Genomic DNA, 144179 nt, shown 5'->3' with positions numbered 1-144179 from the left:
GTCACCTTTGAATAGATTTCCAACTCAGAAGGTATGAATTTTCCTTGTGGCTTGGTGGCAAACAGGAAGTATTGGCAAACTTCATGAGAGGATGAATTTAATGGAATCCTTATAATGCAAGAGGCCTCAGTTATCACCTAATAGAACCATAGAATCTTGGAACACTTGAAAAAGAGACTGACAAAATATTGAAACCTAAAATGATAAGTAAGAGAAAATGCATCACAATGGATAAGGGGTTGAAGGAAAAAGTGATCAACTCTGTTAAACTGAAAAAGGTAAATAGGATATAAGCTAAACGTAAGGCTGAAACATACAGCTGTTACAGTCAGATTTGCATTGCTGGTAGAAATCACCCAACCAAGAACAGCTTGTGGGAAAAAGAGGTTGATTTTAGCTTACAGGCTCGAGGAAAAGCTCCACGATGGAAGGGGAAAATGACGGCATGAGCAGAGGATGGACATCACCCCCTGGCCCACATAACATGGACAATAGCAACAGGAGAGTGTGCTAAACACTGGCATGGGGAAACTGGCTATAATGCACGTAAGCCCACCCCCAATAATACACTCCCTCCAGGAGATGTCAATTCCCAAATCTCCATCAGCTGGGAACCTAGCATTCAGAACACCTAAATTTATTGGTGGGGGGAGGCACCTGAATCAAACTACCACAACAGCAAAACTATACAGTACCATACAATGAAAGCTCAATCTGTAAAGAACAGACTACTGTATCCAAAAACTACTAAAATGGTACAATATATGAAAGTTAGAAAGATGTGATATATGTTTTATTATTATCTTATCTTTCCGAACTAAAATTCAATCCAAAAGAATAAATATAATTGTCAACCATTTTAGTGGTTTGAAATTATTTGTATTTTTAAGCCTCATTCTTTTTAACTGAAGGTCAAACAAATAAAAATTAGTCACTGATGAGGTTGCACTGTCCTGTCTTGTAAGGAAATCTTTTACTGGAATTTTACTTTTGCAAGCCAGAAACTTTTTGCAGTCTTGAGTCCCCTTTCTGAAAAAGAGAGGGTCATCCTGAGTATGTTCCTCCCACGGTCATTTATTTTCTCTCAAGCCAACTGGATGCTTCTCTTGTCAGAGGGCTCCATATTTCCATCAAAGGAATTAGAAACACATTGTAGGGGCAGCACAGATGTTGCTTTGTACAAATACAGATGTTACTGAAACCAATGTGCTTATACTGCTTAAAACTTTAATCTGCACGCTTAGATTCCACATTATAATTACTGAAAGTCCTGTCAGAGTTTATTCCTTTTATCTTGTCCTTACTTCTCCTGCTGTTACTTTTACAATATCTGGTTAGATGCTAAGATTTGAGCTGGTAGACGTTTTTAAGATAACATTCATCTTTGGCTAACCCTAAAATCAACTAGGCAGTGTTATTTTACTAAGACTATAAGGTAGCCTTTGGTCTCACATTTCTTATGTGCATTTTTCCAAAGAGATCAATCTCCAATGTTTCATTGACTCCAATAGCCTTTTCAGCATGACATAAAATGTCTATCTTGATAATAGCTTTCTGGTCCTATCTTTCTCTTCAGTCTCGTTCTGGACATTACTGCTCTAAGATCTTATATGCCTGTGAAGGAAAGCTATTTAAACTTCTCCAAAGAGTAACAAACTATTTTAACTGCCATGATACCCTTCCCTCAAACTTGGATAATCCCTGGGGGTTGTTTGTTGTTGTTGTTAAATGTCAGTCAAAAAAAACATTTACTCAGAAATCTCTCTCCCCCATCTCTCTTGTGCTCACGGTCTCCCCCCCCCCCCTCTCTCTCTCTCTCTCAATCTCTCTCTCTCTCCCTTTCCCTCTCCCTCTCTCTCATCTCTACCTTGGGTCTCCAGGTCCCCATGTCATAGTGTTGCATGTTTCATACTGCGTTATAATCTCTAAACAACCCTACTTAAGTAGATTTTACAGAAAATCAAATACAGATTTTTGAATGTACAAACTGATGAATTTTGACAAGTGTATAAATCTGTGTAGTCACCACTCCAATCAAGATATAAAGCATTTCCATCACCAAAGAGACTTATCTCCTGCTCATATCCTTATGTAATTAATATCAGCCACATAGGAAAACACTAATCTTATTTCTATACACATGAATTTGTTTTTCTTATTCAAGAATTTCATCTAAATGAGATAAAACATGCTTTCTAATGTTGGCTTCTTTCACTTAACATTATCCTTTTAATGTAATTGCATATATCTACAATTTATTCACTCTTACTATTGAGGGATATATCATTATAGGAGTACACTATATTTTGTTTTATCCACATCAATATCTACTATCGAAGGAAATTTGGGTTGCTTCCAATTTGGTGTTATTATGAAAAAACTGCTATCAACATTTGTATGTAAATCTTTGTGCTGACAAGTATTTTCATTTCTCTTGGCTACGTAACAAGGAGTAGAACTGTTTGGTTGTAATATTTACATATATATATATGGTTTAAAATAAATTGCCAAGTTGTTTTAGCGAGTGGCTGTGTTATTTTATATTTCAACTAGTAGTATTTGAGTTCTGGAGTTGTTCCATATCCCAGACAACACTTGGGATAGCAAGGTATTTTTCAAGTTTTTCCCATTGTAATGAATTTGAAGGTTTATACTTTGTTTCATGATGCTATAGTAGAATAGTTGTGACCGAGTAATTTATAAGGGAACAGACTTATTTGTTACAGTTTAGGATATTAAGATGCTCATTATCAAGGCAGTATCACTTTAGCAATTGGTAAGTGCCAAGTCTCTGCTTCTGGGATGTTACCTTGAATGTTACACATACATCCTAGAGGCAAGAAACAAGTCCTCACATGGGAGATAAGCATAAGAGCCAAGTGAAGGTCAAACCCACCCTTTTATGCCAGCACCAATCCAAGTTTGATAAAGCTCTCATGGCCTAATAATTTCTTAAAGGTTTACATCTTAATAATGTTACAAAGGTAATGAAATTTCAAGATGAGTTTTGTGGAGGACAAGCAATGAAACCATTACACATTGTGTCATGGTTTTAATTTTAATTTCTTTGATCACTAATGGTATTCAGCATCTAAAATATTTATTTATTTATTTATTTATGAGGGGTGGGACAGAGGTAGAGAATGTGCATGCCAGGGCCTCTAGTCACTGCAAACTAACTCCAGACACATGTGCCACTTTGTACATCTGGCTTCACATGTGGGTACTGGGAACTGAACCTGAGTCCTTAGGCTTTGCAGGCAAGCTCCTTAACCACTGAGAAATCTCTCCAGTTCAAAATGATCATTTACTTTATTTTATTTTTTGCAAGCAGAGAGAGATAGAAGAAGGTTAGAGAGAGAGAGAATTGATGTGCCAGGGGCCCCAGCCACTGTAAACAAGCTCCACATGCATGCATTACTGTGCATCTGGCTTTACATGAGTGCTGGGAAATCAAGCCCCAGTCGCCTTGTAGGCAAATGCCTTACACTAAGCCATCTCTCCAGCCCAGTATTCAGTATCTAGTCACCTGCATCAAAATTTATTTTATTCCTTTTTACAAGTCATGGTGTGACACAATGAAAAAATGTGGTTTTAAAATAAAACAAGTAGATTTAAAACTCAGATCTACTATTTGCAGCTACTTAGTCTTGGGCCATTACTCAAGTAGTCTGAGCTACAATTGATTTCTTTATAAAATTCTCACAGGCAGACAATTTATGTGATGTGCCATTTGCTATATCACAGACTTAAAGGTGTTGTTGCCTTAAGAGACCAGGTTCAGCAAAAAGGATTTAGCCACGTCCCTTTGGTCTTGCTCTCTCTACCTCTCCCACTCTGTTCAGTTCATCTCTCTCATCTGAGGAACGAGAGAGAGAGAGAGAGAGCGCAGGAGTTAATGGGCTCTCTGCTGTGACCATTAAAGTACACAGGCCAGACCAAACAGAAAAGTAAGACAGCCCCCTAGGGCCTAAGGTCACTTGAATTATGATGTTCTCCTATAATGCCTTCCTACCTCCTAACATGTAGCAAAGGCGAAGTAATGTTTATCTCTTAGTAAAAAGCTTTATATCAATCTAAAGACCTCCCTTTATTTATTTTACTTATTCATGTGAGAGAGAGAAAGGGAGAGAGAGATAGAGAGAGAGAGAGAATGGGCATGCCAGGGCCTTTAGCCACTGCAAATGAACTCCAGATGTATGAGTCGCCTTTGCATCTAGCTGCTGTGGGTCCGGGGGAATTGAACCTGGGTTCTTTGGTTTTGTAGGCAAGCAACTTAACTGCTAAGCCACCTCTCCAGCCCTGAAACCTCCCCTGTATATACCTATAACAGTAAGGAATTTCCTTTGCTCTGCAAGCTGTCTTATTTTCCAGCTCAGCTTTGCCCATGGTGAGTCGTCAGTCATATTAAAGAATATTTTATCTGAAATCCATCTCAGCACTTCTCAATCAAACTTGGTCAGAATCTTTCTCTAATTAATATTAAAATACATCCTGTGTGGAGGTTTTAATATATGATTATTACTATTGTCAAAATAGTTTAAAGGGGGGCTGGAGAGATGCCTTAGCAATTAAGGTGCTTGCTTGCAAGGCCAAAGGACCCAGATTCAATTCCCCTGGGCACACATAAGCCAAATGTACAAGTGACTCATGCATCTGGAATTCGTTTGCAGCAGCTGGAGGTCCTGGTATGACCATTCTCTCTCTCTCTCTCTCTCTCTCTCTCTCTCTCTCTCTCTCTCTCTCTCTCTCCTTCTCTCTTTCTCTCTCTCAAATAAATAAAAAATAAAATTTATTTTAAAAATAGTTAAAGAAGCTGGGTGAGGCATCTCATGCCTATAATCCCAGCACATGGGAGGCTGAGGCAGAAAGATTGCCATGAGTTACAGACTAGACTGGACTACATTCTAATTCTCTGTATCAAAAAAGTGGTTTAGATTATGACTCTGTAGTAGAGCTTTTGCCTATCATGCATGCAGCCATGGGTTCATTCTAAGCATCAAAAAGAAAAATGGTTTAGAACCCTGCCTGGGACAAATTCAAAGAAACATGAGCTTTACTATAATCATATTGCTTTAGTCAGGGAATGACTTTACATTCCCTCATGCCTTGTTTTTCTCCATATTTTCCACATTCAAATCTTAGTCATTTCTTGCTTCTGTCTCACTACATCACCAAAATTTAAATACCGTAAGAGAAGCAATTATATGTGTATTATATACATGTATATTTTTAGCAACTAGAACAGCGTGATAAATAAATAAATGAGGAAAAATAGTAATACCTGCAACTTTACTCTGTCTCACACATTCAATAAGTTCCCTGATTTTTTCATTTTAATTTCTCCAAGACATATAATGTCTTTTCATTTCTAATTGTCAATGGATCCATGGACACGTCCTTTGTCATCTCACCTGGCCTAGACACTGAAGATACTTCTGTCTAGAGCTAGGTGTCTAGCCCAGTGGTAGAGAACATGCTTGGCATGTGTAAAGCTCAGGGTTCAATCCATAAAAAGAAAGAAGATGATGAAGAAGAAGGAGGAGGAGGAAGAAGAAAGGAAAAGGAAAGGAAAGAAAGAAGGAAGGAGAAGGGAAGGGAAAGAAAGGAAAGGGAAGGAAGGAAGGAAGGGAAAAAAGAGAAAGAAAGAGGGAAGGAAAAAGAAGCTACTGTACTCTAGCCCAAATCTATTTTATAGGTCCATGCTGACCTGGAACAAGGAACATCTATAATCATAAGTCTCAAATCACCCAATTAACACTAGGAATTAAAAAAAATTGTTTATGTGTTTATTGGAGAGAAAGAAGACGGGGGAGGGAGAGAGAATGGGTGCACCAGGGCCTCTAGCCACTGCAAATGAACTCCAGACACGTGCCACTTGGTGCATCTGGATTTACATGAGTACCAGGGAATCGATCCTGAGTCCTTAGGCTTTACAGACAAGTGCCTTAACCACTAAATCATCACTCCAGCCCAACACTGTACAAATAAAGGGTTTCATTATATTTTACACATTTAATATATTTTACTTTGTTCTTTTTCATCCCTCTCCCCTACAGTCTCCCCCATCTGCTCTTGATACTCTCTTACTAGTCCCCTACCTGTCCATTAAGTCTACCCTTCTGCTATATATATATATATATATGGGCCTGGAGAGATGGATTAGCAGTTAAGGCACTTGCCGGCAAAGCCAAAGGACCGAGGTTCAATTCCCAAGTACCCACATAAGCCAGATGGACAAGGTGGTGCATGCATCTGGAGTTCATTTGCAGTGGCTGAAGGCCCTGGTGTGCCCGTTCTCTTTCTCTCTCCCTCTCTCTCTCTCCTCTCTCTCTCTCTCTCTCTCATAAATAAATAAAAATAGGATATTTTTAAAACTTAGGGCTGGAGAGATGGCTGAACGGTTAAGCCCTTGCCTGTGAAGCCTAAGGACCCCGGTTCGAGGCTCGGTTCCCCAGGTCCCACGTTAGCCAGATGCACAAGGGGGCGCACGCGTCTGGAGTTCGTTTGCAGTGGCTGGAGGCCCTGGTGTGCCCATTCTTTCTATCTATGCCTCTTTCTCTCTGTCTGTTGCTCTAAGATAAGTAAAATAACAACCAAAAAATTTTTTAAATTATATGTGAATATTTGTATGTGTGTAGATGTTCATGGTGCTGGGGGAGGGGATGTCTATGCCATGGCACACATTTGGACGTCTGAGGACAACTTCAAGGTGCTCATCCTCCCCATCCACTCTGCTTGGGACAGGGTCTCCCTTGTCCTCTTGTCTCTGCCACTTCCCTGCCAGTGCACCAGTCTGACTGTCTCTCAACATTCCATATTCTCCTTGCTTCATTCCTTTTGCTATAGGTGTGTTGGGATCACAGATGAAAGCACAGCTTTGTGTCCAACTTTATGTAGCTGCTGGGGATTGAACTAAGGCCTGCAGGATTGCTGTCTTTATCTGCTGAGCTCTCTTCCCAGCCTCCTTGCTGTTCTTTCAACTTTCACGACCTACACACAAAACAATTAATGTAGAATCCACATAAGAGTGAAAGTGTGATGTTTCCATTTCTGGGTCTGACTTATTGTGCCTAACATAATGATTTCCAGTTGCATCCATTTTGCTGCAAATGTCGTTTCATTTTTCTATATGGCTGAATAAAACTCCATCGTGTAAATGTGTCACATTTCTTTATCCACTCATCTGTTGATGGACCTCTAGACTGGTTCCAGATTCTCGCTATTTGGAATAGTGCAGTGATGAAATGATTGTGCTAATATCTCTGTGTATGTAGATTATTCCTAGCTCTGGACTACTGAGCTAAAGTATGCTGAACATAAGCTATAATAAACTTCACATTATGGTAACAAATAAACCTTAGCATAGGAGCAACCTGTATTAGAGACCAAATTCCACAAATTACTTGTTATGTGATGTTTTCCAAGTGACTTAATTTCTCTAAGCATAAAACTTTTCCTCTTTAATGTAGACAAAATAAATAGATGATGCAAATAAAAAGTTGAGAACAGTGCCCAGTTTATAAATTACCTTTTAGGAAGTGTCAGCTGATTGATGAATCTAGCAGCAACAGCAGTATTCATTGAATTGAGCACAGAATTTCCCGAGGCATAGCCATGGGAGCTACACCAGATTGCTTTGGGAAATTCCAAAAGCGGAAAAGCAGAGCTCCCTCCCTAATCATAAATTATATAGATAAAGCACAGCAATAATTTAAGCAATCCCTCCAGGTGGCAAATTCTCAAATTTGGGCTTAACTGCAATATTACTTTAAGTAACACAGTCCTTGACTTTCTGGCACCAGTGAGCTTTCTAGCTGTCGGGCACACAACTGTTGGCATAAAGAGAAAGCAAAGCTGGAGACAGTGCTGCTCCCAGCGAAATTCACAGCCATGCAGAGACTCTAATGCCCACTGTACCTTCCCATATGAAGCAAAGCTTTAAGGAGGCATTGAAGTTGGCGAGATGGTAGGCAGATATGAGACACAAGAAAAGTTTATTGCTTTCTTGTTTGGGAGCTATTGATCCACTAATTAAGTAAACATTTATGAACCATCTACTGTGTGATTGTTTTACTGAAAGTGCCAGGAGAGGAATCATATTTGTTCTGTTTTCTTACCGACTCTTAGCACACAAAAATGGCCTTCCAGATGTCCCTCAGTTAGCTGAGTAGCCTATTTTTCTATTTGACCTGTGTAAAGTCCTAGTCTTCTTCCAGAAGCTAGTCAAACTTTTTCATTTTACAACCCTTTGCTTCAGACAGAGTTCCACTAAAAGAAGTGAACTCCAAAAGATTTGAGAGTTTCACACTGAAGGTGGAAAAGCATTGCTCACAGCACAATGAGTTAATGGGTACTGGAATAAATGAATACAGCCAAGTATGGTGGAACACATCTATAATCCTAGCACTTAGGAAGCTGAAGCAAAAGAAACACAACATTAAGGCCAGCATGATTGACATATTGACTTCAAGGCCAGGTTGGGCTACAAAGTGAAACTGTCTCCAAAAAAAAATAAGTAAAGAAAAAGAATAATAAGTACATATATATGATAGATGAATGAAGCAAATAAAAAAATAATTGAATTGTTACATAAAATTTCAAGGTACCCACAAATTACATGTCTTTACTGCCTTTTATTTTTATTAATTTCTTATATTAGCATATAAAGTACTGGGTTTTATAATGGCATCATTAAACATATGTGTCATTACACTTTTTTCTCATTCATTCCCTTCCCCTACTGCCCTCCACTGTCTTCCCTCCCCTCCACCAACTAGTTCTCTTTCTTCTCCCAGTTAGTCTCCCCCTTCTACTTGCCTAGTATATGCATTCCATTACTCTCTCCATTTCCCACCTCCCTTACGATTTCTTCCTTCCCTCTCATGATGCCCCTTCTGGTTTTGTGACCCATAAATGCACATATAAACACACACATATATATATTATACACATACATATATTATATGTATATTTACATATATAATATGTATGTTTACATAGATATTATATGTACATATATAACATGTATATGTGTGCACATATTATATAACATATATTTCTAAAAACTCTGCATATGAGAGAAAACATGCATTGTTTGGTTTCTCAATCTGGTTTATTTCACTTAACATAATGATTTCCAATTGCATCCATGTTCCTTCAAATGTCACAAGTTCATGTTTCTTTTGACTTCATAAAATTCTATTGTAGGAGTGAAGAGATGGCTTAGCAGGTAAGGCATTTGTCTGCACAGCCAAAGGACCCACATAAGCCAGGTGCACAAGGCAGTACGTGCAGTGGATGGAAGCCCTGGCACACCCATTCTCTCTATCTACCTCTCTCTCTCTCTCTCTCTCTCTCTCTCTCTCTCTCTCTCTCTCTCTCTCATAAATAAATAAATAAAATATTTTTTAAAAATTCAGTTGCATAGGGCTAGACAGATGTCCCAGCAGTTAAGGCATTTGGCTGCCAAGCCTAGCAACCTGAGTTTGATTCCCCAGTACCCACGTGAAGTCAGATGCTCAGGTGAACTCCAGATGCATCTGGAGTTTGTTTGCAGGGACTGAAGATCCTATCATGGCCATCCCTTCCTCTCTCCCCTTGTTTGAAAATAAAGATTTTTAATTCCATTGTATAAAAGTATTATGTATAGCATTTTTATTCCACTCATCTGTTGATGGACAGCTTGGTTTGTTCAATTTCCTGGCCATTGTGAATAGTACAGCAATAAACACAGTGTGGAAGTATCACAATGGCATACTGACTTAGAGTGCTTTGGATACACTTCTACTACTTTCAGGGATTTTTTGTTTGGTTTGGGTTTTTTTGTTATTTTTGTTTGTTTGTTTGTTTGTTTTTCGAGGTAGGGTCTCACTCTAGTCCAGGCTGACCTGGAATTCACTCTATAGTCTCAGGGTGGCCTCGAGCTCACGGTGATCCACCTACCTCTGCCTCCTGAGTGCTGGGATTAAAGGCGTGCGCCACCATGCCTGGATTTACTTTCAGTTTTTATCAATTCCATTTTTGTGGGCATATTTGTGTGGGGATGGACATGCGTACATATGTGTATATTTACGTGTGTGTGTGTGTGTGTGTGTGTGTGTGTGTGTGTGTGTGCATGTGGAGGCCAGAGGAAAGCTTTGGGTGTCATTCCTCAGGCACCATCCATCTCACTGGCCTGAAATTGACAATTGCACTAAGATTGGCTGACCACTGCGCATAAAGGATCCACCTGTCTCTTTCCCATAACTTGGATTATAAGTGTGTGCCACAATGCTCAGAATCTTTTACATAGACTCTGGTGATCAGACTCACGTCCTCATACTTACAAGGTAAGCACTTTATTAACTGAGTTACATCCCCAGCCCTATAAATTATATCTTAATTTACATTTGATCACTTATTATATTCAGGCACTTCTGCAAGTAATGTATATGGATTATTTCACTTAATCTTTACCATTACCAAATTAATTAAATAGTAGCACTAGTTACATAATTAAGGAAAATGAGATATGAAGAAATAATTTTCTCAAAGAAACACAGATAATAATTGGCAAAATTAGGATATGATTCCAGATAATTTTGCTTCTTGATTTCTCAACCTCTGATTCACTCTCCTCTACTGTGTAATACATTTGCATAAAGGTAACTTTTAGTAAAAAGGAAAAGTATATCTAGATATGACCACATATGAGGGTGAAAAGGTACTCAAATCTGAGAAATAAAGTAGACACAAAGAAAAATATGAGACATAAACATCTTCCTATGAGAACTGGCACTCAAATCATGTTCAGAGGTTCATGTTAGGAACCTTACAAACCTAGGCTCAAATTTAGCTCTGCCTCTAATTTAGCTTAGCAGTCTTGAATAGATTACCAAACCTTCCTACATTGTAGTTTCTTCAACTGTAAACTATGGATAGCAGGAGCTGGTGAGATGGCCAGCAGATGAGTGATTGCTCCTTTAAGCATGAGGCCAATCCAGCTGGATGCCACCAAATTAGACTCCCCAGAACCCACATAAAAATTTGGGTGTGGCCATGAGCATCTAAAACCCTAGTCCTTAGTGGAGGCCAGAACTAGAAATTGCTGGGGCTGGGCTGGAGAGCTGGCTTAGCGGTTAAGCGCTTGCCTGTGAAGCCTAAGGACCCCGGTTCGAGGCTCGGTTCCTCAGGTCCCACGTTAGCCAGATGCACAAGGGGGCGCACGCGTCTGGAGTTCGTTTGCAGAGGCTGGAAGCCCTGGCACGCCCACTCTCTCTCTTCCTCTATCTGTCTTTCTCTCTGTGTCTGTTGCTCTCAAATAAATAAATAAATAAATAATTGAAAAAAAAATTTTAACAAGAAATTGCTGGGGCTGTCTCAAGAGACCACTTCTCAAAGAAATATGCAGATGAGTGATAAGAGGACACCTGCCATTGTCCTCTGGCCTCGGCATGCATGTTCATGGGACATGCACATCTGCATACACACCTGCATATACCACATATCACATATATGACACACATATTCACAAACACTCAACCATGCAAAAAATATATATATTTAACATTAGGAGCCATATTAAATGACAGCGGAGAGAATTAGGAAATGCAGATAAAGCTTTTTAACATAGTGCCTACCACAAAGCAAACACTTGATCATATTAGTTATTATGATTACTATTATAGTCATAGATTAATTTTATACTTTCACAAAAATAAAATTTGTAAGTTATCTTAACATTTCAAGATATCTATAACATTTGGCATGGTTCTGGCATGTCCTAACATTTAAACCAAATAAAAATCAATTCAGGGCTGGAGAGATTGCTTAATGGTTAAGGCCCTCGCCTGCAAAGCCAAAGGATCCAGGTTAGATTCCCCAAACTCCACATAAGCCATATGCACAAGGTTCATTTGCAGGGATTAGAGGCCCTGGTGCACCCATTCTCTATCTACCTCTTTCTATGTCTCTCAAATAAATAAAAATAAACTTTAAAAATCAATTCAAGCTCAATGAAGACAGAAAACAAACTCATGAAAATGATCTAAAGAGGATGGAAATCTTTCCATTCATAAGCAGTCAATAACAATACATGCATCATTTCAGAAAACAAAAATGTGGTAAATCAACATTTAGCAAGTATCTTTATTCAATTAGTTAAGATGCCAACTTCCCTTCCCCACAGATTATAAAACTTTAATGGATGAATGTAAAATGCCATCCTTGACAACACACACACACACTACGGAAACCTACAAGATGGCTCTTCATCTAGGAATGGTCCTAAAAAGCTTGCCCACTGTGCCAAGGCAAGTGTTGCTATATAGTAACTCTCACCACTCTTAACTCTGACTCTGGCATTTAAGTAAAGTGCAAATTGCTAGCCGCATGGTAAGTTTCATTCGTGATTTTTGGCTATATGCTAATCTAACATGGGGAGCTTGGGAGAAGCATGAGGAATCAAAAAAGTCAGATTTTTGTTTTTAGTTTCTGGTGTTCCAGGTACCACAGGAAGATCAGCAAGTCCTTGACAACACCAGGCAATAAGGCAGTACCCATCAAGCAGGCAGGCAAGGCCAGACAACAGGACCCAGAGCCAGAGACAGTAATGGGTGGAGAACAGGTCACGAGCAGAGCCCTAGGCCTCCTCCAGCAAGTGCCAGCATGATCAGGAGAAACAGTGAGTCATGGCAAAGTAGGTAAATTGGGCCCCGTGCAGAGTCAAGCAAGTAGTCTACTTCAGAAACCTGAGGGGTGTGGGCAGAAACAAGAGACTGAGGATGAGGGAAGCAGGGCAGAGGCTGAAAACCAAAAGCAGAACAGGAACAAATTACAGATGGAGAATGCAGTTGCATTGCGTCAGAATCAAGTGGACTTTGGCAGCTAAGACAGCTGGTTGTTCCAGCTTCAGCTGTTCTCCTCCTCCTCCTGCCACGTGAATGGGGCCTGGGGGCTCACCGCAGAGGCTATGGAAACAGCTGGCGGAGGGGAGCTGGTGGGGGTGCAGAGCTGAAAACTGTTCCAGCAAAGAAAGCCTGTGTTTTGCTTAGAAAGGAAATTAGAAATGTGCTAAAGGACGTATTTGAATATGAATGAGTTATTTGGGTATTTAAATACCCAACGGAAAAATTACTCAATAGCAAGAATGCCTTAACTTAAAAAGATTTAACAGAAATCAAGCAGACACTTCAGTAAATGGGTTCCGAAAGCATATAGCTAAACATGCATGACATTTTCAATTCATACCTCAGTCTAGAAGCCTTCCCATCGTCTCCCCCTCTGTTTAAAAGGCAGAGAGGTTTAACAACCCTTCAGTGTTCCAGGCCGCAAACAGGCTCTCAACTATTAATGGCAAAGTTGCATAAGCCAGGCATACCTGGGAACAGATGAAAGGTTTCGTTTGTTCACCTTCAACGTTATGCTAGTTCCTCCTCAGGACCTCTGAGCACATTACTGGAAATTTTTTAAACACAGTTGCTGGTGTGAAGAGGTTCCTGAAAAACATACAAAGCACACATTCAACAAGAAAGCTCACCTGAAAATCCTGTGAGGGCAAAACTGAATTGGAACATGACAGCACCCCTGTTCTTTTTACAAATACCAGAGTTCAAAGACTCAGAAACTTTTCTGAAAGTGACAGAAATGTTATGCTAAATTAGGTTTCATCTTGGGTGCCAAATGTAACTGATTGGTCGTTTGCTTCCTGGAGCCCTGTGTACCTGATCAGATTACTATAGTGATGTCTGCCATACTCTTGGAAGGAAGGAATGAAGATATTCACCATTGTTTAAAAGTTTCCCTTGCTTTGCATCTCGGGAAATCTGGACATATTACTTTCTACCCTAGAGGTTGCAAATTGGCAGCTTGTGGGCTGAGTTCAAACCGAAGAAATGCTTTGTTTGGCCCTCTTAGTATTATTTTTTAAAAATTAGTTGCCAATATTTGAAAATGGGACATTTCACATATTTAAAAAAAAAAAAAGATTTGCCATTTCTCCTCAAAATGGAAATTTATAGCAATTGAGGCCCACCCTTCCAAAAAGCATCTGTCACCTGGAGCTGACAAGCAGCTGCCTCCTGTAGAAGTCTAGCCTCTCTCCCTCGCCTGCATGCCTCCTCCATAGAGTTCACCTTTGGGCACCCCTGCTTTTGTCCTAGTCTCTGGATGCCTGTTACCTGATCGAGCTCTGCCACATTAATGAGGACAGTGAGGTTCACTGTTTCCTTCCCCACCTCATCCAGTCATCAGCAAAAATGGCTTCAACTTCTTGGCCTGACTGGTGCTAAACTTGCTCAGTTTCAATAGCCTGCACTTTGGCAACCCAGTCTGGAGCCACAGAGGTGTTCCACTTTGATTGTGTTGTTTTGTTTTTTTTTTAAGTTTTACTGTGCTGGTTTCATGGTTTTGGTGTTGTGTTTGTTTTGTTTTATCATATCAATGCATCTATTCCTGGCTTTACTTTGAACAAATCTCTTTAAACTTTCCATCCTTGCCAGCTCCATCAGCCCCTTTTTGGGTACCTTGCTTCTTGACCCATCATGCCACTGCTTCTCTTGAAATGGCTTTCATCTCCCCTTCAACCTTCTGTCCCACCTACTCTCAAAACCCCTTCGTGGCTCAATCCAACCACTCAGCTTCTCCAGGACGATGAGCGCTGCTATAGGAGATTACAATGCAGACCCTCAACTCCAGTCTTGCTAAGCTTTGAGCTCCTAAACATCATCCCCTCCTAGTCTCCTAATGTCAACTTCAAAGTTTGGCCACTCTCCTCAAATTACATGTAGCCTACCTCCTCTAGACACGCTTTCTGAGGCAACTTTGCATTCTGTTCTCTGAGAAAATCAACACCATCAGACACCGCCTTGCTCACCTCACCTTGCCCCTCCATTATCAACAAACATATGATTTCCGTGCATTTTTAAAAATAGTATTTATAGCCAGTCACGGTGGCGCACACCTTTAATCCCAGCACTTGGGAGCTAGAGGTAGGTGGATCACCATAAGTTCAAGGCTACCCTAAGATTACATAATGAATTCCAGGTCAGCCTGCGCTAGAGCAAGACCCTACCTCAAAAAACAAAAGCACAAAAAAAATAGAATTTATTTATTTTTGAGAGAGAGAGAGACAGATAGAGATCGAGAGTAAATGGGTGTGCCAAGGCCTCTAGCTACTGCAAACTCCAGACGCATGTGCCACCTTGTGCATCTGGCTTATGTGGGTCCTGGGGAATCGAACCTGAGCCCTTAGGCTTTGTAGGTAAGTGCCTTAACCACTAAGCCTTCTCTCCAGCCCCCATACATTTTTATCTAATGCTTCAGTGTTCCAAATATCATTCTTCCATTCAAGACTATGTATTCCACCTGAATATCAATTCTACTGGAATGAGTCCTTTTTCCTATTCCTGTCTTTCCTATCTTAACACTCTCTCATGTCCCCAATGTTTCTCTTTGCCTGCTTAATAATTCCCCTCAAAATGTGAACATACTCAAGTATTTCCCATGTAGAAACAATTTCCCCTGCACCTCAAGTAACCTTCTGAAGATAATCCAATGTATTGCCACTCTCATTCTCATATTTCTTTTTGGTTCTTTTGGTTGAGGCAGGGCCTTACTTTGGTAGCCTAGACTAGCCAAGAAATTGGAATCCTCCTATCTCAGACTCCCAAGTACTGAGGTTACTGATGACTGCCACCACACCCAGCTGACTGTCATATTTCTTTTTTTTTTAATTTTTTATTTACTTGCAAGCAGAGAGAAATGGAGAGAAGAGAGACAGGCAGAGAGAATGGGCACACCAGGGTCTCTAGCCACTGCAAAAAAAATTCCAGACGCATGTGCCACTTTGTGCACCTGGGTTTACATGGGTACTGAGGAATCAAACCCAAATGGTTAGGCTTTGCAGGCAAGCACTTTAACCACTGAGCAAGCTCTATAGCCCCTATATTTCTTTGACAATTTTATACATATATAAAGTATTTTGATCATAATACCTTCCAATTACCCTCTCTTGATCATCATCCCCCCTTCTACCGAATCACTTTTTGTCCAATTAGTCCATTTTCCAATTTGATGTTGTTTTTGCCCTCTTCCATCATCCATGATGGACTATTGATGAGCCCAATATTGCATAGGTCTTGTGTAGGTAATAATATTCACTGTGATATTATGAGGGCAAAAGCCACCTCATGTCTTGAAGAAATTGTTCCAAAGCACTCTCACCATCCTTTGGCTCTTTCCACCACCTCTTCCAAAATCTTCCCTGAGCCTTGGAAAGGGTGATAGAAAGATCTCATTTAGCACTGAGCACTCCACAGTCACTTATTGTCAGCAACTTGATGAGTTTACCACCAACTGCAACAGAAGCTTCTCTGATTAGAGGAGCACTAATCTATGGGCAAAAATAATAAATATTTATATGGCAATTCAATAAGCACAGCAAATGTATTTAGCCAAACAACAGTAGTAGCTTCCCTCCTATGGCCTATGACCTTCCCAGCCAAAGGTTTTTGTCTAGGCTTTTAGAACCAGTTAAGATGTCCTCAAACCCAATCAAAGAGCAGTTGGTTACCCCCTAAGAGTCATGTCATTATTGTACCAATGGACACATCTTGCCTGGCTGTTCAGTTTTGTAGCTCATAGGGTCCACTGCTAGGTAAGATTACTGATGATTATTCTCCTTCATCAACAACCGATGTAGCACTTCCCAGCACTTTGAAAGCTAAACAACTTGGATCAGGCTTCCAGCTCAGTTCCTGCTTGACTTCTCAATGTCCTGACACTGAAGAATGTGGTATCTTTAGCAATTGGGTCTAGTTCTGGTAAGCAATCAAGAGTAATAACAATAGCCTTTATTGCACTAGATATATCTATTTTGAAAATCTAAAGGCACTGTGAATTTGACATATCTCAAACTAAACCCCCCTCCTGGATCCATGATTTCCCTTCCATTAATGAAATCAGTAGCCAGCCAGACACTCAGGTCAGAAATATATGAGTCATTCTGAGATCCAGAACTTTCTTCCATATCCAAGGCCTATAATCCAAGATCATAAATGTAAACAGTGCAAAGAAGAAACAGTGATGACACCACTTGCCAACAAAAGAAACAAGATCACTCTGTGAGACTTTATGGGACCTTGGCCCTGGGAAATCTACAAAACTCCTACTTGAAATTTCTGACATATAACTCTTATCATATCACCTCCCTTCAATGGCTACCGACAGATTTCAGAAAAATAGGTTAAAATGAGAGTTTTAAATAACCCAGTATAAAAGAACATAAACATAATGTAGTATAACCGAGATTGTGAAGAGAATCAACTCAGTAAGTGTATTGGCTTTAAAACGTACTTGGGAGAAGGGCATGGTGGTGCACGCCTTTAATTCCAGCACTCGGGAGGCAAAGGTAGGATGATCGCTGTGAGTTCGAGGCCACCCTGAAACTACGTAGTGAATTCCAGGTCAGCCTGGGACAGAGTGAGACCCTACCTCGAAAAACCAAAAAATAAAAACAAAAAGTACTTGGAAAGGTGCTTGTGATTTATGGCAATAGTAGACATTACTGTTTCTAGTAGATATTACTATTTTGGCACATAATGCCAAACTACATTTAAACTGAGAGCAATGCTTTCATGACTATCACTTGTGTTATAGTTAGGCATGAGCACGTGAGTTAGGTTAGGAAAGTAGGCCACACCCAAGGCAGTGAAGACATGATAAAGATTTGAGTCACAAAACTAGTTTGGTCAGTGTGGCATGTAGCATGAGCAGAGGGTGGACATCACCTCACCAACATCAGGTGTACAATAGCAACAAGAGAGTGTGCCAAACACTGGCAAGAGGAAACTGGCTATAATACCCATAAGACCACTCCCAACAGCACACTGCCTCCAGGAGGTGTTAAGTCTCAAATCTCCATCAGCTGGGAACCTAACATTCAGAACACCTAAGTTTATGGGGACACCTGAATCAAATAATCACAGGCCTATTGCAGCTATCTTCTGTGACAAAGGACAGCTCAGAGGAAGGGCCTCTTTATTACAAGTTTAATGGCTTCATAATAGTGCTTAGTTGCCCTTCATAGCCATATACAACATTCCCTCCCAGGTTGGTGAGGGTCTACAGCATAGGCAGGGTACATCCAACCCAGGGCAGACAGGAAGGTAACATAATATACCTCCTGACCCATACATTGGTTAGGAAAGGAGAGCTCTGAATTAGGCTATTCACTGGTAAGAAGGCGTTCATTTTGGAGGCGGGGTATGTCCAGAGTATTAAAATTTGTTCCTGGCACAAAAAGAGGCATTGAGTGAGGCTAGAAGCATTTTTGATCTACAAAACCTGTGATTTTGCCATTATTTTAGTCTTACGGAAAACCTTTCTCACCTTTAGTGGAGAGCCCAATTGGCTCATTGTACTAAAGCAGTCATTGGAAGCAGCAGCAAGTACAAGCAAGACGAGGCCTTGCCAGAGAAACCATGGCAGAGGACGGAGTTCTGCTGGAGGCATTGAGACCTGGAAATAGTTTGCATAGACCTTCTTTGTAAGACAGAAGACATTTGGCACATAGTAGAGACATCCTCGGTGACTGACATGACATCCTTGGTGACTGACATGACACAGTCTAGTTACCCTAACAGGATTCAGCATCTTGTCAGGTAGCACTTCAGTTATGTAAAGTACAGGCTAACTCAGTCATGGTGAAGTACCACAAAACTCACCAGATATGAATCCTTAAAAATTCCCAATTAGGGGCTGGAGAGATGGCATAGCAGTTAAGCGCTTGCCTGTGAAGCCTAAGGACCCTGGTTCAAGGCTCGATTCCCCAGGACCCACGTTAGCCAGATGCACAAGGGGGCGCACGCGTCTGGAGTTCGTTTGCAGTGACTGGAAGCCCTGGCACGCCCATTCTCTCTCTCACTCTCTATCTGCCTCTTTCTCTCTCTGTCACTCTCAAATAATCAAATAAATAAATAAAAATCTTTTTAAAAAATTCCCAATTACCCCCCATAGATGTATAGTTGAAATATGTCTATTAGGCACTAAAAAGAGCTGAGATCAAACTAAGGGCATGGAGAATATATTCACAAGGAAATTATAGCAGAAAAAAATTCTCAGATCTAGCCGGGCATGGTGGCACACGCCTTTAATCCCAGCACTCAGGAGGCAGGAGGATCACCATGAGTTCAAGGTCACGCTAAGAATACATAGTGAATTCCAGGTCAGCCTGAGCTAGACCCTATATCGAAAAACCAAAAAATAAAAAATAAAAAGCCGGGCATGGTGGCGCACACCTTTAATCCCAGCACTCAGGAGGCAGGAGGATCACTGTGAGTTCAAGGCCACTCTGAGAATACATAATGATTTCCAGGTCAGCCTGAGCTAGACCCTATGTCGGAAAAAAAAAATTATCAGATCTAGAAAAAAGAAATGCACATCTAAACACAAGAGACATTTAGAACCTCAAACAGACATGACCAGAGAAGATCCACTTCATAAAGTACTATGATCAAGATGCCAAAAATACTAAGCAAAGGCACAATATTGAAAGCTATAAGGCTAAGGCTGGGGCTGGGGCTGAGGCAATGGCTCAGCAGTTAAAGGCACTTGCTTGGAAACCCTGACAGCCCAGGTTCAGTACCCAAGCAACAACCCATGTAGAGCCAGAGAAAGTGGTGCAAGAATCTAGTGGTCCATTGACAGTGGCAAGAGATTCTGCATGTGTACACGCACACACATAAATATTTTTTTAAAAAACTAAAAATACAAAACAATTTTCACCCCCATAGAGAAAGAAATGGACATACAAATGTAAAAGGCATTTGAAATCTCAAGTCGACAAAAAAAGATATGCTGTTCACAGTAGTCGGAAGCCGGTTGAAACTAGCATTATGGATCATTTCCTATGTTAGTTGCCTCAATAAAGCATCATTCAAGGCATAGAAATAAGTGCCTCTATCAAAAGACATTTGGCTTTATTCATATTTGTCAATGTGAATGGCAAAATATACTGGGGTATATTATACAATTAAAAGAGGTAGAGCACAGACTTAACTGTACTTTGGCTTTGTGAATTTTTGTTGGTGTAGGCATCTAAACACAAGAGACATTTACAACCTCAAATAGACATGACCAGAGAAGAACATTTACACCCATTTCCTTCATTCCTCTGCCTCCAACTGCATAGTGAAATCAGAACCTCTGAGAGAGAGTCCTGGAGTGATGATTTTAATGAGCACATTAAACGTCAGAGACATCGATGTGGTGAAGGGGCATGGGTTTTAGAATCAGTTGTAGGTTCGGACCATGTCTCTGCCACCTAGTGGTTTTATTTTGAGACTTTTTTCTCACATATAAAAAGATGATAGTAGGGCTGGAGAGATGGCTTAGCGGTTAAGCGCTTGCCTGTGAAGCCTAAGGACCCCGGTTTGAGGCTCGGTTCCCCAGGTCCCACGTTAGCCAGATGCACAAGGGGGCACACGCGTCTGGAGTTCGTTTACAGTGGCTGGAGGCCCTGGCGCGCCCATTCTCTCTCTCTTTCTTTCTCTGTCACTTTCAAATAAACAAATAAACATTTTTTAAAAAACAATTTTTTTTTTAAAAAAAGATGATAGTAATGTCACCTGTCTGCTAAGGATACTGGGCGGAGGGGGGGTAGTTAAATGGCATGTCAAAGCAGAAGTCCCACAATATAGGAAGGGATTCGTAATGCTAGTTTCAACCTGCTTCCAACGACTGTGAGCAATGTCTCTTTGCATGTCTATTTAAGGTTCCAAATACCTCTTGTGTTTGGATATCTGTTTCTTTCTCTATATTTCATTGAATATATTTTTGTTGCCTTTAGCTTTTTTATTTTTTAAATATTTTTTCTCTATTAACAAGTAAAAACAGACAGAAACAGAGAGAGAATGGGCATGTCAGGTTGTCTAAGACACTGCAAATGAACTCCAGACACATGCATCACCTTGTTTATCTGGCTTTATGTGGGTGCTAGGGAATCAAACTTGGGTCATTAGGTTTTGCAGGCAATGCATTAACTGCTGAGTCATGTCTCCAGCCCGCCTTTAACTTTTAAGCTCAAGTCCTTCTTCTACCCCATGGATTTCTTGGGAGGTTTTGCTTTATTTGTTGCTGTTTTTCGTTTTTTGTTTTTGTTGTTTTTGTTTTCATTATAGCATAGAGCTCTTGGATGTTGTGGTCATGTTCATTTGGTTTTTTTGTTTCTTTATGGATGTTTGAATGTAGTATTTTCTCAATATTTTTCCAACCCTGCTATTCTTTATTTTTCTTGGCCAAGTTTATTGGTGATACTTCCCACTTGGTTTTTATTTGATTCACTGAGTTTTTAATTTCCAGTGATTTTAATTTTTTTTGTTATCAAGGACACAGTTTATTTCAATTGGAAGAATTTTTGGCTCTTATGATAAGTGATACCGCCTTCCGAACATTTAATCACTATTAAGTAACTGAATCACATTCACATTCATTCATTTATTCATTTGTTTGTTTGTAAGCAGACAGAGAGACTGAGAGAGAATGGGCATAGCAGGGCCTCTTGTCACTGCAAACAAACTCAAGATGCATGTGCCATTTGGTACATCTGTCTTTATATGGATACTGGGGAATTGATCCTAGGTCCTTAGGCTTCAAAGCCAAGTAACTTAACCACTAAGTCATCTCTCCAGCCCTGCAGTGACTTTTTTAAAAATTATTTATTTATTTATTTATTTGAGAGCGACAGACACAGAGAGAAAGACAGATAGAGGGAAAGAGAGAGAATGGGTGCGCCAGGGCTTCCAGCCTCTGCAAACGAACTCCAGACGCGTGCGCCCCCTTGTGCATCTGGCTAACGTGGGACCTGGGGAACCGAGCCTCGAACCGGGGTCCTTAGGCTTCACAGGCAAGCGCTTAACCGCTAAGCCATCTCTCCAGCCCCTCCAGTGACTTTTTAATCTCAATCTCCTTGCTGAATTCTTCTTCTACTTCAGTTACTTTTGCATTCACATTGCTGATTTACTTCTCCATTTTCATTCATGACCTTCTCTTTTGTGTGGCTGTCTCTTCTCCACAACCTAGATTGAAATCTGAGAGGTTTTTTTTTTTTTTTTTGAAATTTGATTTTTTTACTAGGAAACTTTTAAAATCTTCATTCAGCATTTTACCCACTTTCAGCATTTTTTTTTACTTCAGTAGTTGAGGAGTTATAATCTTTTGAAAAGAGTCAGGTTGCCTTAACATTTCCATATTTCCTATGTTTCTATAATGCAATTGATCCATCTGTTGATTTGTTCTCTTTCTGTTTTACTTGGGACTTTTCCTGTGAGTGGCCTACTATTGACAGAGTTCAATCCCCAGTACCACTTAAAAAGGAGAAAACAAACTGTTGTAATGGCAACAACATCAAACTGAACAAGACATAACAATAGGTTTAAAATTAATTATTGCTGAATAATACATCACCAATCACCATGAACAGAAATTGGTAATAGAAAATGTGCCATGAGCCGGACATGGTGGCACATGCCTTTAATCCCAGCACTCAGGAGGCAGAGGTAGGAGAATTGCCGTGAGTTCAAGAGCACCCTAAAACTACATAGTGAATTCTGGGTCAGCCTGGGCCAAACTGAGACCCTACCTCAAAAAAAAAAAAGAAAGAAAGAAAGAAAATGTGCTATGAAATAAAATATTATTTGAGGTAAAAATGGAAATAGTACATGAATGAGATAAAGGATTGAGGCACAAAGGGGAGAAATAGAGGAGAAGCAATGTGAAGTAACCAAAGGAAAAAAGAAAAAGAGGAGTGGAAAAGAATACAATGGAGGATGTAATGGTAGGGGTTGATTGTCAACTTGACAAGATCTAGAATCACCTAGGAGTCAAACCTCTTGGTATGTCCTCAAGGGAGTTTTTAGATTGGGTTAAATGAGGTGAGAAAACCTCAAAAATGGATGACATCATTCCATGGCTTGGATCGGGGGCTGAATTAAAAGGAGAAAGCAAGCGGAGTGCCAGCATCATTGCTCACCTTCGTGACTGAAAGTGCAATGTGACCAACTGCCTCATGCTCCCGCTTCCTTCCATACCTTCTTTGCCATGACAACTGTCCCCTCAAACTGAGCCAAAATAACCCTTCTTTCCTTACTCCCTTCAGTTGCTTTTGTCAGTTATTTTGCGATGGCAAGAAGAAAGGTAACAAATACTGAGAAGAGAAAGGAGTGTAGAGAAAAGGAAACAAAAGTAATGAGGTAGCTCAAAAACAAATTAGGTAAGTGAAAGATGAATACCAAAAACCCAAAGTACACTGCTGGAGATATGGCTTAGTAGTTAAGGCACTTGCCTATTAAGCCTAAGGACCCAGGTTTGATTCCCCAGTACCCATGTAAGCCAGACATATAAGGTGGCACATGCATCTGTAGTGTGTTTGCAATGGCTAGAGGTCATATCCACTCATTCTCTCTCCCTCCCTCCCTCCCTCCCTCTCTCTCTCTCTCCCCTCTCTCAAATAATTTTTTAAAAATATTTTAGGGCTGGAGAGATGGCTTAGCAGTTAAGGCACATGGCTGCAAAGCCTAAGGACCCAGGTTCAATTCTCCAGGTCTCACATAAGCCAGATGCACAAGGTTTCCCATGCATCTGGAGTTCGTTTGCACTGGCTAGAGGCCCTGGCATGCCTATTCTCACTCACTTTCTCTCCCTCCCTCTGTCTCAAATAAATAAATAAAAATAAATGGCGAAACAAGCAAGGGTTTTGTTTTCTTGGTGAACTGGGTACCAGCACAATGGTGAAGGAGATCAACACAGAGAAAAATCAACTCCTACCAAACCAGATATCCAGAGACACAAAGGCTCCCAAGACCTCATCACTGAAGCAGACCAAAAATGAACCCAACATGGCTCAGGGAACTTTTGCAGAAAAGGGGGCAGAAAGAATGTCAGAGCCACATGTTGGGTCATGACATGCAGAGACATTTATCCTACCCTTAACTATGGGCTAACTCCACAATGCATGACCCATATACCTCAACAAGGAGGGGCCAGGGGGAGGGGGTAGGACATGGATGAGCCTAATAATGGTACCAAACTGACTGTATTTGCTGAGTACAAAACTAATTAATAAAATAAAATCCATTTTAAAAATTTAAAAAGTAAAATAAAGTACAAAGAGAAATTGCCCGGGCTGGAGAGATGGCTTAGCGGTTAAGCACTTGCCTGTGAGGCCTAAGGACCCCGGTTCGAGGCTTGATTCCCCAGGACCCACGTTAGCCATATGCACAGGGGGCGCATGCGTCTGGAGTTCATTTGCAGTGGCTGGAGGCCCTGGCGTGCCCATTCATTATCTCTCTGTCTGTCGCTCTCAAATAAATAAATTAAAAAATGATTTTAAAAAAAAAGAAAAAAGAAATTGCCTGGCCCAGTCTGCAAAGCTAATTGTGGCCAGTGGAGCTTCTTTCTGAGTTCTGAAAATTGGAGAGTGCCAGTTATATACACTGGAGTTGGGTCAGTTGAAATAGTGGGCTATTTTTTATATGGTTTATGTTGATGTTGAGTCTGTACTGGACAAGTGTCCAATGTCTGCTAGAACTATCTTCACTTTACTCATTTTCCTTCTTGGCATACCAGGAGCCTCCACTGGCCATAAGTAGCTTTGTAGTCAGGGCTGGGCAGAATCTCCCACCCTCCTGAGAATTCTTGGTTCATATCTACTGGGGTAGCTAATGGCCTAGCTATGGGGTATCTCCAAAGTGTATCATGTCTGTGGGAACAAACCACAGCACTAAGAGCCATCCAGCCAGAGGACTATTCTTTGTATTTTGCAAACCCCCTAGTACTGATCTGCCAGAAGTAGGAATGTAACTGTGGATCTCAAATCTTCCACCGCAGCTTCAGAGTTTTCAGAATCTACAGAAGTGAATAGTAGACAGAATGCTTCAGAAGCTGAACCACCCATTGAACTCAGGGTCCAAGTTGTCAAATTCCAGATTTATTCTCAGTTGATGAGGTCTGCTCCCATCCACCAAAGGCGAAGGAACTTTTTCCTACTTCACCACCTGAGATGAGCTTCCTGCCACCTGGACTTTGGAGCTCCTCAGTGCCCAGCCCTCTTGCTCTCCACAACTGCCTCCCAGGGCAGTGTCTCACCCTAGGGCTGTGGAAGGTGAAATTCAGGTGCTCTGACTTATGGCTATTTCCTAGTTTCAGATCCCCAGGTGTGGTGGTTTGAATATAAAATGACCCCCCACGACCTTGAATAAATACTTAATCCTCAGCAGGTGGCATTGTTCAGGAACCTTTAGGAGTTGGATCCTTGAGGCAGGAAGTGTGTCACTGGGAGTGAGCACTGAGTGGCTTGGCTCTTCTGAGTTCTTTCCCGCTCTACTTTCACCCTACTCATGGGACAATGTGATGCTGGCTTTCTTCACCATCATGGGCTCTATCCTTTGGAACTGTAAGCCAAAATTAATAAACTCATTCTAAAAATTGTTGACATAAAGAATTGGGACTAGATAGATGGCTTAGTGGTTAAGGTGCTTGTCAGCAAAGCCTAATGTTCCATGGTTTTATTTCCCAGTACCCATGTAAACCCAGATGCACAAAGTGGTACATGTATTTGGAATTCATTTGCAGTGGCAAGAGGCCCTAGCATATCCATTTTCTTTCTCTTTTTAAGGTCTTTCTGCCTCTCTCTACTTGTAAATAAGGATTTTTTTTTAAGAGAACTCGGGCTGGAGGGATGCCTTAGCAGTTAAGGCGCTGGCCTGCAAAGCCAAAGGACCCAGGTTCTATTCCCCAGGACCCACGTAAGCCAGATGCACAAGGTGGCACATGCATCTGGAGTTTGTTTGCCGTGCCTGGAGGCCCTGGTGTGCCCATTCTCTCCCTCTCTCGATCTCTCTCTCTCACTCCTTCAAATAAACAAATAAAAATATTTTAAAAAAATAAAATAAAATAAAGTCATTCCTTTCCTAAACTTCTTCTGGCTGAGTATTTTGTCCCAGCAATGAGAACTTAACGTATATACCAGGGTAATTCAGTTTTTAACAACAGAATCCCTCTCAAGATGGTGGTCATTGCCCTCTGAGACATATAGAGTAATAAAATAGGTTCTTCTCCAGTACTGACCTGTCTGCCAGAGGAATCACAGTCTCACTGTATTTAGTCAATCTTGATTTTCTTTTTTTAATTTTTTTGATATTTTTATTTATTTGAGAGAGAGAAAAGCAGAGAGAGAGAGCGAGAATGGGCATGCCAGGGCCTCCAGCCACTGCAAACAAACTCCAGATGCATGTGCCCCCTTGTGTATCTGGCTTATGTGGGTCCTGGAGAGTCTAACTGGATCCTTTGGCTTTGCAGGCAAACACCTTAATTGCTAAGCCATCTCTCCAGCCCTCAATCTTGATTTTCTATGAGACAGAATTTTAAGTCATCATGGAAACAAATTTCTGTGCATGTCTGTGAGAGAGTTTCTAGTTTAGATTGATTAAGGTGACAGGACCCATCCTGTGGGCAGACCATTCCATGGGCTGAGTTCCTGTACTGAATAAAAAGGAGAAAATGGGGCTGGAGTGGTAGCTTAGCAGTTAAGGCACTTGCCTGTGAAGCCTATGGAACCATGTTCCACTCTCTAGACCCCATGTAAACCAGACACACAAAGGGGAGGCAAGCACAAGGACACACATGGCCACTAGGTAGTGCAAGTGTCTGAAGTTTGATTATAGTGACTGAGGCCCTGGTGCACCAATTCTTTCTCTCTCTTTTTCTCTCTCTCTCTCTAATAAAAAAGAGAAAATGAGTTGAAGGCAGCAGACTTCTTTCTCTCTCTCTTCCTCACTCTGTTTCCTGACTATATATGCAGTATGACCAGCTGGCTAAAGCTCCAGCCACCATGATGTACCCATCATGATGGTTTATACCCTCAAACTGTAAACCTTCCTCCCTTAAGTTGCTTTATGTCAAGTCTTTGATTACAGGAACAAGGAAAGTAACTAATACACCTACCAAAACACGCAGCTGGAATGGAGGCATGGAAGACTTGTCCTGAGAATAGGACTTCCAGTCTCTTTCCCCAGGTTGTCCTTTTGGATGGAGTTTCGCCTTCCTCTCCCTCTGGCCAGGAGCCATACCACTGAAGCTGCGTTCAGCTTGGCTTCTTTTTTGTGCTTCACTTCTATTTTTCTCAGCACATTTCTGCTGTCCTATCACTACCATAGTGAAGTTCCTAAGACCTTTCTTTCTGTCTTTGGAATAGAGGCTATTTTTTTTTTCCTATGCTGACTTGTCTCCATAACCAGGTCATGTGGTGACAGCTTCTAGTCCATCAACTTACTCAGACCTAACACCCCAGTTATCAACAGTTATTTCAAGCCTCCTTGTTTGTACACAATTTGGATGTATGTTGTTGAAATAGAATTTCTTTTGGGAATAGCCTGCCTTATCTTTACATTTTTAAATTATTTATTTATTTGAGAGATAGAGAAAAAATGGGCATGCCAGGGCCTCTAGCTACTGCAGACCAGCTCCATACACATGCACCACCTTGTGCATCTGGCTTACCTGGGTCCTGAGGAATCAAACCTGGGTCCTTTGGCTCTGCAGGCCAATGCCTTAGCTGCTAAGCCATCTGTCAAGCCCTTATCTTTACATTTTTTAATCTCTCATTGTTTGTTCTCAATACTATGTTCCAAGAAACATTTGTTAAGGAAACAACAGAAGGAAAGGTGATGTTCTCAACAGTATTTTCTAAGTTACTATGTTGACAGAATTAAGTCTTGAGATACAAAGGAAGGAGTCAAGGTTAATTACCCTTTGTTAACCTGCTCATTTTCCTACCAGTCAATACCACAGTCAACCCCTACGAGGCTATGCTGTGCCTTTGACACCCTCTACATAATGTTGAAAACAAGGTAATTTCCCTTCTTACAGGCTTATTCTTCTCCCTCAAAGCTGGGCCTCTCCTCAAACATCTACGCAATTCCAGATTATTACCAGTTCTAGCTTCACCCAACTGTAAACATGTTTTGTGCCAAGGTGTCTTTTCAATGTAAAAGGATCAAATACATACCTGAGTCCCATGCTGGTTTTTGTACAAAAAGCTATGTCCCCAGGCTGAACTCTATATTTTCAATTTGAAAGTTCTAAGTGTTTCTTTTTCACCTTCTTATCCTTATTTTCTAGACTTGGCTACATTTAAAGGATAAAATATTGCCTTCAAACAGAAACGAAGTCATTTTACAAATGTGAAATCCTTGTTGAAAAAAAAACGAATTAATCTTTGCTTTCCTGTTGCAGATTTTGGAAGACTACTAAACTTAGACAGATGTTGAGCTGGAACAATACCGTGGAGGAAGTAACTGAAAAAAAAAACACGAAGTTTTCTTTCTGCCTCACTAAATCCAAACTCAACCACTCACAACAGCCAGTGTGTGTGGAGGGTGGGGATATGTGGTGGTGGTGGTGGTGGTGGTGCTGTGTGTGTGTGTGTGTGTGTGTGTGTGTGTGTGTGTGTGCGCGCGTGTGTGTGTACGTGCGCAGCATGGTGGCATGAGAAAGAAGATTGTGTAGCTCAGAAAGCCCGAAAGTACTTGCATGACTACCAACGCAGCAGAACTTCACCAACACCGTACTTATTTAGCATCCCCAGTGACATATGAAAGAATGTTAACTTTGTTAGCTTGCATTATGTCCTCAGACATTGATTAATCCTCTCGATCATACCTACACTCTACAGCCTCTGGACCAAGTAGAAAGACAGTAATTCCCTGGAAAGAAAATATTGGCTCAGTAGGAAGTGTGGAAACAATGTTCCCTTGTTTGAAAAGTTGTTTTCCAGTGAGTAAACGTGAGTCACGATCGCCCTCTAGTGTCCAAAACGAGAGTAGCAGCCACACTATCAAGTTCCTTTTTAGGGCTTTTTCTGAAGGGGGTCTTTGAGGGCAATAATGTTCCTTTTTATCTTTAGTAAATATACACACATAAACACATACACACACAAGCACTCATACTCACACATGCACACACACACACTGCCTATGTGTATGTGACTGTTTCTCTATGTTCACACCCTAACATTGTGCTTGGAACAGGATAACACAAATTAGTTGCCATGATTCAAATACCACTAAACACATGCTAATTATTTTATTGCTAAATATAGAGAGCAACAGGTAATATTAAACTCTTGGGGCTGGGCAATTATATCTAGCAAACTAATGTCTATACAAGTGATGCTAATTCTGTTCATCATCCCTAATCATCAGAGAAATGCAAATTAAAACAACTATGAGATTCCACCTTACCCCAATAAGGATAGCCAACATCAGAAAGTCAAATGAAAATAAATGCTGGCGAGGATGTGGAGAAGCAGGGACACTCATTCACTGTTGGTGGGAATGCAGGATGGTACAACCACTCTGGAAAGCAATATGGAGACTCCTAAAAAAGCTGACTATAGAAATACCAACAGAGCCAGTTATACCCTTAGTGGGCATCTACCCTAAAACCTTCAAACCAAAGGCCAGAGAGATTTGCTCAACCATGTTTGTAGCTAAAAGCTGGAATCAACCCAGATGTCCATCATTAGAAGCATGGATAACAAAGATGTGGTATATCTACACAATGGAATTCTATACAGCAGTAAGAAAAAACGACACAAAGAAATTTGAGGAAAAATGGTTGAACCTGGAACAGATCATTCTCAGTGAACTTACCCAATCACAGAATAAAAATCGCCACATAGTCTCACTCATCTACAGCACCTAACCTGAATCTACCCAAGACACCTTACATACTCAGCAAGCACCTCATGGACTAGACAATAGGATGGAAGGGAGGGGGGGAGGGCATCGAAGGGTGGAAAACAGTAATCTGGACCCAAACGGCATTGGTACCATAAAATTCCACTTCCTAAAATTTCATTTTTTTTCTTCTAGTATTTTCATAATTTCTGGTCTTAAAGTCTTTAATCCGCTTTGAGTCGATATTTTTATATGATGCGAGGTGGTGCTATACTTTCATTCTTCCTCATGACTATCTGACTTTCTCCATAGTATTATGGAAGAGACTTTCTTTTCCCCTTTGTGTATTTCTTTTTTTTTAATATTTTATTTATTTATTTGAGAGCGACAGAGACAGAGAGAAAGCTAGATAGAGGGAGAGAGAGAGAGAATGGGAGCACCAGGGCTTCCAGCCTCTGCAAACGAACTCCAGACGCGTGCGCCCCCTTGTGCATCTGGCTAACGTGGGACCTGGGGAACCGAGCCTCGAACTGGGGTCCTTAGGCTTCACAGGCGAGAGCTTAACCGCTAAGCCATCTCTCCAGCCCCCCCTTTGTGTATTTCTGACACACTTGTAAAAGATACAATTTACCATATAAGCATGGGCTTCATTTTTCTTTATTCTGCTCCATTGATCTATTAAGAACTTTTGTACAACAAAGGACACTGTCAAGAATTTAAAGACAATGAACTGAATGGGAAAACATATTTGCAAATTATGTATTTGATAATGGATCTGTATCCAGAATACATAAAGAACTAACACTCAGCAACAATAACTGAGTAATCCAACTCAAAATAAGTAGACAGTTTCCAAAGAAACTAAATAAATGTTCAATAAGAATATGAAAAGAGCCGGGCGTGGTGGCGCACGCCTTTAATCCCAGCACTCGGGAGGCAGAGGTAGGAGGAGCGCCGAGAGTTCGAGGCCACCCTGAGACTACATAGTGAATTCCAGGTCAGCCTGAGCCAGAGTGAAACCCTAACTCGAAAAACCAAAAAAAAAAAAAAAAAAGAATATGAAAAGTTGGGCTGGAGAGATGGCTTAGTTGGTTAAGCACTTGCCTGTGAAGCCAAAGGACCCCGGTTCAAGGCTCGATTACCCAGGACCCACGTTATCCAGATGCACAAGGGGGCGCACGCATCTGGAGATTGTTTGCAGTGGCTGGAGACCCTGGCGTGCCCATTCTCTCTCTCTCTCTCTCTCTCTCTCTCTCTCTCTACCTACCTATCTATCTATCTATCTGCCTCTTTGCCTCTGTCTGTCGCTCTCAAATTAATAAATAAATAAATAATAAAACAAAATGAAAAGTTAAGACAGGTATGGTGGCGTAAACCTTTAATCCCAGCACTTGGGAGGCAGAGGTAGGAGGATCGCCATGAGTTCGAGGCCACCCTGAGATTACATAGTAAATTCCAGGTCAGCCTGAGCTACAGTGAAACCCTACCTCAAAAAAAAAAAAAGAATATGAAAAGTTATTTGATATTATTAATTAGGGAAATGCAAACAAAAATCCCAATCCTCTTCACACTTAGTAGAATAAATATCACTTAAAATGAAGGAAGGAAGGAAGGAAGGAAGGGAGGGAGGGAGAGAGGGAGGGAGAGAGGGAGGGAGAGAGGGAGGGAGAGAGGGAGGGAGGGCGGAAAGAAGGAAGACGGGGAGGAGGGAGGGGCATATTTTAAGAAAGCAGAAACTGTGCACTCCTGATAGAACCATAAATGGTTTCATTATTCGCTGTTGTACTCAGCTCCTTGCGAACATATGACCAAATAGTTTATGTGAAGAAGCTGCTTACTTTCATAAATCCAAGCAGATAGAAGACAAAACCAAACAGACAGCAAACACCAAAAAACAGCAAGCAAGCCACCAGAGCACAATTCTGCTCTTTACACACTCCTCTGGGCTGGAATCCTGATCCACCCTCAGTGACAACTTAGGTTTGGACTCCAGGATCCGGCCCCAGTGACACTTCCAGAAAGACATCTGGAGATCCAAGTAACAAGTTTAATTTTAATAAAACACCTATAGCCGGGCGTGGTGGCACACGTCTTTAATCCCAGCACTGGGGAGGCAGAGGTAAGAGGATCGCCATGAGTTCGAGGCCACCCTGAGACTACATAGTGAATTCCAGGTCAGCCTGAGTTAGAGTGAAATCCTATCTCGAAAAAACAAAAAAAAAAAATAATAATAATAAAGTAGAAAGCTGAAGAAAGTCTTGCATGGAAATGTTCATAGCAGTATTGCTGACAATAGATAAAATTGGAAATAATCCACTTCAAATGAGCAGAAGAAATGAAAAATAAAATATATTATATACATAGAAAATATAATTTAATCATAAGAATTGAAGTATAAGATGGGCCTAATGGAACATGCTTTTAATCCCAGCACTTGGGAGGCAGAGATGAGAATTGCTCTCAGCTCAAGGTCAGCCTAAGACTACATAGTGAATTCATGATCCAGGTCAACCTTGGCAAGAGTGGGACCCTACCACAAAAAAAAATATTCTGGAAACTTCCAGCCAAGATGGCGACCACCTAGCTGCCCTGCAAATCCCAGGGAAGAAAAGGTAGAGCAAATGGCTGAACCTTCACCAGGCCCTTACAGGAAACACCTGAACCACAAGACATTGGAGAGGGTAGGATCAAGTCTAACCAAAATCCTCTACACCTTCCCTCCCTCCCTCTCCCTCTCCCCCTCCCCCCTCCCTCTCTCTCTCTCTCTCTCTCTCTCTCTCTCTCTCTCTCTCTCTCTCTCTCTCCTCTCTAACTCCAATATATTAGTTATCTTTTTCCCTCACTTTCTTAGGGGGCACTGACCTGTAACTCCCAGTACCAGCATGGGGCTATCACCCACAATGAGCTTTTGATCAGAGAGACCTACAAGGTTTTCTAAAATAATGACAGATTTCTGTCAGAGTACTTGATGACCCACCAAAGGTCAGTGGTAAGACCCTATTGCTGAAGACACCATATGCAGCTGACACATAAAATGGAATGGCATGACTGGAAGCCAGGAAGAGTCAGTCCCCAGACAGTCAGCATGTCTAGTGCCAGAAGGTGCTACATGGGTGACTGGGGGAAATGACCAATATCTGTCCAAGCAACTCATGGTCCAACCTGCATAGCAGCAAATAACCTGTTGTGATGCCCACACAAGTGCAATAGTGGCACACAGCCATGGTGGGGAACCAACTGCTCTTGATTCAGCTAACTGATCCCCTCAGTGGTACAAGACCCATAGCTGGAACTGGGAAACAACTCAGAACCATATCCAAATATAAGCCCACTCTCCAATATCAAGCTACCATCAATCATGGGGTACAAGAGGGCCTACACCTATTAAACTCTCTATAAAAAAAAGTAAGGGTTATCTCATTTGACCTGGTGCTAACTTACTCTCCGTTGGAGAATCTGCTTCTCTTTTTCAGATAGATGCAGATCCTAAGAAAAGAGCTGCCCCAACATACCTCAAAAGGGCCCTGACTGAAACTAAGGAAAATTGGCGAAACAAGCAAGGGTGCTGTTTTCCTGATGAACCAGATACCAGCACAAGGGTGAAGGAGATCAACACAGAAAAATCTACTCCTACCAAATCAGAGATCCAGAGCCCCAGAGGCCCCCAACACCTCATCACTGAAGCAGACCAAAAATGAACCCAACATGGCTCAGGGAAATTTTGCGGAAGAGGGGGCGGAAAGAATGTCAGAGCCACATGTTGAGTCATGATATACAGAGACATTTATCATACCAACAACTGTAGGCTAACCCCACAATGCACAACCCATATACCTCAACAAGGAGGGGCCAATGGGGACGGGGTAGGTCATGGATGAGCCTAATAATGGTACCAAACTGCCTGTACTTGCAGAATAGAAAACTAATATAAAAAAAAAAACATTCTGGGCTGGAGAGATGGCTTAGTCATTAAGGTACTTGCCTGTGAAACATAAGGACCCAGGTTTGGTTCTCCAATACACACATAAACCAAAAAGAGAATAAAATGTTGAAATATACTACAACATATATGGACTTTTAAAACATTATGCTCAATCAAATAAGCCAGACATTTTAGGCAAATTACACGATGGAATTTATACAAAGTACATAGAATAGGCCAATTCCTGGAAACAGAAAGTAGATTAGAGGTTACCAGGGGCTGAAAAGGGGAGGGAAAAGGGTGTGTTTTTTATTGAACAGATTTTTATTGAGAATAAATTTTTTACAGTACAGGGTATAGATAGATAGTGCTTTGGCATGTATATTTATGTCCCTCCAAAATTCATATGTTAAAATCTAATCTCCAAGGTGACAGTATTAATAGATGAGGCTGTTGGGAAATAATTAGGTCATGAGACTTATGTCTACATGAGTAGGATTAATGGCTTTAAAAAAGGTCTTGATGGTACCTATTAATCCCTTCTACCACATGAGGGCAGAAATGGTGCCTTCAATAAAAATAGTCCTCACTAAACACCACATCTGCTGATGCCTCGATCTCAAACTCCCAGGCCTCTAAAACCATGAACAACAAAGTTCTTATTTTTATACATTAACTTACCATAGCACTCCAGATCATCATCTTGAATAGAAAACAAATAGTGATGAGGTTTATACAACATAAGGAATATATTTAATACCACTGAACTGTACACATGCAATTAAAATAATAAATATTATACTATGTATAATTTTACATCAAATATTGAGATATCAGGCTATCATTCTCCCAGCAAACTTGGTGTGCACAGATACACAGAAGTAATGTATTTTTGTTTCAAAATACTATCAATGTGAGTTAAGGTCTGTAATTGTCTGTAATTATGAATAGTCTTTTTCCTCTATGAAATGACAAAATATTTTGGATATGGGAGGCAAGGGAGCCAAGAAGAAAACGTCAAAGAAAGGTGAAGTGGAACCCAATGTGTCAGGTTAGTAGGTCACAATTTGAAATATAGAAGGAACCAACAAATGCTTCTCAGGGGCAGTCCTGGGAATAGCTGTGACTAATGTTCAACTATAAGTTAAGCTATTTATTTATTTTGCTGTTAACCTCTGAGGTATATGGAAAAAGCAATTTTTCCATTCTGTTTTTGAAAAAAAAAAAAACATTTGCTGTAAGCAGTCTTTTATTGGAACAACTTACCAAAAAATATTTTTATTTAAAGTGTAAACATCTTCCTTGAAATAAGGTGAGTAAGGTCATAGAACATAAGATTTTTACAGGTTTGTTCAGCTAAATAAATTTACTATTAATAAATATTTAACATTCCATAATTTAACTTTAATAACACAACCCTATTTCTATAATAACTATTTAAATTATATATTCCTTCAAAAAATTTAACCATAAGATATACTAACCAGAATCTGACCACATCTAAAGTTAAAGAAAGAACATTATCTACTTTGGCTTATAGTTCTTCCATTGCATTCTTCATGCATGTGAACTATTCCATTTATTCTTTTTAGTGATAAATAATAGAATTCAAAATAATTTATGATCTATTCAAGTGGTGGCATACACCCATAATCTCAGTACTCAGTAGGCAGAGGCAGGAGGATCATGAGTGCTAAGCCAGCCTGTGATAAATGGTGAGACCCTCTCTCAACAAGAGTGGAAGGGGTATGGGATAAAGAAAGGAAAGGAAAACACAAAATAAAATTCATTTGCAAATACCATACTGGGCTGGAGAGATGGCTTAGCGGTTAAGCAGTTGCCTGTGAAGCCAAAGGACCCTGGTTCAAGGCTCAATTCCCCAGGTCCCACGTTAGCCAGATGCACAAGGGGGCGCACGTGTCTGGAGTTCCTTTGCAGTGGCTGGAAGCCCTTCCATGCCCATTCTCATTCTCTCTCTCTCTCTCTCTCTCTCTCTCTCTCTCTCTCTCTCTCTCTCCCTCTCGCTCTTTCTCTATCTGTCACTATCAAATAAATAAATAAATAAGGGCTGGAGAGATGGCTTAGTGGTTAAGCACTTGACTGTGAAGTCTAAGGACCCTGGTTCAAGGCTTGATTCCCCAGGACCCACGTCAGCCAGATGCACAAGGGGGCGCACGTGGCTGGAGTTCGTTTGCAGTGGCTGGAGGCCCTAGTGCACCCATTCTCTCTCTCTCTATCTGCTTCTTTCTCTCTCTGTCTGTCGCTCTCAAATAAATAAAAATAAACAAAAAAATTTAATAAATAAATAAATAAAACCCTAATTGAAAAAAAAAGGAAAATACCATACTGAAGCTGAAATTTTTATGCTAAAATTAAAAAGTAAAGCTAGTTTAATCATTATCCAGGATACATAAAATTAAACAGCAAAAGAACAAATAATTCAGTCAATAAATGGGCAGTAGAATTGAACACATACTTTTCAAATGAGGAAGTGCAAGTCACCAATAAATGTTCAGCATTTGTAGTGGTCAGGAAAATGCAAATCAAAACTATTTCATCTCACCCAATTAGAACAGCTACCAAAACAAAAATAAATGGCAAATGTTGGTAGGGATCTGTGCTGAAAAGGAATCCTTATTCACTGCTGGTGGGAATGTAAGTTAGTCCTGCCACTAAGGAAATCAGTTTAGAGGTTCCTCAAATAATTAAAACTAGGACCCCCCACAATGATCAACTTATATTACTTTTAGTATATACCTATATCCATATTAATGGCTAAGCTACTTACCAGATCCAAGTTATGAAATTAGCCTAGTTGGCCATCACAAATAAATGGAAATGTGGTATATAAAAAAAAAGGAGTTTCAGTCAGTCATAAAGAATGAAATTATGTAATTTTCAAGAACATAGATGTAACTAGAGTGTCATGTTGAATAAAATTGGCCATTTCCATTGGGGCTGAAGAGATTGCTTAGCGGTTAAGGTGTTTACCAGCAAAGCCAAAGGACCTCGCTTCAATTCCCTAGGACCCAAGTAAACGAGATGCACAAGGTGGTACATATGTCTGGAGTTTGTTCACAATGGCTGGAGGCCCTAGCATACCCGTTCATTCCCTCTCCCTCTCCCTCTCCCTCTCTCTCTCTCTCTCTCTCTTTATCTCTCTCTCTTTCAAATAAGTGAATAAAATATTTTTTTAAAAAATTAGCCATTTCCTGGCTGAACCTTCACCAGGTCCTTAGAGGGAACACCTGAATCACAAGACCCTGGAGAGGGTATTATGAAGACTAACCTTAATCTTCTACAGCCTCTCTCTCTTCCCCTCCCCACCCCACCCCTCTCTCTCTCTCTCTCTCTCTCTTCTCTCTGTCTCTTTTATATTAGTTATCTTTTTCTTCCTTTACTTAGTGGACAATGACCTGTAACTCCCAGTACCAGCATGTGGCTATCATCCACAATGAGCTTTTGATCAGAGAGACCTACAAGGTTTCCTAAAAGAAAGACAGATTTCTGTCAGAGTACTTGATGACCCACCAAAGGCTAGTGGTAAGACCCTACTGCTGAAGACACCTTATGTGGTTGACACATAAAATGGAATGGCATGGCTGGATGCTGGAAGAGAGTCAGTCCCCAGACAGTGCATCTAGTGCCAGAAGGTGCAACATGGACAACTGGGGGAAATGACCAATATCTGTCCAAGCAACTCATGGTCTCGCTTACTTTGCAGCAAATAACCTGTCTTGATGCTGACATAAATGCAATAGTGGCTCACAGCCATGGTGGGAAACCAACTACTCTTGATTCGGCTAACTGATCCCCTCAGTGGTATGGGACCCATAGCTGGAGCTGGAAAACAAGTCAGGACCATAAGCCCACTCTCCACTATCAAGCAACCACCAATTGTAGGCTACAAGAGGGCCTACACCTATTAAATTCTCTATGCAAAAGTAAGGCTTATCTCATTTGTCTGGTGCTAACTCCCTCTCCATAGGAGAATGTGCTTCTCTTTTTCAGATAGATGTAGATCCTAAGGATAGAGCCACCCCATCATACCTCAGAAGGGCCCCAGCTGAAACTAAGAACAATTGGTGAAACAAGCAAGGGCCCTGTTTTCCTGGTGAACCAGGTACCAGCACAAGGGTGAAGATCAACACAGAGAAAAATCTACTCCTACCAAATCAGAGATCCAGAGCCCCAGAGGTCCCCAACACCTCATCACTGAAGCAGACCAAAAATGAACCCAACATGGCTCAGGGAAATTTTGCCGAAGAGGGGGCAGAAAGAATGTCAGAGCCACATGTTGGGTCATGATATGCAGACATTTATCCTACCCATAATTGTGTGCTAACTCCAGAATGCATGACCCATATACTTCAACAAGGAGGGGCAAAGGGGCTGGGGGAAGGTAATGGATAAGCCCAATAATGGTACCAAATGGACTGTATTCACTGAGTACACAACTAATTAATAAAAAAAAAGAAAAAAAATAGCCATTTCCACAAAGACATATATAGCATGTTTTCTCTCATATACAGAATCTAGGAGGCCAAAAATGAACATAAAATTAAAAGTGAGATGATGAGAAATATGGAAAAGAAAGAGTAATTGAGAAGATGAATGTGACCAAAGTACATGACATGCATATATGAAAGTATCAATGCAACACATCACTTTGTACAGTTAATATATGCTAACAAAAATGAAAAAGGTACTTGGGATTTGTGCTGTAATTTTAACTTTAATCAATATGAAATGAAAGTATTCCTAAATTTATAATTTTTAAATTATACAATATTTCTTTTAATGTCATTTTGAAAGCAACTGTATTTTGAATTTTTTAAACTTTTTCTCATTTAGTGATAAGGTCATAGCTTTTAATCATCATTTTGTAAGAAAAGAGCAAGAGGCAATTGTTGCACAGTGAGATGACAATAATAATAATGTACATTACATTTCAACTTGATTAATAAGGTTAGAAGTATTTTAAAATTTTTATCATAAAGATATGATAATGTTTAATTGGGCATGTTGGTGCATGCCTTTCATTCTAGTAGTCTGGAAGAAGAGGTAGGAGGATCACTGTGAGTTCCAGGCTCAGCCTGAGACTACATAGTGAATTCCAGGTCAACCTAGGCTAGAATGAGACCTTACCTCAAAAAAACTAAAAAAGAAAGAAAGAAAAGAAATAATGATGTCTAAAGAAGCAGATATGCTTAATGCGACTTACACAATGTACACATGTTATATATCAATGCTTTTAATTTTATATATAAAACATATGCAAGTTCAAATGAAATTTAATACTAAAATCATCTTAAGTGTGATTTTAATAGTTTGAGCAACTTTGTTCCAGACTATATATAATAGTATTTAACTATTAAAATATGGATGTTCATGGAAAATGTTAATAAAAATTGAGAAAAAAATAAATAAATAAAATAAAATATGGATGTTTCTATATTATTGTGACAGGCTATATAAATAGGTTCTAAATTGTTTTTTAGTACTTTTTTTAGAGACAAGGTCTCATGTGATACAGGATGGGGGTGAACTTGACATGTAATGAAGGAACACCTTAAACTCCTAATCCTTCTTCCTTCACCTCCCAAGGGTAAGGATTACAGGCATGCACCAATATGATAAGCTTAAATTATTTTTAATGAACATAGGGCAGTATTCATCAATATTCCTTTCTACTAAAGAGAAGAATATTGGAATCCCTATGATTTATTTTTTGTATAAATTTGTCTAATCGGTTAGATTATTATTACTTATCAGCATCTTATTAAATCCTTTCTCTCTACTAAGAAGATGTGGTTGAAGGAGTCAAATCCTGGACACCAGAAAGTCTGAGCAGAGATTACAAATGGCCCCACAGCTCTAAGCAAGTCTGCCTGGAGATTACAAATGAGACAACTTGCTGACCCATAACCCTCCCACACCCCAGGGAACTAGATTATTAGAAAGGACAGCTCACTTCTCCCACTTCCTCATTCCTCCCTTCCTCATTCTGCTACCAGTACAGCCTTACCCTCAACCCTAAAAGCCTTTTTTTAAAAATACAGCCAAGTGCTACACAGCACACTTTCTCATTCCCATCATAGTGCTGCTGGAACACAAGATGCCCTTCTCAGGCACTGAATAAAGTCAGCTCTTGCCACTGAGATTTCTATGTGTTTTGTTCTTCCAAACTTGCAAAAATCTTTTCCCCTACGTGTGGTGCTGAAACCTGGAGACAGGCACTGGAACAGGGACCCTCTAGCAACCCAAGGAATAGTGGACAATGACAACTCATCCAGGGCTAACCTCTGGATCCTAAGAAATCCCCAAATTCTACCCGGTTCCTTCTTACCCTCTTCTCCCTCACCTCCCCCACCCACTCACCCCCCTTCCATCTTTCTTTTTTTTTAATTTTCATTTATTTATTACAGAGATAGAGAGCCCAAAGGGGAACACCAGAGCCTCTAGCCACTGCAAACGAACTCCAGATGCATATGCTACCTTGTGCATCTGGCTTACATGGGATCTGGAAAATCGAATTTGGGTCTTTTGGCTTCACAGGCAAGTGCCTTAAGTGCTAAGCCATCTCTCCAGTCCCTCCTTCCATCTTTCTACCCTCTGAGATTACTACAGAACTAACTAGCAGCCAGTCACAACCTTTATCCCTTTGGGACTATGGTTTATTACAGTTTTGTTGTCCACCTAACTGGTGCAAAGGTCTTGTCTGATCCTTAATTGGTTTGAGTGATTAATGCCTTTCCCTCCCTCCTTTCTCTTAATCTCTGACATAAAGAGGCCCATCCTTACTATTTCTGGAACAGCACTCAATACTGCACATTCACCATTATAGCCCAAAGAATCAGGTAAGGGACCCTTCCATCAATTTCCTAGTGGGGCCCTGGGACTTCACTTTCATTTTCAAGACCCCAGGGATCTTTTCATATCTCCTAACAGCCTTGCAGGCTACCAGAAGTCTCCATTTCACTTTTCCTGACAGGCATTTTGGGGACCCTAAAAAGACTGTCAGAAATTCATTACAGCCCTTTCAGTCTCGAAAGCTAAAGGTTAGCCTTAGTCAACATCTAAAACTTCAAAATAGGCAATTCCTCCTCCATTGTAAGAGACAGTCTTTAGCCTGTCTCCTAAAAAAATCTCAAAAAAGGGCTGGAGAGATGGCTTAGCGGTTAAGTGCTTGCCTGTGAAGCCTAAGGACCCCGGTTCGAGGCTCAGTTCCCCAGGTCCCATGTTAGCCAGATGCACAAGGGGGCGCACGCGTCTGGAGTTCGTTTGCAGAGGCTGGAAGCCCTGGCGCACCCATTCTCTCTCTCCCTCTATCTGTCTTTCTCTCTGTGTCTGTCGCTCTCAAATAAATAAATAAATAATTTTAAAAAAAAAATCTCAAAAAAATTGCTCTTAAAGTCAGACCTTAAAAATCCCTATCTCAGGGACTGGAGAGATGGCTCTATGGTTACAGGGGTTTTCTTGCAAAGCCTGCTGGCCTATGTTCAGTTCTCCCGTACCCACAAAAAGCTGGGTGCACAAAGTGGCACATGCTTCTGGAGTTCTTTTGCAGTGGCAGTAGGCCCTGGTGTACCCATACTCACTCACCCCTCCCTACCTCTTTCTCTCTCTCAAATAAATAAAAATATTGCCAGTGTGGTGGCGCACGCCTTTAATCCCAGCACTTGGGAGGCAGAGGTAGGAGGATAGCCATGAGTTTGAGGCCACCCTGAGACTAAAGAGTGAATTCCAATCAGCCTGGGCTAGAGTGAGACCCTACCTCAAAAAACCAAAGAAGGGAAATTTGCAAAAGAGGGGGTGGAAAGAACGTCAGAGCCACATGTTGAGTCATGATACACAGAGACATTTCCTCCTACCCAAAACTAAAGGCTAACCCCACAATGCATGACCCATATACCCCAACAAGGAGGGTCCAGGTGGAGGGGGTAGGACAGGGAGGAAACTAACAATGGTACCAACTTGACTGTATTCATTGAGTATAAAACTAATTAAAAATAAAGAAATAATAAATTCTGAAAACATATATGTGTGTGTGTGTATGTGTGTGTGTGTGTGTGTGTGTGTGTGTGTATGAATATAAAATCCCTGTCTCTTTTAGCTGGGCATGGTGGTGCACACCTTTAATCCCAGCACTTGGGAAGCAGAGGTAGGAGGATCGCCATGAGTTCAAGGTCACCCTGAGACTACATAGTGAACTCCAGGTCAGCCAGGGCTAGAGAGAGACCCTACCTTGAAAAACCAAAATAAATAAAGCCGTATCTCATCTGAATCTCTACTCAAAAATGGCCTCAAAACAATCTAGACAACCAAAACCACTGGCCTACACTTGACACATTTGAACTTGCTGTCTGTCCCTAGTTCAATAACTTTCTTCAACAAAATGGCAAGTGGTCAGAGGTCCCTTGCATTCAGGATTTCTTTTACCTTCGTTCCTGTCCCTCCCTATGTTCTTTGATCTCCAACAGCTACCAAGTCCTTTTAGCTCACACCCCACTGTCAAAATCCCCAGATCCTCGCTTGGATCAAAACCAAGCAGGGTGGAGTCAGAGTTGGAGGTTGGTGCCACAGGGGTCCCTCAGCTCCTGCCATGCACCCTCTACCCATGTTGTCTGTTGGCAATGGCCACAGAGGTGGATGCTCTCCCAGTAACATGAGAGAGGGGGTGAAAAGAAGCCCAAGGGGTCTAAGACAAGACATAAATTAACATGAGCTTCAAGAGAAGATGCAAAAACAAAGGGGAAAGTTGAACCAACTTTTCCTCTGGGAACACCAGTTTATAATGAGAGAGAGGAAGTAGGGAGAGTACAGACCACATTCAAGCTTCTAGTCTAGGCTGTGTAGGTATTTTCATTAATTATTTCAATGGTATTATTTAACTTTCTTTAATTCCATATGATTTTGCAAGGATTTGTTATTTGTCCACATTGCTTCTAGAAAAAAAAAAAAAAAAAAAAAATATATATATATATATATATATATATATATATATATATATATATATATATATAATATGTGTATATGTAGGCCAAGCTGCTAAAACTATTAACTCAATATTCGGCAGATTCAAAACACTAAGGTTCTTTGTTACATTGGTTGATGACCCAAGTTCTAGTTCAATAGCCAGTGCATTCCTTTGTTTTTTTCTTGGGGGGGGGGGGGTTCGAAGTACGGTTCAGGGGCTGGAGAGATGGCTTAGCGGTTAAGCGCTTGCCTGTGAAGCCTAAGGACCCTGGTTCGAGGCTCGGTTCCCCAGGACCCACGTTAGCCAGATGCACAAGGGGGCGCATGCGTCTGGAGTTCGTTTGCAGTGGCTGGAGGCCCGGGCGTGCCCATTCTCTCTCTATCTCTGTCTCTTTCTCTCTATCTATCGCTCTAAAATAAATAAAATAACAACAAAAAAATTAAAAAAAAAAAGTACGGTTCACTCTAGCCCAGGATGACCTGGAATTCACTATGTAGTCTCAGGGTGGCCTTAAATTTATAGCAACCCTCCTACCTCTGCCTCCCGAGTGCTGGGATTAAAGGTGTGCGTCACCACACCCACTTTGCCAGTGCATTCCTTTTAATCGGAATTATTATAAGGACTGGTGAGTGATTGCCAAAGTGATGGGTGCCTTGTCATAGTCAGCAAAGTATTCCATAGTGACAGTAGATGTCACTATTTCAGGCAGCAGGAAAGGATAAAGAGTAAGAGGACCATAGTAGAGATTTTTACATGTACCAAGCACATCCTTTCTTTTGACAAATCTATGAGCTAAAAAAATTTGATAACCTGGGCTGGAGAGGTGGCTTAGTAGTTAAAGCACTTGCCTGCAAAGCCAAAGGACCCAAGTTAGATTCCCCAGTACCCACATAAGCCAGATGCACAAGCTAACACATGCATCTGGAGTTCATTTGCAGTGGCCAGAGGCCCTTGTGTGACCATTATGTTCCTCTCTCTCTCTCTCTCTCTCTCTGTCTCTCTGCCTTTTTCTCTCACTCTCTCCCTCAAATAAATAATTTTTTAATTTTAAAATTCATTATCTGCAACATCTTGAATTTAGACAGACTTCACTGGAAAAGATTGCTATCAAAGAAAACATATATAGCCAACAAATTGTAAACAAATATATAAACATGTTAAAAATACATAAACAAATTATAATTGTACTGGTCCCCTTCCTCTTTTATTTCATGCTCTAATTAGCTTAAAATGTTAATAGTTTGTGGTGGACAGCTTTTTCAGTTTTAAGGTTGATTTTGCTTTTTTTAGTATTTTACTTATTTATTTGTAAGCAGGGAGAGAGGCAGAGAAAAACATAGAGAGAATGAGAATGGACACACCAGAACCTATAGCCACTGCAAATGAACTCCAGATGCATGCACCACTTTGTGTAACTGGCTTTATGTGGGTACTGGGGAATTTAACCCAGATTAATGTTAGGGTTAGAGGCTTTGCAGGAAAACACCTTAACTGCTGAGCCATCTCTCCAACCCCCCATTTTAAATGTTTTAATATTTTTATTAACTTATTTATTTGTAAAGAAAGAGACAGAAAGAATGGGTACACCAGGGTTTCTTGTTCTGCAAACAAACTCCAGCTGCATGTGCCACTTTGTGCACCTGGCTTTACATAGGTACTGGGGAATCAAACTCGAGCCAGCAGGTTTTGCCAGCAAGCACCCTTAACTGCTAAGCCATCTCCCCAACCCCAGTTTTGAATTTTAATTAATGTGTTAATTGTACATGTTAATGGGGTTCAGCATGATATTTCCCTGCAGGCAGACAGTATGCATTGATCAAATCCAACTTTGACTTCCTTTTTCTGCCCCAGTACCCTTCCCAATCCCAAATGATTAGCATTCTACCTCCAGGACAAGTTATTCTAGCCTCCACATATAAGAGAGAACATTTATTACTTGTCTTTCTGTGTCTTGCTTATTTTATTTAACATGTTCTCCAGTTCCTTCCATGTTGCTAAAAATCACAGGATTTCATTCTTTTTATGCCTGAATGATATTCCATTGTGTATATATCATACTTATATCCCATATTTTCTCCTTCCATTCATCAGTTGAAGGGCAGTGTGACCACAAAAAAACTGTTAGACTTGATAAATTTAGTAATGCTACAGGATACAAAACCAAAGTACAAAAAGTTGGTAGCAATGCTATACTAACAATGCATTATCCAAAAAACCTAGTAGAAAAAGAAATCCATCATATAGTGGGTACAATTTTTTGAGTTAGGGATACATTTTAACTAAGGAAATGAACTATCTGTATAGTGAAAACTTTAAAATATTGATAAAACAATTATGACACAAATAAAAACATCCCAATTAATAGATTGAAAGAATTACATTTATATTGGCATTACCATGATTTGAGGGTTTTTGCACATGACCCCAACAGCAAAAGCAACAAAATTTAAAACATTAAAAATGGGTTTATATCAAACTAAAATGCTTCTGTACAACAAGAAACAATGAAGAGAAGAAGAGATGGCTTACCGAATGGGAGAGCATGTTAGCCAGCCACACAAGTGATGAAGGGGTTAATAATGAAAATATATAAAGAACTGATAGCACTTGAGTTTCTTACTTTTTACAGTAAGAAAACAAATAACTTATGCTAGGCATGGTGGCACACACCTTTAATCCCTGCACCCAACAGGCAGAGGTAGGAGGATTGCTCAGTTTGAGGCCAGCCTGGTACTATATACAGTGAGTTCCGGGTCAGCCTGGTCTAGATCGAGACCCTACTTAAAAAAAAAAAAAAAAAAAAAAAGGAAGAAGGAAAGAAAGAAAGAAGTTGATTAAAAAGTGGACAAAGGCAGCTAGATTCTCAGGAAACTGAGGTAGAGGGATCACAAGTTCAAGGCCTGGACTATACAGTGAGTTTAAGGACAGATTTAGGCAACTTATAGAGACTCTGATTTGAAATAAAAAGCAGAGAGCCAACTGTGGTGGTGCATGCCTTTAATCCCAACACTCAGGAGGCAGAGGTAGAAGGATCGCCATGAGTTTGAGGCCACTCTGAGACTATATAGTAAATGCCAGGTCAGCCTGGACCAGAGTGAAACCCTACCTCAAAAAAAAAAAAAAAAAAGACAGGGATGGGGTTGTAATTCAGCAGTAGAGCCGTTCATAGCATGCATGCATAAGGCCTTGGATTCAATCTCATTAACAACAACAAAAAAAAAATTGGGTAGACATTTGTCAAAAGGCAATTCCAATTGTCAACAAGTATATTAAAAGTTACCAACATTGGACTAAGAAGATGGCTCAGCAGTTAAAGGCACTTGCTACCAAAGCCTGTGATCCTGGCTTCAATTCACCAGTGCCCATATAAAGCAAGATGCACCAAGTGCACTGCACATGCTTCTGGAGTTCTTTTGCAGGGGCAGGAGACCCTGACATGCCCATGCTTTTTCTCTCTCTCCTCCCACCCCCTCTGTCTCTCCTTGCAAATGAATAATTTTTTTCTCTGCCATCTTTAAAATAAAACATATTAAGCCGGGTGTGGTGGAGCACACCTTTAATCCCAGCACTTGTGAGGCAGAAGTAGGAGGATTGCCATGAGTTCAAGGCCACCCTGAGATGACAGAGTTAATTCCAAGTCAGCCTTGACCAGAGTGAGACCCTACCTTGAAAAACCAAAAAAATAAATAAATAAAATAAAATAAAACATATTATCCAACTAAGAGTGAGAGCAACTTGGGTTAAAGTGGGCATGCAAAGTTATTTGAGAGATTTTTAGTGTGCAAGCCTACTCTTCTTCTCCAGAGAGCAGTGGGGTCTTCTCTCTGAAATCTCTGAGTTTCCTGACCATGGGATTCTGACTTGGTATCAAGTGCCAGAGATGAGTTCTTTCATACTGAGTGGGTCTCAGGCCCAATCAGAGAACAGTTGGTTACCTGCAGAGACTGGATGCGCCACTATTGCACAAGTGCGTACTTCTAGTCTGGCTGGTTAATTTTGTAGTCTGTAGGGTCCCCTGCTTATTCACGCTGTTGGTGACCATTCTGCAGTTGGTAACAATGTTGGTAACAACCCCATCCCTGTGAGTACAATGAGGGCTAGACAAGAGGGAGCTGGTTCCCCTTTCAGTTCCAGCATGGTATTCTGATGTCCTGTGACTCCAGCCTGTGGTGCCTTCAGCAATAGAGTCTTGCCTTTTAGTTCTGGTAGGTAATCAAGTGTTTTTACAATTAGCTAATACCTTTGATTTAGCCATTCTACAACATATACATGATGTGGAACATCATTTTTCATGCCATAAACATATAAACATTTGGGGGCTGGAGAGATGGTGTTTTAGTGGTTAAAGTGTATGCCTGTGAAGCCTAAGGACCAAGGTTCGATTCTCCAGGACCCATGTAAGCCAGATGCACATGGTGGCACATACATCTGAAGTTCATTTGCAGTGGCTGGAGGCCCTGGCATGCCCATTCTCTCTCTCTTGCTCACTTGCTTGCTCTCTCTCTCTCTCCCTCACTCTCTGTCTCAAATAAATAAAATGTTTTAAAAAAACATATAAACACTTTGTCAGTTAAAATAACAAGTATGCCTGCTATGGTGGTTATCTTCTGTGTGCCCTTCCAGATGACTCTTCATCCTTCTATAACTTTCTGTATGACCCATAAGATGGTATGTATAACGTGTGACCTTGGCGAAACTGAACTACACTCTCCAGAATTTCTGGTCTAAGCTACCAGAAGTATTCCCTCATGAAAATTGGAGAAGGGAGACTGTAGCTATTTTATAGAAAACACCTTTTGTAAATTAGCCAATCATAGGCCAAACTCGGTTTTCCTGTGAAGTTATCTTACAGTTTTAACTCAATGGATCATTGCCTCAAGTACTCCTGGGCTGATCAGACGGAAGCCCTTTAAAGGAAGGCTTAAGACTTTTCTGGGAAGAGAAACTCCAAGCAGCAGAAAGGAATAAAACCTGAATATTTCACCATTCAGGGACCTTCACTCACACTTTGTTTTTGCTGGTCCGCTGCCTCAGTTGGTTGGCATGAAGAAGTGGCATAGCCTACAGCTGCTCAGTATTTCCCACAACCTTCCTTCATTTCTTCAGCTCATAATTGGCAAGTTTCACCTTCTTGTTATCTCTTCCATACTTCATGCCCTGTGGACTTTGAGCTTTCGATCCAGCTCAACAAGTAAGTAAACTCTTATATAAACCCTCCTGTGTGTGCATATGATATATATGGTGAAAATTTACCTAAATGCATGTTGGATACATTTGTACATAATACACACAAAATCACCTGTTTTTCTCTAGCTGAAAACTCTTTGGGAAGCTAGTTTGAATGACAGTTCAATTGGGTCCCTTTCGGTAGTTTCTCTCAAGACAGTAGAGGAACAAAGAGTATAGTTTTCCTGAAGATGTATCTTTTTATTTGTTTGTTTATTTATTTATTTTTATTTTTATGGCTTGATACCTTCCCTATACATTGTCATAGTGTGGCTGGATCCCTCACAGTTACTCTATGTCTGCAGCTTTCTCTCCTCATTGCTTAAGATCTAGAAGCCAGATCACAAAGACTCTGCAATGTTATTAGCCCCAAAGCAAGGCATTGTGGTCTGTTATTTCTCTATACCCTGTCTCAAGTATGTCTATAGGCCTTTTTATAAATGTCTCTAAAATCATTCTAATTTTAATATACTACCTATTTCTTGATAAAATATAAAACGTTTTTATTTGGAATGTTTACATAATAAAAGTAGGGTGCTGGACAGATGGCTCGGAGGGTAAAGTAAAGGCTCTTGTTTGCAAAGCCTGTTGGCCTGAGTTCAATTCCCCCGTACACACATCAAGCCAGATGCACAAAGCGGCGCATGTGAGTAGAGTTCGTTTGCAGCAGCAGTAGGGCCCTAGTGTGCACATTTTCCTTCTTCTCATATTCTCGCGCTCTCTTTTCCCTTGCATCCTTGCAAATAAGTAAATAAATATTTTTAAAAGAAAAATGAGAGAAGGATATAAAGTTCATGTGAATAAGTTAAGCCAGGCATAATGCACACCTGTAATCCTGGCTACTCAGGAGGCTGAGACAAAACAGTTATGAATTTGCGACCACCCTGGAAAACGTAGAGAGATTCTATCTTAAAGTATAATAAACAAGAACTAGGGATGTACATATGTGGTGAAGAGCATGCCTGACATGTACAAAGCTCTGGGTTACTTCCCTAGTACAAAAAAGACAGCAGAAAAAAAGTAAAACATATTCTCATTAAATTAATGTATTTCCAAGATTCATGGAAAGGTAAGAGGCATATCTGCTTCCATGAACCAAAGGCAAAATGGAAAACAAAAAAAATCTTTTCAAAATTTTCTTTCTGGATTTTGTTTTGTTTTGAGGTAGGGTCTCACTCTAGCCCAGGCTGACCTGGAATTCACTATGTAGTCTCAGCGTGGCCTTGAACTCACAGCAATCCTCCTACCTCTGCCTCCCAAGTGCTGAGATTAAAGGTGTGCACCACCAGGCCTACCTGCTTTTAGAAATTTTTAGAAAAACCAACAATGAAAATAAAAATGCTAGTAGAATGGTTGAAAATAAGTTGAAGATGTATACCAGAAAGTTCCATTTTAAAAAATGACTGTTCACACAAGACGTCTCAGCAGTTAAAAGCGCTTCCCTGCAAAGCCTGCCCGTCTGGGTTTATTCCCAGGACACCAATGTAAGCCAGATGCAAAAAGTGGTGCAAATATCTGGTGTTCATTGACAGTTTACACACACCCATGTAAATCCATACAGACACATGCATGCAAGCATGTGCAAATGAATAACTTTAAATGAAAAACTACGTTGTTTTCATAGGTTATAGTCTTATATTCCCTCTTCCAGTCCCCATTTCCTGAGGGCCTACCTCAGTGGGGTTATTGTGTTCACTGTGGGATAATTAGGGCTTCTTTCAGTATCTGTGGGTGAGACTGGACCTCAGGATATTTCTACCACCCTGTGGCTCTTACCATCTTCCTGCCCCTCTTCTGCCATAATCCCTGCATTTTAGCAGGTTTGTTAGCAGCTTGGTTTAATACTGAGTTCTCTGAAGCCTCTGTATTTTTTTTTTTTTTTGGTTTTTTGAGGTAGAGTCTCACTCTTGCCCAGGCTGACCTGGAATTCACTATGGGTGGCCTCAAACTCCCAGCAATCCTCCTACCTCTGCCTCCCGAGTGCTGGGATTAAAGGCGTGCGCCACCACGCCCGGCGAGCCTCTGTATTTCTGTGTTTTGATTCACCACAGTGTCTGTAACCAGACAAAAACAACTTTTAAATTACTGTATAAGTGCTATAACAAATGAAATTATGTTCTGATTCAGTTTTGGGCTTGTTTGTTGCTACTGTTTATACATACAGTTGATTTTTTTGATGATGATAGTGATCAAATCTGGAACCTTCTATTTTCTTAAGGTATAAAGGAAGGGAAATAGAAGACAGGCATGGTGGCACACGCCTTTAGTCCCAGCACTCAAGAGGCAGAGGTAGGAAGATCACTGTGAGCTGGAGGCCAGTCTGGGACTACAGAGTAAATTCCAAATCAACCTTGGCTAGCATGAAACACTGCTAAAAAGAAATATAAAGTTAAATTGATTGTATTTAGTAAGGGGTCTCTGGAGGAACAGAACCAATAGAACATATTGTATTAAAAAGGGAATTTAGGGCTGGAGAGATGGCTTAGCGTTTAAGCGCTTGCCTGTGAAGCCTAAGGACCCCGGTTCGAGGCTCGGTTCCCCAGGTCCCACGTTAGCCAGATGCACAAGGGGGCGCACGCGTCTGGAGTTCGTTTGCAGTGGCTGGAAGCCCTGGTGCACCCATTCTCTCTCTCTCTCTCTCTCTCCCTCTATCTGTCTTTCTCTCTGTGTCTGTCACTCTCAAATAAATAAATAATTTTTTTTAAAAAAAAGGGAATTTATTAGATTAGCTAATGGCAGCCCAATAACAGCAGTTTGCAGGCTTGAGAGTCAAGGAACCCAGCAGCTGCTCAGCCCACGAGGCCGGGTGCCTCAACAGTCCCAATCCGGCACTGAAGGCCTGGAGGCTTCCTGGAGAGCAGCTGGTTTTCAACCCATACTGGAAGGCTGAGAAAACTTGGTTCCAATACCAACAAAAGACAGCCAACAAGATAGATGCAGGTCAAGTGAAGGCACTCACCAGCAAGTGGCACAGCAGCCAGGAGGGAAGAAGGGGCTGTTTCTTCTCAGGGCTTCTTAACATAAAGTGACCCACTCTGGAGGAAGGGCTCTCCCTGGGGGAAGAACTTCTTCCATCAGTTAATCTTTCCTAGAAGCAACCTCAGAGACCCACCCAAGAAGAATGCCTGCGGCTTCCTTACCAGATCAAGTTGACAATAGAACTCAACTATCACAAATCCACCCCTTGTCAACTTGACACAAAACCATATCTCCTTATATCATACTCAATTTCTAAATTATGGAAATAATAAGCCATAATTTCACCTAATACAATAAAGCTATTCCATATACAACCAGAAATGTACAATCTTCCCCCAAGACACAAGGCAAGATCCCTTGAGGAAAACTTAGTCTCTAATATCCAATAAGTTAAATATAAATTCAACAGTTCAGTGATATAATCTCAGTAAATATTAACAACATAATAGAGGGAAAAATAGCAAAAGCATCTTAATATTGGTGTTCATGTGTACAAACACTCTTTAAAAAGTAAGACAGGCCGGGCGTGGTAATGCACGCCTTTAATCCCAGCACTCGGGAGGCAGAGGTAGGAGGATCACCGTGAGTTTGAGGCCACCCTGAGACTACATAGTGAATTCCAGGTCAGCCTGGGCTACATTGAAACCCTACCTTGAAAAACTAAAATAAATAAATCAGACAGAAACACTCATGGCAAGTACAGTCCTTGTTTTGTACCTGGCCACATGGCCTTAGCTAGCATTTGTAACTCCCTTCTTCTGCTCTTCATTCCGTATTTCTTCCACCTCCAGCATGCACTTTGGCAGATCTTAGAACTTTACCTTGGAGGGGTGACCCATACTTTCATTCCTGAAGGATCTGGGTCATTAATTGGGCTGCCTTGACTGGGTAGACACATTCAGGGAAGGTAAAATATTCTTGCATATTCAGCATGAGGAGTAAAGAAGAAAGAAATATATTTTCCACAGAATAGCCTTACTTCTGCCTCCTTAAAATCCTACATCTTGGTTCAGGACAAAAAGAAAAGAAAATGCGTTGAAATGTTGTTCAGGTCCACTACTCCTGCAAGCTGAGGCCCCAGCAGGAGGCAAGCGGCTGTGGAAGGCTTGGGCAGTTTAGGCTGGTTCATTTCTTTCATTGTTTATTAAGTAGAATCTTTGTATGGACACACCGTATGTTGGTATCATCATTTCCCTTCTTTCTGTCCCCATTCCACTGAGGGCCTTCCTCAGTGGGATTGCTGGTATTCACCATGGAGTTGTGGGTTATGAGTTGTGAGAACAGCAGTCAGTCACTGTGGAGGTATGGAGGGGGAAGTCTCTGGATATTCCTTCCCACCCCGTTGCTCTCCCAATCTTTCTGCCCCCTCTTACACAAAATTCCCTGAGATGTGGCAGGTGTGTTAAGTCCACTTTAGTGTTGAGCTCTTAACAGATTCTGGATTTCTGCTTGGGTGCATTTTGAGCATCCTCAGTGTCTGTCTGCATCACCCTGGCACAGGGTGTCAGGCTCGCTGTGGAAGCAGTGCTCTTGCTCATCTCACCAGTTCTGGGATTTCACCTGGGCCCTCCCTGATGTGTGAGGGGTAGTGCCCTTCATCAGTATTATACCAAGGGATATCAGGCAGATCGAGCTTATTCACAGTAGGCCACTTTGGAGCCATACTTCAGCCAACCAATCAAATAAACTACTTCCTTTAACTATGTGGACTATAATGTTAAATCTACAATCTCTGTTCAATGGACCCATTTCAATAAATTCAGCCTGGTCTAATCTTATATTCCGTCCTCCATCATCTCATCCCCTTAGATTCCATTCCCACACATATTCTCCATGTTTATGCAAATTAGAAAACTCTTGAAGTGAAGTTCTTTAAGGGTGTATTGTACTACCTCATGTGTCACTTTCTATCTCACTTTTAGGGATCTACTTTGTTTTATGTCTGGTTATGGGTATAGAGGCAAGGGAGGTGGGTGCTGAGAGACATCAGCATAGTCTGGTTCTGCATCTCCTGCAGGGAAGGTCATTGCTGGTTCCTTAGACAATGCAGGAGTAATTCCCCCAGGCAAGGATGAACAGTACAATACTTCAGGGGGTGGTGGTGGGGATGCAACTGCTGCTAAGGGCAGAGGCTACATTCTCTTGCAAAAATCCATAATAACTTCATCAGAATCTGAGAGTTCAATGTCCCCAGAGTCTTCAGAGTCTTTCCACATATCCCCATCCCAAGTTGCAGGATACGACTCTTTTCCAATCAGTGCCCTCACTTTAACTTCTGATAGCCTTTGAGGCTGGGACTTGAGCTTGTTTTGCAAGTTAGCCAAACATACAATAAGAGTTTAGGCTTGGTTTTCTGGAATTTCAGCCCTGTGGCACACTTAGAAACTTTCAGATCATGTATGTGGGTCTTGAGTTGGGAATTTTCCTTTCTGAGTTTCAGCTTTCCCTTAATAATTTACCCAGAGATGCTAGAAGCAACCAACCAACATCATCATTTGTCTTACTTTTCCACAAATATTCCAAAGTTTTAGAAACAGTCACCAAATCCCTTGCTCTTCACAAGATGTGACTCGGGATGACAAAATGAATCTATCTCACAGAGTTCTTTAAATAGTTCACACCATAGATAATCAGAACTCTCCTAATTACCAGTAAAAGTGCTCTCCTTATTACCAGCAAAGCCTTTAGTAGCACTGAAGTTGGAGAGCCAACCTCACATAGCAACAAGCCCACTACCCCAATATGAAAGTTAATCTTATTAGACCAGGTCTTTTGAAGTCATTCAACCCTTTAATTGATTCATTGAAATTTGTGAGGTCAGTGACTGAATGCTCTCACTTAGATTGGTTGACACAAAAGACACAGATCTCACCACAAAAGGGATAAAAGATAGTTTATTCTGGAGCCAAATATGAGTGACCATGGCTGAAGAACCATGTCCCAATGTGTTAACAATTTTGTGATGGTTTTATAAGCACAGAAGAAAAGCATAAATCAAGGCACTTTTCAATATAAGTACAGTGCACTAACCAATTGCACCACTGAAGCTCCAGGCACTTTTCAAATACATTGATTGACCATCGGGTAGGCAGGTTACAGAAAAGTGAGAAATTCTCCACATTAGGCTTCAGATGCTATCTGATGAAATTGTTAGCCCCAGACTGATGAAAGCTAAGGATCTGTCCTTACATTCCAAAAAGGATCACACCTGATAAAATAATAGGATGTTAGGTCATACACGGGGAGGGGGGTGGTCAAAAATGGTTATTGAGGGCTGGAGAGATTGCTCAGTGGTTAAGTGCTTGCTTCTGAAGCCTAAAGATGCCGGTTCAAAGCTCAATTCCCCAGGACCCACGTTATCCAGATGTACAAGGGGGCACATGCGTCTAGAGTTCATTTGCAATGGCTACATGCCCTGGCCTGCCCACTCTCTCTCTGTCTCTCTCTCTCCCTCCTTCTCTCTCTGTCTGTCACTCTCAAATAAATAAATAAACAAACAAAAATTTTTAAAAAAATGGTTATTGAGGAGTATGGTGGTTTGATTCAGGTGTCCCCCATAAACTTATGTATTCTAAAATGGTAGGTCCTGGTGGCAATTTGTGAATTGAAGCCTCCTGGAGGCAGTGTATTATTGGGGATAGTCTTATGGGTATTGTAACCAGCTTCCTCTTGCTAGTGTTTGGCACACTCCCCTGTTGCTGTTGTCCACGTGATGTTGACCAGGGGATGATGTCCACCCTCTGTTCATGCCATCATTTTCCCCTGCCATCATGGAGCTTCCCCTCTGTAAGCCAAAATAAACCTTTTTCTCCCACAAGCTGCTCTTGGTTGGGTGTTTTCCACCAGCAATGCGAACTTGATTGCAACAGTAAAAATGGTACCAAGAAGTGGGATCATTACTGCTAGAAACCTGATTCTGTAGCTTTGGCATTTTGGAACTGTTTTGCAGGGCAAATTTGAAATCTTGGCCTAACAGACACCTTGGGTGGGTGCTGTAAGTACAGCTTAATGGACTATTCTGGTCAGAGTTGAAAGACCTGAATGCAGTAAGAACAATGGACTGTGAGATTTAGTTTATGAAGGTGAGAAAGAGCTTTGCCTGTACTGGGCTAGAAGGAAGCAATTTATGTGGAAGGCTTGCTCTTATGCCCGTGTTCTGAGAACTTGTGCAGGGTTGCATTGTGTAGAAATGTACTGGTGTGAGCAGAAGGATATGACACAGATAAAATGAAATCTCTGGGCCAGCTGACCTGAATTGTTCCAATAGGAAGAAGGCAGACTCTTTTGAAGTCGTCTGAAGGAGTGTCCTGATCTTCAAAGTCTGCTTTAGTCCCCCTTGGATTAATGAATTGGTAGCCCACCTGTTACTAAGTAATATAACAAATGCAGGAAAGAAAGCATCATTGAATTTGCAACATGGTTTTGTCTTTTGGAAATGGCCATGGGCAATGTGAAGCAGGCTTGCTGGATTACCTGTGTGAAGACCCGATGGAGCCATGAGGATGAACCATGGGTTTCAGTGGAAAGCCAGTGGAGATGCCAGGACTATGTGATGGCTGCCAAGGAGAGCTGCTAGCATTCGATCAAGTTTTCCAGTACTGTAAGTAGCCTAGCTGGAGGGACAGAATTGAAACTCCAGAGACTTGTCACTGGTTAGAATTATTGGACTTGGAGATTTGTCACTGACTATAGTTGTTGGACTTGGAGCTACAGAGTTTGATACTTTACCCATTTAACTCGTGTAGTGGTTGAATATTTTTTGCCATGCCCAATGCCATCTTTAACAGTGTGACTGTTTATTTTCTGCTATTATGGGTTTTGTGCTTTTGATGGTTTGGATTTTTTTTTTTTTTTTTTTGGTATTATGCCTCAGTTAAAAGATCTTGGGCTATGGGGACCTTTGAACATTGGGATTGATTAAAAAAAACTATAGGGACTTTTAAAGTTGGATTGAATGCATTGTATTTTATATCATCTCTGGTTATTAGTTTATGGGGGCCAGGGGCAGAATGTGGTGGTTTGATTTAGGTGACCCCCACAAATAAACTTATGCATATTGAATGCTAGGACCCCAGCTGGTGGCAATTTGGGAATTAGAGCCTCCTGGAGGCAATGTTATTGTTGGGGGTGGGCTTATGGGTATTATTGCCAGCTCTCCTTGCCAGTATTTGGCACACTCTCCTGCCTTCGTTGTCCACTGATGTTGGCTAGCAGGTGATATCCACCCTCTGCTCATGCCATGATTTTCTCCTGCCAACATGGAGCTTCCCCTCAAGTCTTTAAGCCAAAATAAACCCTTTCGTCAATTAAGCTGCTCTTGGTTGGGTGTCTTCTGCCAGCAACTCGAAGCTGACTGCAACAAACATGTATGTATGACATATAATAGGAATCTTATATTTAAAGTTAAATATAATCAAGAGTATGTCTGGCCTAACAGACTTTACGTAGTAGATGAGGAAGGTAGACATTTTAACCAACTAAACATTGTATATATTAAAATTACATTGACCACATGTTTCCCCTTATGTTGAGTCATTTGTAGTTTACGAAATACTTTACTTGAAGTTTAGAACATTATTTAGAATAACTTATTATCTTCTAATTCAAGTTTTTGTTTAGGTCAACTTATTTTTATATTTATGACCTCTTGTGAGGTGGCTAGCTCTAATTCTCAGAAAAATTAGTTGTTTTCTTTAAAAAGACCCAATTATTTATGGTATTTTTAAATTTTATTTTATATTTTATTTATTTATTGGAGGGGGGAGGGAGAGTGGGCATGCCAGGGCTTCTAGCCACTGCAAACAAACTCCAGATGCATATGCCACCTTGTACATCTGGCTTAAATGCACATTGAGTAATTAAACCTGAGTCCTTAGGGTTAGCAGAAAAGCGCCCTAACTGCTAAGCCATCTCTCCAGCCCCCCAAAATAGTTTTAACATACAAATTATTATAACTCTTACTTATAGATAATAATTTGATCTGTATTATTATCTTAGCATTGTTCCAGGTCCAGGGAAGTAAATGAATAGTCCCATCACAGAAGAAATCAGGTACAACTATAATATCTTACAACAAAATGTCCCCTTTTTCCATAGACCAAATATTTTAGTGACTGGAATAGAAATAAAAGTTCAGATATGTTACAAATTAGGACTTGTAGGTTTTATGGATATAACTAAATGTTATTTACTATTTTATAGCCAGAAAGGGGAATGGAACTCTAATAGGAGTCACTGTGGATCTCAGTTAACTGTACTGTAGGATACCTTAAATATTTCTTAAGATAGATCAACTCTGAAGTTATCAAAACACCACTAATATTGTCATTTTGCAGGGTGTGGTAGTGCATACCTTTAATTCCAGCACTTGGCAGGCAGAGGTAAGAGGATGACTGTGAGTTTGAGGCCACCCTGAGTCTACATAGTGAATTCCAGGTCAGCCTGGACTAGAGTGAAACCCTGCCTCCAAAAAACATTATATAAATATAGTCATTTTTAGAGATTGATGTCTTTTCCATAGTTTGGGTGTGAAGAGTTAGCCCAAATCTATGGGTATCAGTAAGAATTAATGAAGTTAGAATCACATTAAGAATTTCAGCAGTAGGGCTGGAGAGATGGCTTAGCAGTTAAGGCATGGAGGTATAGTGCAGAGCTAGGTGGGCTTGTTCCATGGCTCAAAGCCATGGCAAAGTTTAAATGATCAGTCACTTTGCTGGATGGCCTGCTGTTCTAGAGATCTCTCAGCAAGCTGGACCTGCATTTCCAGGATCAGGGGCACCTTGTGAGCTGGGGTTGGCAGAGGTGAAGGGTGCAAAAGCAAGGGAAAGGCTGCGTGAAAATGACATAGAGAGTGATGAGTGATCAAGGTGCCAAGAAAGAGGAGAGGGCCAAACAGAAGCTCACTCCTTTTTCAACTCAAGGCATTCCGAGTTTGGGGTACAAAGTGCTCAAAGTATGCATGCTGCTTTCCAGAGAGATCAACTATCCAAGCATCCCTGTGCCCAAATCCAGAGGGGGGGGGGGAGGGAGGGAGGGAGGAAGGGAGGGAGGGAGGGAGAATGTTATGGTTGTGTGTGTCTGTGAGTATGCATGTATGCATGCATACATGTGCATTCATTAAAGTGACCTCTAAGCCATACTGTTCTGGGGAAAGCAATTCATTCACAGGACACCAATTAACAGTTTGTCCTCATCTGGTTTGCCCTATTGCTGGACCACTGTGAGCAGAAAGATGTGAAGTAAAATGGCAACTTTCCCTTCCCTTTCTGTCTTTGTGTTTGCATGCTCTGGGGTTATATAGGAAAGACATGAAGTAAAATGGTAACTTTCCCTTCCTGTCTTTGGGTTTGCCTGCTCTGGGCTTATATAGGGAAGACTGGGCAGAGTCTGGGTATTTTGGCAGGATCTGCTTAGGAGACATGAAGGTCCTGGCTGTATCTAGATGCAATTCAGTGTACAGGGAAGCTTTCAGACACAGCTTTTCTTTGCGTTCCTCCTCCCCCTTTTGCAGTTCAGGGTCCTGCGATGGGATGTAGTGGAAAGCGAAAGTTAGAGATAGATATAGGGAGGGAGGTCTGGTGATTTAAAGCAAGGAAATGGAGGCAAATGTCCAGACTGGTGCCTGGGAAAGGGAGAGAATCTGTCCCAAGGACAGAAGAGACACTGGTAGGTACTTGCTGCCTGGGAATCACAAAGACATGGCAGGGGATCTCGGACCAGGGAAAGGCTGGTAGGCAGCTACAGCTGTGGTGTGGTCCTTTTGCCATTTTCTTGTCCCTAGTGTGCTGAACAGCATGTTCACTGAGTGGAATATGAGGACATCCCCAGCTGAAAGGTTAACTGAGATTGGTAGGTTGGGCATCAGCGTGCACTTGAATCTCCACTCAAGAATTTTTGAGGCCACAGCCTAGGATCTGGCTAACAGAAGACCACAGGGTTTGAGGGTTGGCTATCTGTTGAAGCTCCAGGCTCCCAGGGCCAAGATCACATGAACCCTAACAAGCACACACACCAAGAGGTGTGTGTGGAGAGTGTGTGTGTGTGTGTGTGTGTGTGTGTGTGTGTGTGTGTGTTTGCTTTCCAGTGCCAGTGTGTGAAAGTTCCCCATGGTAGAGGGGAGGGACTGCTGCTCCCTGGGAGCAGTTTTCAGATATGACAAGGCACAGACAGTCTCACTTCACCTTGGCAGGCTTGTTTGGCATCTGTGTGACCCTTGAACTTGGGGCCAAGGCGACCCTTGAGGCTCCTTGGCCAATGCACAAGTGAGAATGTTATTTATGGGCAGTGAGTGGGCTGGGCACAGCCTGACTTGCATAGAATCCCCTTTCCTGAGGCCTCTGACCTTGGTTCCTCTAGGGATTCTATTCCTTGGAAGTGTAAGTTCCATGAAGGACTTAAGGGGCGTCATGTCCTTGCAGTGCCTGGATCTGGAGGAACCGGGAGCCCTTTGCGCTCCTGGCCCTCAGAGGCTAAGCCCTGACTGGAGCTTGAAGCCCCATCTCTGGATAGAAGTGACCAGAATGGTGAATCACCATGTTGGACAGTAGTAGCCTATATTTAGCGTTTTTTGCTCCGCAAAGGGTGGAGGGAGCGCCCCAGCGGAGACCTTAGTTAAGCTCTACCGCCATCAAGCGGATTTGGTTTCCTGATTCCACCAACACTTCCGGGAGTGCTCTGTGGGATGATGCTGGTGTGCAGGGGATCTCTGGTACCCCCAAGACAGGGCGAGGTCTCCCTGCAGGAGGCCTGGGGCCAGCCCCACCAGAGAGGACTCATGGCAGCCTTGGGCTCTGGTACCGCCGGAGGAAGGTTGGCGGCGGTGCTGGGCTTGACCATTTGTACACGGGAAGGAAGCATCGGCTCGGCATTGCTAGGACCGGGGTACCTTGTTAGTCTCAGTGGTGTTGATGGACGTGAAAGGTGCAAAAGTGAGGAAAGGGCCCCTAATTATTACTAAAAATCATCCTTTCCATCTCCTTTCTTCTCTGCCCGCCTCTTCCTACCCCCAATTAACATACCAGTAATAGCCAAAATCTACATACACGCTAAGCTTTAAAATTCCAAGTGAACTATTAGGAAGAAGGCTGTGGGTTGTGGGAAATACTCTTTGAAGATCAACAGTATCCTTTTGGCTCTCGTACACACCCAGTTCTGCAGATTTTTGTCCTCCATAGAAAGCCCTTTGCCTTTCTCAAAGTGCAGAATGAGTTGCTTTGAAATACTTACCCTTTCCTCCACTGGGACAGTTGTACAAATAGACAGCTTGGAGCAGCTTCAAAGCACTTGGGCTGCTGCAGCGCACAGGAAGTATGCTGGCTCTTTAAAGGACATCTTCTCAAGCCCCCTCTATGGTGTGAAGACAAGTAGAATTCCTTCCCTCCTCACTTGAAACCCACAGTCAAGAGGTGACAGGAGCTCGTTTTCAAGCAAGTTAGTTCCTGTCTTTATGTAGCGCTGGGCACATCCACCAGCCCAAGGCTCTTGCCGCCGCTGCATTTGCCACGGTGGGTCCCTGCTGAATTTCTCCTCCATCCCAGGGCTCGGGAATCGCCCCTGCTGTCACTGTGGGGTCTCCCGAAGCCTCGAAGTTGCCAATGTCCTGGGAACTCCCTCGGGTGTACAATGGCTTCGTATCCACGGCACTGAGGACTCCCATAGGCTGGCTCCAGCTCACAAGCTCAGGAGAGTTGGGACTAGGCTGCGGGCACTTCCCAAGGGCGGGTCGCAAGGGAGGGAGCTACCCCGCAGGCGCGCACAGGGCTATGGGAAGTTCCTTGGGTGCTGTTATATCGTTTTCCCTGGGCAGAATTCTGACAGACAGGACAGTCATAATCCCACAGAAGGTAGCTTGTGGCTCATGCACATGGCCAAATCCCTTTACCTGTAGGGTAAAACTTACTTGTCTCCTGACGGTCTATTCGGAACTCACATTCCCTATTAGTTGAGTGAACAATCTAACCTTTGGTTAATCATGCTTTACATTGATCGCCCAGTGGAAGGATCAAAAACGATTTCGCTATAAATGCCACAAACCAATTAGCCCTGTGGTAACTTTTCTGACACCTCCTTCTTAAAACCCAAAAGGTCAGAAAGGTTCTTACACTGTCTGTATACTACTGGAAATTAAGATCAAGTGATCTCTGTCCTTCTGCTCCACTAGGTGTCTGTCCTCCCTGAGGTGCCTCAATGCCCCATCTGGCACTGTCCCCAGTTGTCATGCCAGGCCCACGGCCACCCGCTTGGCTTCAGAAGTTCGCCGCACCCTCACTCATTGAAGACGCAGTGAGTATTTCATTGGCGGCTGGCGGGTTGTGCTGTTTTATTGTTTGTTTGTTTTTCAAGGTAGGGTCTCCGTCTAGCCTAGGCTGACCTGGAGTTCACTATGTAGTCTCAGGGTGACCTCAACCTCACGGTGATCCTCTTACCTCTGCCTTCCCGAACGCTGGGAGTAAAGGTGTGGGCTACTACGCCCGGCGAGACCCGCGTTGTTTTAAACAGTGGCAAAGAAGGACTGAGAAAAGTGTGTCCATCCGCTGACAGATGACGGGATGATGTGGAGGGAGTGAGGGGGAAGCTGGATGACCTGACGCCCACAACCCACCCCTGGCGATGCCAGCTGCCTCCAAGGACCCTGTCCCAAGGCTTGGTGGCAGTGTGCGGTCTCCCACTGGGCCCCCCTGACCATGGTTCCAGTCGTGATGGCTGCGACGCTTCACAACCGCAACTGCTGGGACGATCCAAGGGAAGGTCCCCATTAGTGTCCAGAGTAGCATCGCCACCGCTGCCCACCACATACCAGCTATGCAATCTGCTGTTTTTCTCACCAATCTTGAATATATCTATTGTGATGAAATGTACTTGGCTTCTGACGTGATTCCCTCACTAGGAGACAAGCCTGATCGCCATGAATGCCTGCAGGCTCAATCAGAGTACAGCCGGAAGGTGTCCTGGGGCAGAACCTGGACAAGTACTTCCCAGCTGGATCCAGCAATACCTTCCTGTGTGGTTTGAATACCGAGGTTGAATCAAGCCCAACAGTTTCAATACAGCCAGTGTGATCCTGAAGGGTAATTACACTTCCCTTCCTGGAGCAGCACAAGGCGGACTGCGAAAAGTGTGTCTGTCCACTGACAGAGGACAGAATGATGCGGAGGGAATGAAGGGGGAGATGACTGGAAGCCCACGACCAACCCCTGGCGATGCTGGCTGCCTCCCAGGACTCTGTCCAGTGGCTTGGTGGCAGTGCGGCAGCTCCCCCCAGGCACCCTTGTGACCGCAATGGCATGGCTGCGACAGACACCCCGTGGCCACGATGCCCTGTGGCATGATTCCTGCAGCAGCAGAGGCAATCCACAGAAGTTCCCCGCTGGTGTCCAGAGTCCCCACCACAGCTGCCCTCCCGTAAACCAGGTATGCAATCTGCTGCTTTTCTCACCAGTCTTGAATATGTCTATTGGGCTTCCTTGTGACCTGTGGCTTAGATCAGCCTGTACACAGGTAATTTGTAATGAATGAAACAGTGACACTTTCTACATTTCTTTCAACCTTTTAGTTATATACAGCCTGCAATGCAGCTTTCCACTGTTTGACTATGCACTTAGAAGAGCCAAGATCTTACTACTGCTTTGTGGTTTTAAAAATGTGTCTGTACAGCTGTGAACTTTTGTGCTCTTCCAAGTGCTCTAGTTTTGTACCTCTGAAGAAAATTTTTGTGTCACCTTAAATTTTCTTTCAGATTTCACTTGATAAGTACATATATGAAATTTAAAATGAAAACATCAAATTATGTTTAAACAGAAGCCCTTCCTTTCCAAAAAAAGCGGAGAGGGGGACAAGAAAAATTCAGTATAAAATTTTGAAAGGTGTAGAAATGGCTCACCAGTTAAAGGGGCTTGCTTGCAAAGCTTGATGTTGCAAGTTCAATTCACCAGCCACCTATGTAAAGTCAGATGGGTATTCAGTTGCAGCAGCAAAAAGACCCTGGTGTATGTGTGCCTGTACATGCACAAATAATGTTTGTTTTTTTTTTATTTTTGGTTTTTCAAGGTAGGATCTTGCTCTAGCCTAGGCTGACCTGGAATTCACTCTGTAGACTCAAGCTGGCCTCGAACTCACAGAGATCTTCCTACCTTTACCTCCCAAGTGCTGGGATTAAAGGTGTAAGCCACCATGCCCAGATGAAATAATTTTTTAAAGAAAGAATATTTGCTCTGTAACAATACCTTAGAAAGTACTCATGTTTAGATCTTTATTCCTTTTAAATTTCTTATTTCCAGCCGGGCAGGTGGCACACACCTTTAATCCCAGCACTCAGGAGGCAGAAGTCTAAGGATCACTGTGAGTTCCAGGCTACCCAGAGACTACATAGTGAATTCCAGGTCAGCCTGGACTAGAGTGAAACCCTACCTCAAAAAACCAATAATAATAATAATAATAATTCTCATTTCCAAGATTTGCTTTTTTATCTTAAGTTCATATACTTGCTACATATTAAACAATTTCAAATTAAATAGGAAAAGAAGGATGTTTTGAGTTATTTTCTCTTCATTTTCAGCAGAATAAAATTACAATGAATGAGCTTGCTTAGTTTTCTTTGGTGATTTTAAATTTTGTAGCTTTAAACCTAGAAACTATTATTGGGGCAAGCCAGGCAGCTCTAGTGTATAAGCAACTTTTATTTTTAAATTAAAGCTGACCAAATATGCTATAATTGCCCTTTCTACCTCACTGGCAGTCCTAAGTGTCAATAGTAGGGAAAGTACTACATGAGCTACTGGGGAAAGTGGCCAACTGAGCAACCAGAGGTCTAAGCTACTCAGAAGCAAACACCCTGACAGGATGCACACGCCAGTGCAGTACTGGCACACAGCCTTGGTGGGTAAACAATAGCTTTCTCATTGGCAAAGAGATCTTCTCAGTGTAAAGGAATCCATATCTGGAATTGAGAACCAGATCAGAATCCTATGGAGACAAAGATTATGCTCTCCTGTGTCAAACTCTCACTAGTCTTTGGCTAAAAGAGGGGTTACATACATCAAATTCTCCCTAAATTAATAATGCTGATCCCATTTAAATTATGCTGATTTCATTCTCCATTGGAGAATCTGTTCTTTTTCAGAAGGCAAAGGGACCTGAGGAGATTAACTACCCCTCACACTTCAGACAAGCCACAGCTGAATCCACAGAGGAACTGAGGAGACAAGCATGAGTGCTGCTTCCATGCTGAACCTGATAATCAGCGCCAAGGTGTAGGAGACAGATCCTGAGGATGGTCAACACTTACCAATGCAGAGATCCAGAGGCTCCTCCTAAGAGCTCATCACTGAAGTAGACTTAAAACTCACCCACCATGGCTCAGGGAATTTTGCAGAAGAAGGGTGGAAAGAGCCACAAGTTGAGGCATCATGCCCAGAGGCATTCCCTCTCCACCACCAAAAAATAACTGCTGATCCCACAATGCATAATCCACAACCCCAGAGTGAATACCTGTAACCCCACTGAGGAGGGTAACCAAGGGAATGGGGATAGGAACAAGGGAAAAGGAGGATACCAACACATGATGTATCCATACAAGATATATTGTTGATAATAATAAGTTTAAAAAGAAAAATAGTAAGGCTAAGGGGAACTGGGCTGGCAGCTCTAAGGTAACAATCCTTAGGCATATCTTATTATAATATTTAAGTAAATTGCCTAATTTCTACATAATTATTGCACTCAATGGTCTTGTTTTTTCATATTTTATTTTTATTTATTTATTTGAGAGAGAGAGAGAAAGAGGCAGAGAGAGGAAGGGAGAGAGAGAGAGAATGGGCACTCCAGGGCACCCCCCACTGCAAACAAATTCCAGACACATGTGCCACCTTGTGCATCTAGCTTACGTGGATCCTGGGGAATGGAACCTTCGTCCTTTGGCTTGGCAGGCAAGCGCCTTAATCACTAAGCCATCTTTCCAGCCCCTGTTTTGTCTTTTATAAGGTGTTTAAATAAGCTCAGTTAATTCAAGACACTGTGCCTTTGTACATCAGTATGTTTGATACTAAAGCTTACAGCATTATTTATGAAAAAATACATAGCTGGGAAGTATCTTGTGTTGAATGTTATTGTACTGTATTTTTAATGTAACAATGCAGATCTTGTTAGACACATGAATGTGTATAATCATGTTAAATGCAAATAAAATGAAACTAGTTCATAAAAAAATTAGGAGCACTAACTGAAATATAATGGTATTAATGGCTTGGTGCCCAAACTGTGTTTAAGAGTAGTGAAACTTACCAGTTTCACCTTTCCAACAGCACCTGGGGGAGTATCAGGGTCATCATAATTAACAGTGAGAACCACTAATTATGTATGGACACAATGCCTATGCAAATATTAGTAGAAAAATTCAGTGAGAGTCCTACCTTTAAAAATGAGCCTATCAAAAATAAACAAAAAAAATGAGCCTATCTTACAAAAGATGGTCAAACAATGACAATACAATTTGGAGTCCTATTATACACCTATCAGCTAACCCATTGTTTGATCCCTCTTCCACTGATTGATGGGTCCATCATTAATTGGTGCTTGAATCAAATCTGAGCCTACATCACTACAAGGGAGCGCTAGCTATATAAACCACATTCTTGATTTCTGTGCTAGTAATGTTTTTAATGTTAAAATAGAATTCACACACTGTATACTTTGCTGCAATAAACTGTACAAAAGTCATTGTTTATATTTTCACAAAATTGTAGATCCTGTGCCACAGTAAATTCTGGAATATTTTCATCCTTCAAAGAAAACCCATATAACCCCCCACACACACAAAGATTTTTTTTCAAAATAAATTATCTTTTTATTTTATTTTCTTTTTTCTATTTATTTTTAATGACAACATCCATGACTGTAAACAATATCCCAGGGTACTTCCCTGCCTAAATTATCTTTTTTAAGTGGGATGATAGAAAACCCATACCCTAGCTGGACACAATGGGATATACCTGTCAGTCTAGCTCTCAGGAAGCAGGAGAATGAATTCAAGGCCAGTCTGGGCTACGTAAGGGAGGCCCTCTTTCAAAAAGCTCAACCAAATAAACCTCTATCCACCTGCAGTCATCTTCCATTCCTTCTCCTCCATTCTTGGCAAACATCACTCAGATGCAGTGGCATATGCTTGTAACCCCAGCACTCTTGATGCAGACGCTAGAGCTTTACACAAGTTCAAAGCTAGCCAGGAAGACAGTCAACAGACTAAGGGAACCTGTCTCAAAAAATCCTCACCACCCACCTTTGTTGGGTACCACTCCACAAAATTATTGAAAGGGGGTTAAAAAAAGGGGAACTTGAACTTACTTTTCTTCTTTTTGCAAGTGTTGAATGAAGTTTTCTGTTTTCTGTTCCTCCCTTTGCGTTCTTTCCAGCAGGAGTCTTAACTACGCAGAACAAAATAGATTGCCTCCAGCAATGCAGCAAAGATGACTGGTCCAGTTTTCCCAAGCCCACCTCTCCCCACCCTTTCAAATAATCAAGGACGGCCTTAGGCTGTGCCACCCCTCCCCTGGGCGGGGCGACAACATAGAACCCGGATTCCCTACACCTCTCCTTCCAGCTTGCAGTAAATTTACTGAATCTTGGGAAAACTGGAATCCTCAGTGGTGGGGGTGGGGAGTGGGGGGTGGCCTTTGTGGACACTGCTTATGGCAAGGGGCCCAAGGGGTTCGATCGGCTCCTTATCAGCTGACTGCAGTGCAGATCGGGCCTTTTCTCCTTACAAGCAGCCTGGGCCAGGTAAATTTCTCACGCCATTTCCTCGCTTTGCTACTAGTACTGTTGCGGGAGGCAGTAGGGGCCAAGCCGGGCGGGGGCGGCGGGCGGCCTATCTAGTGCCAGGGCTTTGCCCGCCCTGAGACGCGTGGGCTGCAGCCCCCTCCGCGAGGCGCCGCCGCAGCCTCCGCAGTGCGACCTGGCGCCGGGGCCGCTGCGTCCAGCGTGCGCCCTTCCTGTGCGCCCTTCCGGCCGCATCGCACCGGCCTTGGGCACACCCTGCAGGGGAGAAGGGGGTCTATGGGGATCTGGAGTTTGGGAACACTGAATTTGACGGACTGGCAAGCCTTGGAAAAATCTGTGTGAAAGCTTTGTGGCCTTCCCCACGGATGGGCCTGGAAGGGGACCTGTGGCCAGAGGACACACTCAGGGACTGAACGTGCGCACATGTGTCTCTCTCCTCCTCACTTAGAGGCTCCAGGGCCTATATCCATCCCTTAATCCTTACCTGTGACTACCCTGTCCACAGGGCCTGAGCTCCCGGGTCTTCTGCATAGACAAGAACGTTTTCCCTTTAACACTGTTTAGAACCTAAAACGAAATGTGAAATGTTGATTAGACTAATGTTGTGAAATGTTGATTAGCCTTCTGCAGATGCAATAAATACTTACAGAACAAGCAAAAAAATTTTTTTGAAAATCCATCCAAGACTGGACTTGGAACTCAGAGTAGAGAATTTGCCCAACATGCAAAGTCCTGGGTTCCATCCCCAGCACTTCCAAAAAAAAAAAAAAAATCAGTACCCACTTCATTTCAAATTTCACTTATATGTGCCGTGTAGTAATTCCTAATACATCTGCATGCATTGGTTAATTTGAATAGGATATGAGACATTTTTTACATGCTTGGCAAACATCAATGATGCGGCTTTGGAATATATTTATTTGTTCCCATGGATTGCTTCATATATCAGGAAAATGTCACAATATATATATATATATATATTTTCAAGATAGGGTCTCACTCCAGTCCACTACGTAGTCCCAGGCTGGCCTGGAACTCACAGTGATCCTCCTACCTTGGCCTCCTAAATGCTGGGATTAAAGGTGTGCGCCACCACACCCGGCCAGTGTTTTCTGTTTATGGGATTAAAATTTTCACTTTTGCCAGGCATGGTGGCGCACACCTTTAATCCCAGCACTCAGGAGGCAGAGGTAGGAGAATTGCTTGAGTTTGAGGCCACCCTGAGACTACATAGTGAATTTCATGTCAGCCTGTAGTAGCGGGAGACCCTACCTGGGGGAATAAAAAAGAAAGGAAAAACAAAGGCTAAAGTAAAGCAGAGCTATTATTATAAAATAACAGACTTCTTTTAGATAGTTTATTAAAATGCCAATTAATTTTTTTTGTTTTTTATCAAAATCAGCAGATTATCTTTTATCCTTTTTTGATATTTAAAAAATATTATTTATTTATTTATTTGAGAGAGAGATAAAATGGGCATGGCAGGCCCTCTAGCCACTGCAAACAAACTCCAGACGCATGTACCACCACGTGCATCTTGCTTACATGGGTACTGGGAAACCAAACCTAGGTCTCTAGGCTTTGCAGGCAAGTGCCTTAATTGCTATGCCATATTGCAGCTCACTTTTTTTTTTTTTTTTTTTTTTTTTGGTTTTTCGAGGCAGGGTCTCACTCTGGCTCAGGCTGACCTGGAATTCACTATGTAGTCTCAGGGTGGCCTCGAACTCACGGCAATCCTCCTACCTCTGCCTCCCTAGTGCTGGGATTAAAGGCGTGCGCCACCACGCCCGGCTTCCAGCTCACTTTTTTGATATTTTGAAAATGGGTCCAGTGCCGGTTGCATGGTGCAATGTCGCACATGCACACAAATAGGGGCACGCATCTGGCCTTCATTCATAGCCGACTGAAGGTCCTCTTGTGCCAGTTCTCTCTGTGTCTCCCTCTCCCTCTGTCTCTCTCAAAAGAAAAAGAAAAAGAAACATTAATGGGCAACTAAAAATGGTTTAGGAAGTAATTTTTTGTTGTTATTTTTATTTATTTATTTGAGAGCGATAGACAGAGAGAGAGAGAATGGGTGCGCCAGGGCCTCCAGCCACTGCAATCGAACTCCAGATGCATGCACCCCCTTGTGCATCTGGCTAACGTGGGTCCTGGGGAGTCGAGCCTCAAACCGGGCTCCTTAGGCTTCACTGGCAAGTGCTTATCCGCTAAGCCATCTCTCCAGCCCCAGGAAGTTTTTTTTTTTTTCTTAAATGAAAATAAATGTTGTTGTAAGGTACTTTTTAATTTGTAGAATAACATATTTCCAGGCATCTACTACGGGATTCATTAACGTTATTTATACTGCTATTTCCACTTTTAATGCAGTAGTTCTTTAAATAGTATCAAGAGAGGCCACTAAATGAAATAACACAGAGTGAACATTGTGGCTCATACCTGGAATTCTAGCATTTAGGAGGCTGAGGCAAAGGGATCATGAGTTCAAGGCCAATATGGGTTACATAGAAAGCTTGAGGCCAGCCTTGGCAATATGTTAAGACCATGTGTCAAAAAAAATTGTGAGGGCTGGAGAGATGGCTTAGCGGTTAAGACCCTGGGAGGATGATAAAATTGAGCAGCAGACTGGGGAGATGAATCAGCAGTTAAGAGTGCTTGCTGCTTAAGCATGAGAGTCTGGGAGGCCCCGAGTGCCAGGGAGACACTTTGGTTTATTCATACAAATGTGCATTTTGTGATTATTGGGGCTAAGGTTGATCTAGATGTAGAGACTTGGTTCTTAGTGTTTTGAAAAGATGGAAAGCTGTGGTTGGAGTTCCCAGTGTCTGAAGGAAAGTTAGTTATCATGTTTGTTCATATATATATGCTTTCAAAATTTGGAATATCTTCTCACAGCATAAGGCAGTATCCCCAAGGATCAATAAGTCCTTGCCTGAATGTTCATAGCTGGAAAAAAGTAATTTTTTTCTAACCAACACATTATGGGCCCTCAAATTTCCTTTCTTTTTTTTAACCTTTTATTGACAATTTCCATAAGCGTAGACAGTACACGATAATCATAGTCCCCTCCAAATGCTCCCCTTATACCCCTCCCAAATCCCTCCTCCACTTTATCTCTTCTTCTTTCCAACTAGTCTCTCTTCGGTTTTGATGTCATCATTTTTTCCCTCCTATTATGCAGGTCTTGTGTAGGTAATGTCAGCCACTGTGAGCTCATGAATATCAAGGCCATTTTGTGTTTGGATGACCGCATTGTGAACAGTCCTCCCCTTCCTGAGCCTTGGAGGGTGTGGCAGAGATGTCTCATTTAGTGCCATACACTCCACTTCCACTTGTTCTCAACACTTAGGTAAGTTTTTTTTTTATATTTTTTTAAATTTTTATTTATTTATTTGAGAGCGACAGACACAGAGAGAAAGACAGATGGAGGGAGAGAGAGAGAATGGGCGCGCCAGGGCTTCCAGCCTCTGCAAACGAACTCCAGACGCGTGCGCCCCCTTGTGCATCTGGCTAACGTGGGACCTGGGGAACCGAGCCTCGAACCTGGGGTCCTTAGGCTTCACAGGCAAGCGCTTAACCACTAAGCCATCTCTCCAGCCCCTTAGGTAAGTTTTGAGTAACCCCTCTAGTCACCTCCACTGGTAAAGAGAAGTTTCAGGGCTGGAAAGATGGCCCAGCAGTTAAAGCGCTTGCCTGCCTTAACTACCTAATGACCTTGGGTTCAGTTCCCCAGTACTCACATAAAGCCAGATGCACAAATTTACGCATGCATCTGGAATTCTTTTGCAGGAGCTAGAGGCCCTAGCATGTCCATTCTCTCTGTGGGTCCGTCTCTCTTCTCTCTGTCTCTCTCTGCTTGCAAATAAAAAAAATTAAAATTAGATAAAGAAAACGAGAAGCTTCTTTAACCAAAAGTGAAAATAGCATTAATATATGGGCATAAACGTAAGTGTTTAAAGGGCAGTTTAGTGGTCAGAGATATCCATTTAGCCAGATAACAGTAGTAGCTGCCCCTCCCCCAAATCAGGGCCTATAGCTTCCTCAGCCATAGGCTTTTGACTAGGTTTTTAGTACCAGCCCTGAAGCCCCTCCAGTGGAAAGGGCCTCAAATGCAATCAGAGAGTTGTTTCCCCCCAGACATGGCACCATTGCACCAGTTGCTACATTTGGCTTGCCTGGCCAGCCCTAAAGCTGGCAGGATCTGCCGCTGGTTTAGACCATGGATGACTTTTCTCTTTCCAAAGGCTACATGCTGCATGGCTCTTTCCAGCATCCTGACAGCTAGTCAACAGGGAGGAGGCTTTCTAGCTCAGCTCTAGCTTGATTTCTTAGTGATCTGCAGCCGGGGCATATAGAATTTTCAGCAATAGGGTCTTAGCATCTAGTTCTAGTGGGCAACCAAGAGGCTTGACAATATCCTGTAATGTTTTAGGAGCATCAGGAGCCTCCCTGGCCAACTGTGGGGAAGGTATCCCACCACTGGCACTGAAATTTTCCTTTCTTAAAAGCATTTGCTTACCAGGGCTTACAATTGTAAATGTTTGTATTTGCAATTCTGAAGAGTGTCTCTCTAGGACCTAGGCTTTCTTCCTTTGAAATGTAATCGAGAAAGAGACTGTAAGGAAGGAAGGGAGGGAGGGAGGGAGGGAGGGAGGGAGGGAGGGAGGGAGGGAGGGAGGGAGGGAGGAAGGAAGGAAGGAAGGAAGGAAGGAAGGAAGGAAGGAAGGAAGGAAGGAAGGAAGGGGGGAGGGAAGGAGAGGAGAGGAGTGAGGAAGGGCAGGAGAAAGAAAGCAGCTGCCTGAGAGTCTTATCCTAATTTATGATCCTGCCAGGGACTAAATCCACCTTATCTAATCACCATTGTACTCAGTCAACCCCCCCCCCCCCATTCCCCTTGACTCTAGAGGCCCTTGTCCCAAGTAGGCAGCCTAATTTGAGAAGTGTCAGGTAAGAAGGCAGGCAGGAACAATGGCAGATGTCCCCTGTCACTGGTCCCATAGGCTCCTCCTTTCTTTTTGTGCATGTGTTTGACTTTACTTTTTCTAATTGTTTTATTAGTTTTGTACTCAGTGTATACAGTCAAGTTAGTACCATTACTAGCCTCCTCCCTTTTCTCCCTCCTCCGCAGGGACCCTCCTCATTGGGGAATATGGGTCGTGCAATGTGGGGTTAGCCATCAGTTATGGGTAGGAAGCAATGTCTCTGTATAACTTGACCCAAAGTGTGGCTCTAACATCCTTTCCGCCCCCTCTTCCGCATATTTCCCTGAGCCATGGTGGGTTCATTTTAGGTCTGCTTCAGTGATGAGGTCTTGGGAGCCTCTGTGTCTCTGGATATCTGGTTTGATAGGAGTTGTGTGTTCCATGTGTCTATCTCCTTCACCCTTGTGCTGGTACCAGGTTCACCAAAAAAGCAGCACTCTTACTCATTTCCCCAATTATTCTTAGTTTCAACTGGGACCCTTTTGAGGTATGATGAGCTGGTCCTCTCCTTAGAATCTGGGTCCACCTGAAAAAGAGAAGCAAATTCTCCAACGGAGAGTGAAGTTAGTGCCAGATAAGTGGGGTAACCTTTGTTTTTTAGGCAGAATTTAATAGGTGTAGGCCCTCTTGTAGCCCGCAATTGGTGGGAGATTGGTAATGGAGAGTGAGCTCGTTTTGGATATAGTTCTGACTTGATTCCTAGCTCCAGCTTTGGGATCCATCCCACTGAGCAGATCAGTTAGCCAAATCAAGAGCAATTGGTTTCCCACCATGGCTGTGCGCCACTATTGCACTTGGGTGAGCATCACATCAGGTTATTTGCTGCTGAGTAGTTTAGACCACAAGTTGCTTGGAAAGATACTGGTCATTTTCCCCCAGCTGCTCATGTAGCACATTCTGGCACTAGACGTGCTGCCTTGGGACTGACTCTCTTCGAGCTTCCAGCAAGGTCATTCCATGTTCCATACCAACAGCATATATTGTCTTCAGCAGTAGGGTCTTCCCACTAACCTTTGGTGGGTCATCAAGTACTCTGACAGAGGTGGGTCATCAAGTACTCTGACAGAAATCTGTCTTCTTTTAGGAAACCTTATAGGTCTCTCTGATCTAGACCTCCTTGTGGATTTTAGCCACATGCTGGTACTGGGAGTTACAGGTCAGTGCCCAAGAAGAGAAGGAAGAACAAGATAACTAATATAAAAGAGATATAGAGAGAAGAGGGAGGGAGAAAAACTGGGTGTACCAGGGCCTCCCACCACTACAAACAAACTCCAGACACATGGTGCCACTTTGTGCATCATCTGGCTTTACTGAGGAATTGAACCCAGGTCATCAGGCTTTGTAAGCAAGTACCTTTAACCACTGAGCAATATTCCTCAGCCCCATTTGTTTGATTTTGTTTGTCTGTTTTTATTTGTTTGAGAGCTACAGACAGAAAGAGAGAGAGAGAGAGAAAGAGAGAGAGAGAGAGAGAATTGGCACACCAGGGCCTCCAGCCACTGCAAATGAACTCCAGATGTGTACACCTCCTTGTGCATCTGGCTAACGTGGGTCCTGGGGAATCGACACTCGAATTGGGGTCCATAGGCTTCACAGGCAAGTGCTTAACCCCTCAGCCATCTCTCCATCCCTCATTTGATTTTTATTATGGTATTTGAACCAAGATGAAAAGATATGCCATTGTAATTTTAACTTGTTATTTCTCTGATGGCTATTTACATAGAACATTTAAAAAATATTTACTGTCCACTTGTATTAATTCTTTTGACAAGTATATATTTGGATTGCTTGTTCATTCTTAAATTGTATTTTTGTTGCCTTTGATTTCTTCATATAGTCTGGATATTTATTCACTGTCAAATGAATATCAAAACTTTTTTCTCCCATTCTATGGGTTATCTATTCTTTTGCTAGAACACTAAGAGTTCTTTTTTAATTTATTTTATTTTATTTATTTATTTAATTTAGTTTTCCAAGGTAGAGTCTCACTCTAGCCCAGGCTGACCTGGAATTCACTATGTAGTCTCAGGGGTGGCCTCAAACTAACAGCAATCCTCCTACCTCTGCCTCCCGAGTGCTGGGATTAAGGGCATATGCCACCATGACGCCTGGCTAAATTATATATATATATTATATATATTTCCCTCTCCCTAGCTCGGTTATTCCTGGGAGCCCCCCACGGTGGAGTTATGGGATTCACTGTGGGATCATGAGGGTCTCAGTCAGTCCCTATGGGGTTGGGTGGTACTATGCCTCAAGGTATTCATATAGATTCTGGATTCTAGCTCTCATAATCTTTCTGCCTCCTCTTCCATAATGTTAAGCTAGGAGTTTTTTGTTTGTAGTTTTTTATTATTTATTTATTTATTTCTGCTGTGCTAGGGATTAAACCCAGGGCCTCATGTTAGGCAAGTACTCTACCACTGGGCTCTAACCCTCTTTTTATTTTTTTCCTGACACTAAATGTATTTTCTTTTTGTTAGGGTTTCACTCTAGTCCAGGCTGACATGGAACTCACTCTGTAGTCCCTGGCTGGCCTCAAATTCACAGCAGTCCTCCTACCTCAGCCTTTCAGAGTGGTGGGATTAAAGGTGTGTGCCACCCTACTAAATGGATTTTTTTTTAATTTTTATTAACATTTTTCATGATTATAAAATATATCCCATGGTAATTCCCTCCCTCCCCACCCCCACACTTTCCCGTTTGAAATTCCATTCTCCATCATATTACCTCCCCATTACAATCATTGTAATTACATATATACAATATCAACCTATTAAGTATCCTCCTCCCTTCCTTTCTCCACCCTTTATGTCTCCTTTTCAACTTACTGGCCTCTGCTACTAAGTATTTTCATTCTCACGCAGAAGCCCAGTCATCTGCAGCTAGGATCCACATATGAGAGAGATCATGTGGCGCTTGGCTTTCTGGGCCTGGGTTACCTGACTTAGTATAATACTTTCCAGGTCCATCCATTTTTCTGCAAATTTCATAACTTCATTTTTCTTTACCGCTGAGTAGAACTCCATTGTATAAATGTACCACATCTTCATTATCCACTCATCTGTTGAGGGACATCTAGGCTGGTTCCATTTCCCAGCTATTACAAATTGAGCAGCAATAAACATGGTTGAGCATGTACTTCTAAGGAAATGAGATGAGTCCTTTGGATATATGCCTAGGAGCGCTATAGCTGGGTCATATGGTAAATCAATCTCTAGCTGTTTTAGGAACCTCCACACTGTTTTCCACAATGGCTGGACCAGATTGCATTCCCACCAACAGTGCAGAAGGGTTCCTTTTTTTCCACATCCCCGCCAACATTTATGATCATTTGTTTTCATGATGGTGGCCAATCTGACAGGAGTGAGATGGAATCTCAATGTAGTTTTAATCTGCATTTCCCTGATGACTAGTGACGTAGAACATTTTTTTTAGATGCTTATATGCCATTCGTATTTCTTCCTTTGAGAACTCTCTATTTAGCTCCATAGCCCATTTTTTGATTGGCTTGTTTGATTCCTTATTATTTAACTTTTTGAGTTCTTTGTATATCCTAGATATTAATCCTCTATCAGATATATAGCTGGCGAAGATTTTTTCCCATTCTGTAGGTTGCCTCTTTGCTTTTTTCACTGTGTCCTTTGCGGTGCAAAATCTTTGTAATTTCATTAGGTCCCAGTGGTTAATCTGTGGTTTTATTGCCTGAGCAATTGGGGTTGTATTCAGAAAGTCTTTGCCAAGACCAATATGTTGAAGGGTTTCCCCTACTTTTTCCTCTAGCAGTTTCAAAGTTTCCGGTCTGATGTTACGGTCTTTAATCCATTTGGACTTAATTCTTGTGCATGGCGAGAGAGAAGAATCTATTTTCCTCCTTCTGCAGATATTTATCCAGTTTTCAAAACACCATTTGCTGAAGAGGCTGTCTCTTCTCCAATGAGTATTTTTGGCATTTTTATCGAATATCAGGTGGCTATAGCTACTCGGGCTTACATCTGGGTCCTCTATTCTGTTCCACTGATCTACATGTCTGTTTTTGTGCCAGTACCATGCTGTTTTTGTTACTATGGCTCTGTAGTATAGGTTAAAATCAGGTATGGTGATACCACCAGCCTCTTTTTTGTTGCTCAGTATTATTTTAGATATTCGAGGTTTTTTGTGATTCCAAATGAATTTTTGGATTGTTTTTTCTATTTCCATGAAGAAAGCCTTTGGAATTTTGATAGGGATTGCATTAAATGTGTAGATTGCTTTAGGTAAGATTACCATTTTCACGATATTGATTCTTCCAATCCAGGAACAAGGGATGTTTCTCCACTTTCTAGTGTCTTCTGCAATTTCTCGCTTGAGTGTTTTAAAGTTCTCATTGTATAGATTCTTTACTTCCTTGGTTAGGTTTATTCCAAGGTATTTTATTTTTTTTGATGCAATTGTGAATGGGAGTGATTCTCTGATTTCATCCTCTGTGTGTTTGTTGTTAGCATATATGAAGGCTACTGATTTCTGTGTATTTATTTTGTATCCTGCTACATTGCTGTAGGTTTTGATCAGCTCTAACAGCTTGCTAGTAGAGTCTCTAGGGTCCTTTATGTATAGAATCATGTCATCTGCAAATAATGATAACTTGATTTCTTCCTTTCCAATTTGTATCCCTTTTATGTGTGTCTCTTGCCTTATTGCTATGGCTAAGACTTCCAAAACTATATTAAATAGAAGTGGAGACAGTGGACACCCTTGTCTTGTTCCTGATTTTAGTGGAAAAGCTTCCAGTTTTTCCCCATTTAGTAATATGTTGGCTGTAGGCTTGTCATAAATAGCCTTTATTATATTGAGATATGTTCCTTCTATTCCCAGTCTCTGTAGGACTTTTATCATGAAGGGATGTTGGATTTTGTCAAATGCTTTCTCTGCATCTAATGAGATGATCATGTGATTTTTGTCCTTCAACCCGTTTATGTAATGTATTACATATATAGATTTGCGTATGTTGAACCATCCCTGCATCTCTGGGATAAAGCCTACTTGGTCAGGGTGAATGATCTTTTTGATATACTCTTGTATTCTGTTTGCCAATATTTTGTTGAGAATTTTTGCATCTATGTTCATGAGGGAGATTGGTCTGTCATTTTCTTTTTTTGTTCTATCTTTGCCTGGTTTTGGTATCAGGGTGATGCTGGCCTCATAGAAGGAGTTTGGTAGAATTCCTTCTTTTTCTATTTCCTGGAAAAGCTTAAGAAGCAATGGTGTTAGCTCTTCCTTAAAAGTCTGGTAAAATTCAGCAGTGAATCCATCCGGGCCTGGGCTTTTTTTAGTTGGGAGATTATTGATAACTGCTTGGATCTCCATGTTTGTTATAGGTCTATTTAAGTGATTAATCTCATTTTGATTTAATTTAGGTAGGTCATATAGATCAAGGAAATTATCCATTTCTTTCAGATTTTCATACTTTGTGGAGTATATGCTTTTGTAGTATGTCCCTATGATTTTTTGAATTTCTCTGGAATCTGTTGTGATGTTGCCTTGTTCATCTCTGATTTTATTAATTTGTGTCTCTCTCTTTCTTTTGGTCAGATTTGCTAAGGGTTTATCAATCTTGTTTATCCTTTCAAAGAACCAACTCTTTGTTTCATTAATTCGTTGGATTGTTCTTTTTGTTTCTATTTCATTAATTTCTGCCCTAATCTTTATTATTTCTTCCCGTCTACTAATTTTTGGTTTGCCTTGTTCTTCTTCTTCCAAGGCTTTAAGGCGAAGCATTAGGTCGTTTACTTGCGACCTTTCTAGTTTCTTAATATAGGCACTTAAGGCTATAAATTTACCTCTTAGAACTGCCTTCATTGTGTCCCAGAGATTTTGGTATGTTGTGTTCTCATTATCATTTGACTCTATAAATTTTTTGATTTCCTTTTTGATTTCTTCATTGACCCACTCATCATTTAGTAGTGTATTGTTTAGTTTCCATGATTTTGTGTATGCTCTATAGCCTTTCTTGCTACTGATTTGTAGTTTAATTCCATTGTGGTCAGATAGAATGCAAGGAATTATTTCAGTTTTCCTGAATTTGTTAAGATTTGTTTTATGTCCTAATATATGGTCTATTTTAGAGAATGTTCAATGTGCTGCTGAAAAGAATGCATATTCTGCAGCCTTTGGATGAAATGTCCTGTATATATCTGTTAGGTCCATTCCTTCTATGACCTCATTTAGTCCAGATGCCTCTCTGTTTATTCTTTCCCTGGATGACCTGTCAATTGATGAGAGTGGGGTGTTAAAGTCACCCACCACCACTGTGTTTGGTGTTATCTGTGACCTTAGTTCTAATAGTGTTTGTTTGACGAATTTGGGAGCCCCCATGTTAGGTGCATATATGTTTAGGATTGTAATGTCCTCCTGTTGGAGTGTGCCCTTAATCAATATAAAGTGACCTTCCTTATCTTTCTTGACTAACGTCGGACTAAAGTCTACCCTGTCTGATATTAGGATAGCAACCCCTGCTTGTTTTCTAGGCCCATTTGCTTGAAACACCATCTTCCAACCTTTCACCCTAAGATAATGTCTATCCTTTGTAGAAAGGTGAGTTTCTTGGAGACAACAAATTGTAGGATCCTGCTTTTTAACCCAGTCTGCAAATCAATGTCTTTTCGTTGGGGCTATGAGACCATTGATATTAAGAGATATTATTGAAAGGTGTGTATTTATGTTTGCCATTTGTGTGTGTGTGTGTGTGTGTATGTTACTGGTTCTATCTGTACTCTCTTCTGTTAACTGGTATTTGAGTATAGCTTGTTTTTTCTAGGTTCCTTATATGTGTGCTTTTCCTTTTGTTCAGCATGGAGGATTCTATCAAGTATTTTCTGTAGATCTGGTTTTGTCTTCAAATACTCCTTTAGCCTGCTTTTGTCATGGAATGTCTTTATTTCTCCATCTATTTGAATGGATAACTTTGCAGGATAAAGTAACCTTGGTTGACAGTTGTTATCTTTCAGAACTTGGAATATATCGCTCCAAGCCCTTCTGGCTTTAAAAGTTTGTGTTGAATAATCTGCTGTAATCCTGATGGGCTTGCTTTTGTAGGTAACTTGATTTTTCTCTCTAACTGCTTTCAATAATTTTTCTTTGGTTTGTGTGTTTGGAAGTTTGATTATAATATGGCGAGGGGAGGTTCTTTCTGGGTTTTGTCTGGCTGGGGTTCTAAAGGCTTCCTGTATCTGTATTGGCACCTCTTTCCCAATTTGGGGGAAATTTTCCTCTATGATTTTGTTGAAGATGCCTACTATGCCTCTGGAGTGGAGTTCTTCTCCTTCTACTATGCCCTGAATTCTTATATTGGATCTTTTCATAGTGTCCCGAATATCTTGAAATTCCCACTCATACTTTTCTATAAGTTTGTCTTTCTCTTTGTTGGACTGCATTAGGTCTGCTACCTGGTCTTCTAGCTTAGATATTCTGTCCTCTCCCTCATCCATCCTACTGGTGAGATTTTCTACAGAGTTTTTTATTTCATTAACTGTGTTCTTCATTGCTAGTAATTCTGACTGCTTTTTCTTTATTATTTCTATTTCCCTATTTATGTCTTGTATTGCCTTCTTTATTTCATTAAATTGGTGTCCTGCCTCTTCTTTGATTCCTTTGATTTCCTCTTTGATTTCTTCCTTGATTGTTTTCATGTGTTCTTTGCCCTCTTTGAACATATTTATAATTATTCTTTTGAACTCTTTCTCAGGCATTTCCTCTAACTCTTTCTCTCTGGAGGACATTTCTGATGCATTAATACTTTTAGGTGGATTTATATCATCTTGCTTTTTAGTGTTTCTTGTGTTATAATGTATATATTTTCGCATCTTGGATTAAGTTAATGCTTGGATTTTCTAGCTAGCTGTGTATTCTTAGCTGTATTGATTTGATGTAATATATTTTCAGGGTAGGACCTTAAGGTATTAGGTGTGGCTCTTAAGACTCTCAGAGTATCTACAAAGATGTTCTTAGGGGTTGAGTTTCCCTGCTATAGGAGTATTCAAGCAGGCTGAGTGGAATAAAATACAGGTAGATTCTAAAATTTAACTAAACACTGTACACATTCAATCAAAAACAGCCCCGAGTATGTATGCAAGAGTAGTTATTATAATGACCAGATCTTCTATCAACAAAGAGGTTTAGATTTCTGGTCTGTTGAGGGATCCAAGTCAGCTTGTGACCAAGTGAGACCCTTCCCTGGTGCAATCCCAGTTACCTTGGGTGATTTTGGTCTCAGTCAAGTTGCTGCCTGGGTCGTTGGGCTGCTGTTCTGATTTCTGGAGCTGGGCACTTGCTTTTCCTACGGGGCAAACCGAGCCGCTGCTGCTGCCTCTGCTGCTCCCATAGCTGCCACCACCGGAGCCACCACCGCTGCTGAAGCTGCCGCTGCCGTGACCACCGCCACTGCTCCCCCCGAAGCCGCTGCTGTGGGGCCTCTCCTGGGTCCGCTGCTGCTGGGGCCGCTGGTACCGGTGCTAGAGCCACTGAAGTTGCTGCCGAACTCTGCTCCTGCTTGGGTCCCGCTGTCAGCCCAAGTTGGCGTGGCCGGGTCCCGGGCCGCTGCTGTGTTCGCTGGAGCTGGGTTCAGGCGGTGGGGGAGGGGAGGGAGCCGTGGCTGCTCTGGTTGTATCGCTTCTCCACGTGTGCTTTTACTTCGCGGTCTGCTCCTCCCTCCGCTGCTCGCTGCCGCTCTCCCCTCACGTTTCCCGAGTTGCGGAGAGCGCGGTGTGAGGGGAAAATCCCGCACCTGGCTTGTCCTGCGGCTCGAGCCGAGAGACTGGCGGCTTTCTGCTGCGCCACGGCTGCGGCGTTTGGCCGAGCTGCCAGAGCCGCTGGAGCCGCTTTTCCCGCCTGTGCGGGCTCTGGATGCTCTATAACTCTTCTACTTCTCCGCTGCCGCCTCAATTTCCTATACACCTCACTTTTTAGTAAAAGCGTGTATTTTGCTGAGTTTTTTTTGGTCTTTTTCCCCCCTAGGCTGCTTTGGCGTGGTACCTACACCGCCATCTTAACCGGAAGTCCATCACTAAATGGATTTTTAAGCATACTATTTATTTATTTACTTATTTATTTGCACATGTGAGGAGCGGTAGTGAATCACTCTTTTGTCTCTTAACACTGGGGGAAAAAAACAGCCTGCTTTATTGGATGCTGGGGAATTGAACCTAGGCCAGAAGGCTTTCCAGCAAGTGCTTTTGACCACTTAGCCATCTCCCTAGCCTCCCCCCCCCCCTTTTTTGTTTTTTAAAAATATTTACTTTTATTTATTTGACAGAGAAAGGGGGGAGAGAGAGAATGGGCACACCAGGGCCTCCAGCCACTACAAACGAACTCCAGATGCATGTGCCCCCTTGTGCATCTGGCTAACATGGGTCTTGGGGAATCAAACCTGGGTCCTTTGGCTTTGTAGGCCAACACTTTAACCACTAAGCCATCCCTCCAGCTCTTTTTTTTTTTTTTTGAGGTGGTGTCTCACTCTAGCCTAGGGTGACCTAGAATTCACTATGTAGTCTCAGGCTAGCCTCAAACTCATACTGATACTCCTACCTTTGTCTCAAGAGTGCTGGATCTAAAGCCATATGCCACCATGCCCAGCCCCTAAATGCATTTTAACAGAAAACAAAATAATTTGTCTTAAAATAAAAGTATGAAATTCTTTTCTACACATTAGAACTGGCTTTATCCTTAGAGCACAGTTTGATATGTGTGAGTGCATGCATATATTTTATTCCCACCCATGTTCCCTGTAGTGTGCTGCAATGAAAAGCCACAACTCTGAAATCCAGCATTCCCTAAATCTATCTGGTGACTTATTCTAAATTCTTTACCACAATATTTCGAGGGTGCTGGAGGTAGAATCCAAGACCTAGTGCATGTGAGACAAGCACACTATCACTGAGGCTCACTCCCTATCTGCCATAATTTTAATAATAATAATCCCAGAAAGAGAATCATTACAGCCAAAAAAAAAAATCTTTCTTTCCTGTCATTATAAGAACCCAATGTTCAATCAACACACCCATCACACACCATGCTATGGGATCAGTCAAGTTGTTCTTTGTGATACATGGGGCTACCAAAGTCTGAGTGCCCTGAACCTCAAAATTCCAAGCATCAATTTCAGTGCCAGGAGTCAAAACTGAAGATAAAAGCAGAAACATCCTCTACCAGTGCTAGGTTTCTTATCAAGTCTAATAATAAATAAAATTGCTGGTTCTCTGTCACTACAAAAAAAAAAAAAAAAACAGTGGTCCTTTCCTAGTTCTCCTCCCCACTTCCCTCCTTAAGGTAACACCATTCACTGCTGCTACAGGGAGCACTCTGCAACTGCTCAGTGAAACAGCTGGAAGGAAAAGACAGATGTGGATAGGAACTGTCACCTGAGGTCTTGTGCACAGGGGTTTGGGGCTGCATGGGCTCTTGAAATCATTGATTCTGTTGCTGAACTGTAGCGTGAGGTTTCCAGTCCCATCTGGGAGGGGGGAGAGGGGGGAGGGGGGAGAGGGGGGAGGGAGAGGGGAGGCAGCGAGAGAGAGAGAGAGAGAGAGAGAGAGAGAGAGAGAGAGAGAGAGAGAGAGAGGCTGTTCTACTATTGGGACAGGCTTTATTTGGGAAAGGCTGAGAAGGGCTCTAACCTGGCAGGTCAGAAGCCACTTCCCTTACAGACTAGAGGGTGCCTAAGGACCAGTGGGGTCATTGGAATTCTTTGGTAGCAGGACTATCTGCCTTGCCTCGGGGCTTGGGCCAGTACAAGGAAATGATAATTGGACAGGTGATTTGGGCCATTTCCTGATAATCATCTAAAACAGATAAGCTCCCCCCACTATGAGTCTTACTAGATATCTATCTTCCGGATCACCCTGGGTTCTGTGGACTCAGTTGACATGGGGGCAAAGGATCCTGGGCACCTTCAGTACCCATTGATAGCGTCAACAAAGGGAAGAGTTTATTAAGCAGATTTAAGGGGGTAACAATGTGAGAAGCCCAGTGGGGGGCGTGGAGGACCCTGATCAGGATAGCTTATCCTCCAGCGTCCCCTATGGCTTGGAAGATGGGCTCTGGTTAAGGCATGTTCTTGCCCAGTGCCAGTGAGTACTGTACGTGTGTACCACAAGGAAAACAGGATCCCTGCAGCCTGGGAGCTGGGTGTTGCCTCTGGGGGCGAGCCTCTGTGTATAAATGAAAAAAAGTTTGGCCCTCTGGGAATACACACACACACACACACACACACACACACACACACACACACACACAGTTGTTAGGTTCTCGCTCTAGTTCAGACTGACCTAGAATTCACTGTGTAGTCTCAGGGTGGCCTGGAATTCACAGTGATCCTCCTACCTCTGCCTCCCCAGTACTGGGATTAAAGGTGCTACCATGCCCGGCTCTAAATTAGCATATTTTAATATGGCCTCTGTGACGCAAGACAAAAAGAGCACTGGGATTCCAGAAGGTTCGTGGGTAATCTCTCACAGTTAACTACCTGATGGGCCTGTCCATTCCTCATTCCTGCCAGAAGGCACTCCCTCATCTCTCCTAAGTCCAATTAGGGTTCTGCCTGGGAACCGCCGTTGTGACTACCGCATACCAGGCTGGCTTTTGACTATGGAGATCATCAGCGTGAGTTTCGACTAACCTCCAGATGGGTTCCTTCTCGTCCAGAGTAAGGGTGGACGTTAGGGTAATATAAATATCAAGCCAAGTCAAATTAAAAGACAGTAATGTGTAGGAACTACTTTCGGTAATGGGTGGATTTTCAGAAAAAGTGCCCAAGCCATTCTCAACGTGAACCAGGTCAGACATGAAGAAGGGGAGGGGATGCCAAGTAGTACCCTCAATGCCGGCCACTTCCTGAAGGGGCAAGAGTACCCTTGAACTGGGAAAGGGTGAGGAAGAGAGAGCTATGTCAGGCAAGGCAGACCAGGTGGGTGATTTGAGAGTAGTTGGTGGGTGGCAAGGGAGAAAAGGGAGATGAGGGAACTAAAGGAGTCGAGGGCACTGAGGCAGCAGATTGTGTGATATAAGGGGAGGGTCATCGCAGGAGGCTTATGAGACATGGCAGTTAATGGTGGCACGGGGAAGGAGAGTCATCTTCATTAGTGGTACAACTATAGCTAAGTTAACCATGCTCCTATATATAATCTCTTACTCATGCTCCTGTAAGCAAATCTAATTAAACTCACAGGGTTACAAAAAAACTAAGACATAAAAGTAGAAATAGGACCACTTCAAAAGAGGACAGGAAGGGGATCAGCACAAGGGGGGAAAAAGGGTCATGAGGGATTAATATGATTAAATTATGTCATATAGTTTTATGAAAATATAAAACCCATTATTATGTAAAATTAATGTATGATCTTCAAAAAATCTTAAAATAAGTTCTTTAATTTCAATGTATTTATATACTTTTTCAGGCAGCCTCTTGGATTTTGAACTTTATTACCTTATATTTAGAAAAGATACTCCATATGATTTCAGGAGGTTTATTCTTTCTTTTTCTTTCTTTCTTTCTTTTTTTTTTTTTTAAAAAAATAGGGTCTCGCTCTAGCTCAGGCTAACCTGAATTCACTGTGCAGTCTCAGGGTGGCCTTGAATTCATGGCAATCTTCCTACCTCTGCCTCCCAAGTGCTGGGACTGAAGGTGTGCACCACTAAGCCCAGCTCATTTTTAAATTTATTTTTTATTTATTTGAAAGAGAGAGAGAAAGAAACAGAAAAAGAGAGAATGGGTATGCTTGGGCCTTCAGCTTCTGCAAACAAACTCCAGACACATGTGTCACCTTGTGCATCTGGCTTCCATGGATCCTGGGGAATTGAACCTGGGTTCTTTGGCTTTGCAAGCAAGCACCTTGACCACTAAGCCATCTCTCCAGCCTCCTCAGTTTTGTTTTTATTATGCTGTTTTCTGGTAGCCATCATATCCCATCTCATCAAAAATGACCATGTGTTGTTGAGTCAATTTAAAGGTAACACAATCCCAAAGTGAATAACTTTCTCTTACCTAAATGCTAGAAGTGTCCTTGGGCCTGTAGGGGGAGTCTAGACGATTACATGTTACAACAGGTAAGAAAAATCAGAAAGGTCTGCTCTTTTTTTTAATCTCTGCCCTCTTAGGGAATCCTCACACACCCTTCTGAGAAGGCCCTTCCTACAGAATTAATATTTCTGGGAAGATTGCACTTAACCAGAAATCCTGAGCCCACACATCTAATGCCAAGACTAACTGGCTAGATCAGTAGGTCATCTGTGATACATAAAATTTTTCAACCTGAGTCTTGAAGTGGGCTTCTCAAACTCCCTCTTGCTTCCCTGGTCAAGACATGACTTTCTTCCCTTTCCTTAAGCTCTCCTTCTCTTAAAACTCTCCTGTTTGTTTTGTTTTGTTTTGTTTTGTTATGTTATGTTATGTTATGTTTTTTGAGGTAGGGTCTCACTCTAGCCCCAGGCTGACCTGGAATTCACTATGTAGTCTCAGGATGGCCCCGAACTCAGTGATTCTTCTACCTCTGCCTCCTGAGTGCTGGGATTAAAGGCGTGCGCCACCACACCGAGCTCATAAAGCTCTCCTTTCTAAAGCTCTACGATGCAATAAAATCATTATGAACATTGTCCTCGGGTTAGTGGGTACCACTCATAAAATTCATTAGATAAGAATCAAAGGGAGTGGACAGGTGGCTCAGCAGTTAAGGCCCTTGCCTGCAAGGCCTAACAACCCAGGTCTGATTCCCCAGTATCCACATAAGCCAGATGCACAGTGATACATGTCTCTGGAGTTTGCTTTCAGTGGCTAGAGGCCCTGACATGCTCATTCTGTGTCTCTGCCCCCCTCTCTGTTTGCAAATAAATAAAATATTTTAAAGCACGAATCTGGGAACATACCAAAATTATCAGTGGATTGGTGAGGAACCCCAAAATTCCCATATCACTGTCATAATGGATGATAGAGGAAGGCAAAAAGGAGTGCTAGTTGTAGAGAAGGGTTCAGTGAAAGGGAATGGGGAAAGGAGACAAAAGTAATGGGTGAGAAATACGATAAAAATACATTATGAGGATGGACCTGGAAAGTATTATACTAAGTCAGGTAACCCAGGCCCAGAAAGCCAAGCGCCACATGTTCTCCCTCATATGTGGATCCTAGCTACAGATGACTGGGCTTCTGTGTGAGAATGAAAATACTTAGTAGCAGAGGCCAGTAAGTTGAAAAGGAGACATAAAGGGTGGAGAAAGGAAGGGAGGAGGATACTTAATAGGTTGATATTGTATATATGTAATTACAATGATTGTAATGGGGAGGTAATATGATTGAGAATGGAATTTCAAACGGGAAAGTGTGGGGGTGGGGAGGGAGGGAATTACCATGGGATATATTTTATAATCATGGAAAATGTTAATAAAAATTTAAAAAAAAATACATTATGAACATGTATGAAAATTGTCAGTAAGAAAACAAAAAATGCCCCATGTTGATTTAAAAAATGTGCACACAGAAGCTATGAGGTTTAATATTCTAAAGATATTGTTGCAGTCACCTTCACATTGCTGGCAGAAAACACCTGACTAAAAGCACCTTGTGGGAAAAGGGGTTTATTTTGGCTTACATACTCGAAATGAAGTTCCATGATGGCAGGGGAAAATGATGGCATGAGCAAAGGGTGGACACCATGTCCTGGCCAACATAAGGTGGACAATAGCAACAGGAGTGTGCCAAACACTGGCGTGGGGAAACTGGCTATAACACCCATAAGCCGGCCCCCAACAATACACTGCCTCCAGGAGGCTTTATTTTCCAAACTTCTATCAGCTAGGGACTTGGCATTCAGAACACCTAAGTTTAGGGGGGACACCTGAATCAAACCACCACAGACTTCAAATGCATTTATGCTACAGTCCAACGTAACCATGACAGAGCTATGTTGATTTTTTGTTAGCCATACAAAGTGCCCATTTCATATTTCCAATATGAGATGGTCTTCTGTGGAGGGAAAAGAAATTACAAGTGACATAAAAGGTGTGATCTTTCAGCTGTAACATTATGAAGAAATGCAAAAGCTGATATATGAAAAGCCTAAGAACTCTTAATGCTGTGATGAAGGTCATCCTTATGGTGAGTTTGTATTTATTCAGAAAACCAGCTATATAATGCATGGCATGTTTTGAAGCACCCCATTCTTTTAGAATTAACTTATTTATTCTTTATAAGAGATAGAAAGAAAATGGGCACACTAGGGCCTCTAGCTTCTGCAAATGGACTCCAGATGCACCATCTTGTACTAAGTAATCAAACCTGAGCTCTTAGACTTTGCAAGCAAGCACCTTAATCATTAAGCCATCTCTCTAGCCCCCTGAAGTGCTCTGTTCTAGAGGGGGAAAACAGAAAACAAAATAATAGAAGGGGGACAGAGGACAAAGAAAAAATGGGAAGAGTAAGGAAGAAACACACTTTGGCATCTCCTTGGCAGTCTGCTGAGGAATAATGGAGCCTCGACCCCCACCCCCAAGTAAAGGTGACTCTGGTGAATGTCCAGACTGGCGCAAGGGAAGGGGAGAGATTGTGTCAGACAGGCAATGAAGAGTGGACAGGGGGCTGGAGAGATGGCTTAGTGGTTAAGCGCTTGCCTGTGAAGCCTAAGGACCCCGGTTCGAGGCTAGGTTCCCCAGGTCCCACGTTAGCCAGATGCACAAGGGGGCGCACGTGTCTGGAGTTCGTTTGCAGAGGCTGGAAGCCCTGGCATGCCCATTCTCTCTCTCTCTCTCCCTCTATCCGTCTTTCTCTCTGTGTCTGTCACTCTCAAATAAATAAATAAATAATTTTAAAAAAAAAAAGAGTGGACAGGGAGAAAGTTGTCGCTTGGATATCCCAGAGAGTCTGGGACCAGGGCCAGACTGGTGGGCAGCAGCAGGTGTGGAGTGGTCCCTTTCCCCTTTTCTTGTTCCAGATCAGTGTCCAGAACAGACTCATTTTTGAGCCGATGATGAGGACATCCTTAGCTAAAGCATGGTCTGAACCCAGGAGGCCGACCCTCAGCATGCACTCCAAGATCCCTGAAGAGTCCCTGTGGCCACAGCTTGGGAACTGGGTGCCAGAAGGCCACAGGGCTTGTGTGTTGGCTGTCTGCTGAAGCTCCAGGCTCCTCGGGCCTATTTCACTTGAGCCCTCACAAGAACACAGCTGTGGTTTTTGCCAGGTAACAGGCCTCCAGCCTTATGCCAGGAGGGAAGCCCCTGACTAGTGGGGCCCAGGAGTGGATGAAGCTGGTGGTAGCCCATGCCAGCTGACCTCCTTGCTGCCTGCTTTGACTTCTCTGTATTCCCAACGGATATGTGTGTGCGTGTTTCTTCTCAATGGGAGTGTGAAAGTTCCCCATGGTACAGGGGAGGGACTGCTGCTACCTAGGAGCAGTTTTTAGGTATGACAAGGCACAGGCAAACTCACTCCACCTTGGCAGGCTTGTTTTGAAAGGCCCAAGAATTCAGAAGCCCAGAAATACTATCACTCTCCAAAGGGAGCTTAAGCAGGCCCCTGCATACCTCAAACTCCAGGCTTTACTCTCTGTTGAAAGCAAGTAAAGAATCCCTCTCCTCATTATATCAGAGCCCACTCCTAATATAAAACTAGGTAAAAATGGCATGAGATAGCCCTCAAGGATGGGAAATGAGTAATAAAATAAAGCACTTATTTGGTTTCTGTAAATAGCCTGCACCATAAGCCTTAATAGCCCACACTATAAGCCTTAGTAGCTCTCACCATAAGCTGTAGCAGCCTGCCTCAGACCACCAAGGTCATGGGAGACTGATACCACACTCTGCTACTCCCACCCAAGGACCTGCACAAATGCTGACCACCAAGGTCATAGGAGACTGATTGGTTCACGAGGGGCTTGAACAAATTAAACTAATTGGCTTAGAAACTATGGAGTGGCACAAACTGACTGGCTCGCACCCCGCGGGCTCCTAATATTAAAAAAATGATTGGTCTAATGCACAGGCTTTGTTAGAAACCCTATAAAAACTGTCCCGTTCCTGCATTCGGGGCTCTGCAGTCCTCTACCCCTGTGCGGTGTACGACTGTGGGCCCCAGCGCGCTTGGAATAAAATCCTCTTGCAGTTTGCATCAAGACCGTTTCTCGTGAGTGATTTGGGGTGTCGCCATTTCCGGGCAGAGCGTGGGGTCCTCATTCTGGGGGTCTTATAGTTTGACCTCTGCCTGACTCTTGAACCCGGGGCCAAGGTGAACCCTTGGCACTCTTTGGCCAATGCCCAAGTGAGAATGCGACCTTGTGGGCAGTGAGGGGGCTTGGCACCTGCCTTCCCTGGAGTCCCTCTTCTCTTGCCTTAGTTTACTTTAGGCATTCTGTTGCTTGTGAGTGTGTGTGTATGTTCCCTGCAGGCCTTGAGAGGCGTCATGGTCTTGCCGTGCCTCAGTCTGGAGGAAAGTGGAGCCCTTGGGAGTCCTGGCCCCAGAGGCTATGTCCTAACTCAGCTTGCAGCCCCTTCGCTGCCCAGAAGTAGCCATGATGTTGAGCCACCATGTTGGACTCTCCTAGCCTATACTTAGCGGGGTTTGTTTTTTTTCCCATCTCAGTGGGCGGAGGGAGTGCACAGGGGAGAACATGGTGGAGCTCTACTGCCATCTAGTGGAGGCGCTTTCCCCATCCCGCCAGCACTTCCGGGTTTGTTCTGTGGGGTAGCGCTGGAGTACTGTTGATCTCTTGTCCCCACAGCACAGGGCAAGGACTCCCTGCAAGAGGCCTGGGACCAGCCGCATCACTGGGGACCCCTGGTGGCCTTGGGCTCTGATAGGGGCCCCGAGAAAGGCCTGGTGGCGACCTTGGACTTGCCCAGTGGGACCCAGGAAGCCTAGGCTCTGAGGTTCCTGGCGGCCATGTCTCCAAATGGAGGATGGGAGGCTGTCTCTGCTCTGAAGTCAGAAACTCACCCCAGGGATCAGGGATGTGGATACTTTGCTTTCCTTGCCCTGCACTCTCTACTCACCTTCTTAGCAGCAGGGAGGTGAATCTGCCCATGTGGATAGCAGGAAACACAAAATCCATAGCTCCTTACCTGGCCTACCTCGGCCCAAAGGACACAGTGTCCCAACCCACTTTGTGGAAATTGGCCTCTTTAACTGAGGCCTCTGGCTTTAGTTCATTTTTGGTATTTTATTGCTTGGGAGTGTGCTTGTATATTCCCCTGAAGATTTGAGAGGCATCATGGCCTTGCAGTGCCTCGGTCTGGCGGAAAGGGGAGCCCTTGGGGGTCCTGGACCTCAGAGTATGTGTCCTGACTCAGCTTGGAACCCCATCTCTAGCCAAAAGTAGCCAGGATTGTGAGCGGCCATGTTGGACTCTAGTAGCCTGTATTTAGTGTTGTTTGTACAGCAAACCGTGGTGGGGAGTGCGCCAAGGGAGAACTTGTTGGCACTCTAATGCCATTAAGTGGAAGGGCTTTACAGATCCTGCCAGGCCTGTGGGGTGGTGCTGGTACGCTGAAGATCTCTGTTTCAAGCAGGACAGGGCATGGTCCTCTTGCAGAATTCAGCACCTTGATGGAAGTCGGAAAGGAGGCAACATTTTGCAGCTTGAAGCTTTGCAAATTTCTGAGGCTTCCCACTGATTTCCATCCTTGCTCTAGAAATACCAACAACCATGACCCATGGACCACTTCTCTATCCTTTGTGATTAGAAACACCAAAGCAGACCTCAAAGACTTCCAGGCATTAGATTTGGGTGTTGGGATTCAGGAAAAAGTAGTGTACATCTCAAGCTATATTGAGGGAGCATAAATAAGGGAAGACACCAAAAAGAATAACCAATTCTGTATATCTCTTTAAGAGATATCAGTCTAAATACCATATTCCTGACTCCTCAGGTTTTCTTGATTCCCTTGGAAATATTCTATGGGTAGGATTGTTCCTGAAGGAGAGCCTATGTCATTACATGCTCTGGTAACTCTTACCTGCTTGAGGCTGAGATCCCAGGTCAGTGCTTGCCCGGGGTTCTATTCTGGTAGGAAGTGTCAAGACACAGCCCTCCTTTCCTTTTCTCTTACTCTTTTAGGCTGGTTCTGCAAACTCCTCCCTGTCTTTTTTATTTCATACTTCTAAAGTCCTGAGAGTCATTGCCATGTTGTCTTAATGTAGTTGATGTCTTCCAGGACCAACTTTCTTAATTAGCCTTAGGCCAAGGGTCTAGACATACAGGATCTGATGGATCTTTAGCTTAAGGCTGTAGCATGGCTATCTCACAGTGTCTCCTTAATGTATGACCATAACCAAAGACCATAAAAACTCTCCCTCTTCCATAGTCCTGGGTCTGTAGACCAGGTGTCTTCCCTAAGACAAGAACTAGGTCATGCACTCAGAGGTCAATAAAAACAGGGATGCAGAGACTGGAGAGATGATGCCTTAGTGGTTAGGGCACTTGCTTATGAAACTTAAGGACCCAGTTTCAGCGCGACAGAACTCACATAAACCAGATGCACAAGGTGGTATACCTGTGGAGTTTGTTTGTAGTGGCTAGAGGCCCCGGAGAACCGATTCTCATGCTCTCTCTCTCTCTCTCTCTCTCTCTCTCTCTCTCTCTCTCTCAAATAAATAAATAATAGAGCCTGCTCAGACTCTTCCCATCCATATGTGCATGTGCAAAACATAACCGGGTCCAAAGATTGCAACATATATTTTCCTTCTGGACTATAGTCTCCCTAGTGGATATTGTTGGAATCTACTGCCCTAGGAGAGAAGGAATGGCATTGCTTTAAACCTGTGACCCAGACTTCCTTTGACTAGAACTAGTGTAAACCATATTAAACTTGATCTTTTTCTTGCCTCTGTTTAGTAGTCAATAACCACAAAACACCATATCATATGACAAGAGGTTGTCCCAGACAGTGACCACTGCTACTGCTCTGTGCTGTTTCCTGGTTGACATACATGGCAGCCACCTTGCTTGCCTTCCACCTTTCTTGAGCTTGGTTGGTCTATCCACTGGAAACTCCTTGTTCAGCCAGCCTGCTTTCTCAGCACTGACCCTGCCTCTGAAAATCCTTAGTGCGGTAGTCAGGACCAGCCCCAGAATTCCCTGCATATTTCAGATCCACCCTGCCTGAAACACAAAGAACTATTGACCACCATGTTCATAAAGTTTCTACTTGAAGGCACTGTTGCTCAAGAAATGCCAGCCACCTTGGCCTTCCCTTCCTCTCCCTCTATAAATGAAAAAAATATATAACCTAAATAAAAACCATCCAAAGCCTAGAATTGTCCTTTCATTATGTTGGGGTGCTGAGGAAATGAGTGTCCCTTCCTCTAGAGTCTTGGAGAGAATTATAAAGGTCATGATAAATACCAAGGTATAGACATATCTATTTATCTATACCTTATACCATCTCCTTACAGGTTTTAAGAGCTCCCTACTGTTCTGGGTACCATTGTAATTATTTCATGGTTCAAATCTGGTTGGCTTTGGCCCAATGGCTGCTTGAAGTGGGCTAAGAACCTGGATTTCCCTTCTTACCTTGTCTTTCTTGTCTTGTAGCCTCTACTCTGGGTTGAGCAGAGATCCAAGTCCATTCACCAGCCTCATCTAGGAAAAGATCTTAGGCTCAGGCCTGAAAAGGAGTAGGTGATTGTGGGTGTAGCAGGAATTAACAGAGACTATGCCAGGTGGGAAGAGGGGAATATGACACACTGGCTTTTATCAAGGGGACTTAGGTGATCACTTCTGCTGATGACTGCCCATGTTGGGGGTCCATGGGTTAGGAGTACCCAGTGGCACCATATTGGCCCATAATTTTGTAGACACCTTTGGTTTTACAAGCCCCTCTAGGAAGTGCTACATAAAACTGTTCTCCATTTGGACACCCATTCACTTATTCCTTCATGTCAATGTATACCTACATATACACATAAAGATACGCACACTTGGGCTGGAGAGATGGCTTAGCGGTTAAGCGCTTGCCTGTGAAGCCTAAGGACCCCGGTTCGAGGCTCGGTTCCCCAGGTCCCACGTTAGCCAGATGCACAAGGGGGCGCACGCGTCTGGAGTTCGTTTGCAGAGGCTGGAAGCCCTGGCGCGCCCATTCTCTCTCTCTCCCTCTATCTGTCTTTCTCTCTGTGTCTGTCGTTCTCAAATAAATAAATAAATAAATAAATAAATAAATAAATAAATAAATAAATAAATAAATAAATAAAATTAAAAAATATTTTTAAAAAAGATACGCACACTTGCATATGTGTACATATGTATATATGCGTTCCCCCTTTTTCCTATAACACCTAGGAGATGCCACTGGTGGGCGGAGATTCCTCCCAGTGAAAGCAATAGCTTCAAACATTTCAAAGTGACCCCCTTCCATGCTGTCTCTGCCTTCCACTCCCCTGCTGACCCTCTCTACAGCCAGAACCAAATGTAGTTTTTTCTGGTTATTATGCATCTGGTGTGCAATGTCAGCAGAAGCAAATACTAAAGTGTTACTTTGGTCCTCCTTTATTTATTTTTTTTTTCAGAGTGAGAGAGAGAATTGGCATGCCAGGGCTTCAACCACAATAGAACTCCAGATGCTTGCGCCACCTAGTGGGCAAGGGTAACCTTGCACTTGCCTCATCTTTGTGTGTCTGGCTCATGTGGGATCTGGAGAGTTGAACATGGGTCTTTAGGCTTCACAGGCAAGTCCCTTAACCACTAAGCCAACTCTCCAGTCCTCTTTTCTGATCCCATGAAGCTCACACATGCAAAGGCCAAGAGATATTTCCCCACTTTATAAAGCGTATGTGCCCTGGCCTTTGTATATCTGTGCAGCGTCAGCATCATGGTAGATACGTTCCCAGCCAACAAGTACTCTGGGTATCCAGGTTTTTCATGGATAATTCCTGCCAGTAGCATTGCGTACATGGTGTCCTATTGGTGTCCCACTGGACAGTAGGTTTCACTTTTCCTGTTTGCTCCTGTTTTTTATAAATAGAACTGACGGTGAGGCTGGATATATTTCTTGGATCTCACAGGGTGAGGGTTTCTGTGTGTAACAAGTATATCATATAGTGTCCATGTCCAGCAAGAGGTAAGTGGCCAGAATGAGACAAAACCATTCTTGGCCTGGTTACCTAGAAAGTTGATACAGCCTGGATCACATTCACACATCCATGAGTCAGAGATGCTGGTCAGTCAAGTCTATTGTCACCGAGCGTGGTGGAGCATGCCTTTAATCCCAGCACCAGCCATGGTGGCGCACACCTTTAATGCCAGCACTTCAGAGGCAGAAGTAGGAGGATTGCCATGAGTTTAAGGCCACCCTGAGGCACAGTGAATTCCAGGTTAGCCTGAGCTAGAGCAAGACCCATCTCAAAAAAACAAACAAAAATAAGTTTCTCAGGGCTGGAGAGATAGTTCAGTGGTTAAGGCACTTGCCTCCAAAGCCTAAGGACCCAGGTTCGATTCCCCATTCCTATGTAAGCCAGATGCACAAGGTAGTGTATGAATCTGGAGTTCGTTTGCAGTGGTTAGAGGCCATGGTGTGCCCATTTTTTATTCTCCATTCTAGAATGGTGATAGAAACAAGCTGTAGCTTCAAAAGTACATGAGAATGGCCATGGTTGCCACAAAAAATGAGATCATAGCAGAGTGTCTTCTGGCATTGCCTATTTATTAAAAACAGCTCCAAGTTACATCAGCACAAATTCCAAAATATAAGAAGAGTTTATTTCATATGTGTTTTTTTTTTTTTCAGAATTCATGGTTGCCCAAGGTAATCTACTAACTTGGTTTGGTGGTGTGTATAGTGCTACCGTGTAACCATCAGTCTGGTAACCCCACATGGAGTGAAGGACATTTTGGTGTGTACTTATAGGGCAAAACTACATGGAGGAGATGGAGACCACTGTGACCCCAGATCATGTCCAGGTACTGGTTCTATGAGTGAGTACTTTTTATTCTCCTCCTTTTAACCCTTTCAAAAATTGTCTACTTTATCATTTGATGATTTGCTGTGGTTGTGGTATATCAGCACCCCACCCCATGCCAGCTGGAAACATGGCATGGGATGATGGTATCCTTTTCCAGTTTTCAAACACAGATGGTAGAATATGCTCTTGACTGACTCCCCAATGGTGAGGCTTGGAGTAAAAGACACATGATTATCCAAGCAGTGTATGTTCACCTAAGGGGAGTGGGATGAGTCTATGGAACTTGGGACCAGTGTTTCACAATCCAGGAGGAGGGAAGGGTTTGAGCCTGGGCACAGTGCAACCATTTGCCAGTGACAGGACGAATTAAGCTCCCCCTCCACCCCCCAATCCTGAGATATAAGCATAGTAGGTCTCACATGGGAGAGACGGTCAATGGGAGACCCAAAGAGGAAAGCCTTTGCCTTCCTGAAATTGACTTTAGTGCTCTTCCTGCGTGTACCTGTTCCTCCCAGCATCTTGGTATCACTTTGACCCACCTCTTTGCACTGTGACCTTCTTCCGAGCCAGTGAGGATAGAGTTTGCTGTTGCTGGAATATTAAGAAGGTGCCTGTGCTAAACAGGGTATATACATGCTCGCTGACACTGCCTAAAGCCAATCTTTCCATGCCTCTGCAGTCTACCTCTTCACATACTAAGGATCCTAAAGTACAATGTCTTGGAAGCATCATTACCTACCAAGATAAAACCAAAAAATCCCTAAGAAGCACAAACACATGTTTTTTTTTTTTTCTTTTACTGCAAAATTTTGGGAGGGAGTTGAGCAACTGATCATGGCTCAGATGTGAATACAGGTGACTTTGGTGTGCCCTTGGGCTCTTTTCTTAAGTATGGAGCCAATATCTCTCTCTCTCTCCATGTGTGTGTGTGTTTGTGTGTGTATGTATTGTAACACATTATATACTCTTTTATGCCCTTGCCCCTGCTCATGTTTCCCTTGGGCCCTCCTCAGTGGAGTTACGGGATTCACTGTGGGGTCAAGAAGGCCTCAGTCAGTCCCTATGGGGTGCTGGGGGTCCATGCCTCAAGGTAATCTTACCCACCCTATGGCTCTTACAGTCTTTCTGTCCCCTCTTATACAATTTTCCCTGAACCATGTCAGGCCTGTTGGAAGCCTGGTTTAGTGTTCAGTTCTTTTTAGCCTCTGGATTTCTGCTTTGATATGATTTTTTAATTTAAAATATTTTTTATTTGCAAGGAGAGAGAATAGGTGCACCAGAGCCTCTAGCCACTGCAAACAAACTCCAAACCACTTTGTGCATCTGGCTTTGCGTAGGTGCTGGGGAATCGACCTCCTGTTAGGCTCTGCAGGCAAGCACCTTAACCACTGAGCTCTCTCTCCAGCCCTGCTTTGATAGGTTTTAATTGATCACCAATTCTCCCACCATCACCCTGGCATTGGTTGTTAGGTTCGCATTAAGAGCAGTGTTCATGGCACTGCTTCCACTACAAGTTCTCTTGGGCCCTGGAAGATGTGGAAGAGGGGGCGTCTCATGGGCAGTCAGTTATCATGTCTTCTTGATGAATCTTGGCTCTCCTCCATTTTTTCTGCCATCTGTAGATAAATAAATAAATACACATTCATGCAGCCAATATGTTGCAGTCAGGTTCACATTGTTGGTAAAAATCACCCAACCAAGAGCAGCTTGTGGGGAAAAAAAGGGGTTTATTTTGGCTTACAGGCTCAAGAGGGAAGCTCTATCTCCATCAGCTGGGAACCTAGCATTCAGAACACCTAAGTTTATGGGGGACACCTGAATCAAACCACCACACAGTCCTATTTGAAGACCAGGATATGGCCATGGTTACATGGAAGGATTCATGTGCTCAGGCTCCATTGCTTTGGTGTGGTAGTTTCTTTTCTGCTTCATTCAATTCCAATGTCTCTGGGCTCCTGCCCTTTGTTTCTGCTCATAATAACATATGACCAAAGTGGTTCTTCAGTGACTCCTGAGAATATCAAAGGCCAAGGGTTCTTTGGTGGACTCTGGGTGGATTTTTTGGTTCCAAATCTGTGGTTCTTTGGTTCCAATCAGGAAAGCAAGAAAGGCCAGATGGAAGACCTGGTCACCCACACATGCATGTGTCAGCCCAGATGAATACTAATTGCTTTGTTTTTCTAGTAGAAAATAGCATAGGCAGAAAATATGGGGGAGGACATGGACGTCATGTTTTCACTTGTGATATGATATGGATCTTCTTGCTAATCCAAGACCCACCTTCCTGTGATAGCTTTCTGGGGTACAGTAGGATTGGAAGAAAGTCAGGATCGCAGGGAGAACCAAGGAAGCCCCATAGCCATAGGTGAATCTAATAGAAGCCTTTGGCAGTGCCCAGTAGCCAGCTGAGGCCATATTGCCCTGTGCCCATTTGCAACAATAGCCACCTGCAGAGCTCTATCATCAGTGCCCTGCATCTCCCCAGTTGCACCTGTCTAGCTCATTGCCTTTTCAGATTTCTGTTATTTGAGATTTTTACTTCAATTTTTTTTTGTTTATTTATTCACATGCAGAGAGACAGAGACCAGGCACAGCAGGACCTTTAGCCTCTACAAACTCCAGACACATGCACCACTTTGTGCATCTGGCTTTATATGGGTACTGGGAAACCTTGTTAGACTTTGCAATCAAGTGCCTTTACTGGTGAACCATCTCTCCTTAAAATTTAATTTTATTTTTGAGACAAGGTCTTGTGGTGCAGCAGATCGTATGGTACTTGAGGTATCAGTGGCAGATAGGGATGCCTTTTGGAGCCTTTGGCAGGCCCCCATAAGTGAATCACAGCAGAGACCCTTGGGATTCTGCAGCAAGGTCCTGCTGTCATCTGCAATTATTCTCCCTCTGAGACAGCTTGCTATTGGGCCTTAGTGGAAACTGAATGCTTGTCACTGGGCCTTCAAGTCACATGTGACCTGAGCTGCCCATTATGAACTGGGTGTGTGTTATCTGACCCACTGGGCCATAAAGCACAGCAGCAGCCCATCAACAAGGGGAAGTGATCAGGCCCTGAAGGCACAAGGAAGTTGCCCAAATGCCTATGGTTTCTACTCCTGTTACAGTGCCTTCTGTCCCCAAACATCATGGGGCGTGCCTGACTGAGGAGGAAAGGACTAGGACATGGCTTACAGAAGGTCCAGTGCATTACAAGGGCACCTCCCAGAAGTGGATAGCTGCAGTGTTACAACTCTGAAGGACTGTAGTGAAGAGAAGTCTTCACAGTAGTCAGAACTACGTGGTTTTGCATTTTGCTTGGAAGGAAAAATGGCCAGATGTGCAGTCATATACTCTAGGACCCAAGCTGTCCTTGAACTCACAAATTCTCCTGCCTCGGCCACCTGAATGCTATGCCCAGGTTCAGATTTCTTTCTTGGCCACAGGCTCCTAGAGTTCCAGGAGACTAAGGACAATGGTAAGAGCAAAGAGTTCAGAAGGCCCTGTCTAATGCTAAGTACTATTACAATCAGAACCTCCTCCCTGCTCCACCCGCTATCTGTGCTCCCAGTCCCAGCCCCCTTCTTCCTGTTATCTTCCAGTCCAAACTCAGACATGTCTAGCAAGGTTAGGAACAAGGTGTATACCACCTTTCGTGGAGAATTTTTTATCACCTGTTCTAGGAAGTGCCACATGAAGGTGTGGCCATGTTCTGCACTCAGCCTCCCACACATTTATTTATTCAATTCATTCACTTACTCATACACATATACTCACAGTATACGTTTCATGTATCTATCTACAGATACAGGACAGAGATTCCTCCTGATGAAAGCTATAACCATACTCTCCCAATAGCCTTCTTTAAAAGAGCCTAGGAACATTTAGTATCTTTGTCCAGCTTCTACCACAATGGGAATGTCCTTCCTGGCCAATACCTGCCCAGGAATCGTGGCCAAATCCTCCATTTCTTTCATTTCATACCCCTTGATGGGTACTCAAAGATTATCCATGCCACCCATCATTGCTACTCAAGAGGTTTCCCAAGTGATCTTATGTGGGCAAAACTATTCATGGCCAACCACCACCCTTCTTTGTCAAACCTCAGGGCAGAGTCAGAGCCTACATAATCTGAGCAGTTGGTTTCCAATTTGAGGTAATAAGTGTGATAGCCAATGATACCATGAGCCTTAAAGTCAAAGTGAAGAATGTAGAACAGCTGGACATCACAACATAGATGCTACGGTATGTGAACCAAGTGCCAGATGAGTACCTGAAGGCTGGAAAACAAGACATGACTAGAATGTTCCTGACCGCAAATGCATGCATGAAACAGGCCCCGTGATGTAGTGGACCTGTTAATCCTATGTATTCTCATGGATACCCTGTCTGCCCTTTACAGGAAAATGAGACAAATGGCATTCCTTGGGGCCTCAGATCCAAACTTTCTTGGACAAAAATGAGAATAAAGCAGACAAAATTGGAACTGACATGCCCCTGTTACTTCCTTATCTTGGTGTAGTACTCAACTACAAGAGAGCTTTCATCCTTTCTACAAGGGACTGCCTCTAGTACAATGGGAGATGAAGTGGTTACATGCTCTACAATTGCTTTATCTCCTGCTTATCAAAAATGGCAGCCACCCAGGCCTGGCGAGCTTTCCTGTACTCTTAGCACATTTTCTAGCCCAGGACCTCTTGGTACTCAATCCTGGCTACATCATATCCGCACTAACTTTGGAGGAGCATAGTGGAGTGGCTGAAGGCACCCCAGAATGCTCAAAGTACCCCCAACTTACCCTTCTGCATATCAGAGACCTTTCCTACCAGAAACACAAAGGGAGTCTAGAAGCCAAGCTCAAAAATTTCCACTTGGTGGCAGGGTAGTACCAGAAATACCTTTCACCTTGACCTTCCCAGACTTTCCTCCCTGCCTTTATGGATAAACAGTGATGGGAGGACTAAAATCTCCTCAAGTCCTAGAAGTGAATTGGATTTATTCTTGGAATACTAGGAGATTCTCTGTGGTGATGTAAATGTATATGGAAAACAACAAAATGAATACATACATCTGTGTATGTGGTGCTCTTTCACCTTCATTAATACCACATTCACCACTCCAGGGCATGCTGACACACACTATGTTGTTCAGGTCAATATGGCTAGAATGTTTGCTTGTGGGGAGACATTGAGTGGTAGCCTGAGATGGGATGAATACCTAGGTTTTCATACTTATCCTTGCACTTCCATCTGCCTGTTGGACTCATCCAGGAGCAGGCTGGGAATAGGGATTAGAAACCATTGTAAAAGCATTAACAAACCACTTTAGGTTAAGAAGAAGGCAGAAGATGTCCTGGATCACCCTTCCACATTGAGTACACCAGGTTGGGATTCTAGAAGGCCCGATAGCTAGATGACTTTGGGACTGGAGAGATGGCTCAGCAGTTAAAACACTTGACTGCAAAGCCTATGGACCCAGTTTGATTCCCCAGTACCAACATGTAAAAACAGATGCAGAAAGTGATACGTGCATCTGGATTTCATTTGCAGTAGCTAGAGGCCTTAGCACACCCATTCTCAATTCTCTTTCTCTCTCCCTGCCTCCCTCTGTCTCAAATAAACTTAAAAACAATTTCTTAAAAACAAAAGGAGGTGACCTTGATGAGAGCCTGTAGTTTTGCCACCTCTTCCACAAAGCTCCACATTGAAGGTGTGGCTGTGTTCTCCACTCAGCCTCCCTTACACACTCAGTTACTTCATTCATACACACATGCTCAGAACACATACTTGCTCGCTTGCTTCACATATGTATCCATGAATGTATTCCAGACAGAGATTCTTTCTGATGAAAAGTATAACCCTAATGTTATAGGGTGACTGCAGCCTATGCATGCCTCTGCCTGCTAGCTCTTCTGTCAGTCCTCCCCACTGTGAGAACCAGACATATTTTCCTCGTGTGCATGCTTCCACTGTATTGAGCTAAGGGAAACAAACACAGAATGGTATCTACTTTCATCCTTCTCTGTAAGCCCACATGGTTCACATATTATTGACTCTTGCATTTCATTGCTTACATAAGCACACATCCTCTGGCCTCTGCAAAAGTCAGTATCATGCTGGATCCTTCCTGCAAGTATTCTCAATGTGGCTCTGTCTCTTACTGGAGGCAGGAAGCATAATTTACTTATTGGTATCTTTTCCAGCTTCCACCCTGCTTCTCTATGAAACATACATGTCTGTGGAGAAGCACACAAAGCCCTAGTTCTGACAGAGTGAGGATCTGTCTGTTTAACAGATATGTTGTATAGTCTCCCAGTCCACCTACAGACCATCATCTGGGAAAATTGAGATGCGGCCACATCCTAGCAGTGTTCCCATGAGGTCAGTGCGGCAGATCTGTGTTATGGACAGCGTGAAGAGCCTTTGGTGAGGGAGACGGGTTGCTGATCCATGGAGGGCATGTCTTCCATTTGCTTATGATACAAGATAGACTTGTAAAGCTGTGGGCTACAATGGTCAGAACAAGGTTAGAGATGAGGAACAAAGATCTGCAATATAGACAGCAAAGTGCTGAAGTTCCAGAAAAGACATTCTAGAGGACTATATGCTCTAGCTTCCAATGGATATTTCAGGAAAACTGCCTGTTACATTAAAAGGGAAAAAAAAAAACAGGGGGCACAGGGCTGGAAAGATGGCACAGCAGTTAAGGCACCTACCTGCATACCCTAATGACCTGATTTTGATTTCCCAGTACCCACATAAAGTCATATACAGAAAGTGCTGCATGCATCTGGAATTCATTTGCAATGGCGGGCACATTTTCTCTCTCCCTCCCTCCCTCTCTCTCTCTCTCCTTGCAAATAAAAATGAAAAATAAAGCCAGGTGTGGTGGCGCATGCCTTTAATCCCAGCACTCAGGAGGCAGAAGATCGCTGTGAGTTCGAGGCCACCCGGGCCAGAGTGAGAGACCCTACCTCAAGAAAAAAAAAAAAAAAAACAAGAAAAATAAAAACTAAGCCAGGCATGGTGGTGCACACCTTTAATCCCAGCACTTGGGAGGCAGAGGTAGGAGGATTGCTGTGAGTTCAAGGTCAGCCTGAGACTACATAGTGAATTCCAGGTCAGTCTGGGCTAGAACAAGACCCTACTTTGAAAAACAAAACAATGTATATATATATTTTATAATAGGGCTGGAGAGATGGCTTAGTGGTTAAGCACTTGCCTGTGAAGCCTAAGGACCCCGGTTCAAGGCTCGATTCCGCAGGACCCACATTAGCCAGATGCACAAGGGGGCGCACGCGTCTGGAGTTCGTTTGCAGTGGCTGGAGGCCCTGGCGTGCCCATATTCTCTCTCTCTCTCTCTCTCTTTCCCTCTCTCTCTCTCCCTCTTTCTCTGTGTCTGTAGCTCTCAAGTAAATAAAAAATAAACAAAAAAAATTAAAAAAAAAATAGGGCTGGAGAGATGGTTTAGTGATTAAGGTGCTTGCCTGGGAAGCCAAAGGACCCATGTTTGACTCTCCAGATCCCATGTAAGCCAGATACACAAAAGTGAGGCAAGTGCAAAGTCGCACATGCCCACTAGGAGGCACAAGCATCTGAAGTTCGATTTCAGTGGCTGAGGCCCTGGTGCACCAGTTCTCCTATATGTCTCTCTCTCTCTAAAAAATGAAAAAATAAATTTTTTTTAAAAATAGGGCACAGGTAGACTTAACCTGTGAAATTTCCAAAGCACTTACAGAATTGTTGTGTAATGATCTCTTCAGAAACTCCAGTGCCCCTGGAGCAGATATTGTAGCCTGAATGAACTCACTATGTTGCCTGAGTGAGGTGTACAGTGCCACCTTTTAACCATCCATATGAACTAAAGATATTCTGATCTCTACTTCCAGGGTAAACTGTACATGAAGGAGTCCACTGTGACCCCTGGTCAACTCTGGGACAGTGTTATGGATAAGCGCTCTTTGATCACAGTAGATTTGATTCCATGGAAGCAGCAGTATTTGTGGTATTTTTCCCCCCTTTGATAAGATGTTGACACCGTAGGTAGATTCCAAGCATGGGGCAAAGGCATCAGCTTTTATAGTTTCAACCACATGTGGCAGAAAAGACTCTTGAGGTTCAAATTATGGGACCTGAATAAACTAGGAGGCTCACAAAAGTGGCCAAGATGTTGTCTCCATGTTTGACATTAGTAGCCTGTATTTACCATTTTTTATTTTATTCTTATTTTTTTGTGCTGCAAAGGGCGGAGGGCGTGCACAGGGGAGAACTCGGTGGAGCTCTACTGCCATCTAGTGGAGGCGCTTTCCAGATCCCGTCAGCACTTCCGGGTTTGTTCTGTGGGGTAGCGCTGGAGTACTGTTGATCTCTTGTCCCCACAGGACAGGGCAAGGACTCCCTGTAGGTCTGGGGCCAGCCCCATCACAGGGGACCCCTGACGGCCTTGGGCTCTGGTAGGGGCCCTAGAAAGGCCTGGTGGCAGCCCAGGAGTGGGACACAGGAAGCTCAGGCTCTGGGTTCCTGGCGGCTATGTCTACATAGGGAGAATGGGAGGCTGCACTTGGCCTGCGCCCTCCACTTGCCTTTCTAAGAGCAGAGAGAGGCATCTGCCCATGTAATACCGCCAAACATCTGGCCCACCTCGCCCTAAAGGACAGCGTCCCATGACACTCCTGGGTTTGGGTAGCCTGAGATGTGCAGACGATGCTCCTCTAATGGATCTCTTTGTCTGTCTCAGAAACACGTTCACTTCTGGGTCTACCCTACTGTATGTCTGCCCTGTGCTTCCCTACATTGGGCTGGTTTGCTTTCTCAAAGGTCCTTTAGGTGCACGTATAGGGCCGGGCAGCTGTCCACTGACTGCCTGTGCCCCCAGAGTACCATCAGGGTGCTGCTAAGGGCTGTTATGTTGCTGTGAGAATGGGGTTTCTGATTTGGGAAGGTGGTTTGCAAGGGCAGAAGCCAGATGATAAGGACCGTGCCTAAGTGGCAGCCTAGTGGCACCACCAGTACTCCTGCTGGGAAGTCCTGATGTTCTGCAGAGGTGAGGCAGGAGTGGTAAAACGTGGCACATTCCCACTACCAGTGGTCTGTACCTGTCTGGTGGACTCACCCTCCAAACCTACTGCCTGCCATAGCTGATCCAGAGGCCGCTGCACTTGACACTTCTCCTTTGTGGGTCACGTTGCCCAGAGTATAGGACAGGGATACCCTGGCTCCCTGTCCCCCACAGCTCTGTGTGCAGATGTGGCCCTCAGAGCCGAGCTTCAGGGCCATCCCCAGGGAAAGGATGGGCCAGCTAGCCCATCTGAATGTGCCAAGAGTCACAATTTAGCAGGGACATGGAGTTTTTGGGTGTGCATAGTCTGTTGGGGGGGGGGGGAAGAGCCAGTAGATTCTAGAGGAATCCTATGGGCTGCTGCAAAGTGAGCACATGTCAACAGAGCAGTGCTTCTGGCAGGATAACCCCAACTTCTCGGACATAGGTGTTCTTTCATGAAACACTCTGTCTTCCCAAGGTCTGTACGTCTGTGTTTGTGTGCATTCATTTGAGTGTGGGCGGTGGGTATACTTGGGCAGCTATGGTGGGAGGGGCCTGATGTGACCTGTGTGTAGTTGTCAGGTATGACAAGGCGCAGTATCACTTTACCTTGGCAGGCTTCTTTGGCCTCTTGGTGACTCTTAAGGCCTCCAGAGCCAAGGTAATCCTTGTGTCCAAGTGAGAATGCGACCTTGTGGGCAGTGAGGTAGCTGGGCACAGCCATAGAGTCCCTCTTTCCCCAAGGCCTCATGCCTTAGTTGCTGCAGGGACAGTGTTCCTTGGGAGTGTGTGTGTTCCACACAGGACTTGAGGGGTGTCATGTTCTTGTAGTACCTCTGACTGGAGGGAAGAGAGAAAACAACAGAGGGTGATGGGGGATCAAAACACATTATATGCATATATAAAAATGTCACAAACAGAAAAAATAAGTTATCAAACTAATTGATGATTAATGAGAAATTATAATAAAATACATTCCATACATGCATACAAATTATTAAAGGGGGCTGAAGAGATGGCTTAGGGTTAAGGTGTCTGCCTGCAAAGCCTAAGGACCTCAGTTCAATTCCCCAGGACCCACATAAACCAGATGCACAGATACACACATGCATCTGTAGATCCTTTGCAGTGGCTGGAGGCCCTGGCATACCCATTCTCTCTCTTTCTGCCTCTTTTTTTTCTTTCTTTCTCTCTCTCAAATAAGTAAGTTTTAAAGAAATTATTAAAGGGAAAAAAAAATAATGGTGAAGTCCATTGTGAGTCAGACTGCAGGAGCATTGCTACCAGTGTGGGAAGACCCTGTCTTAACTTTTGATTGCTCCTTGGTTTTATCCACTGCACCCTCCTCTGTCCTCAGTGTTTTGTCAGCTGACATTTTAAAATGTACTAAATTATTCAAATGCTTCCATACATTTTGTATCTATTGTAGCATCAAGAAGTGTTTCTCAGGGGCTGGAGAGCTGGTTCAGCTGCTAAGGTGCTTGCCTGCAATGCCTAAAGACCCAGCTTTCATTCCCCAGAACCCATGTAAAGCCAGATACACACCTGAGTTTATTTGCAGTGGTTAAAAGCACTGGTGCACACATTCATTCTCATTCTACTTCTCTCTTGTATCTCATTGCAAATAAATAAAAAGAGAGAAGTGTTTCTCAAACTGTGGTCCCAATGAAAATAGCATCAACAATCCCTGGGACCTTGTTACAAATGCACCTTTTTTTGTTTTTTTTTGGGGGGGGGATTTTGAGGTAGGATGTCACACTAGCTCAGGCTGACCTAGAATTCATTAAGTAGTCTCAGGGTGGCCTCGAACTCTAGGCAGTCCTCCTACCTCTGCCTTCCGAGTGCTGGGATTAAAGGAATGTGCTACCAGGCTTGGCCCAAGGATTGCTGCTGCTTTTTCTCTTTTTTAACCCTTTTTTTTTTTTAATCCAAGTAGAGTTGTTGCACTCTAGCCCATCTGAACTGGAATTCATTATGCAGTCTCAGGGTGGTCTTGAACTGTGATCCTTCTACCTCTACCAGCAAGCACTAGGATTAAAGGCCTGTGCCACCATACCCAGCTTTCTGTTTTCTGGTTAGAATATGAAATGTGCATCATGTGTTTAAATGCACAGTCTCTAAGTGGTTAGAGTGTTAGAGAAAGCTGTGAAATCATTAGCAGATGGAAACTAACTGCACAAGGACAGCAGGACCTTATAAAGAGGTAGGAATTTTATATAATACACATGAACACATATACACACAATGACACCAAAACACAATCACTCGCATTCCCAATTAAGGCACAGGAGAATTCCAGGCAACTAGCATCTACCTGTGTCTGCAAGGCAATTTATCTGTATCCTTGAGTCCTGGGTTTCTGACTCCTTGGCGAGACAGCCTCCCATTCTCCCTACGTAGACATGGCCGCCGCCTACAGGAACCACAGAGCCAGTGCTTCCTGTGTCCCAGCGCAATTCCAGGCCCGCCAACGGGCCTTCCTCGGGCCCATTATCAGAATCAAAGGTTGACATGGGTCCTCTGTGATGGTGCTGGTCCCCCGTGCGGTGGGCAACAGATATTCCCCAGCCCTCCAGCACTACCCCACCGAACAAACCAGGAAGTGCAGGCGACATCGGTAAAGTCCTTCCACTTGATGGCAGTAGAGCTCTACTAACTTCTCCCCAGCGCACTCCCTCCGCCCTTTGAGGCGCAAAAAAAAAAAAAAACAACCCATTAATAATCCAATATGGCTGCTTAGCATCCAGGCTACTGGTGGCCACAGATGGTGCTACAAACCAAGTCAGGCCACAGCCTATGAGGGCCAGGAACCCCAAAGGTACCCCTTTCTCCAGACCCAGGCACCGCAAGGCCATGACTCCTCTCAAGTCCTGTGGGAAACATACATGGTCACTCACAAGCAATAGGATCCCTAAAAGGAACTAAGGCCAGAGTCTTCAAGAAAAAATGTACTCCAGACAAGGCGGGCTATACCAAGCCCCCTCACTGCCCAAAGGGGAGCATTCTCTTTTTGGACATTAGCCATGGAGCCTCATGGGTCACCGTGGCCCAGGGTCAAGGCACAAACAAGCCTACCAAGGTGAAGTGAGACCGCCTGTGCCTTGTCATACCTGAAAACTGCTCACAAGTAGGAGCAGAACCTTGCCTCTACCTTGAGGAGCTTTCACACTCCCACGAAAAGCAAAAGTGGGGGCACATGCACACACACACACACACACACACACACACACACACACAAAATCGCTCCCAGAAGCCCTTGTAGCAAAAGAAGAGTAAGCCTCTTTTGGCCATCTGTCTTTCTTAGCACCCTGGAGGAATAAGAGCACTCCACATGTCTTTTCAGACAGCCCTTCCCTTGCTTTTGCACCCTTCACCTTCACCATCCCCAGCTCACAGCACCCCTGCTCCTGGAAACCCAGATCAGGCCTAATCAGGGCTCTCAAGAGGAGCAGGCCATCCAGACAAAGGGACATACCATCCACACCTGCCCATGGATTCCAGGAAAGACCTAAGCGCACCTGCTTCCAAAGTACACCTCCATGCCCGAAAAACCTCCATCCAGAACTGTGCCTCAGAGGTCCTCTCACCACTTGCCACCTGAGCACCCACGCTGGGCAGGCCAAGTAATGTGTTGGCTTTCCACTGGGCAACACCATTGTCATCCCAGCCATGTTGGGGGATTATGTGGCCCAAAGCGCTGCTCCTTTGACATGAGTTCATGGCTGTGAAGTATTCTTTCTGGAAGCACTGGGCGTGCTTCACTTATTCTGCGAAGGTTAGGGTGCTTGCAAACCTAACACACGCAAAAACTCATGTCCTCGCGAAATTGTGAGTCCTGGCACATTCACATGAGCTAGCTGGCCCATCCTTTCCCTGGTGATCGCCCACAAGCTCGGCTCTGAGGGCCTCTTCTGCACACAAGGAGGGTGGTGGACAGGGAGCCAGGGTATCCCTCTCCATACCCTTGGCAACTTCTCCCACAAAGGAGATGTGTCAAGTGCAGCGGCCTGTGAGTCAGCTATGGGAGGCAGTCGGTTTGGAGGGTGAGGTGAAGCCACTGGCAATGGGATCGTGCCACATTTTACCATTCCTGCCTCACCTCTGCCAAGCACTATGACCTCCCAGCAGGAATACTAGCGGTGCCACTCTGCTGCCCCTCATGCAAGCCCTTGTCATCTAACTTCCGCCCTTGCATGCCACCTGCATGCTCCCATCAGGATGCCCCATTCTCACAGAAACACGACAGCCCCTAGTGACACCCTTGTGGTACTCTGGGAGCACAGCCATTCAGTGACCCAGCACTGGGTTGATAGATGTCAGGCCAGAATATTGTATCTAAAGGACCATTAGGAAAGAATTCCAGTTAAGATAAATATAGAGGAGGAGGACAAAACAAAGACAAAGATTGCAAGACAGACACACTCAGAGAGAGGAGGAAGAAAAAGTGTCCCTGAGTCAGAAAGAGAGAGACAAACTCAGAGACGGAGACTCATTAGAGGAACATCTCCAATTCTGTGTCCTGGGACCCAAGGGCCAGTCTCCAAGAAGTGGCATGGGACCCTGTGTCCTGTGGGCGAGGTGGGCCAGACAAGGAGCTAGGCACTTGGTGTTTGGTGGTGTCCACATGGGCAGATTCACCTCCCAGCTGCTAAGAAGGCGAGTAGAGAGCTCAGGGCAAGCAAGGCAAATTTTCTACATCCCTGAACCCTGGGGTGAGTTTCTGACTCCAGAGCAGAGACAGCCTCCCACCCTCCCTATATAGACATGGCCTCCCGGAACCACAGAGCCGGAGCTTCCTGTGGCCCACTGGGCAAGTCCAGGACAGCCACCAGGCCTTCCTCGGGTCCCTACCAGAAGCTAATGTTGCCAGAGTGATGGATCTGGCCCCAGATTTCTTACAGGGAGTCCTTGCCCTGTGCTGCTGGAACCGGAGATACCCAGCCCTCCAGCACGACCCCACAGAACAAAAGCGGAAGTGCTGGTGGGATCAGAAGACCCCTGCCACTTAATGTCATAGGGCGCCACCAAAGTCTCCCATGGTGCCTTCCCTGGGCCCTTTGTATCACAAAAGGAACACACACACACACACACACACACACACACACACACACACACGAAATACAGGCCACTAGTGTCCAACATGGCCGCCAGGAACCACAAAGCCCGTGATGCCTGTGTCCCACTGGACTAGTCAAGGGCCGTCATCAGGCCTTCCTCCCGCCTGTACCAGAGCTCAAGGCTGCCAACAGTCGCTCATGATGGATCTTGGCCCAGACCTGCTGGAGGGAGTCCATGCCCTGTCCTGTGGGTTCCACAGATTCCCCAGCCCACCAGCGCTACCCCACAGAGCAAACCCGGAAGCGCTAGCGGGATCAGGAAAGCGCTTCCACTAGATGGCAGTAGAGCTCCACCGAGTTCTCCCCTGTGCACTCCCTCCGCCCTTTGTTGCGCAAAAAAAAAAAAAAAAAAAACCATAAGCCTGGTTACTAACATCCAAGATGGTGGCTCCAGGTCCTGGCCACTTAAGGCAGAGATGGAACTCCAATCTCCAGTCAGAGCACACCCCGCGAGGAGAGAAGACCCTCAAGCTACTTCTTTCCTCCAGACAGAGGCTCTGCAAAGAAACGGCGCCTCCGCAAGTCCTGCAGGGAACATACATAGAGCCTGAAGGAAAGAATCCCTAGGGAAACTATGGGGGACGCACAAAAAGTGTCATGGAAAACTGTGTCTTGCGGTGAGTTTCTGAAGCCTTGGCAGAGACAGCCTCCCGTCCTCCATATGTACACATGGCCGCCAGGAACCTCAGAGCCCGAGCTTCCTGTGTCCCTCTGCGCAAATCCTTGGCCGCCACCAGGACTTCCTCGGGACCCTATGGAGTCCAAATGGGCCAGGACTCTTCTGTGATGGGGCTAGCCCCAGGACTCCTCCAGGGAGGCCTCCCCTGTCCTGCAGTAACCAAGACCCAAGCCCTCCAGCACCACCCCACAGAACCAGGAAGTACTGGCGGGATTAAGAAACCTCTTCCACTTGATGGCAGTAGAGCGCCACCAAGTTCTCCCCTGCTGCACTCCCTCCGCCTTTTGTGGCACAAAAAAAAAAAAAAGAAAATACAAGTCACTAATGTCCAACATGGCCGTTCACTATCCTGGACACTTCTGACCAGAGATGGGGCTCCAAGTTGAGTCAGGCCAGAGACCCTGAGGTCCAGCAGCTCCAAGGGCTCCCCTTTCCTTCAGACCGAGGCACTGCAAAGCCATGACCACCCCCACCCCCCACCAAAGGACTGCAAAGGAACATACATGCTCCCTCCCAAGGAATAAGATCCCTAAAAGGACCTAAGGCCAGAGTCCTCAGGAAAAGAGGGACTCTAGGCAGGGCAGGCTGTCAGCAGGGCCCTAGCCCAAGATTACATTCTTATTTGGGCATTGGCCAAGGAGACTCAAGAGTCACGTTGATCCAGGTTTCAAGGGGTCACACAGAGGCCAAACAAGCCTGCCAAGATGAAGTGAGACTGCCTGAAAACTACGCCCAGGGAGTAACAGCCTCTACCATTTTGAACTTTGCCACTCTCACTAAGAAGGAAAATGGGCACACAGACAGACAAGACAGACACACACAAACGCACACTCCTTAAGTTGGTTTCCCACCAGGAATAGATGGTAAGACCCTATTGCTGAAGACTCCAAATACTTGGGCTGCAAGGCCACTGAGAAATCCTGCTGGAACTGAGCTGATAGCCTCCCCCATGTAGACCAGCTGACAGAAAGCTGGAAGAAGCCATTCTACATGTAGTTCAATGGGAGAAAGAGATACCACCAGCCGGGCGTGGTGGCACACGCCTTTAATCCCAGCACTCGGGAGGCAGAGGTAGGAGGATCACCGTGAGTTCAAGGCCACCCTGAGACTACATAGTTAGTTTCAGGTCAGCCTGGACCAGAGTGAGACCCTCCCTCGAAAAAGAAAAAAAAAAACAACGAGATACCACCAGTGAAGATACTCAACAATGTAAACTGCAAGCCTTATAATTGACCAGCCATTACAAATGAGCCAACGGGTGCAATAGTGGCACATCTGTCATGGTGGAAACCAACTGCCTTCCAATTGGATTGGAGGCTCACTCCATGGGTGTAAACACATCCCTGATACTGAAAACTTAAAACGGGTAGTCATGAGCCCTAGGGGTGTAACATCTGCCTATGTCTGGAAAAATGTATATACGATGCTTATCAAACTGCCCAGTAAGCACTTCTCTTAATATTTATACCCTTATATTAATGCTACTCTCACTTTGGGTAGAGAATCTTCTCTTTTCAGATGGCAGTGACTTTGAGATGACTCAGAAGGTATCATAGTGCTGGAAAGAAGTGAATGGAGTACTGAGTAACATCTCGATCACACCTTCCAAGGCTCAGGGTCTAATGCAGAAGAGGTGGTGGAAAGAATCTAAGAGCCAAAGGAAGGGTAGGACTCCTTACAACGTGCTCCCTCCAGACATAAAATGGCCTGGATACCCATGTCCTCATGGTGCCTGACACTACCTACACAAAACCAGCATAAGAGGAGGAAAAACCATGGCATCAAAATAAAAGAGAGGCTGATTGAGATGGGGAGGGGATATAATGGATAATGGAATTTCACAGGGGAAAGGGGGGGGAGTGTATTACCATGGGATACTTTTTATAATCATGGAAAATGTTAATAAAAATTGAGGGAAAAAAAAAAAGAATATAGAGAAGTTAAGGCAGGCAGCAAGGAGGCCAGCTGGCATGGTGAAAGGCTACCACCGGCCTCATCCTGTCCTGGGCTACCAGTCAGTGGCTTCCCTCCTGGCAGAAGGCTGGAGGCCTGTTACCTGGCAAAACCCAGAGCTGTGTGCTTGTGAGGGCTCAAGTGATCACGGCCCGAGGAGTCTGGAGCTTCAGCAGACAGCCAACACACAAGCCCTGTGGTCTTCTCACACCCAGATCCCAGGCTGTGGCCTCAAAGTCCCTTCATCAGAAGTTCAACTGCACATTGATAGCCATCCTCCATAGCTCAGACCAACTTTCAGCATGTGATGTCTTTGTCTTCAGGTGAAGGAACAGGCTGCCCACAACAGTGATGCAGAGACAAGAAAATGGAAAAAAAGACAACTCCACACCTGCTACAGCCCAGGAGCCTTTCCCTGGTCCCAGAACCTCTAGCTCCTCTTTGTGATTCCCACACAATAAGTGCCTACAAGTGTCTCTCCCATCCACGGGACACAATCTCTCCCCTTCCCAAGCAGCAGTCTGTACACTGGCCTCCATTTCCTTCTTTAAATGACCAGAGCTCACTACCTACCTTTCTGTCTCTAACTTTCTCTTCCCACAACATCCAATTCAGGGCCCTGAGCTGCAAAAGGTGGTGTGGGAGAAAAGCAATGGACAGCTGATTCTCAAAACGTCCCTGTACACTGAGTGGCATCTAGATACACTCAGAAAGTTCACATCGGCTAAGAAGATCCTGCCAACATACCCAGACCCCTGTCCAACCTTCCCTATAACCCCAGGGAGTGTAAACACAAAGACAGGAAGAAAAAGTTACCATTCTATTTCATGTCTTTCCCTTCAGGTTGCAGCACCTATAAGACAAGCCAGACTAGGACACAGGATGAGTTGGCATCCTGTGAATGAATAGTATTCCCCAACACACTGTGGCTTAGAAGGAACTTGATTGAGCACATATGCATACACGCACGCACTCACACAAGAGCTCACACAGCACACACACACAAAATCACTCCCAAAAGCCCTTGAGGTCAAAGAACAGGGAGCCTCCAGTTGGCCCCCTCCTTTTTATTGGCATCCTGGAAGAAATAAGACCACACCACATGTCTTTTCAGGAAACCCTTCCCTTGCTTTTGCACCCTTCACCTCTGCCATCCCCAGCTCTCGGGTGCCCCTTCTCCTGGAAACACAGCTCCAGCCTAATCAGGGATCTCAAGAGAAGCAGGCCATCAGACAACTAGAGAAACCATCCACACCTGCCCATGGATTTAAGGCAAGGCCCAAGCCCAGCTACCTCCAAACTACACCCCCATTACTGAAAAAAAGACTCCACTACTGTGCCTCGAAGATCAGGTCACCACTAGCCACCTCTGTCCACCTGAGCTCCCGCTCTGGGAAGGCGACGTAATGTGTTGGCTCTCCACTGGGCAACACCATTGGTGTCCCTGCTATGTTGGGCTTGTCCAGACCCAAACGCTGCTTGGCTGACATGGGCTCACTGCTGTGCAGGATTCCTTCTGAAACAACCGGGCCTGCTTAACATACACTGCAGAGTTTAGGGTGCACACAGACTGGGCACACCCCAAACTCAATATCTCTGCAAAATGGTGACTCCTGGACCTGGCCCATCCTTTCCCTGGTGATCGCCCAGAAGCTCAAATCTGAGGGCCATTTCTCCACACAGGGGAGTAGTGGACAGGGAACCAGGCTAACCCTGCCCCATAGCCTGGACAACTTGTCCCAGAAGGACATGTGTCAAGTGCAGAGGCCGCTGGGTCAGCTACTTCAGGCAGTGGGTTCAGAGGGTGAGCCCACCAGACAGGCACAGGACACTGGCAATGGGATTGTGGAACATTTTCCCACTCCAGCCTCACCTCTGCATATCACCAGGACTTCTCAACAGGAGTATTGGTCGTGCCACTTGGCACATCTCTGGGTCCCAGAACAAACTGGACAGCATCCAGTAAGTATGGGACACTGTCCTGTGGGGTGAGGTAGGCCAGGAAAGGAGCTAGGGAGTTTGTATTTGGTGCAATCCACATGTGCAGATTCACTTCCCAGCTGCTAAGAAGCTAAGAAGGCAGGTAGAGAGCGCAGGCCAAGCAAGGCAATTTATCTACAACCCTGAACCCTGGGGTGAGTGTCTGACTCCAGAGCAGAGACAGCCAGCCTCCAATCCTCCCAATGTAGACATGGCTACCAGGAACCTCACAGCCCAAGCTTCCTGTGTCTCACTGGGAAACGCTAGGGACACCACCAGGGCTTTCGTGGGCCCATACAAGAGCCCAGGATTGCCAGGGGTCCCTTTTAATGGGGCTGGCCTTGGAACTCCTGCAGGGAGGTCGTCACCTGTTCTATGGATTCCAGTGATCCCCAGACCACCAGGACTTTTCCACAGATCAAACCCGGAAGTGCTGGCGGGATCAAGAAACTGCGTCCACTTGATGGCAGTACAGCGCCACCAAATTCGCCTTTGCTGCACTCCCTCCGCCCTTTGAGGCGCAAAAAAACAAAAGAGATAAATACCAGTCATTAACGTCCACCATGGCTGCTCACTCTCCAGGACACTTCTGGCCAGAGATGGGGCTCCAAGATGGGTCAGGCCAGAGCCTCTGAGGTCTAGTAGCTCCAAGGGCTCCCCTTTCCTCCTGATGGAGGCACTGCAAGGCCTTGACACTCCACAAGGCCTGTGGGGAACATACATGCTCACTCCCAAGAAATAGGATCCCTAAAAGAGGGCCCAGGAAAAGAGGGTGAAACACAGGCCACCTAACTTGGCCAGAGTACAGTGACATTGTTTTGTCACACTTGGAAACTGCTCTGCTTCAAGGTTGTAACAGCCACCGTGACGCCCTGAAGCTTCCTCACACACAGATTGGGAATACAACAAAAGGCTAATATTGTCCGATGTTATGACTTACCATCCTGGACACTTCCGGCCAAAGATGGGGCTCCAAGCTGAGTCAGGCTACAGCCTCTGAGGGCCAGGACCCCCAAGAGATGCTTTTTTCTTCCAGAACAAGGCACTGCAAGGTCGTGATGCCCCTCAAGTACTCCAATGAACATGCACACACTCCCAAGGAATAGAATCCTTAAAAGGCAGGCTAGAGGCCTTAGGAAAAGAGGGACTCCAAGCAAGTTTGACTATGCCCAGCCCCCTCACTGCCCACAAGGTAGAATTCCCACTTGGGCATTGGCCAAGAAGACATAAGGGTCCATTTGGACCCGGGTTCAATGGCCAGACAGAGGCGTGCCAAGGTGAAGTGAGACTGTGCCTTGTCATACCTGAATACTGCTCTCAGCATCACCTCCCCTCTACCACTTTCACACTACCACTGAGAAAGAAAAGTGTGTGTGTGTGACTGCACATGTACACGTACACACACACACACACACCTTGGGAATACAGAGAGCTTAAGGCAGGCAGCAAGGAGGTCAGCTGGCATCCGGAAAGGCCACCACCAGCCTCATCCTATCCTGGGCACAATCAGTCACTGGCTTCCCTCCTGGCAAAAGGCTGGAGGCCTGTTACCTGGCAAAACCCAGACTTGTGAGTGCCTGTAAGGGCTCAAGTGATCTCACCTGAGGAGCCTACAGCTTCAACAGACAGCAAAAACACTAACCCTATGGTCTTCTGACAAGCAGATACCAGGCAGTGGCCTCAAGGACCCTTCAGTGGAGGTTCAAGTGCCATCCTCCTGAGCTTGGGTCTATTTCAACCGAAAACATTTACATCTTGGTTTCAAAGAATAGGCATGCCACTGACCAAGGGAAAACAAAATGACAAAAAGACCACTCCACATTGGCTATTTTCCGCCAATATTCTCAGGTAACAAGTATGTACCTGCCCTGAATGATCATTGTCTGATCCTAGGACTCCCCTTCCCACATACCTATTTTTCCTTTCTTGAAATCACCAGACCTCCCTATTTATGTCTGTCTCTAAATTTCTCTTTCCAGAACATTCCATCTCAGGACCCTGTGCTGTAAAGACACTTGTGTACTGTGGGGCGAGAAGGGTACATTAAGAAGCCAGGGACATTGTGTTTGGCGGTGTTGACATGGGCAGATTCACCTCCCTGCTGTGAAGAAGTCCAGGAGAGAGCTCAGGCCAAGCAAGGCAAATTATCTACCTCCCTGAGCCTTGGGTGAGTTTATGACTTCAGAGCAGAGACAGCCTCCCATCCTCCCTATGTAGACATGGCCGCCAGTGAAAGGCCCAAGAATTCAGAAGCTCAGAAATACTATCACTCTCCAAGGGGAGCTTAAGCGGGCTCCCTGCATACCTCAAACTCCAGGCTTTACTCTCTGTTGGAAGCAAGTAAAGAATCCCTCTTCTCATTATATCAGAGCCCGCTCCTAATATAAAACTAGGTAAAAGAGCATGAGATAGCCCTCAAGGATGGGAAATGAGTAATAAAGTAAACCACTTATTTGGTTTCTGTAAATAGCCTGCACTATAAGCCTTACACTATAAGCCTTAATAGCCCACACTGTTAGCCTTAGTAGCTCACACCATAAGCTGTAGCAGCCTGCCTCAGACCACCAAGGTCACAGGAGGCTGATACCATACTCTGCTACTCCCACCCAAGGACCTGCGCAAATGCTGACCACCAAGGACATAAACTAATTGGCTTAGAAACTATGGGGTGGCACAAACTGACTGGCTAACACCCTGCGGGGCTCCTAATATTAGAAAATGATTGGTCTAATGCACAGGCTTTGTTAGAAACCCTATAAAAACTGTCCTGTTCCTGCATTCGGGGCTCTGCAGTCCTCTACCCCTGTGAGGTGTACGACTGTGGGCCCCAGCGCGCTTGGAATAAAATCCTCTTGCAGTTTGCATCAAGACCGCTTCTCCTGAGTGATTTGGGGTGTCGCCTTATCCAGGCAGAGCGTGGGGGGCCCCTGTGGGGTTATTTTCCTACACCAGGAATCTCAGAGCCCGAGCTTCCTGTGCTGCACTACGTGAGTCCAGGACCGCCACCAGAACTTGATGGCAGTGGAGCACCACCTAGTCCTTCCCTGCTGTGCGACCTCCACCCTTTAATGCGCAAAAAAATAATGATAATAATAACTGATGATATTAATAATCATGAACGCTAATGACAAGCTACCAGTGTCAAACATGGCGGCGCACCATCCTGGCTCTGTGATGGTTGTTGGCCCAGACCTACTTAGGGGTCCTTGCCCTGCCCTGTGGTTTCCAGAGATCCCCAGCCCTCCAGTGCTGCCCCACAGAGCAAACCCGGAAGTGCTGGCGGGATGAGGAAAGCGCTTCCACTTCATGGCAGTAGAGCTCCACCGAGTTCTCCCCTGTGCACTCCCTCCGCCCTTTGCGGCACAAATAATAATAATTATAATTATAATAAAATAAAAGATTGATTGAGAGGGGAGGTGATATGATGGGGAATAGAGTTTCAAAGGAGAAAGTGAGGGCAGGAATGGCATAAAGGGATTTTTTTTTATAATCATGAAAGTTGTTAATAAAATTTGAAAAATAAAAATAAACTGGGAGGAGAGGCTATCAGTGTCCAACATGGTGGCTCCGGGTCCTCGCTACTTAAGGCAGAGGTGGAGCTCCACGCTCCAGTCAGAGCACACTACATGAGGACAGAAGACCCTCGGGCTTCTTTCCTCCAGACTGAGGCTCTGCAAGGAAACGGCGCCTCCCGCAAGTCCTGCAGGTAACATTCACAGAGCCTGAAGGAAAGAATCCCTAGGGAAACTATGGGGGACACACAAAAAGTATCATGAAAAACTGTCTTGCGGTGAGTTTCTGACTCATTGGCAAAGACAGCCTCCCATCCTCCATATGTAGACATGGCCGCCAGGAACATCAGAGCCTGAGCTTCCTGTGTCGCTCTGTGCAAGTCCAGGGCTGCCACCAGGACTTCCTCGGGACCCTACATAGTGCAAATCTGCCAGGACTCCCATGTGATGGAGTGACCCCAGCCCTCCAACATTACCCCACAAAACCGGGAGGTGCTGGCTGGATCAGCAACCGCTTCCACTTGATGGCAGTAGAGCGCGACTAAGTTCTCCCCCGCTGCACTCCCTCCGCCTTTTGTGGCACAAAAAAAAAAAAAAAAAAAAAAAAGGTAAATACAAGTCACTATAGTCCAACATGGCTGCTAACTATCCTGGACACTTCTGACCAGAGATGGGGCTCCAAGCTGAGTTAGGCCAGAGCCTCTGAGGTCCAGCAGCTCCAAGGGCTCCCCTTTCCTCCAGACCCAGACACTGCAAGGCCGTGACACCCTGCAAGTCCTGCAGGGAACATACAAGCTCACTCCCAAGAACTGGGGTGTCTTAGTCAACACACAGGTCGCACACAACATTGCTATGGGGACAAGAAAATGGTTAAAGGTCCACTCTACGTGTGCAGCCGCCCACCAGCCTTCCCCCCTCCCAGAACCACTACCATCTCTGTGATTCCTAGGGATCAAGTGCCTATCAGTATCTCTTTAGGCCAAGTAACACAATCACATTCGACTCCATTTCCTTCCTTTAAGTCAACAGGCCTCCCTACCTATACCTGTCTATGACTTTATTTTTCCAGTATATCCCATCCCAAGACCCTGAGTTGTAAAAGGGGCGGGGGGGCCTGGGCATAGTCCCCCTTGCTTGGAGTTCCTCTTTTCCTTAGGCTTCTGGCCTTAGTTCCCTTCAGGGATTCTATTCCTTGGCAGGGAACATGTTTGTTCCCCACAGGCCTTGTGAGGTGTCACGGCCTTGCAGTGTCTGGGTCTGGAGGAACGGGGAGCCCTTGGAGCTGCTGGACGTTAGGCTCTGGCCTGATCAGCCTCGAGATCCATCTCTGACCAGAAGTGTCCAGGATAGAGAGAGGCCATGTTGGACATTACTAATTTGTATTTCCTTTTTTTTTTTTTTTTTTCCTCGCCTCAAAGGGCGGAGGGAGTGCAGCAGAGGACAATTTGGTGGTGCACTACTGCAAGTGGAAACGCTTTCCAGACCCCTGCCAGCATTTCCTGGTTTATTATGTATAGCAGTTCTAGAAGGCTGGGCATCAGTGGTCCCCACAGGACAGAGGAAGACCCCCCTGCAGTTCTGGGGCCAGTTCCATCACAATGGACCCATGGCAACCAAGGACAAGCCCGAGGGCCTTCTGCCTTCACGGGGTATGTTCTGACCTGAACATGGAGCTCCATCACTATCTTAAGTGGCCAGGTTGGTGAGCCATCATGTTGGAAACTGGTGCTCTGTCTTTAGCGTTTACTTATTTATTTTTTTGTGTCTGAAAGGGTGGAGGGAGTGCACAGGGGAGAACTTGGTGGAGCTCTACTGCCATCAAGTGGAAGCGCTTTCCAGATCCCGCTAGCACTTCTGGGTTTGTTCTGTGTGGCAGTTTGGAGGGCTGGGGAATCTCTGGAACCCACAGCACATGGCAAGGACTCCCTATTGCAGGCCTGGGCCAACACCCATCACAGGCAGCCTCGGCCTCTGGTAAGGGGCCGAGGAAGGCCTGGTGGCGGCCCTGGACTTGCCCAGTGGGACAAAAGAAGCTCGGGCTCTGAGGTTCCTGTCGGCCATGTCTGCACAGGGAGGATGGGAGGCTGTCTCTGCTCTGGAGTCTGAATCTCACTCCAGGACTCAGGGATGTAGATAAATTGCCTTGCATGGCCTGCGCTCTCTACTTGCCTTCTTAGCCACAGGTAGGTGAATCTGCCCATGTGGATAGCACCAAATACAAACTCCCTAGCTCCTTTCCTGGCCCACATCACCCCACAGGACACAGTGTCCCATACTTGCTGGATGCTGTCCAGTTTGTTCTGGGACCCAGACATGTGGAGATATTCCTCTAATGTGTGTCTCCCTGTCTGTTTGTCTCAAGCACACTTTCTCTTCCTGCTGTGTCCTACTGAGTCTGCTGCCTTTCAGCTTTTGTCTTTATTCTTACCTCTCCTATATTTGGCTTTACAGGATTTTAAAGAATATATTTTTTTACAATTTTATTTTTATTAATTTGACAGAGAGAAAAAGGCAGAGAGAGATAGAGAGAGGGAGTGACCAGGGCCTTCAGCCACGTACGGATTTCTTTTTCAATGTGCTTTTAAGAGCATTTTAAATGGCTGGCCTTTGTCCACCCAGTGCCCAGTGTTCCCCGAGAGTACCACCAGGCTGATGCTAGGGGCTGTTGCCCCCAGGAACCTCAGAGCCCGGTGACAGGATCTCTGAGGACAATAATGGAGTCTTTTCAGGCATGGACTTGTTGCTCGGAGCTAGATGGGCCAGTTCATTAGCTGAAATCCATGGGAAAATTTGGGTGACAGTCCCTTTGTCCAAACTGACTTAGTGCCCCATAGATCTCTGAGCAAGCTGGAATTAAATAAGCCGTGTTTCCATGACCAGAATTACCTTGTCAGCTGTGCTTGGAGGAGGTGAAGGGCTTCCTTAAAAGGTCAGGTAGCGTGATCTTTGTTCCTCCTGGGGAGCACCTAGGAGGGCAAGAAAGAGGAGGGGGTAAAATGTAGGCTCACTCCTCATGAGAATCTCAGGATTTCAGCTGGCAGTGGTCAAGATTTCTTTAAGTGTAGATCTTGCTTTCCAGAAAGGGCAATTTGTCAAACATCCCTGTGCCTCCATCGGGTGTGTAATTTTGTGGGACCAGGTGGGAGAGGACATGCATGCATGCATGCTTCTGTGTGCATGTAAGGGTCCCCTAGTCCAGAGATTGCTGGAGAAAAGTATTTATTCACAGCACACCAATACAAACTTTCTCCTCTTCCCTGTGTATATTTCCATGGGCAGAGTGACATGAAGTCAAATAGTAACTTTCTTTTCTTTTCAGAATGTTCTCTGTTGGGTTATATAGGGTAGAGTTGGCAGTGGTTGGGTGTGTGGCCATGATCTGCTTAGGGGACTTGAAGTTTCTGGCTGTTTGTGTATGTCTTTTGGGAAGTTTACTGACAGATCTTTCCATTGCATTTTCTCCCATTTGGATCACAGAGTCCTGGGATGGGATGTATTGGAAAGAGAAAGTAAGAAACAGATAAATAGGGACTTTTGATGATTCAAGAAAGGAGAAGCTGGTATGTGGGATGAGGGGAGATGGAATCAAACAATGATCACTCAGGACAGGTACGTGCTTGTTGCCTGGGAGTCCCAAACATATTGATGGGGTCTTATGAGGGGAAGGCTGGGGGACAACAGCCCATGTGGAGTGGTCTTTTTGCCACTTTTTTTTTTTTTTTTTTACTGAAGGTCAGTGTTTCGGGCAGCTTGTTCTTTGAAACCAAGATGTATATGTGTCCAGATGAAATATACCCAAGCTCAGGAGGGTGGCCCTCAGTATGCACTTGAACCCCCACTCAAGGGTCCTTAAGGCCACAGCCAGGGATCTGGATGTGAGAAGACCACGGGGCTTGTGTGTTGGCTGTCTGCTGAAGCTCCAGGCTCCTTGGGCCGAGATCACTTGAGCCCTCACAAGCACACACAGCTCTAGGAATGCTACCTGGTGGGCAGTGAGGTATCTGGGCACACCTCACTTTGCCTGGAGTTCCTGTGTTTCTGAGGCCTCTAGCTTTAGTTCCTTTTAAGCATTCTATTGCTTTGGAGTGTGCATGTATGTTCCCCACAGACCTTTAGGGGTGTCATGGCCTTGCAGTGCTTGGGGCCTGGAGGAAAGGGGAGCCCTTGGATCTGCTGGACCTCAGAGGCTCGGGCCTGACTCAGCTTGGAGCCTCATCTCTGTCCAGGATAGCAAGCAGCTATGTTGGACATTTGTAAGTTGTATTTACCTTTTTATTTGGTGGGGGGGGGGGGCATCAAAGGGCGGGGGGAGTGCCGCACAGGTGGAATTGGTTAGTAATAGTGCCATCAAGTGGAAGTAGCTTCCAGGTCCCTCCAGCACTTCCTGGTTTATTTTGTAGGGTATTTCTATAGGGCTGGGGATCAGTGGTCCCTAGAGGACAGGGGAAGACCTCCTGGCAAGAGTTTCAGGACCATCCCCATCACATGGGACCCCTGGCAACCTAGGGAGAGCCTGAGGGTCTTCTGCCCTCATGTGGTATGTTCTGACTGGAGTTTAGAGCTCCATCTCTAGTTTACGTGGCCATGCTGTTGAGAAACCATGTTAGACACTGGTGCTCTGTCTTTAGCGGTTATTCATTTATTTTTTTGTGTCTGAAAGGGCGGAGGGCGTGCACAGGGGACAACTCGGTGGAGCTCTACTGCCATCAAGTGGAAGCGCTTTCCAGATCCCGCCAGCACTTCCGGGTTTGCTCTGTTAGGTAGTGGGCTTGGGGAACCTGGAACCCACAATACAGGGTAAAGACTCCCTGCAGCAGGCCTGGGCCAAGACCCATCACAGGGGACCCTGGTAGCTTTGGCCTCTGGTACGGGGCCTAGGAAGGCCTGGTGGCGACCCTGGACTTGCAGGGTGTGCTCTTACTGGAGCCAGCATGGGTAGCCACCATTTTGGATGTTAGTAACCAGGCTAGTGGGTTGTGGTTTTTGTTTTTTTTTTTGCGCAGCAAAGGGCGGAGGGAGTGCACAGGGGAGAAGTCAGTGGAACTTTACTGCCATCTTGTGGAAGCGCTTTCCTGATCCGCCAGCACTTCCGGGTTTGCTCTGTGGGGTAGCGCTGGAGGTCTGGGGAATCTGGAGCCCACAGGACCTAGGGCAAGGACCCCTGCAGTAGCTCTTGGCCAACAACCATTACAGGGCCAGGATGGTGAGCCGCCAAGTTTCACACTCGTAGTCTGTCATTAACGGTTTTTTTTTTTTTTAAATATATTATTATTTGCACCTGAAAGGCGGAAGGAGTACACAGGGGAGAACTGGGTGGCACTCCACTGCCATCAAGTGGAAATACTTTCTGGAACATGCCACATATCCGGGTTTGTTCTGTGTGGTAGTGACGGGGACCTGTATCCTGGAGGACAGAGTGAATCATTTTAACTTGGGCATTGGCCAAGGAGCTTCAAGGGTCACAAACAGGCCAAACAAGCTGGCCAAGGTGAAGTGACCAGGCCAGGTCTTTGCCTTCTGATACCTGAAAACTGCTCCCAGGTAGCAGCAGTCCCTCCCCTCTACTATGGGGAACTTTCCCACTCCCACTGAGAAGCAAAAGAGGGCACACAGAAATACACACACACACACTGAGAGAGAGATTAAACAGTGGTTAAGGCAGGCACCAAGGAGGTCAGCTGGCATGAGGAAAAGCCACCACCAGACTCATCCTGTCCTGGGCCCCATCAGTCAGTAGCTTCTCTCTTGGCAGAAGGTTGGAGACCTGTTACCTGTCACAACTCAAAAGCTGTGTGTGCTTGTAAGGGTTCAAGTGATGTCGGCCCTAGGAGCCGTACAATAATACATATGTCTCTCGGTGGCACTTGGCCTCCCCTTGTGCACAACCATTATTATTGAGCTCTGGCCCTTGAAGCCACCAGCACCCATCCCCTAATCAGGATGCCCCATTCTCACAGACATATATAACATGTATCTATAAATAACATATATATAACATAATATATATAATAGATATTATATATAATATAATATATACAACATATATTTATGTTATATGTATATATGTGTATATGCCCCATGTATAAATGTCTTGGGATAGGAAGTCTACAAAGTAAAAAGTGAAACAGTGTTTTCCAAAATGGGGGTTATGAGTTATTTCTTCTGGTCCTCTGAACAGTTACTTCACCCGAGAAATGGGGATAATAATGATTAATTTATGGAGTTGAGAGGAATAGAGACAAAATATGTAACACTCTTAGCACTGTACTTCACACATTTTGTGTGATTGTTATTTTTCTAAGTTTCTCATTGTTTCAGCCTCAAAACATGTTATGTAATCAAGTACTATGGGAGCATTAATTTATATGGTGACTTAAAATAACGAGCTTGTAGCTAGCTTTTTTAAGCAGGTCGGTGAGACATCAGTCATTAGGTTCAGAGAACTAATTTATCTCATAGTATATAAATTTTTTGCTGATTTTTTCTTTAAAGAAGCCCATTCTCACAGCAACCCAACAGCCCTTAGCAACAGCCTGGTGGTACTCTGGGGGCACAATGGGCACTGGGTAGAGAGATGCCAGCCACTTAAAGTGCACATAAAGCAACACTGAAGAAGAAATCAAGTGGCTGGACGCCCTGGTCACTCCCTCTCTGCCCTTTTCTGCCTCTCATATAAATAAAAATAAATATTTTTAAAACCCTGCAAAGACAAATATAGGGAGGTAAGAATAAAGACAAGGGCTGAAAGGCAGCAGACACAGTAGGATAAAGCAGTAAGCAAAAATATGCCTGAGGCATACAGAGAGACAGACACACACATTAGAGGAATATCTCCACATGTCTGGGTCCCAGAACAAACAGGGCAGCATCTAGTAAGAATGGGACACTGTGTCCTATGGGGTGATGTGGGAAAGGAGCTAGGGAGTTTGTAGTTGGTGCTATCCACATGGGCAGATTCACCTCCCTGCTGCTGAGAAGACGGGTAGAGTGCAAGGCAATTTATCTACATCCCTGGACTCTGGGGTGAGTTTCTGACTCCAGAGCAGAGATAGCCTCCCATCCTCCAGATGTAGACATGGCCGCCAGGAACCTCACAGACCGAGCTTCCTGTATCCCACTGTGCCAGTCAAGAGCCTCCACCAGGCCTTACGTGGGACCTTACCAGAGGCCAAGGCATCAAGGGGTACCCTGTGGCAAATATGGGCCCAGACCTGCCGCAAGGAGTCCTTGCCCTGTGCTGTGGGTTCCAGAGATCCCCAGCTCTCACCACTACCACGCAGAGCAAACCCTGGAGTACTGGCGGGATCAGGAAAGCGCTTCCACTTGATGGCAGTAGAGCTCCACCATGTTCTCCCCTGTGCACTCCCTCCGCCCTTTGAAACACACACACACACACACAAAAAAACAAGAAAGAAAATAAATGCCAAAGACAAGGTGCCAGTTTCTAAAATGGTGGCTCACCAACCTGGCCACTTAAGCTAGAGATGCAGCTCCAAGGGCCACTCAGAGCATACCCAGAGAGGGCAGAAGACCCTCAGGCTCTTCCTTAGTTGCCAGGGGTTCCTTGTGATGGGGCTGGACCTAGAGCTCCTGCAGGGAGACCTTCCTCTATTCTGTGGCAACCAGATTCGCCCACCTTCTAGAACTACCCTGCATAATAAACCAGGAAGTGCTGGCGGGATCTGGAAACCGCTTCCACTTGATGGCAGTAGTGCACCACGAGATTGACTTCTGCTGCAGTCCCTCCGCCCTTTGAGGTGAAAAAAAAACAAAACCGGTAAATACGACATGGCAGCACACTATTCTGGACACTTTGGGCTAGAGATGGGGCTCCAAGCTGAGTCAGGCCACAGCTTCTGGGGTCCTGCAGCTACAAGGGCTCCCCTTTCCTCCAGACTCAGGCATTGCAAGGCCGTGACACCCCACAAGGCCTGTGGGGAACATACATGTTCACTGCCAAGGAACAGGATCCCTAAAAAGAACTAAAGCCAGAAGCCTCAGGAAAAGAGGGACTCCAGGAAAGAGGAGCTGAGCTGTGCCTAGATCACTTACTGCCCACCAGGTAGCATTTTCACTTGGGCATTGGCCAAAGAGTCTTAAGGGTCACCTTGGACCCGGGTTCAAGGGTCACAAAGAGGCCAAACAAGCTGGCCAAGGTGAAGTGAGAAGGTCTTTGCCTTCTGATACCTGAAAACTGCTCCCAGGTAGCAGCAGCCCCTCTCCTCCACCATGAGTAACTTTCCCACTCCCACTGAGAAGCAAAAGAGGGCACACAGAAATACACACACACACACACACATACAGAGAGAGAGAGAGGGAGGGAGGGAGAGAGATTAAACAGTGGTTAAGGCAGGTACCTCATCCTGTTCTGGGCCCCACCAGTCACTGGCTTCCCTCCTGGAAAAGCCCAGAGTTGTGTTGCTTGTCAGGACTCAAATGACCTCAGCCCAAGGAGCCTGGGGCTTCAGAGGAAAGTCAACAAAGGAACTCTGTGGTCTTCCGACATCCATATCCCAGGCTGTGGCCTCAAGGACCCTTGAGTGGAGGTTCAAGTGCACACTGAGGGCCACCCTCCTGAGCTTGGGTATATTTCATCTGGACACATATACATCTGGGTTCAAAGAACAGGCTGCCTGGACCACTGACCTAGGGAAAACAAAATGGCAAAAAGACCACTCCACATCGGCTGTTGTCCAAAAGCCTTCCCCTCACTAGACCCCATCAATATGTTTGGGACTCCCAGGCAACAAGTATGTACCTGTCCTGAGTGATCATTGTCTGATTCCATCTCCGCTCATTGCACATACCAGTTTCTCCTTTCTTGAATCATCAAAAGTCCCTATTTATTTGTTTTTAAGTTTCTCTTACCACTACGTCCCATCCCAGGACTCTGTGCTCCAAACAGGTAAAATGCAATGAAAACTCTATTGGAAAACTTAGCAGTAGATCACAGGCCATACACAAAGAACCAGAAACTTCAAGTCCCCTAAGCAGATACTGCCCACACACCCAGACCCACCCAATCTCCCCTATATAACCCCACAGAGAACATTCTGAAAAGAATAAAATGTTACCATTTGACTTATCTTTCTGCCCAAGGAAATCTACACAGGGAAGAGGAGAAACTTTATATTGTGTGTTGTAAATAAATACCTTTCTCCAGCAATCTCTGGACTAGGGTGATCCTTACATGTACACAGAAGAATGTATGCACGTGCTTTCCCACCTGTTCCCACATAATTACACACCCCAATTGAGGCACACGGGTGCTTCACATATTGTCCTTTCTGGAAAGCAACATGTACACTTAAAAGAAATCTTGACCACTGCCAGCTGAAATCATGGATCTCATGAGGAGTGAGCCTACATTTTACCCCCTCCTCTTTCTTGCCCTCCTAGCTGCTCCCCAGGAGGAACAAAAATCACACAACTTGACCGTTTAAGGAAGCCCTTCACCTCCTCCAACCACAGCTGACAATGTAATTCTGGTCATGGGAACACAGCTTATTTAATTCCAGCCTAAGAGATCCCTGGAGCACTAATGCAGTCTAGACAAAGGGACTGTCACCCAAATTTTCCCATAGATTTCAGCTAATGAACTGACCCATCTAGCTCCTAGCTATACCTCCATGCCTGAAAAGACTCCATTATTGTCCTCAGACATCTTGTCACCACTAACCGCCTGTGTCCACCTGAACTCCTGTGACGGGCAGGGAGAGTAACTAGTTGGCTTTCCACTGGAAACCACCACGGTCAGCCCTCCCACGTTGAGGTTGTCCCACCTGAAGTGCTACTCGGCTGACATGGACTCACTGCTCTGTTTGCTGGATTCATTCTGGAAATACTAGGCATGTTTCCCCTACGACAGAAAGGTTGGGGGCTGGAGAGATGGCTTAGCGGTTAAGCGCTTGCCTGTGAAGCCTAAGGACCCCGGTTCGAGGCTCGGTTCCCCAGGTCCCACGTTAGCCAGATGCACAAGGGGGCGCATGTGTCTGGAGTTCGTTTGCAGAGGCTGGAAGCCCTGGCGCGCCCATTCTCTCTCTCTCCCTCTATCTGTCTTTCTCTCTGTGTCTGTCGCTCTCAAATAAATAAATATTAAAAAAAAAAAAAGAAAGGTTGGGGTGCACACAGACTGTACAACCATAAAGTTCATGCCCCTGAACACTTGTGACTCCTGGCACGATCCCATGGGCTACCTGTCCCATCTTTTCCCTGGTGATTGCCCAGAAGCTCGCCTGGTATGCCTGAGGGCCGCGTCTGCACACAGGAGTGTGGTGGACAAGGAGTCCAGGTATCCCTGCCCCATACTCTGGACAACTTGTGCCACAAAGGAGATGTGTCAAGTGTACTCATGGTGATACTTGGCCTCCCTTGTCACAACCATTATTATGGAGCTCTGGCCCTTGAAAGCCACAGCACCCTCTCCCCCCAATCAGGATGCCCCACTCTCACATACACCAAACAGCTCCTAACAACAGCCTGGTGGTACTCTGGGGGCACAGCCAGTCAGTGGCTGGGCACTGGGTTGACAGATGGCCAAGGGGCATTTGAGAAACAATTTCACTAAATCCCAATATAGGAGAGGACAAATCAAAGACAAAGGGTGCAAGGCAGGCAAATACAGTAGAATAGGAGAGGAAGAGAAAGAGTCCCTGAGACCGGCAGGCAGGCAGACAGACAGAAAGACTCATTACAGGAAAATCTCCACATCTCTGGGTCTCAGAACCTAGGAATCAGTCTCCAAGAAGTCATGTGAGCCACTGTGTAGGGGGGGGGGGGGGGAGAAGGCTATGGTAAGGAGCCAGGGTCTTTGTGTTTGGCGGTGTCGACATGGGCAGATTCACCTCCCTGCTGCTAAGAAGACAAGGAGAGAGCTCAGGCCAAGCAAGGTAAATTATCTACCTCCCTGAACCTTGGGTGAGTTTCTGACTCCATGGTAGAGACAGTCTCCCATCCTCCCTATGTAGACATGGCCGCCAGGAACCTCAGAGCCCGAGCTTCCTGTGTCACACTCCGCACGTCCAGGACTGCCATCAGGACTTTCTCAGACCCAAACCGGGATTCGAAGCTGCCAGGAGTCCCCTGTGATGAGGCTGGCCCCAGGCCTGTTGCTGGAAAGGCTTTGCTCTGTTCTTCAGGAAACAGGTCCCTCACTACCACACAGGACAAACCCGGATGTATGACGGATTCCAGAAAGCCCTTCCATTTGATGGCAGTGGAGCGCCACCTACTCCTCCTCTGTGTACTCCCTCCGCCTTTCAAGCGCAAATAATAAACGTTAATGACAAGACTACCAGTGTGAAACTTGGCAGCTCACCATCCTGGCCCTGTGATGGTTGTTGGCCCACAGCTACTGCAGGCGTCCTTTCTGGGGTCCTGTGGGTTCCAGGTTCCCCAGCCCTCTAGCACTAACCCACAGAGCAAACCCGGAAGTGCTGGCGGGATGGGGAAAGCGCTTCCACATGATGGCAGTAGAGCTCCACCGAGTTCTCCCCTGCTGCACTCCCTCCGCCCTTCCTGGCACAAAAAAAAAAAAAAGAAAGAAAATACTAGCCTGATTACTAATATCCATGATGGCGGTTCCCCATCCTGGCCACTTAAGGCAGATGTGGAGCTCCAAGCTCCAGTCAGAGCACACCCCACAAGTCCAGGGTCGCCACCAGGCCTTCCACAGGACCCTAGCAGAGTCCGAAGCTACCAAAGTTCCACTGTGATGGCTCTTGGTCCATGCCTGCTGCAGGGAGTCCTTCCGCTGTGCTGAAGGGACCAGACATCCCCAGACCTCCAGCGCTACCCCACAGAACAAACCCGGAAGTGTTGGCGGGATCAGGAAAGCGCTTCCACTTGATAGCAGTGGAGCGCCACCTAGTTCTCCCCTGTGTACTCCCTCCGCCTTTTAGGCGCAAATAATAATAAATGTTAATGACAAGACTACCAGTGTGAAACATGGCGGCTCAGCACCCTGGCCCTGTGATGGTTGTTGGCCCACAGCTACTGCAGGCGTCCTTTCTGGGGTCCTGTGGGTTCCAGGTTCCCCAGCCCGCCAGCGCTACCCCACAGAGCAAACCCGGAAGTGCTGGCGGGATCTGGAAAGCGCTTCCACTTGATGGCAGTAGAGCTCCACCGAGTTCTCCCCTGTGCACTCCCTCCGCCCTTTGTGGCGCAAAAAAAAAAAAAAATTCACTAGCCTGATTACTAACATCCAAGATGGTGGTTCCCCATCAGGCTCCAAGCTCCAGTCAGAGCACAGTCCGCAAGTACAGGGTCGCCACCAGGCCTTCCACCGGACCCTACCAGAGTTCAAAGCTACCAGGGTTCCACTGTAATGGCTCTTGGCCCAGGCCTGCTGCAGGGAGTCCTTTCACCATGCTGAAGGGATCAGAGATCCCCAGACCTCCAGCGCTACCCCACAGAACAAACCAGAAGTGCTGGCGGGATCAGGAAAGCGCTTCCACTAGATGGCAGTAGAGCTCCACCATGTTCTCCCCCTGTGTACTCCCTCCGCCCTTTTCGGTGCAAAAAAATAATAAAATAAAACAGATTAAGAGGGGTAGGAGATATGATGGGGAATGGAATTTCAAAACGGAAAGTGGGGGGAGGGTGGGCATTAACATGGGATCATTTTTATAATTGTGGAAGTTGTTAATAATTTTTAAACTCCAAGAAGGGGCTATTGGTGTCCAACATGGTGGTTCCCCATCCTGGCCACTTAAGGCAGAGATGGAGCTCCACATTCCAGTCAGAGCACACTCCGTGAGGACAGAAAACCCTGAGGCTTCTTCTTTTCTCCAGACTGAGGCTCTGCAAGGAAACACTGCCTCCGCAAGTCCTGCAGGGAACACACATAGAGTCTGAAGAGAAGAATCCCTAGAGAAATTATGGGGGAAGCACAAAAAGTGTCATGGAAAACTGGGTCTTGGGGTGAATTTCTAACTCCATAGCAGAGAGCCTCCCATCCTCCATTATGTAGACATGGCCGCCAGGAACCTCAGAGCCCGAGCTTCCTGTGTCTCTCTCCCAAATCCAGGGTCCCCACCAGGACTTCCTCAGGCCCCTACTAGACTCCAAATCGGCCATTGCTGTCCTGTAATGAGGTGGCCTCGGGACTTCTACAGAGAGGCCTTCCACTGTTTTGGGGTGACCAAAACCCCAGGCCTCCAGCAGGACCTCACAGAACCAGGAAGTGCTGGCGGGATTTAGAAACCGCTTCCATTTGATGGCAGTAGAGCGCCACCAAATTCTCCCCTGCTGCACTCCCTCCGCCTTTTGTGGCGCAAAAAAAAAAAAAAAAAAAGAAGAAGTAAATGCAAGTTATTAATGTCCAAGGTAGTTGCTCAATATCCTGGACACCTCTGGCCACAGATAGGGCTACAAGCTGAGTCAGGTGAGAGCCTCTGAAGTCCAGCACCTCCAAGGGCTCCCCTTTCCTCCGGACTGACGCCCTGCAAGAACATGACCCGCCCCCGCCCCCCATAAGGCCTGCAGGGAACATACATGCTGCCTTGCCAAGCAATAGGATCCCTGAAAGGACCTAAGGCCAGAGACTTCAGGAAAAGAGGGACTCTAGACAAGGTGAGGTAGGGCCAGGCTCTTCACTGCCCACAGGGCTGCATTCTCACTTGGGCATTAGCCCAGGAGACTCAGGGGTCACCTTGGCCCAGGTTTCAAGGGTCACACAAAGGGCAAACAAGCCTGCCAAGGTGAAATGCGCCTGCTTGTGCCTTGTCATTCTTGAAAACTGCTCCCTGGGAGAAGTAGCTCTTCCCTTCCACCATGTCAAATTTTCACACACACACTGAGAAGGGAAATGGGCACACACACACACACGTACACAGGACTTAAGAATACAGAGAAGTGTACGCAGGTACCAAGGAGGTCAGCTGGCATGGGGAAAGGTCACCACTAGACTCGTCCTGTCCTGAGCCCCACCAGGCAGTGGCTTCTCAGCTGTCATAAGGCTGGAGGCCAGAGTGCAGTGAAGAGTGTCTTGTCTCCCTGGATGCGGCTCTGCTCCAAGGTTAAAACAGACACCCTGATACCCTGAAGCTTCTGGAAGACTGAGAGAAACACACACACACACACACACACACACACACACACACACCTTGGGAATACAGAGAGGCTACTATTGACCAATGTGAGGGCTTACTATCGTGGATACTTGTGGCCAGAGATGGGCCTCCAAACATCTGAGGGCCAGGATCCCCAAGAGACACTTTTTTTTTCCACAGGAAGGCACTGACAGGCCTTGAAGGCCCTCAAGTACATCGGGGAACATAAACACTCCCAAGGAATGGAATACTTAAAAGCAGCAAAGGTCAGAGGCCTCAGGAAAAGAGGAACTCCAAGAAGGTGGACTGTGCCCAGCCCCCTCGCTGCCCACAAAATAGCATTCTAATTAGGACATTGCCCGAGAAGCCTCAAAGGTCACCTTGGCCCAAGGTTCAAGGGTCCCACAGAGGCCAAATAAGAGTGCCACGGTGAGGTGAGACTGTGGGTGCCTTGTCAAATCTGAAAACTGCTCCCAGAGCACCTCCCCTCTGGCACGTGCAATTTTCACATTCTCCCACCTGTTCCACATAATCAAACACCCTAAGACACAGGGATGCTTGGCAAACTGTTCTTTTGGGAAAGCAACATCTACCCTTAGAGAAACCTTTTCCACACCCATGTGAAAGCCTGTGAGTCCCATGAGGAGGAAGCCCACACTTTACCCCCTCCTCTTGCCCTCCTCGCTGTTACCCTGGAGAAACAAAAATCACTCCACAGGTGCTTTTAAGGAAGCTCTCCACTTCCGCCAACCCACGCTGGCAAGACATCAATGACAGCTAACTTAGTTGTGGCCTGCTCAGATATATCTGAGGCAGTAGGCAATGTGCTAAAGGGACTGATCACCCAAACTTTCCCATGGATTCCAGGCATGAACTGGCCCACCAAGCTCCAAGCTACACCTCCATGCTCAAGAAGACTCTCTTAGTTTCCCCAGAGATCCTGTCACCACGAGCCACCTATGTCCCCCTGAGCTCCTGACCAGGACTGGCTACAAAATGTGTCAGCTTTCCACTGGGCAACACCATTGTTGACCCTGCCATGTTGGGTTTATCCTGCCTGAAGTGCTGATAGCCTGACATGGGCTCACTACTCGGCAGGATTACTTCTGGAACCACTGGACCTACTTCCCTTACACTAGAATGCCTGGGCTCAACACAGACTGGGCACACGCAAAAACTCCATGTCCCTACACAATTGGGACTCCTGCCACATTCACATGGGCTACATGGCCCATTCTTTCCCAGGTGATCACCCAGAAGTGTGGCTCTGAGGACTGTTTCTGCACACGCAGGTGTGGAGGACGGGGAGCCAGGGTATCCCTGCCCCATACCGCGGACAACTTGTCCCCCAAAGCACATGTGTCAAGTGTGCTCGGGATGGCACTTGACCTTTCCTTGTGCACAACCATCATTATTGAGCTCTGGTTCTTGCAAGCCACCAGCACCCCCTATCCCCAATCAGTATGCCCCGTTCTTACAGACATCAAACAGTCCCTAACAACAGCCTTGTGGTACTCTGGGGGCACAGCAAGCCAGTGGGCAGCCACTGGGTTGACAGATACTAGAAAGTGTACCCAAAGGATCTTTGAGAATGAGTTCCATGAAATCCCAGTATAAGGTAGGGCAAAACCAAGAAAAACGGTGCAAGGCAGGCAGATACAGCACAATAGCGGAGGAAGAGAAAGTGTCCCTGAAACACACAGGCAGGCAGGCAGAGATCCATGTCAGGAAATTCTCCACATCTCTTGTTCCCAGAAGCCAAGGATCAGTCTCGAAGTAGTCATATGTGATACTGTGTCCTGCGGGGCCAGGTGGGCCAGGTAAGGAACCAGGTACTTTGTGTTTGGTGGTGTCCACATGGGCAGATTCACCTCCCAGCTTCTAAGAAGGCCAGTAGAGAGCTCAGGCCAAGCAAGGCAAATTTTCTACATCCCTGATCCCTGGGGCCAGTTTCTGACTCCAGAGCAGAGACAGCCTCCCACCCTCCCTATATAGACATGGCCTCCCGGAACCACAGAGCCGGAGCTTCCTGTGGCCCACTGCGCAAGCCCAGGCCACCACCAGACCTTCCTTGGAACCCTACCAAAGTCCAAAGCTGCCAGGAGGCCCCTGTGATGGGTCGTGGCCCAGGCCTGCAGTGGTGAGTCCATGCCCTGTGCCGTGGGTTTCCAGCGCTACCCCACAGAGCAAACCCGGAAGTGCTGGCGTAATCTGGAAAGCGCTACCACTTGATGGCAGTAGAGCTACACTGAGGTCTCCCCTGTGCACTCCCTCCGCCCTTTGAGAGGCAAAAAAAGAAGAAGAAAATAAATGCTACCAGGGTCTAACTTGGTGGCTCCCCATCCTGGCCACTTAAAGCAGAGGTGGAACTCCACGCTCCAGGCAGAGCACAACAGGGAGGACCGAAGACCCTCAGGCTTCTTCTTTCCTCCAGACTTAGGCTGTGCAAGCAAACGGCGCCTCACAAGTCCTGCAAGTAACATACACAGAGTCTGAAGGAAAGAATCCCTTGGGAAACTATTGAGGGCGCACAAAAAGTGTCATGGAAAACTGTTTTGCGGTGAGTCTCTGACTCCATGCACAGACAGCCTCCCATCCTCCAAATATCGACATGGCCGCCAGGAACCTGAGTCCCAGCTTCCCGTGTTCCTCTGCGCAGGTCCAGATCTGCCTGTGCTTCCCTGTGATGTGGTGACCACAGGACTCCTACAAGGAAGCCTTTTCCTGTCCTGTGGTGATCAAGACCTCCAGTCCTCCAGTTCAACCCCACAGAACCAGGAAGTGATGGCGGGATTAGGAAACCGCTTCCACTTGATGGCAGTAGAGCGCCACCAAGTTCTCCCCTGCTGCACTCCCTCCGCCTTTTGGGTCGCAAAAAAAAAAAAAAAGTAAATGTAAGATATTAATGCTGCCCACTATCCTGGACACTTCGAGCTAGAGAAAGGGGCTCCAAGCTGAGGCAGGCTAGAGCCTCTGAGGCCCAAGATCCCCAAGGGGTCCTGTTTCCTCCACACCAGGGCACATCCAGGCCTTGATGGCCCTCAAGTTCTTTGGGGAACGTACTTGCACACGCCCAAGCAATAGAATGCCTAAAAGAAACTAAGGCCAGAGTCCTCAGGACAGATGGACTGCAAACAAATTGCAAGGGCTCCCATTCCTCCAGATTGAGGCACTGTAAGGCCGTGACAGCCCCCAAGAGTTGCAGGGAAGATACATGCTAACTCCCAGGAATGGGATCCCTAAAATGAACTAAGGTCAGAGTCCTCAGGAGAAGAGGAAAAAAAAAATCATTCCATGTGTCCTTTTAGGGAAGGCCTTCACCTCAGCCAACCCCAGCTGACAAGATGTCACTGGTCCTGGCAACACAGCTTACTTAGTTGTGGCCTGCTCAGAGATCTCTGAGGCAGTAGGCAATGTGCTAAAGGGACTGATCACCCAAACTTTCCCATGATTCCAGCTCATGGACTGGCCCACCAAGCTCCAAGCTACACCTCCATGCACAAAAAGATTCCCGAACTGTCCCCAGAGATCCTGTCACCATCAGCCACCTGTGTCCACCTGAAATGCCAATCAGGACTGGCTACGAAATGTGTTGGCTTTCCAAGGGGCAACACCATTGTTGACCATGCCATGTTGGCTTTATCCTGCCTGAAGCACTGATTGCCTGACATGGGCACACTCCCAGGCAGGATTACATCTGGACCCACTGGGCCTACTTCCCTTACACTTGATGCCTGGGCTCAACACAGACTGAGCACACCCAAAACTCCATGTTCCTGCATAATTGTGACTTTGCCACATTCACATGGCCATCCTTTCCCCAGTGTTCGCCCAGAAGCGTGGCTCTCAGAGCACTTCTGCATATATGTAGTGGACAGGGAGTCAGGATATCCCTGCACCATACCCAGGGCAAATCATCACATTACGGAGATGTATCCAGTTCATCGGCCTCTGGGTCAGCTATGGCAGGCAGAGAGTTTGAAAGGTAAGCCCAAGGGACAGGTGCAGGGCAGTGGCAATGGGATCATGCCACATTTTACTGCTCCTGCCTCACCTGTACATAGCATCAGGAATTCTCAGCTGGAGTACTGGTTCCACATGGCAGGCCCTCATGCACACCCCTTATCATCTGGTTCCTGCCCTTGCATGTGGCCTGCACACTTCCCCATCAGGATGCCCCCTTCTCACAGCAACCCAACAGCCCCTGCCTAGCAACACCATGGTGGCACTCTAGTGGCAGGCAGGGCACTGGCTGGACTGATGTTTGGCCTTAAAAGTGCACATCAAGGAGCTTTGAAAAGAAAACCATTAGAGCCCAATGTAGCAAAGGACAAAACAAAAACAAAAGGTGCAGGCAGACACATATGGTAGGATAGGCCAAAAAGAGACAGTGTCCCTGAGATAGACAGACAAGCTAAGAGAAAAGAGAGACATATTATAGGAACATCTCCACATTTCTGGGTCCCAGAACCCAGAGACCAGTCTCTAAGAAGTGCCATGGGACACTGTCCTGTGTGGCCAGATGGGCAAAGTAAGGAACTAAGGACTGTGTGTTTGGTACTATCCACATGGGCTGATTCATCTCCCAGATACTAAGAAGTCCAGTAGAAAGCTCAGGCCAAGAAAAGCAATTTATCTACATCCCTGACCCCGGGGTGATTTTCGGACTCCATGGCAGAGACAGCTTCCCACCCTCCCTGTGTAGACATGGCCGCCAGGAACCTCAGAGCCTGAGCTTCCTCTGTCCCACTGCACAAGTCCAGGGCCACCACCAGGCCCTCCTCAGGCCCCTTCCAGAGTTCAAAGTTGCCAAGGGTCCCCTGAGATGAAACTAGCCCCAGGCCTCCTACAGGGAGGCCTTCCCCTGTACAGTGGGGACCAAGATCCACAGCCCCTAAACTCTACCACAGAGCAAATCCGGAAGTGCTGGCGGGATCAGGAAACCACTTCTACTTGATGGCAGTACAGCACCGCCAATTACTCTCCTGGCACTCCCTCCACCCTTTGTAGCACAAAAATAAAAATAAAAATAAAAAACAGCCGGGCGTGGTGGCGCATGCCTATAATCCCAGCAGTCTGGAGGCAGAGGTAGGAGGATCACCGATCACCAGAGCCTACCTACCTTAAAGTATACCTCCATCTCTGAAAAGACACCAGTACTGTGCCTCAGAGATCCTGTCACCACTAGACACTTGGGTCCACCTCAGCGTTTGCTCTGTGCAAGCCAAGTCATGTGTTTGATTTCCAATGAGAACACCACTGTTGTCCTGCCAGGTTGGGGTTGTCCTGCCTGAAGTGCTGCTCCACTGACAGGGGCTATCTGCTTGGCAGGATTCCTTCTGTAACCACTGAGCCTGCTTCCCTTACACTGTGAGGGCTAGGGAGCACACACACATGGCACTCCCAAAATCTCCATGTCCCTGCAAAATTGCGACTCCTAGCACATTCACATGGGCTAGCTGGCCGGTCCTTCCCCTGGTGTGATCACCTACAATCTCAGCTCTGAGGGCCACTTCCGCACATAGGGGTATGGGGGACAGGGATCCAGGGTATCCCTGCCCCAAACGCTGGACAACTTGTGCCACAAAGGGGATGTGTCAAGTGCAGCCACCTCTGGCACAGCTATGGCAGGCAGTGGGTTTGGAGGGTGAGCCCAGCAGACAGGTACAGGCCACTGGCAATGGGATCTTTCCATGTTTTACCACTCCTGCCACACCTTTGCAGAGCACAGCACCTCCCAGCAGGGGCACTGGTGCTGCCACTCATGCACAGCCCTTATCATCTGCCTTCTGTCCTTGCAAACTGCCTGCACTGCGTCCCCCTTCCCCAGTCAGGATGCCCCATTCCCACAACAGAACTTTACAAACAGCGTGGAAGTACTCTGGGGACACGGCCACTTAGTGGCCAGGCACTGTGTGGACAGATGCCCAGCAACAAAAGTGTACCTGAAGGACTTTTGAGAAAGAATTCCAGTAAAGTCCAATAAAGGGGAGGGAGGACAAAACAAAGACAATGTGTGCAAGGCAGATACACACAGTATCAAACAGGACAAAAAGTGTTCCTTAGGAAGAGAGAGACAGACAAACTAAGAGACAGACAGAGAAGCAGACAGCCATTAGAAGAACTTCTCCAAATTGCTAATTGTGGAATGCAGGGAACAGTGGAGAAGAAATGACATGGGACACTGTGTCCTATGGGGTGAGGTGGACCATGTAAGGAGCTAGGGCCTTTGAGTTTGGTGGTGTCCCCATATGGGCAGATTTCACCATCCTGCTGCTAAAACAGCAATTAGAGAGCTCAGGCCAAGCAAGGCAATTTACATCCCTGACCCTTGCGGTGAGTTTCTGACTCCACGGCAGAGACAGCCTCCCATCCTCCATATGCAGACATGGCCGCCCGGAACCTCAGAGCCCGAGCTTCCTGTGTCACGCAGTGCAAGTCCAGGGCCACCACCAGGCCTTCCACAAGACTCTACCAGAGTCCAAGGCTACTAGAGTTCCCCTGTGATGGGTCTTGGCCCAAGCCTGCTGCAGGGAGTCCTGTGCCCTGTGCTGAAGGGACCAGAGATCCCCAGGCCTCCAGCCCTACCCACAGAACAAACTGGGAAGTGCTGGCGGGATGAGGAAAGCGCCTCCACTTGATGGCAGTAGAGCTCCACCGAGTTCTCGCCAGTGTACTCCCTCCGCCCTTTGAGGCACAAAAAAAAAAAAAATTAAATTAAAAATGAACACTAAAAACAAGCTACCAGTGTCCAACATGGTGGCTCACCATTCTGCCCAATTAAGGCAGAGGTGGAGCTCCAAGCTCCAGCCAGAGCACATCCCTTGAGGACAGAAGACCCTTAGGCTTCTTTCCTCGACTGAGGCTCTGCAAGGAAACGGCGCCTCCTCAAGTCCTTCGGGGAACATACACAGAGCCTGAAGGACAGAACCCCTGGGGAAACTATGGGGGAGGCCTCATAGAAAAGAGGGACCCCAGCAAAGTGGGAAGTGATGTGTCCAGCCCACTCACTGCTCACATGGTAGGATTCTTACTTGGGGACTGGCCAAGGAGCCCTGAGGTCAAGGGTGAAAAACAGGCCACCTAAGTTAGCCAGAGTGAAGTGAGACTGTCTTGCCACACATGCATACTGCTCTGCTCCAAGGTTACTACAGCCACCCTGTCATCCTGAAGCTTCAGACTGACTGACAGAAATTCACATGCATGCACACACACACAGAGAAACACATTGGGAATACACAGAGGCTAGTATTGTCCAATGTGGCGGCTTATAGTTCTGGACACTTCTGGCCAGAACTGGAGCTCCAAGCTGAGTCAGGCTACAGCCTCTGAGGGCCAAGACCCCCAGGAAATCCCTTTTCCTCCAGAGCAAGCACTGCAAGACCATGATGCAAGTACTCTGGGGAATATACATGTACACTTCTAAGGAAGACTTAAAAGGAACAAAGGCCAGAAGCGTCAGGAAAAGAGGGACTTCAGGCAAAGTGGACAGTGCCGAGCCTCCTCACTGCCCTCATGTTAGCATTTTCCCTTGGGTTTTAGCCAACTAGCTTCAAGGATCACCTTGGCCCTGTGTTCAAGGGTCACACAGATGCCAAACAAGACGCTCATGGTGAGGTGAGACTGTGCCTTGTCATACCTGAACACTGCTCCCAGGAAGCAGCAGCCCCTACCCTCTACCATGTGCAAATTTCACATTCAAATCGAAAGCAAAAGTGCATGTGCTGGCACCCACAAAAACACATACATACACACATACACACACACACACACACACACACACACATATACACACTCCCCTTGGGAATTCAGAGAGGTTAAGGCAGGCAGCAAGGTGATCAGCTGACATGGGAAAGGCCACTTGCCTCATCCTGTCCTGGGCCCCGCCAGTCAGTGGCTTCCCTCCTGGCAGAAGTCTGAAGGCCTGTTAGCTGGCAAAGCCCAGAGCTGTGTGTGCTTGTGAGGACTCAAGTGACATAGGCCCAAGGAATCTGGAGCTCCTGCACCAGCCATCATACTAACCTGGCGGTCTTCTTGCACCCAGATCCCAGACTGTAGCCTCAAGAACCCTTCATGGGAAGTTCAAGTGCACACTGAAGGCCAACCTTCACAGCTCAGACAACCTGACAGCCTGGGATGTCTTAGTCTTCAGCTGAACACACAGACTGCACACAACACTGCTATGGGGACAAGAAAATGGTAAAAGGATCACTCTACGTGTGCAGCCGCCCACCAGCCTTCTCCCGTCCCAGAACCACTACCATCTCTGTGATTCCTAGGGATCAAGTGCCTATCAGTATCTCTTTAGGCCAAGTAACACAATCACATTCAACTCCATTTCCTTGCGTTAAGTCACCAAGCCTCCCTACCTGTACCTGTCTATGACTTTATTTATCCAGTATATCCCATCCCAGGACCCTGAGCTCCAAAAGGGGCAGGGAAAGACCCAATGGAAAGCTCTGTCTGAAAAGTTCCTTCTACACTGAGTGGCATCTAGATACAGCCAGACACAGGTCCAGCCTAATCGGGAATCTCAAGAGGAGAAGGCCATCCAGCCAAAGGGACAGATCATCCACATGTGTTGGAGCTCTCCTGCCTCAAGTGCTGCTCTGCTGACATGGGCTCACTGCTCTGCAGGATTCCTTCTGGAACCACTGAACCTGCTTACCTTTTTCTGGGAACATTGAGGTGCACTCAACCCAGGCACACCCCAAATCACCACGTCCAGGCTAAATTGCAACTCCGGACACATTCAGATGGACTAGTGGGCCATGCATTCCCTGCTGTCCGCAGAAGCTTCACACTGAGGACCCACAGGCAATGGAATCTTACCATGGTTTACCACTCCTGTCTTACCTCTGCAGAGCACCGGGACTTCCCAGCAGATGTTCTGCTGGTGTCACTGGGCTGCCACTCCTGCAGAGCCCTTGTAATCAGGATCCTGCCTTTTTATGCCACCTACACCCACACCCATCAGGAAGCTCATTCTCACAACAACCCAACAGCCCCTAGCAACAGCCTGGTGGTCTCTGGGGGCACATTGGGCACTGGGTAGACAGATGCCAGCCACTTAAATTGCATATAAAGGAACGTTGAAAATGAAATCCATAAGTGGCTGGAGGCCCTGGTCACTCCTATCTGTACCTCTCTTTCCCTTTTTCTCTCAATCAAATAAATAAAAGTAAAATCTTAAAAAAAAAATTTTAAATCCTATAAAGCCAAATATGGAGGAGGTAAGAATAAAAGCAAAAGTGAAAGGCAACAGACTCAGTAGGACACAGCAGGAAGAAAAAGTGTGCTTGAGACAGACAGACAGAGAGACACACATTAGAGGAATATCTCCACATGTCTGGGTCCCAGAACAAACTGGACAGCATCCAGTAAGTATGGGACACTGTGTCCTGTGGGATGATGTGGGCCAGGAAAGGAGCTAGGGAGTTTGTATTTGGTGCTATCCACATGGGCAGCTTCACCTCCCTGCTGCTGAGAAGGCGAGTAGAGAGCGCAGGCCATGCAAGGCAATTTATCTACATCCCTGAGCCCTGGAGTGAGATTCAGACTCCAGAGCAGAGACAGCCTCCCATCCTCCCTATGCAGACATGGCCGACAGGAACCTCAGAGCCGGAGCTTCCTGTGTCCCACTGGGCAAGTCCAGGGCTTCCACCAGGCCTTCCTCGGCCCGTACCAGAGGCCAAGGTTACCAGGGTCCCCTATGATGGGTCTTGACACAGGCCTGCTGCAAAGACTCCTTGCCCTGTATTGTGTGTGGGTTTCAGAGATCCCAAGCCCTCACCACTACCTAGAGCAAACCCGGAAGTGCTGGCGGGATCTGGAAAGCGCTTCCACTTGATGGCAGTAGAGCTCCACCAAGTTCTCCCCTGTGCACTCCCTCCGCCCTTTCAGACACAAAAAAAATAAATAAGTAAACGCTAAAGACAGAGCGCCAGTGTCTAACATGGTGGCTCATTAACATGGCCACTTAAGCTAGAGATGGAGTTCTAAGCTCCAGTCAGAACATACCACATGAGGGCAGAAGACCCTCAGGCTCTCCCTAGGTTGCCAGGGGTCCCTTGTGATGGGGATGGTCCTGAAACTCTTGCCAGGAGGTCTTCCCCTGTCCTCTAGGAACCAGTGATCCCCAGCCCTACAGAAATACCCTACAGAATAAAACAGGAAGTGCTGGCGGGACCTGGAAACCACTTCCACTTGATGGCACTATTACTAACCAATTCCACCTGTGCTGCACTCCCCCCGCCCTTTGATACCCCTCAAAAAACAAAAGGTAAATACAACTTACTAATGTCGAACAAGGCTGCTCACTATCCTGGACACTTCTGAACAGAGATGGGGCTCCAAGCTGAGTCTGGCCAGAGACTCTGAGGTCCAGCAGATCCAAAGGCTCACCTTTCCTCTAGACCCAAGCACTGCAGGGCTGTGACACTCCACAAGGCCTGTGGGGAACATGCATGCACACTGCAAAGCAATAGAATGCTTAAAAGGAACTAAAGCTAGAGGCCTCAATAACAGGAACTCCAGGCAAAGTGAGGTGTGCCCAAATACCTCACTGCCCACCAGGTAGCATTCTCACTAGCCTCAAGGGTCACCTTGGCCCTGGGATCTAGGTACACAGGAGGCCAAATAAGACAGCCAAGGTGAAGTGAGAAAGTCTTTGCCTTCTGATACCTGAAAACTGCTCCCAGATAGCAGCAGCCCCCCCGTCATGGGGATCTTTCCCCACTGAGTAGCAATAGTGGGGGCGCGCGTACACACACACACACACACACACACACACCTACCTTGACAATACACAGTGGTTAAGGCAGGCAGCACGGAGGTCAGCTGCCATGAGGAAAGGCTACCACCAGCCTCATCCTGGGCTGGGCCCCACTAGTCAGTGGCTTCCTTCCTGGCAGAAGGTTGGAGGCCTGTTACCTGTCACAACTCAGAACTGTGTGAGCTAGTGAGGGCTCAAGTGATGTTTGCCCAAGGAGCCTGGGGCTTCAACAGACAGCTAACACAGGAGACCTGTGGTCTTCTGACACCCAGATCCCAGGCTGTGGCCTCAAGAACCCTTGAGTGGAGGGTCAAGTGCACACTGAGGGCCATGGTCCTGGGCTTGGACATATTTCATCTGGACACATCTACATCTTGGTTTCAAAGAACAGCCTGCCCAGAACACTGACCCAGGGAAAACAAAATAGCAAAAGGACCACTCCACATCGACTGTTGTTCACAAGCTTTCCACTCGTAACACCCTATCAATGTTTGAGACTCCCAGGCAACAAGTATGTACCTGTCCTGAGTGATCATTGTTGAATCCCATCTCTCCCCTTCCCACATACCAATTTCTCCTTTCTTGAATCATCAAAAGTCCCTATTTACCTCTTTTTTTAACTTTCTCTTACCACTACAGCCCATCCCAGGAATCTGCACTCCAAACGAGGAAACTGCAATGAAAACTAACTTCAAGTCCCCTAAGCAGATCCTGCCCACACACCCAACACCCTGCACAATCTTCCCTATATAACCCCACAGAGAACATTATAAAAGAAAAAAATGTTACGATTTGACTTCATGTCTTTCTGCTCAAGGAAATCTACACAGGGAAGAGGAGAAAGTTTGAATTAGTATGCTGTGAATAAATACCTTTCTCCAGCAAACTCTGGGCTAGGGGATCCTTACATGTACACAGAAGCATGTATGCACGTGCCCTCTCACATGGTTCCACAAAATTACATACCCCCATGGAGTCACAGTGATGCTTGACAATTGTCCTTTTTGGAAAGCAAGATCTACACTTAAAGAAATCTTGACCACTGCCAGCTGAAATCATGTGAGACTCAAGAGGAGTGAGCCTACAGTTTACCCCTTCCTCTTTCTTGCCCTTATAGCTGCTCCCCAGGAGGAACAAAAATCACACCGCTAAATCCCAATATAGGAAAGGACAAGGCAAGGGTGCAAGACAGGCAAATACAGTAGGATAGTGAAGAGAAAGTGTCCCTGAGACAGGCAGGCAGGCAGACAGAGAGACCCATTACAGGAAAATCTCATCTCTGGGTCTCAGAACCTAGGAATCAGTCTCCAAGAAGTCATGTGAGCCACTGTGTACAGGGGGGGCGAGAAGGCTATGGTAAGGAGCCAGGGTCTTTGTGTTTGGCGGTGTCGACATGGGCAGATTCACCTCCCTGCTGCTAAGAAGACAAGGAGAGAGCTCAGGCCAAGCAAGGTAAATTATCTACCTCCCTGAACCTTGGGTGAGTTTCTGACTCCATGGCAGAGACAGTCTCCCATCCTCCCTATGTAGACATGGCCGCCAGGAACCTCAGAGCCCAAGCTTCCTGTGCCGCACTGGGCAAGTCTCCTCAGGCCCAAATCGGGGTCCAAAGCTGCCATGGGTCCTTTGTGATGGGGCTGGTCCCAGGCCTGCTGCTGGAAGACCTTGCTCTGTCCTCCAGGAAACAGGTCCCCCTCACTACTATATAGAACAAACCCGGATGTATGACGGATTCCTGAAAGTGCTTCCACTTGATAGCAGTGGAGCGCCACCTAGTTCTCCCCTGTGTACTCCCTCCGCCTTTTAGGCGCAAATAATAATAAATGTTAATGACAAGACTACCAGTGTGAAACATGGCGGCTCAGCACCCTGGCCCTGTGATGGTTGTTGGCCCACAGCTACTGCAGGCGTCCTTTCTGGGGTCCTGTGGGTTCCAGGTTCCCCAGCCCGCCAGCGCTACCCCACAGAGCAAACCCGGAAGTGCTGGCGGGATCTGGAAAGCGCCTCCACATGATGGCAGTAGAGCTCCACCGAGTTCTCCCCTGTGCACGCCCTCCGCCCTTTGTGGCGCAAAAAAAAAAAAAAATTCACTAGCCTGATTACTAACATCCAAGATGGTGGTTCCCCATCAGGCTCCAAGCTCCAGTCAGAGCACAGTCCGCAAGTACAGGGTCGCCACCAGGCCTTCCACCGGACCCTACCAGAGTTCAAAGCTACCAGGGTTCCACTGTAATGGCTCTTGGCCCAGGCCTGCTGCAGGGAGTCCTTTCATCATGCTGAAAGGATCAGAGATCCCCAGACCTCCAGCGCTACCCCACAGAACAAACCAGAAGTGCTGGCGGGGTCAGGAAAGCGCTTCCACTAGATGGCAGTAGAGCTCCATCGAGTGCTCCCCAGTGTACTCCCTCCGCCACTTGGGGAGCAAAAAAAAAAGAGAAACTAATTGAGAAGGGTAGGGAATATGATGGGGAATGGAGTTTCAAAAGGGAAAGTGGGGGAGGGAGGGCATTAACATGGAATTCTTTTTATAATTATGGAAGTTGTTAATAAACAAATTTTCAACAAATAATAAAAGTAAACTCTAAGGAGAGGCTATCAGTGTC

At 44.9% G+C, this 144179-nt stretch overlaps 1 long non-coding RNA gene across 3 annotated transcripts; it reads left to right on the top strand.

Annotated features, from left to right (window-relative positions):
• Positions 1–66483: 66483 nt before the first annotated feature.
• Positions 66484–111827, top strand: LOC123456610. Of its 3 annotated transcripts, none has more exons than XR_006634591.1 (4): positions 66484–66592; positions 69771–69938; positions 94306–94478; positions 111583–111827. It is a non-coding gene; the product is annotated as an uncharacterized LOC123456610 (long non-coding RNA). The 3 variants fall into 3 exon arrangements; XR_006634589.1 differs by having other exon boundaries at positions 94306–94493; XR_006634590.1 differs by lacking the exons at positions 94306–94478; positions 111583–111827 and adding exons at positions 86608–86689; positions 87522–88154.
• The last annotated feature ends 32352 nt before the right edge of the window (positions 111828–144179 follow it).

Source organism: Jaculus jaculus, chromosome X, assembly GCF_020740685.1.
Source record: "Jaculus jaculus isolate mJacJac1 chromosome X, mJacJac1.mat.Y.cur, whole genome shotgun sequence".
In the NCBI taxonomy this organism is placed as follows: Eukaryota; Metazoa; Chordata; class Mammalia; order Rodentia; family Dipodidae; genus Jaculus; species Jaculus jaculus.
Note: the sequence above shows the minus strand (reverse complement) of the source record. Positions and strands in the feature narration are given on the sequence as shown.